We start from the raw sequence: 144,179 nt of genomic DNA, 5'->3' as shown, positions 1-144,179 counted from the left end.
CTGTTTTTGTTTATATTTTGAGACGAGCTCTTCTAAATCAAATTGAAACAAAATGTACTTTATTCCCAAAAAAGTACAGAGAAACAAAAATTTAAGTAAACTTTCAGCTAAACAAAACTCAACAGTTGTAATTTTACAAAATTAAAAGATACTTATAAATAAATTATGACAAAAGTATATACTTAGGTTTCACAGAAAGTATTGTTGGAGCTTTATTATGTTAATTAACCTAAATAAGCTGAAATCCTTTGTAGGCTCAATCTCTATCAGTGACTTACCTATTTCAGAGTGGCATTTATATATTATTTTCATAATTGTATTTTAATGATGTCTGAAATGTAAATGTATTGTGTAAAATTATGGCATTGTAAAAATTTTTAATTTTAGTCCTTTTTTGTTTTAGGTGCTCCCAAAAGGGTCATACCGAAAAGTGACTCAGGTAATTATATTAACTTTTACTTTGATACTACTGTCACTAAATTTTCTGTTTAGTTCAGGATATTTGTAAACTGAGGACACTCAACTCACCAACTGCATATGTACCAACCATTACCCATCACTAGTAAGCATAGCTTTGACGTGGCTGTAGTAACAGAGATAAAACCAGTGTTGTTGGTTCTATAGTACATTTATAGTAAAAGAACTAGGGATGGACGGGATTGAGTTTTTCGTTCGGGACGGGATTTTTATTTCCTTACCAATTTTCAGGACAGAACAGGATTTTTTCCAAAAAGTCTCGAGTATTGCAGTTACCAAACAAAACAAACAGAATCAATTTTTACCATTTGTGGCACTGATCTATAAAACAAAACAAAAATGGGTAAACATTTACAGGTATAGAAACTTGTGACTCATGGTCGAAATGACTCACGGTCACGGCGGGTTCGTTGGTATAACTCTGCAGTCACGGCGTGATCGTCAAAATGACTTTGCCTCCTGCGTTCGCAGAACTATCGTGAACATCTCTTGCGAAGGGGCAAAATCGCCGACGATCGGATCTAATCCCGTCCCGAAACATTTCCTAATTAAATGTAATCCCGTCCCGAAAATCAGATATATTTATCCCTGAAATTTCGGGACCCGCCCATCCCTAAAAAGAACTGTAGATATTACATGTATCATTATGTGCATTAACTTATGAATAACCTAACTAGTCCTCCATTTGAGACAATAATTCAATATGATTGTTTATAGTCAATGAATAGTAATTTATTCCATTTTTAAACAATACAATATTGTGATTGATTTCATCAAAAAATAACTACATTCTAGTTTTGGCTACATTGTAGTCGACAATAGACAACATGGCATGCTATAATATTCTAATTTATTTCTGAGGATCTAAATAAAATTTTCCAGACTTACAACTATTTTCATTTTTCTTTATATTAACAAGACAATAAAATATATAAACATTAATAAAAGGTTAGTTTTGTTTAAGGAAAGGCTCTAGGCCAGGATTTTAAATTTTAGAAAAAGGAGGATAGCAGCTAGCTTACCTTGAAAGTGTGGGTAGGCCATAGAACAAGTAGAAAACAATTTGCACACTTGTTTGTTGTTGTTGTTTGTTGGTGTGCAAATTGTTTTCTACTTGTTCTATATAGTCTACCCACACTTTCAAGGTAAGCTAGCTGCTATCCTCCTTTTTCTAAAATTTAAAAACATTAATAACAGTTAAAATACCTGTGCATGTAAATAGCGGTTTGCAATTAGCTAGCCTATCTGATTAGGGTAATAATCCTCACAGCCTTTTTTTGAATGAGTAAAATTTCATGTACATGACAACTTCCTTCCCACAGCATATTGCCATAGCTCAAGACTGAATGAAAAAATGCTAAATATGCATGACGCAAAAAACAAGAAGGTATATTGTTACTCAAACTCTTAAGTAGATACACAACTCTAGATAGTTTTGAACAAACAAATTCAATATGTGGTAACCATGTCAAATTACAATCTATGACAATCCCAAGAATTTTTAGATTACTAGTTTCATTATTAATGTCAGGTCTATTTTTTGTTCGACAGATTAAATGCTGTGTTTTATTTTCATTTATAACAAGACCGTTTGTACAAAACCATTGCTTAGCCTCAGTTAATGTTCTTTCAGAAATGATAGGAAGATCATTTGTATTCACACGTACGCTAAGAAAAGATGTATCATTAGCAAACATAGTTGTTGAGGAAAGTGATACATTAGCTGGTAAGTCGTTTATTGATAAAAGAACAATAATGGACCCAAAATCGAGCCCTGAGGCATACCTGTTTTCACTTCCACGCATGTTGATCGCTCACCCTCTGCATCAACAAACATACTTGGTACTTTGAGTACTGTCGTTTCTTAGAAGTTTATGTATTTGGTTTACATTCGACATAGACTATTTACATAACTTGAAGGTGATTGTTACTGTTAAGGTGTGACCAGTCCAGTGATCTCGTCTGTAACTTCGCTCGCTAACGGCCAACCAATATCAGCATCCTCTTCAGCGAAAGTAAGTGTTAACTATTTATTACTGTTTGATTGTAAATACATTGTAAAATATTTTTCTAAAATTTAATGAGAAATAACAACATCAAGTATAGGTACTAAATTAATTAGTCCAAAACGCCAACCAAACAAAATTTTAATTCACGGCTTGTAAAATTCTTTAAGAATTTACTCCCTCCCAATATTTTCTAAGACAGTAAAGCGACTGTATGTTACCAGGCTAGTGGTAAGCTGAACCTGGTGGCCAGACTATGTGAGCCACCCACGGTCCGTAACAAGTTCACACAGACACAACCCGTTGTCTGCACCAAGAGTGTCTCTTGTCGTCCACACGCTAACTCAGTCCACGTCCAGACTGACGGTAAGTAACAGATGACTGTCGATATTATTTCAGTAAAATTATTTAATTAATTTTTAATTTATATCATGCAAATACCTTAATTATTTTGGGTTTAAAAGAGATTGTCAGTATTGTACTTTTAGATTGGGGCGGGACAATATGGGATTTTCGTTTTCTTTCTGATTCCTATGAATATCCTAGTATTGAACTTTGAAACTAGATATGTTGAAAAACATAACTTGTTTGATTTTGAATTGAAAGTTGAATGCATTTTTTATGTTTTGTAGGCTATACCATACTGAGAACAAACATACCAAATTACTAATGCAAAATAATTGTCAGTGGTGTATTATTCTCTGATACCACGCTTTGGGTCTTTTCCATACTTAAAGTTGATTCAGTGGTGTTTGTTTCAGACTATATTGGTAAAGCAGTCATTCCAATTCCAGTTCCTATTTTTATTCCGTGCCCAATGGCCATGTACAGCATGCCTTTCCCAGTTCCAACACCCTTCCCCATACCAATCCCTGTTCCAGTGTTCCTTCCGACAACCAGGAACTCCATCAAAGGAATTATGAAGGAATTGAAGGTAAATAACTTCTTTACTGAAGCTGTCATAATGTTTTTTTATCTTGTTGGCTTTCATGACTTAATAATTTGTCTATGTTACATTATAATCACTTCTACAATTTTTATATGTGTTTGAAGTTGAAATATTTCTTTTTAAGTGGCTGTAAAAAATCTCTTTAATTCAACATCAGCTTTCATCAGTAAAAGAACTTTGTGTTTTAGTGTTAACCTGTGCTATGTTGTTCTTTTTGCAACTTGTAGGCTACTTCTTCAATCCCTAAGTGAGCATAATTTTTCACAATTTTGTCATATTTTGTGTGGATTGCAGCGGATACAAGAGAAAGTTCCTGACGATCCGTTTGAGGCGGAACTGCTGATGATGGCAGAGATGGTCGCGGAAGACAAGTCGCAGAAGGCCAGTTCGGACAGTGAGCCTGAGGCAGACAATGACGCTGATAATGACGCACCTCCTTCTCCGTCTCACAGTATGTTTCCCATCATGTCACTTATGGTAGCTTTAATAAACATAATTATAGCTGAAATGAGGGTTGTTTACAAATAATCCTAATCTGCACCAAGTCCAATTTGTGCAAATTGAGTATAGTCCTCACCACCCTAAGTTGAGGCAGCCAAAGGCCGCACTAGATATACCCGTGCAGCCTTGGGCTGCCTCAACTTAGGGTGGCGAGGACTATAGTTTAAATGTTTACCTTTTCTTCTCAATCCTTATAGTTTTCTGATGACTTGATGTATAGTTTCAAGCATTATGTGTCCTCATTGTCAAACCTTCGATCCCCTCTTTGTAACTTTTGTTATTGTCATAGATAAAATAACCACACACACATATACAGGGTGTCCCGTAACTCTCTGGACACATCCATACATAAATACAGACAGACGGTAAACCAGGCACCACAGACCCATGTTCCTATGGTGAAATGTGTTTGTCTTGACCTAAGGAATAACGCTATATACATATGTCCAGAGAGTTACGGGACACCCTGTATACAGTACCTACACAACATTTTAAAATGTTTGGCGAGTCAAATAACAAAGACGATGGATGGATAAAGATGCCACACGCAGACTGATACGACATTCATTTTGTGATCCAAATGTCCTAATTTTCACCACAGTGTCTTTAAAACTCGAAGAACTCTTTACCACTAAGACCTTATCCTTTTATCTTCAGGTATTTTACTCATGGTCGTGGCTTGCTCCTGAATTAGTTAGACACATAAACATATCAGTAGATTTGAATATGCCAACTTATTACATGTAAAAACTGTAACCAACCTCCTGCAGATTATTATAACTTGGATTCTAATTCCTTTCTCTGCTCCGTCAAGGTGATGCAGACGACGGTGCTGAAGCAGAGGTTGACGAGGAGAGTACGGGGAACACAGGAGTAGCGGAAGTAGAGGAGAAGGTGTTTACCCCTGAGCCAGAACCGGTGGAGAACAGTAACGCGTTTGGTGAAGACATTGTACAGTTGGCGCTGAAGATGGCGACAGAACTGACAACTCCGGCGAGTGGCGAAGACCTTGAGACACAGCTGCCTTCCAGCAACATTCAACAGGAGAGTGAGGGTGAGTACCTGCTTCTTTATTACATTTTTATGTCCTGCTTCTCATTTTATTACGCTAGGCTATAGCCTGGAACCGCTTTCACATTACTTCGGGCTAGACTTAAAGGGGCGCAGCATTGTAACTTGGATAAAATCCCTCAGTGATCGACAGGACTTGAACGTGTGACTTTGGAAACCAAAATCCTGTACTCTATCACAAGACATGCTTTTACAGAAAAAATCATGCCAATACAGTACATTAGGTTGAGATGCATGTGTATGACTTCCACCTTGCAGGTAATTCAAACCATCAAGGGACCAAAAATTCAAACCGTCCAAATATTTGAATTGAACTAGATATTATGTTTTGTAATAAAGAGCTTGAAAATGGAAAAGTTTAACTTGGTTTTGATTTTATAGCTGTACTAGAAAAACTTGTTATTCGATAAATTTAAAGGTTTTTACATCCCTAACGTCAAGCAAAAGTCAAAGGTTTGTGGGTCATTTTGGCTTTGATCATTTCAAGCCCAAAAACATTGCTTGAATATTACAAGTCTAGATCATGTCCAAACAAATCATTCAAGACTGAACAAAGGACCACAGTGTTCGAAGCGATTCAGCGACAGATAACAGCATAACAGCAGATAACAGCGAGGTGGACAGATAACAGCATTGTACAAATCAATGGTTGGCAAGTAGAGATGGGTTTGAAGGCAATGGTATAAAGGCGTCTACAATGTTAAGGGTGGTGAGTGAGTATGGGTGGAGAAGTCCTAACGGTGACTGGGTTATGTATAGGGATGGACGGATCTCAAAATTTCGGGAAATTTTAAATCTTGTTCTACGAGACAAGATTCTATTTTGGTCGAGATTTTTTCTTTCGAGACGAGGTAAAAAAGATTTTACGTAAAAACGCCTGCGTTAAGTAAAAATACTAAGCCAAAAGACATTTTTTGGCCTATGGAGTTCATTTTCACTCGTTAAAAATTTGATTCAGTTCAGAAGTGTGAACCGTTTTAAACTGCTTTACAGGTAACTCGAGTGATACGCCCAAGAGGGAGACCAGGAGTAGGAAAAGAGCAGCTCCTGCTACGAGGTCCAAGAGAAACGACAGTTCCGAGCCAAAGAGGAAGAAGTCTCAACACAACTCGGAGACTTCATCACAACCTTCTCCTACGGTCGGGGAAACTAAACCTGACGTCAACATGAAGCTGAAGGTAACTCGTAATTGTTAAATCCTAGTGTTATTTATAGTACTCCTGCTGTAGAAAACTTGCTGACTAACCTAATTTCAATTTCTCTGATTGGACTTTTACTAAAATTTACAACAAAATTCCCCATTATAAAAAACGCTAGATTTAACGAGCAATTACGTTTGCTGCTACAGGGAAGCTAAAAGATGTTTTTCTTAACCAAATCTATATAGTAATTACGTAAGGCGATTCTTTGTGTCAAAATTGCAAGTGACTGGGAAGTCGTAGAACGACGTAAGAGGGCTCAAATTAAAGGTTGATCCTGTGACGGTAGGAAAAATAGTGAAATTCCCAAAATCTTAAGAAAAAATTAGATGTAATGCAAAATGTACTTCAATGTGTTGTATCCGCTAGTGGGTGGAGCGTCCAGAATAAATACTCGGGTGTGAACTTAATAGGGTTCATTTATTTAGCGGATAAGCAATTACAATAATACATGTTACATGTTAATATCTTACTCTTTAACTTAAGTACTAATATCCCAGAGAAATCCCCATTACTGAAAGGTAAGAATTAAGAGGGCTACTAATGAACCAAGGGTCGGGCAATGTAAATCTCCTATTAGCTTATCACCACATACCTGCTAATAGCAACAGCGGGAGAGCCATGTCCAGCTAGTTGTGTCCTGGACGGTGACTTGGATGACTCTGAGTGTATGTTGGTGGTTCACAAGGACCTACCATATCTAACCTCAAGAGTGGTGGGTGGGGGCTTATGACGCAAATGCTGGTTTCCAGAATTATCTCGAGCCATATTGGGCACTGGATATAATGTTGCAAAATCTCAAAATTGAAAACTATTAACTGACTTTTTGGCTGAGCTCCCTGCTCCAGATATAAACGGAATCAAAATGTAAACTAATAAATTAACCCCTGTGAATACACAACAAATGCAGCTGATCGTGATTTATCACTAAGCTGGTATGCAATATTAACATTTGCATTACTTTTTTGCCAGTCAATTTTGCAATTACTGTAACCAATGATAACGTTACCTATTATTATCAATACTTTTTCTTTTTCGTTACGACTTAGAATGTTGAAATAAATTATTTTACTGTGAAACCTTTCCAATTTGTATATTTTTAAGCGTATGATAAGTAGTAGAATCATGGGTGCTGGCTCAAATTCACAATCCAAAGGCTGACTATCAGAAATCAATATGTGACATGTCAGTACAAATCATGCATGGCCTTTTATGTTGCTTAAAGATGTATTTGCTAGAAGGTAAATTTGCCCAGAACAACAAACTGTAAGACATAATTGATAAGAATTAACCATGGTATACTAACATCACTGTCTTGTCTTCACAAATTCTTCTAATAATTCGGAGATTGAATATAGCTTTATCTAGTTTGTCATATAAATGACACAGTGGTTATTCCATTTTAAATTATCTTGAACTGTTAGTCCCAGAAAATCTACTGATTTACAAACAGGAAGGTCAATGTTGGTGTTGGGAACTGAAAAAATTACTTCTTTGGACCTGTTTGACGAGGCGGAAAATTCTAATATTTTAGTCTTGGTATGATTTAAGCTAAGACCATTCTTGAAATTGATGTTTAGAACAGAGGAAGATATTTTAAGTGCCAATTCATTTTTGTCTTTACCTTTGACTCATGCTGTAGTATCATCTGCAAATAAAATTGAATCTGAATTTACATTTGAAAACAAATCGTTGATATAAATTAAGAACAAGAATGGTCCTACCTTTGAAACTTGAGGGACTCCCAAGTGTACTTTATTCCAATCAGAAAAAAACTTAGTTTCCCTTCAAGGTATTAATTTTTACATTTTGAAACCTATTTTGGAGATAGTCGCCAAACCACAGAAACACCTTCCTACTCTTACCTTAACATTCCAGCTTTTCCAACAAAATATTGTGTCTAACATTGTCAAAAGCCTTGGACAGGTCACTGAACACACCAGCAGTGTTCTGCTACCTATCCAAGGGGTCCAAAATCTTTGTTATTAATTTAAACATGGCTTGAGTTGTTGAACTATTTATTCTAAATCCAAACTCATTTGAATGTAAAACATGTTTCTCAAAAAATGGAACAACTTGTTTTAATACAACTTCCTCAAAAACTTTAAATAGCACAGGTAACAAGGCCACTGGTCTATAATTATCAATTGACTTTTTATCTCATTTTTTAAGAATAGGAATTACTGTAGAGTGTTTTAAGTTTTTACGGAAAGTCTCCTTTTGTTAGACTTATGATTATATCAGAAGTAAGCTGTGTAACAATAAAAGATGCAGCTGCTTCAATTACAGGTTGACGGTATTTCATCCCACCCCGCAGAATATTTACTTTTCAGAGACTTTATGGCATCTAGGACATCTTTTCCATTCACTAATTTAAATTTAAAACAATCAGAAGTTTTGCATCCAACTAAATTAATTGCTTCATCGGCTGGAGATTGTGTCATATTGTTACCAATTTTACAGAAAAAAATCATTGAAGTGTTAAGCAATTGCAGAAGAAGTTTTTACAATCGAAGACACACCCTCCAATTATTGTAGATTGTGGAAGGAGGAAGAAAATGTGCTGTCTAGTTTATGGTGGCTGATTAATAGGTAGTGTATGTAATTAAGAAGTAACTTAGGTTATTTGATTACTATTCATTTTATTTTAATTCTCTACTGGCTGGTTTCAGTACACGTTCGGTGTAAATGCATGGAAGACTTGGGTTACCCAGAAAAACGCTGAAATTGAGAGGCTGAACGAGACTGCAAGTAAGAAACTGAAACCCTTCAAAACAGACATGCTTCAGCTGACATTGGACGAGCTCAATTTTACTCTCTGTTTATTCGTCAAAGAGGTAAAAACTGGCTCTACTTGGATTAGGCTATTCGTTTTAAATGTACATATACTTCCATTTTAAGAAATACCGGTTGAACGTTTTACCTACAACTTTTTTTTCAATCGTGATTTCATGAAGGTGAAGAAAAGGATATGCCACAAACTCACCTGAGAAAAGAGATCCAGTCATTTTATTTTACCAAAAAATTATCTATATTCTTGATGTTTTGCTCTTTTAAGCCTTGTAAGGAACTAGATAAATGGCACTTCTACAAATTTATGAATTGTCTGTATTACCAATGCTCAGATTTTTAAATGGATAAATATTTAAACAAGTTTGTGGTTTTGTGATGTTCCCTCTAAAATTGGGTTTGGGGGGGGGGGGGTCAATGTGTGTGGGGGTGCAGTTCTTTATATGCTCTCAAAAGTCTGGATATTTTTCCATAGGTGAATTAGTTGTGCACCCAGTTCTTCTTCCTTGTTATGTATACCTGAGCTGAATGTTTTTCTTTAAAAACGACAAAGATCTCAAATTTCTATGGACTATTGGAGCTACATCTATTGATTCTCTTAGAGAACTGGTTTTGCAAAATGTGTCACTACTGATTGAATTTCAGGTGAAGAAACCCAACGGAACATCTTACGCCCCGGACACTATCTACTACCTGTGTCTAGGCATACAACAGTTTTTGTTTGAGAGCGGCCGCATCGACAATATCTTTACCGACCCGTACTTTGAAACTTTCACAGATGCTTTGGATGAGGTTGCCAAAAAGTTTTCTGAGCTGTTTAGTGATCACCGTAAGTATTTGTGTTTGTTGATTTTGATTATCTTTATTAAAAAATAATTTGTTAATTATAATTCATTTTCATATCCCCAGGATTGCGTTTTATGACTAATAATGATAAAAAACGTACCATGTCTGACAATCCTTAACACGTACTTTAGTGTCATATTTTAAAACTTGCTAAATATGTATTGGCAGTTCTTTAGCTCTGCTATTGTCAGGCTTACAAAAACATACACTTCTAGAGCGGTTGTCATTATGAGTCACAAACATTTACACAAAACACAAAACGATTATGTATAGGCACATCAACTACATTGTATAGTAGGACACAAAATTAAAGTCCCATGTCTGCAGGTAGAGTGGACCCGTCATAATCCTGCTTGTCAAAACAACACTATTGTTGGGAGCTCGGCGATGCTGGCGGGCCGGGAAAACCGCCCTCCCCTCGCTGTTCCTAGAAATTCTGCGTCCTACTACAATTTGCATAAATTGAACCATAAAACTTGGAGCATCATGCGAAGGATCATTTTGTCCGTCTGAGAAAGAGGAATAAAAACTATTTTGAGTGAACGCTCTACGATTTCCTGTTACCCGAGTTATCAGGTCAAGGAGTTAGTCTCGGTGTATGAACCTGCTCTGGCCGGACGGATTGGGAAAATCCAGAGCCAAAGCAGGTTTAATAGCCAAGCTCCCAACAATAGTGTTGTTTTGACAAGCAGGATTAGGACGGGTCCACTCTACCTGCAGACATGGGACTTTAATTTTGTGTCCTACTATACATTGTCGCAGACAGGACTGGAAGTAGACTGAACTAGGCTATGATGGACTGACGTGGACACTGGATTGTCCTCTGGAATATCAACAGCTGATATTGGACTATTGTAGTGAGGGACGAGAGTGTTGAAAATATATTTGATGATTCACAATTGAGTTTTTCTTTCAACATTTGTTTGCTGTCCCTAGTTTTTATGTCTTTGTATATTTCAAATTCTTCCAAAGTATTTAATAAATTTCCTTTCCCGCAGTAATGTAGAATGTTGAAACCATAATTTATATCCAGTAATCATGGTAATTGTCAATAATGTGTTGAGCGAATTTGGATTTCTGTATTTTTAGTGTAGGGGCTGGTCGGTGCACTTTGTGTCTGATTTTGTTAATAATTTGCTAGTTCGAACTTCGCTTAGTGAGTCACCTGGCCAAACTGTCAATCACCTTTCTTAGTTGAAAACTCTGTGAATGACAGTGAAATATTCTAATGTTTAGTGTTTCTTTTGCTAGTTTGGACTATACATGCCAGTTTGGAAAATATACATACCTTTATATACCTTTTCTTTGTTTGCAGACTACATCGTTACCAGTCTTGCCAGTTTGGAAAATATACATACCTTTATATACCTTTTTTTTGTTTGCAGACTACATCGTTACCAGTCTTTTGCCAGTTTGGACTATACATGCCAGTTTGGAAAATATACATACCTTTATATACCTTTTCTTTGTTTTCAGACTACATTGTTACCAGAGTAGAAGAGGAACATCTGTGGGAGAGCAAACAGTTAGGAGCTCACTCTCCACACGTACTGCTCAGTACACTCATGTTCTTCAACACCAAGCACTTCAACCTCACTGTGAGTAGAACACATCAGTGGAACACGTAGAAACTAAGGGTGGCAAGCAACAGCAGTGGCTAGTAGTTATGTACCTGACATTGTGCAGTAGCTGTTTAGACGCTCATCAGTGGTGTACATTTCATGTTGTTAAGTCTCTAGATCTGTATACAGTGTCGTTTGTAGCCTCCTAGTATATTTGATCGTTATAGTGTATATATGCATATCTCAATACATGTCATTGGTAGTTTATACTCCTATCACTATTGTTTGGCTATAGTAGGCCCCTCTTGACCGGACCTAAGTTCGATAGCTGAAAATGTCGGTTAAAACGGGTAATCCCTAAAAACATAACAAAATAAAGTAATATTCATTTGGAATCATACATATAATCATTATTTTATTTTTGTACTTGCATTATTTACAAAAAAAAACAAGCCTAAACTCTTCTCCTTTTTTCGTATTGATAGAAAAGTCATAAAAAACACAAAACACGGTTAAGTCAAATACTTTCTTGGAATAGATTATAGTTGTAGGCAAGAGTCAATAAAAATTCTTTGATAATGATTTGATTTCTCTTAATAACTTAGATACTGTCATTAATATTAATTGATGCTTTCCAAATCCATAGTAATACAGTACAGTTTTTTTTTCAAAACTTAAAATATATGCCACCATTTAGACAGTAGGCCTAGAAGCAAATTCCCTTTTGTGGAATTTAAATAACCGCCAAAACATATGTAGCACATTTGATACCTACTACATGTCAAGGATTGTCTGACGAGGTATGTTTAGCCATTATTTGAAATACCAGTGTTGTGTTTTGTATTATTGCGTATCTATTAGCTCCTGGACTCTTGTTTTCATCAAGAGAAATATAGCTACCTAAACTCTATTTCTGAAAAAAGTCCTTTGAAAAATGTAGACAAGTTGTGTTGTTTGTTCCAGAGCGTAGATGAGCACCTGCTGTTGTCGTTCTCCCACATCATGAAGCACTGGAAGAGGAACCAGAACCAGTCAGGAGCACCAGGTGGTAGACCGCCAGGCTCTCGCAATGTACTGCTCAGGTTCTACCCTCCCCAGGCACTCATTGGTAAACTCAACTACGTACAATTTTATTCAAAAACTGGCATCAATTTAGGGATTGAATTTCTTGTTGTAACAACACTCAAAGCATAAACTTAATATCTCAGATTTGAAACATAAGCTTTGAAAGTCGAGTAAAAAGTTGGTCAACACAGTTTTTTTACCATTAATTTTTATTACCTGGGTGCCATAAAGTATGGCAAATATTAGTGGTGATTGTAACAAATGCAGATTGTTATCCTGAATTTGAAGGTAAAATAACTTGGTGGTTAAGTTAAAATAGATAAATGTTTGGACTTTTTTATTATAGTCCCTTTTGTCAAATATTTATTGTTAATTTACCAAACTGCTGTTACATCTGATATGTTTTTCTTTGTATAATCCCTAATTGGTAATTATTCAGATGTCAGATATACATGTGACATTTTCTCTTCAGTCTAAATGATTTCATTCAAAAACTGTCTATAGACTTAATGAATATTATGGCTGATAATTTATAATTTGATTCAAAATAGACATTTTGTGGTATAGGAAAGTTAAACTTAACGGTTATCTTAACTAAAAGTGACAAAGCAAATTTTTTTTTCAGACGATCCAAAACTGAGAAAGAAGAAGGTTTATGAACAGCAAGAGGATGAAGAAAACCCTCTCAGATGTCCTGTAAAACTTTACGAGTTTTACTTGTCTAAATGGTAAATATATGTTTATTCATAATCAACAAGTTATAAGGTGAATGGTTTGAACGTTTGAACCAAGCTAAATGTAAAGTAGTATCCCCTGGGTAAATTCCATCTGTTGTTTAACTAAAATTAATTGAGTAATAAAGTATGAAATATGGTAGTATTTATTTTCCTCCTACTTTCTCTCCTTCTATGCTGCTTCTACTGCTTGCCTCTTTCAAAGAGTCTATCACCTTGAAAAATTACTCTTTTAAACTACAATTTTTTCAACATATGACGACTTAAAATTCATATCTTGTTTCAGTCCTGAAAGTGTGAAGAATCGTAACGATGTGTTCTACCTACAGCCCGAGCGTTCTTGTGTTCCGGACAGTCCAGTTTGGTACTCCACTATGGCTCTACAGCGAGAGCCGTTGGAGAAGATGCTCAACAGAGTCAAGATGGTCAAAGAAATCAACATCGCCCTATTAGTGCCGTGAACTCGTATAAGTCTCATAGACTAAGGTTTTATCTCAACTGTAAACATAGTTGCGGCATTCACGTACAGTATTTGGCAAAACTATGTGCGACAAACTAAAAACTATTAGCACATCACTGTGTATATAATTGTAAAGTTTGACCACACCTCCTTGAGCTACACAGTAATGTAGCAGTTACTTGTGATCGATTCATTGTATCTATAAAGTAATTGTATTTTTTGTAGTGTGATAGTTGCAGGAGGGTTGTCGTAATTCTGTAATGATTCCATTGTAAATTGAAGCATCTTTAAGTTCTTAATATTTTAAAATGTTATTATTTGTCATTAACACATTTTGTACGTATTGGAGTGTCTTTTTCACCTTATTACCATTGACGTAACCTTATTATTAACGTATTATTACCTTTACCGTTGTGATAATAAGAGGTAAATAATCCATTTGCGATTTTTCTCAATTAAAGTAGGGCGAGTAACAAAAACTTTAACAAAAAACATAAGGTTTTAAAATTTTTTCATTTTTAATAAATATACAGACAAACTTTGATATACTAAGTTATTTGTTTTTATGCCCTTTATAAACATAGAGATAAATTGGGAAATTTAATGTTGATGTTTTTGAGGGTCAACAATTGAGAAAAACTATTTTTTACCCCATAAAAACCCCTCCCATGGCTGACGCCCGATTGCGCAGATAATCGAAGAAGTGTACAAGGGTCCTAATCCATCGACCACCATTTACTACCCGACTCTGCCTCTCCCTGCGCTCCCCGCTTCAAAGATCATAAGACCCTTACCCACTTTCCATTCAGAGCCGTCTTTATAAAATGCGAGGCCTGGGGCAATACATAATTGCTAGGCCTTGTTTAACTAAGCTCACCGAGGGGTCTGGGGGGTACTCGGAAAATTTATGTAAAATTATACTTGTAAAGTCGTTATTTTAAGCACTTTGACGACAAAAAATGAATATTTTACACTCTGAAAATGGGCGTGAATATTATTGCTAATTCACATGTTATTGTTCCAATTCCAAAGTGGATGTCATAAATATTGCACACGAAATTCTTTACAATCATTAATAAAAAAAAAATTAACACTTCCTCCTTTACTGTGGATTGTGAATTGAATTACTTTGTAAATCAAACAAAGTGGCAAGACGACAATTAATAGTAAATGCTTAAAGGCTATCTTGTTTATTTAATTTTTGTCAAATTAGGTTTATTGTGTTTTCGGCAGTTGGTCTGTGAAGGGTGTTTTAAAGTTAAAAAATATTACATAAATAATTGTCAATGATATACTTGCAAATTCGTCATTTTAAGCATTTTGATGAACCAAATGAATCTTTTACACTCTGTAAATGGCCGTTAATATTATAGCTAATTGCACATATTATTGTTCCAATTCCAAAGTGGATATCATAAATATTGTCCACGAAGTCCTTTACAATAATTAATAAAAAAATGAACACTTCTCTTCACTGTGGATTGTCGTCCCGTCACTTTGTAAATAGTAAATGCTCATAGGCTAACTTGTTTATTTACTTTTTGTCAAGATAGGTTTATTGTGTTTTCGACAGTTGGTCTGTAATGGGGGTTTTAAAGGAAAAAAATATTACCTATAATTGTCAATGAGTTTTTAATAATAAATTAAAAGAGGTAGTATCATTACAGTGTAATTGATTCACAGTATTACTTTTTACTTTAATGACAAATATTGTCATAGGTTTATGTTTATTGCGAAATGCGAGTAGTTTACAAGCGTATGACTCACTCACATTCACCGGGGTGGCTCGGTGGCTGCCGCGAGGCTCGGGTTCCGTCATCACCGCCGAGCTGTCAAACGTTGTTTGATATGAATCGAATTAAAGGTTTTTAATCGATACAGCAATTGATATAGGCTAATTAATAATAAATAAGACATATTTTAGGCACATGTATCTGTCTGTCATTTATTTTTTTTATTTTCATTCCGAAACATTAACTTATTTCTAGCGATAGTAAGGCCTCGCCTCGCTCCACCCTAAGGACCGCGCTGTTTCCATTTGAGTTTACGTCCCAGTGTCACAAGTAGGTATGCTATTGGTGTTCAGCTATCTTGTTTACTACATGATTAATTTTAAAATATTGATCACAACAATACAGATTATTTTTAAGAAATAATGATCAAATGATCTATTCATATTTACAACGTAGTGTTATTGTGTTTGTTAGCCCATATCTTATTTTACCTCACAATTAACCAGTACTAAAGGCATTTGTTGTAAGTTGAACGCTTGAAATCCATACAAAGATAAAATATAAAAAAATGCAATAGGCTATTTTAGCCTGTGATAAAAGTACATCAATCTATTAAATTAACTAGCTTTTAGCGAATTTCCCTATAGGGAAGTAGCTATTACCGTAGGTCTCATGGTAAGACCTAAGCCCGGGACCGATTTACTTTTTCATTTTGATGTCCCTAGAGGCCAAAAACACCATTCGTTCAAATTTTTATATATCTATATATATATATATATGTGTCCATCCGATAACTTAAGTAATTTTTGTCCGATTCTGATAAAATTTGGTTTGAAGGTGTAAGGTGGGATAAACTTGAATGAGTTCGCGAACCAGCATGATCGGACTATGGGAACGGGGTTTATGGGGGGTTTTATGGGGCAAAAATAGGTTTTTCCCATTTTTGACCATAAAAACACGAAATTTCACAATTTATTTTGAAACCATTTTGTAGAGCTTAAAAAAACAAATAATTTAGTATATTGAAGCGTTATTATGCGCCTAATTGTTACGGAGAAAATTCAAAAAAATTGTTATTTTAAAATTCCCATGTTATTCTTATGGAGAATAAGTCAACTGTTGTAGTTTGCTTCTTTATGAACATATTTTGATCGATTTTGGAAAATACTTTTATTTCTTACTAAACTATTATCATTTTATAAAAAAAATCTTTTTTACCCTCCCTGTTGCAGCAAACCTTAGTACTCGTTAAACTAATTCTATATATAGGAAATAAATGTGCTATTTTTATGGAGGCATTTTAGTGTAAATCCAATCAGGTTAATGGAAATTCGCTTAGTCTGCAGGTTTGCTGCGGCGGGGGTATTAGTGTATGAGTTAATTATAACCAAAGATTAAACTAATCTAATAAATTAATACTTTACTTTGAAATGGCGACCATACCAATGTAGGTATTTTAAGCCAAGAATTAATGGAGATGAGTGTAGGATGAGTGGCCCAACCTTTTAGTTTTGAAAGGGACTAAGGCCGACTTATTCTTTAGTCTCAGCTGTTAGTTAATATAGCCAAAGACAACTAAGGGGCCTACAGTTTATAGGGGAATTCAAACCACATTTTTGTATTGTAATTAATGAATTAGTCTAATAATCAGGGTAATAATAATTTATTTTGTAAAAAAATACAACCGATTTCAAACGCTCTAAAAAGAATGAAATAATTTCAATAAAGTAAACTTTTGTATTAGGCAAGCTCACGTAGTTTAAGTCGGCGTGGCTCTATGATGATTTTTGATACAAAATTGAAAGAGGGTGTCCATATTGCAGGTGACTATCTATAACTAAAGGTGTTAATCTGCATGTCTTTTTCATAGTTATGCGTTAAGTTATTTTATTACCGTAATCAGAGATCGGCATTATAGTGGTATTAACGAGGATCTTTAAAAAGATTATAACGCATTTAAATGTTTCTAATTTGGAAAAGTAACGTTTTAATACTAAACTAGCTTCTTTTCCCTATCATAATATCAAACTAAATTATTTTCCTATTCCTATAGAACATTTGTGTGTGTTATTTTCATAATGCATTTATTCTGAAGTAAACATAAAATACAAGAAAATATTTCCTTTAATATATAAACAAAACAGTTCAGTATGTTTTTTTATATATATTTATGTTATCCAGCTACAATTTATTGATTTTCAAAATACACACACAATATTTAATTTCAATCATATTTGCGGTTTGAGCCGCGCCGACTTGAAATACGTTAGCTTGCCTAATACAAAAGTTTACTTTATTGAAATTATTTCATTCTTTTTAGAGCGTTTGAAGTCGGTTGTATTTTTTTACAAAATAAATTATTTAATGATTTTTAGTGACTGTATTATTTTTATATATTAATTACTTGAGGTTTTTTGATAAGCAAAACTGTTTGAAACAATCAAAAGTTCCACAGAACAATCATTATTTTAAAACTGCTTGAGTCACCTGTTCAGGTTACATAATCAATGGTTATGAAAATAAACATTTTTAGATATTCCTTAAGAAAGAAAGAGTTGTCCATTACATTAACTACTTAACAGTTTTTTTGCAGGTTTCTATGTGGAGTATTGATATGATATAGTAACTGGGTAGAGAATATCAATAAACATTCCACATCTGCAAATGCATGTTTAGTAATAAAAATATTTAACACTTTTAAAACAATTGACGATTATGCACTGTCACACTTCTTAGGTCGTGTAAGGAATAATTGCATTTAATTTATATTTAGACCTGTTTTACGAATGCTTTGGTTTTCACAATACACCTTTATTTGTCAATATCATACAGATATTCACTGAACCATATATGTTTTTGTAAGTCAGAATATTCAATACTAATAAAAACAGAATTACTGTATACACAAATCAGGTCAAACGTTAAAATAAATTTTTTATAGTAACCAAAACAAAATGCATTTTTCTCAATGTAATTCATTTAGGCTCCATGGCAAGAAATAGTTTATTGATCAATATAAAGCAACTGTTTCATGAAGAATTATTGTCTGTAGCTTCATTTAAATGGTTTCAACTAACAGCTGTAGGAATGTTATTATTATTTATTGCCTTCTCTGCACAAATGTAAACAAAATAAATGTTGAATTTAAGGTTTTCAGAATTTTTCACCGAAACAAATATTATACTTAAACATAATATATAAGGTACCAAATAGAAACTCTCCTGGTTATTTTGGTGGTGGAACCACACTGATCGGTAAAAGAATCACAGAGAAATTGGTGAACATACACAGAAAAAAAAAACATCGCCACAAACAAATTGAGAACCTCCTCCTTTTGTTGGTAGTGGGGAAGTCGGTTAAAAATAGATAACATGTGTTATCAAATAAATGTAAAACATCCTTGATATAAACATTCTGATACCTACAAATGGAAAATAAGCTTTTTTTTATTTCATTTCAAAACTATTTACAAACACTGATATTGATAGATATAATGATGTAACATTTTCATCAAACCACGACTGAAATACTTAACATCACACCTTTTTATGGAACATAACCCATAATTTATTTACCACTCTTTATGATTAATCTGTTCGTCATTGTATTGGTGGTCCAAAAATAACTCTGGAGGCGAGGGGGAGGGTGTTTGATTATGTTGTATCGGTGGTCTAAAAATAACTCATGAGAAGGGATGCCAAAAAAGTTTGCAGGTTGTAAAGATTTGATCAACTCCATTGTAAGAAAGCCAATGTTTAGAGAAACATAAAATGTTAATCTTAGAATTGATAAAAAAACTATCTCAAGTCATTTTTTTAAAATTCAAACCTTGTATATTAAGGAAAAATATCTAACCCATCTTGACAAATATGATGATTTTAAACAGTATTTCTGAGTTGTTTTTTGCACATCTCACAAATGACATCAACATCATTGTTACACTTTTCTACTACTAATGACTTCTACTAATAATTTCTACTACTAATGACTACTATGATACTACAAATGAATTAATGTATGAAATATCTTAATATTGCAGATATTTGTGATGGATCTTCCAGATGTGGTGCACTCATGAGGTCCCTCCAGTGTGAATTAATGTATGTCTCTTCACACTGCCTCTGAATCGTAAGGATTTTCCACAAATATTACACCTTAAAAGACTCCCTTTGGAGTGAACCAATGTATGTTGCTTAATGCTGCTGCTGGTTTGGACGCATTTTCCACATATAGTGCGATTATGAGGTCGCTCTCCTGTGTGAACCATTGTATGAACCTTCACTTCTTGCATGGTTTTAAAGGATTTTACACAAGTAATGCACTTATGAGGTCACTCTCTCTTGTGAACCAATGTATGTCTCTTCAAATGGCTACTGATTTTGTAGCATTTTCCACAAGTAATGCACTTATGAGGTCGCTCTCCCGTGTGAACCAATGTATGTCTCTTCATATCGTTGTTGATTTTGAAGCATTTTCCACATATAGTGCACTTATAAGGTCGCTCTCTCGTGTGAACCAATGTATGTCTCTTCACATCGCTGCTGGTTTTGAAGGATTTTCCACATGTAGGGCACTTATGAGGTCGCTCTCCCGTGTGATTCAATGTATGAACCTTCATTTCTTGCTTTGTTTTAAAGGATTTTCCACAAGTAATGCACTTATGAGGTCGCTCTCCCGTGTGGTCCAATGTATGAACCTTCATTTCATGCTTTGTTTTAAAGGATTTTCCACAAATAATGCACTTATAAGGGCGCTCTCCCGTGTGGACCAATGTATGAACCTTAATTTCATGCTTGGTTTTAAAGGATTTTCTACAAGTAATGCACTTATAAGGGCGCTCTCCCGTGTGGACCAATGTATGAACCTTAATTTCATGCTTGGTTTTAAAGGATTTTCTACATGTAGTACACTTATGAGGGCGCTCTCCCGTGTGAACCAATGTATGTCTCTTCATATTTCTGCTGGTTTTGAAGGATTTTCCACAAGTAGTGCACTTATAAGGTCGCTCTGTCGTGTGAACCAATGTATGAATCTTCATCTCGCTGCTAGTTTTGAAGGATTTTCCACAAGTAGTGTACTTATAAGGTCGCTCTCTCGTGTGAACCAATGTATGTCTCTTCAAATGGCTGTTGATTTTGAAGCATTTTCCACAAGTAATGCACTTATAAGGTTGCACTCCCATGTGAACCAATGTATGTCTCTTCATATTTCTGCTGGTTTGGAAGGATTTTCCACATGTAGTGCACTTATGAGGTCGCTCTCCCGTGTGAACCAATGTATGTCTCTTCATATTTCTGCTGGTTTTGAAGGATTTTCCACAAGTAGTGCACTTATAAGGTCGCTCTGTCGTGTGAACCAATGTATGAATCTTCATCTCGCTGCTAGTTTTGAAGGATTTTCCACAAGTAATGCACTTGTAAGGTCGCTCTCCTGTGTGAACCAATGTATGTTGCTTCATATTTTTCTTTCTTTTGAAGGATTTTCCACAAGTAGTGCACTTATAAGGTCGCTCTGTCGTGTGAACCAATGTATGAATCTTCATCTCGCTGCTAGTTTTGAAGGATTTTCCACAAGTAGTGCACTTGTAAGGATACTTCCCAGAATGTGTAAACAAATGATTTTTTACCTGAGATTTTCTAATAAATGTTTTCTCACATGTCAAACATCTAAAGGGACGTTCACCTGTGTGTAAATATATATGATACTTCATATTCCTTGGATTTGAAAACATTTTTCTACATATTGGACAGTTAAGGAGAGGCATTTTAGTGATATTAAACATTTTTTGTTTTATATTCTGATTTCTAGCATCAGGCGAGCTAGTAACTAATTGGAACTATTCAGTTGGCTTTGTATGCTATTTTCAATGTATTAAATATCACACCACATAGCTTACTCAAGGCATTTTGTTTTTTGTCTTGACTTTATGTTCCATCATGTTAAATAAGCCTCCTTAAGAAATCGTGGCTTATTTTCCATTTTGTTTCCAAACAATATTCAATCAGATATATCAATGTTAATTATAATTTAAATTCAAGTTTTACATAGTGAATTACTTACTTTAATTAGTACTTTTTGGGAGGTAAAAACTAAATATTTTAGCTGCTGTTTAAATTATTAAATCCGATTTTTAAATGATCTTTGTTGTGACATGAATTGAAGTTCCTTTTCTCTTCAAATCTTTTGCCTATCCTGAAAAAGACCATAATTTTATTAAATATATACAGTTGTTGTAAACATTTAAATTTTCTGTTCAAATTTAGAATCATAAAAGCAATTGAAATTTATGTAATCTAAATAAGTTTGATAAGGTGTCAGTAAAATATTAACCAGGAGTTTGTTCATATGTTAGATTTATTGCCAAATTTGTCCAGATAATGTAGGAAGTCAAGAATTTGAACAAAAATTTGGGTAAAAAAGATCACCTTTATTCCGTTCACAAAATTAAAATTTATACAGTTCAAGAGAAAGTCCTTCCACTACTTTTCTTAGCGAATTTCCCTATAGGGAAGTAGCTATTACCGTAGGTGGCACGGTAAGACCTAGACCCGGGACCGATTTACTTTTTCATTTTTATGTCCCCAGAGGGCAAACATTTATATATATATATATATACATATATATATGTCCGTGAACTAACTTGAGTATTTTAGATTGATTTTGATAAAATTTGGTTTTTAAGGTGTAAGGCGGAATAAACTTGAATGAGTTTGAGAACCAGCATGATAGGACCATGGGAACGGGGTTTTACGGAGTGTTTTATGGGGTAAAATATGTTTTTCTCATTTTTGACCCTCAAAACAAAAAATGTCCCAATTTCTCTCTAGACCTTTATAAAGAGCTTGAAAAACAAATAATTTAATATATAAATTTGTGTTTTTGTACGGTTATTGGTAACAGAGAACAATTTAAAAAAATGTAAATTTAAAATTTCCATGTTATTCTTATGGAGAATATTGCGAATTTTTTTAATTTGCTTGTTTATGGATATATTTTGATCAAACTTGGCAAATTTATTTATTTTATAATAAGCTAACAATATTTTACCAAAAAACACACTTCCTTGTAGCAGCAAACCTTGGTACTCATTAAACCTAATTTTATTTAAATATATTTAAAGTCGGAACCACGTAAGTTTGCAGTTGGTGGCAGCCAATCACAAGACAAGGCTAGTGCGACGTTGCCACATCGCCTGTAGACAACACTAATTAAAATATACTAAGCAATATTTTCAAATCAGCTGATATTATTAGATTTTGCAACACCGCACGGTTTTCATTGGTTCATTCAAAACCATATGGTAAATAGGCTCCTCCCTCAACTGCATACTTACGAGGTCCCGGCTGTAATTGAAAATCAATTCAGACAAATGGTAATTCGCTCAGTCGGCAGGTTTGCTGCGGTGGGGGTATTTCTTAATATATTTAGCACAGATGGTTTATGTTTTAGTAAACCTCAGCTGTTGAGCTTGTTATTTTATAGGAAGTTTTATGTGTTCACAAAATAGTAACGGTTATATCCCAGATTTCTTCTCCTATATCCGCCTAAACTTTCTGAACGCACTATAGTTATAGCTATAAACTAAGCTATATTTTACTAGCTAGTACTAACAATATTAAAGTTATGATAACTATTAGTCTGTGATATTCACAAGCATTTCAATCACACCAAGCTTACAAACCTTGGTTCTTTGAAGATTACGAGAAAAGTGGAAACTTCACTCATCATTCCTTTGCCATAAAAATTCCATGTCTGGCAATTATTTTCAATTGACTTATAAACTTTTGCAAACAAAAATCTACACGGAGCTCCACAAAAACTACGGGAAATTGCAATGAAATCAATCATTTTAACACTCCATTGCACACAAAGTACGAGAGATATTAGGGCCTATGTGCATGCTAGCGTAGCTGGATTCAAACGTTCTGATACTAAAATAGCGGTGTTAGCACCGTTCCAAGCAGCGCCAATGCTAAACGTCTGTTTCTTTCTGAACTGCCATCCCCCTCCCACATAATAATATAATTTGTCTTATTTATGTACAGAATATGATAAACAATAGCGTAATGCAATAAAACATTGCTCATGTATTAATTCCTGCCTTTGTTGAGCTAAGCGTACATTTTCTAAGGAATTAAAACTGGGTGAATGGTGTGTGGTTAAGAAGAGGGATTATCACTAGATAGGTAGATTACAGTTCAAGTAGAGTACTAAATGAAGTCAAACACTAAAGCAGTTAATACCTTTTTATTTTCACTTTTTGTATCAAGTTAACAAACATACAAAAATTAATATATCAGTTTGCTCATGTGAGACATCTAATTAATATTCTAAGTTTATTCTAATTCAGGATTTAATGTGAATTCAATACATTTATCAATCTCTAATTTTCATTAAAAATATAATACACTACAAATATTTGATATATCTACACTATGCTACATTTTTTAATAACCTGTACAGTTCTTGAGTTTTACTAAAATGCTGCAAAAGCCAGTCTAGGTACTAAAGATGTGGACAGTTCAACCCCCCCTCCTCCCAACAAAAAAGAACATTTATGATTATAAAAATGTACATAAAATTGAACAATTAACAAAAGCTCGAGTGGGTTTTCTAGATCAAGGCAATACACAATAATAAGATAATAGCTCTGGAAAGTACCTTGACAATTTATTAAAGTGTTCTGTTGTAAAACTCCATGTAAAAATATTTTTCAAACATTTTCTGTTTTAACATTTTATAATCACTATGTTTGAGAAATTTCAAATTGGGTTCAAGACAATCTGTCCTTATTCATAATAAATAAATAAATAATAAATAAAAAGGCCTTTATTTACAAGCGAGTTTCATATATTCATGACCCAACCCTTTCATTCCCATCACACTTGACTTAAGAGTTATATTAAGCCTGAAACCCATAGATTAAAGAAATTTAATTTATCTCCCCAATATATAGGCCCAAAAGTTTACAATAAGTTACCGCTCCACATAAAGAATATTGATAGTAGTACAGAGTTCAGATCCACCCTGAAGACCTGGTTACAAAAAAAATCTATAGAATGTTATTTAAATAGGGACGTTAAGTTATATCAATAAGTTAACAAGAAATTTTTGTTATTCTTAGTTTTAGTTATCCTGTATATGACACTATGTCCTGTCAAATGATGTAATGACATGAAATAAATAAATGAATAATATGTGGGCTACATAAAAAAGCCTAAAGAATATTTTATTAATAAATAAATGCCCTATAAACAACTAAGCGTTATACAGAATGACCAACGAATCGAACAATTATTAAGCTGATAGTATGTACACAATAGTTATTGCAGTTATTGTTGTGAGTAGGGAGGGGTGTCATTTAATGCTGTATATCATGCCGTTTTATTAGCCATGGAGCATCGGACAGTAAACACCATATTTTTGCCTACAACAAGTGTGTGCAATAGTCCAAATTACATGGCAATCAAAATTTTAAACAAGCTATCAAAAAGCATAATCTGAACTTAGTCTGTGTAACATATTCTGTCTTTTGTTTTCCTTGGTGGACACAAATTAATAACTACTCCACTATGATCAGAGTAGGGAAAACCAAAGCTACTGTTAAAACAAATTGTGACCCTTTTTTTTACAAAGAAAAACATCGTCAAGACATTTGTCCCCTCTTGTTGGTTTATCATTTATATGATAAAATTGTATTGCTTTCAGAGGTTAAGTAATTCTGTAACAGTTTTAGATTTATTTTGAATGTTGAATTTGTTATTGAAATTCCCACCCATCACTATATTATAGCTAGTCCAGTTAGATATGAAATGTAAAAGCTCTTCCATGACCATTAAAAACTCATTGGAATTTCCATTAGAAGAGTGGTACAAAGATAATATGATTAATTTTAATTCATCAATAAATGCAGAAAATCAATTCCTTGCAAAACCTACCAACATCAAAAGTTCTGGACTGACACTTGTTATGTACAAATATGGTACTTCTAATAATTTCTACTACTAATGACTACTATGCTACTACAAATGAATTAATGTATGAAATATCTTAATATTGCAGCTATTTGTGATGGATCTTCCAGATATGGTGCGCTCATGAGGTCCCCTCGGTGTGAATTAATGTATGTCTCTTCACACTGCCTCTGAATCGTAAGGAATTTTCACAAATATTACACTTATAAGGGCTCTCTTTGGTGTGAACCTATGTATGTTGCATTGCTGCTGGTTTGGACACATTTTCCATGTATAGTGCACTTATGAGGTCGCTCTCTTGTGTGAACCATTGTATAAACCTTCACTTATGCTTGGTTTTAGAGGATTTTCCACAAGTAATGCACTTATGAGGTCACTCTCTCGTGTGAACCAATGTATGTTTCTTCAAATGGCTACTGATTTTGAAGCATTTTCCACATATAGTGCACTTATGAGGTCGCTCTCCCATGTGAACCAATGTATGTCTCTTCATATCGCTGCTGGTTTTGAAGGATTTTCCACAAGTAATGCACTTATAAAGTCGCTCTCCCGTGTGGACCAATGTATGAATCTTCATACCGCTGCTGGTTTTGAGGGATTTTCCACAAGTAATGCACTTATAAGGTCGCTCTCTCGTGTGAACCAATGTATGTTTCTTCAAATGGCTACTGATTTTGAAGCATTTTCCACATATAGTGCACTTATGAGGTCGCTCTCCCATGTGAACCAAAGTATGTCTCTTCATATTTCTGCTGGTTTGGAAGGATTTTCCACATATATTGCACTTATGAGGTCCCTCTCCTGTGTGAACCAATGTATGAATCCTCATCTCTCTCCTGGTTTTGAAGGATTTTCCACATGTAATGCACTTATGAGGTTGCTCTCCTGTGTGAACCAATGTATGTCTCTTAATATTTCTGCTGGTTTGGAAGGATTTTCCACATATATTGCACTTATGAGGTCGCTCTCCTGTGTGAACCAATGTATGAATCTTCATCTCGTTCCTGGTTTTGTAGGATTTTCCACATGTAGTGCACTTATGAGGTCGCTCTCCTGTGTGAACCAATGTATGAATCTTAATATTTCTGCTGGTTTGGAAGGATTTTCCACATATATTGCACTTATGAGGTCGCTCTCCTGTGTGAACCAATGTATGAATCTTCATCTCGTTCCTGGTTTTGTAGGATTTTCCACATGTAGTGCACTTATGAGGTCGCTCTCCTGTGTGAACCAATGTATGAATCTTCATCTCGCTCCTGGTTTTGAAGGATTTTCCACAAGTAATGCACTTGTAAGGATACTTCCCAGAATGTATTAACATATGATTTTTTACCTGAGATTTTCTAATAAATGTTTTCTCACATGTCAAACATCTAAAGGGACGCTCACCTGTGTGTAAATATATATGATACTTCATAAACGAAAGAGTTGAAAACATTTTTCTGCATATTGGACAGTTAAGGAGAGGCTTTTTAGTGATATTAAACATTTTTTAAATATTTATATTTCTGATTTCTAACATTGGGCGAGCTAGTAACTAATTGAAATTATTCAGTTGACATTGTATGTATATTTTTGATGTTTTAAATATCATACCACATAGCTTACTCGAGGCATTTTGTTTTTTTGTCTTGACTTTATGTTCCATCATGTTAAATAAGCCTACTTAAGAAATTGTGGCTTATTTTCCATTTTGTTTTCAAACAATATCTAATTAGCTATATAAATTACAAATTAAATTCAAGTTTTACATAGTGAATTACCTACTTTAATTACAGTAGGCCTAGTACTTTTTGTGTGGTAAAAACTAAATATATGTAGCTGCTGTTTAAAGTATTACTCCTGATTCTGTAAATGATCTTTCTTGTGAAATGAATTGAAGTTCCTTTTTCTCTTTAACAACGTTTTTTTTCTCTTCATATTTTCTTATTTTTCTTCATATTTCTTCTTATTTTTTCTTTTTCTCTTCAATACGCAACACTTTGCGTATTCTGAAAATGACCATAATTTATTAAATATATACAATTGTTGTAAACATTTAGGTAATTTTTTTGTTCAAATTTTTATCATAATACCCCTCCACCGACTAAGCGAGTTTCCATTTGTCTGAATTGATTTTCAATTAAATCTATTTAAATAGCGTTAGGGTTAAGAAGTACCTAGGTTTGATGCTACAAGGAAACTAATAAAATGTGTTTTTAGTAAAATATCTATAGCTTAGTATAAAATAAATAAATTTGCAAATTTTGATCAAAATATAGGCCTAACAAGTAAACTACAGAATTTTACAATATTGTTCATAAGAATAACATGAGAATTTTACATTTAAATTTATTTGAATTTTCTCTGTTACCAATAACTGTACACACACACTTTGATATAGTAATCTATTTGTTTTTTTTTTACTTTTTAAAAAAGTCCTAGAGATAAATTGGAAAATAATTTTGTGTTTTGAGGGTCAAAAATGAGAGAAACCAATTTTTGCCCAATACAATAAAACCCCCATATAATCCCGTTCCCATGGTCCAAATCATGCTAGTTCCCGAACTCATTCAAGTTTATCACGCCTTACACCTTCAAACCAAATTTCATAAATTTTTCTCCGTTACTAACAACCGTACAAAAACATTTTGATACACTAAATTATTTGTTTTTTTAAGCTTTTTAAAGAGGTCTACTACTAATGTATGATGTACACAAGGTTATCAATCACACCAAGCTTACAAACCTCAATCTAGCCTCACTTCCTATGCAATACAACTAACCTAACCTGGATCTTGCAATACTACCACAAAAGTGGAAACCGGTGCCTTGACGCATTATGCCTTTAACCATAAAAATCCCAAATCTGCAATAACTTTCAATTGGCAAGAACAATTTTGCAAACAAAAATCTACACGGAGCTCCACAAAAACTATGGGAAATTGCAATGAAATCAATCATTTTAACACTCCATTGCACACAAAGTACGAGAGATATTAGGGCCTATGTGCATGCTAGCGTAGCTGGATTCAAACGTTCTGATACTAAAATAGCGGTGTTAGCACCGTTCCAAGCAGCGCCAATGCTAAACGTCTGTTTCTTTCTGAACTGCCCTCCCTCTCCAACATAATAATTTAATTTGTCTTATTTATGTACAGAATACAAGTGGTCTTGTCAAGTCTGCCAATGAACAATAGTGTAATGCAATAAAACGTAGCTCATGTATTAATTCCTGCCTTTGTTGAGCTAAGCGTACATTTTCTAAGGAATAAAAACTGGGTGAATGGTGTGTGATTAAGAAGAGGGATTATCACTAGGTAGGTAGATTACAGTTCAAGTAGAGTGCTTAATTAAGTCAAACACTGAAGCAGTCAATACCTTTTTATTTTCACTATTTGTATCAAGTCAACAAACATTCAAAAATTAAATATATCAGTTTGCTCATGTGAGACATCTATTCTAAGTTTATTCTAATTCAGGATTTAATGTGAATTCAATACATTTATCAATCTCTAATTTTCATTAAAAATATAATACACTACAAATATTTGATATATCTACACTATGCTACATTTTTTAATAACCTGTACAGTTCTTGAGTTTTACTAAAATGCTGCAAAAGCCAGTCTAGGTACTAAAGATGTGGACAGTTCAACCCCCCCCCCCTCCCAACAAAAAAGAACATTTATGATTATAAAAATGTACATAAAATTGAACAATTAACAAAAGCTCGAGTGGGTTTTCTAGATCAAGGCAATACACAATAATAAGATAATAGCTCTGGAAAGTACCTTGACAATTTATTAAAGTGTTCTGTTGTAAAACTCCATGTAAAAATATTTTTCAAACATTTTCTGTTTTAACATTTTATAATCACTATGTTTGAGAAATTTAAAATTGGGTTCAAGACAATCTGTCCTTATTCATGACCCAACCCTTTCATTCCCATCACACTTGACTTAAGAGTTATATTAAGCCTGAAACCCATAGATTAAAGAAATTTAATTTATCTCCCCAATATATAGGCCCAAAAGTTTACAATAAGTTACCGCTCCACATAAAGAATATTGATAGTAGTACAGAGTTCAGATCCACCCTGAAGACCTGGTTACAAAAAAAATCTATAGAATGTTATTTAAATAGGGACGTTAAGTTATATCAATAAGTTAACAAGAAATTTTTGTTATTCTTAGTTTTAGTTATCCTGTATATGACACTATGTCCTGTCAAATGATGTAATGACATGAAATAAATAAATGAATAATATGTGGGCTACATAAAAAAGCCTAAAGAATATTTTATTAATAAATAAATGCCCTATAAACAACTAAGCGTTATACAGAATGACCAACGAATCGAACAATTATTAAGCTGATAGTATGTACACAATAGTTATTGCAGTTATTGTTGTGAGTAGGGAGGGGTGTCATTTAATGCTGTATATCATGCCGTTTTATTAGCCATGGAGCATCGGACAGTAAACACCATATTTTTGCCTACAACAAGTGTGTGCAATAGTCCAAATTACATGGCAATCAAAATTTTAAACAAGCTATCAAAAAGCATAATCTGAACTTAGTCTGTGTAACATATTCTGTCTTTTGTTTTCCTTGGTGGACACAAATTAATAACTACTCCACTATGATCAGAGTAGGGAAAACCAAAGCTACTGTTAAAACAAATTGTGACCCTTTTTTTACAAAGAAAAACATCGTCAAGACATTTGTCCCCTCTTGTTGGTTTATCATTTATATGATAAAATTGTATTGCTTTCAGAGGTTAAGTAATTCTGTAACAGTTTTAGATTTATTTTGAATGTTGAATTTGTTATTGAAATTCCCACCCATCACTATATTATAGCTAGTCCAGTTAGATATGAAATGTAAAAGCTCTTCCATGACCATTAAAAACTCATTGGAATTTCCATTAGAAGAGTGGTACAAAGATAATATGATTAATTTTAATTCATCAATAAATGCAGAAAATCAATTCCATGCAAAACCTACCAACATCAAAAGTTCTGGACTGACACTTGTTATGTACAAATATGGTACTTCTAATAATTTCTACTACTAATGACTACTATGCTACTACAAATGAATTAATGTATGAAATATCTTAATATTGCAGCTATTTGTGATGGATCTTCCAGATATGGTGCGCTCATGAGGTCCCCTCGGTGTGAATTAATGTATGTCTCTTCACACTGCCTCTGAATCGTAAGGAATTTTCACAAATATTACACTTATAAGGGCTCTCTTTGGTGTGAACCTATGTATGTTGCATTGCTGCTGGTTTGGACACATTTTCCATGTATAGTGCACTTATGAGGTCGCTCTCCTGTGTGAACCATTGTATAAACCTTCACTTATGCTTGGTTTTAGAGGATTTTCCACAAGTAATGCACTTATGAGGTCACTCTCTCGTGTGAACCAATGTATGTTTCTTCAAATGGCTACTGATTTTGAAGCATTTTCCACATATAGTGCACTTATGAGGTCGCTCTCCCATGTGAACCAATGTATGTCTCTTCATATCGCTGCTGGTTTTGAAGGATTTTCCACAAGTAATGCACTTATAAGGTCGCTCTCCCGTGTGGACCAATGTATGAATCTTCATACCGCTGCTGGTTTTGAGGGATTTTCCACAAGTAATGCACTTATAAGGTCGCTCTCTCGTGTGAACCAATGTATGTTTCTTCAAATGGCTACTGATTTTGAAGCATTTTCCACATATAGTGCACTTATGAGGTCGCTCTCCCATGTGAACCAAAGTATGTCTCTTCATATTTCTGCTGGTTTGGAAGGATTTTCCACATATATTGCACTTATGAGGTCCCTCTCCTGTGTGAACCAATGTATGAATCCTCATCTCTCTCCTGGTTTTGAAGGATTTTCCACATGTAATGCACTTATGAGGTTGCTCTCCTGTGTGAACCAATGTATGTCTCTTAATATTTCTGCTGGTTTGGAAGGATTTTCCACATATATTGCACTTATGAGGTCGCTCTCCTGTGTGAACCAATGTATGAATCTTCATCTCGTTCCTGGTTTTGTAGGATTTTCCACATGTAGTGCACTTATGAGGTCGCTCTCCTGTGTGAACCAATGTATGAATCTTAATATTTCTGCTGGTTTGGAAGGATTTTCCACATATATTGCACTTATGAGGTCGCTCTCCTGTGTGAACCAATGTATGAATCTTCATCTCGTTCCTGGTTTTGTAGGATTTTCCACATGTAGTGCACTTATGAGGTCGCTCTCCTGTGTGAACCAATGTATGAATCTTCATCTCGCTCCTGGTTTTGAAGGATTTTCCACAAGTAATGCACTTGTAAGGATACTTCCCAGAATGTATTAACATATGATTTTTTACCTGAGATTTTCTAATAAATGTTTTCTCACATGTCAAACATCTAAAGGGACGCTCACCTGTGTGTAAATATATATGATACTTCATAAACGAAAGAGTTGAAAACATTTTTCTGCATATTGGACAGTTAAGGAGAGGCTTTTTAGTGATATTAAACATTTTTTAAATATTTATATTTCTGATTTCTAACATTGGGCGAGCTAGTAACTAATTGAAATTATTCAGTTGACATTGTATGTATATTTTTGATGTTTTAAATATCATACCACATAGCTTACTCGAGGCATTTTGTTTTTTTGTCTTGACTTTATGTTCCATCATGTTAAATAAGCCTACTTAAGAAATTGTGGCTTATTTTCCATTTTGTTTTCAAACAATATCTAATTAGCTATATAAATTACAAATTAAATTCAAGTTTTACATAGTGAATTACCTACTTTAATTACAGTAGGCCTAGTACTTTTTGTGTGGTAAAAACTAAATATATGTAGCTGCTGTTTAAAGTATTACTCCTGATTCTGTAAATGATCTTTCTTGTGAAATGAATTGAAGTTCCTTTTTCTCTTCAACAACGTTTTTTTTCTCTTCATATTTTCTTATTTTTCTTCATATTTCTTCTTATTTTTTCTTTTTCTCTTCAATACGCAACACTTTGCGTATTCTGAAAATGACCATAATTTATTAAATATATACAATTGTTGTAAACATTTAGGTAATTTTTTTGTTCAAATTTTTATCATAATACCCCTCCACCGACTAAGCGAGTTTCCATTTGTCTGAATTGATTTTCAATTAAATCTATTTAAATAGCGTTAGGGTTAAGAAGTACCTAGGTTTGATGCTACAAGGAAACTAATAAAATGTGTTTTTAGTAAAATATCTATAGCATAGTATAAAATAAATAAATTTGCAAATTTTGATCAAAATATAGGCCTAACAAGTAAACTACAGAATTTTACAATATTCTTCATAAGAATAACATGAGAATTTTACATTTAAATTTATTTGAATTTTCTCTGTTACCAATAACTGTACACACACACTTTGATATAGTAATCTATTTGTTTTTTTTTTTACTTTTTAAAAAAGTCCTAGAGATAAATTGGAAAATAATTTTGTGTTTTGAGGGTCAAAAATGAGAGAAACCAATTTTTGCCCAATACAATAAAACCCCTATATAATCCCGTTCCCATGGTCCAAATCATGCTAGTTCCCGAACTCATTCAAGTTTATCACGCCTTACACCTTCAAACCAAATTTCATAAATTTTTCTCCGTTACTAACAACCGTACAAAAACATTTTGATACACTAAATTATTTGTTTTTTTAAGCTTTTTAAAGAGGTCTACTACTAATGTATGATGTACACAAGGTTATCAATCACACCAAGCTTACAAACCTCAATCTAGCCTCACTTCCTATGCAATACAACTAACCTAACCTGGATCTTGCAATACTACCACAAAAGTGGAAACCGGTGCCTTGACGCATTATGCCTTTAACCATAAAAATCCCAAATCTGCAATAACTTTCAATTGGCAAGAACAATTTTGCAAACAAAAATCTACACTGAGCCCTCCACACAAACCACCAGACAGTGCAATGACTTCAATCATTTTAACACAACATTGCAGTCAAGTACAAGAGGTATTACAGTATGTGCATGCTCCCATAGCTGGAATCTAACGCTCTCATACTAAAATAGCAGTGTACGCACCGTTCCAAGCATCGCCAATGCCAAACGTCTTTTACCTTCTGGACTACCCTCCCCCTCCCAAACAATAATTTAATTTGTCTAATTTTTGTGGAGAATACTAGTGGTCTTGTCAAGTCTGCCATTAAACCATTGTGCAATACAATAAAACGTAACTAATGTATTATTTAGACTAGTTCCTGCATTGTTGAGCTAAGCATACATTTTCTATGGAATCCTTATATACAGGATGTCCAGAAATTATTGACGCAAACTTTAACAAGTTATTATTTGGATCAAAACAATCAAAATTTGTCCTCTAATGTTGATTGTTACAGGACAAATTTTATAAATGCTTATAAATGGAGATACATATATAAATATATACTTTTTTAATTAGATATTTCCTATTTCACTTAGTTTTCTGTTTATCTGTCTGTATGTGTTGTCTTGATTAGATTTGGGTGTCCGGAGACGTAAACGGGATCGTGTTAAATAATAAATACCCCTGCCATTGCAAACCTACAGACTAAGCTAATTTGCCTGATTGGATTTACACTAGAATATCTCCTTAAAATTATCAGATTTATTTCCTATTTAAATAGCATTATTTTAACAAGTACCAGTACTGTACTTAGGTTTGCTGCAACAGGAAGGGTAAGTTTTTTTTTAATGGTAATAGTTAAGTATAAAATAAACGCATTTTCCAAATTTGTTCAAAATATGTTTATAAACAAGCTAACTACATACAACAGTTTATTTTCTCCATAAGAATAACATGGTTATTTTAAATTTACAATTATTTGTAGTTTTCTCCGTAACTATTAGGCGCATAACAAAGCTTCGGTATACTAAATTATTTGTTTTTTTGAGCTCTATAAATTATTAAGTAATATGTTAGTTTCCGATTCCATATAATCAAATTTAAATAACAAGTCTTGCCAATTATATGAAGCTAAATTATTACATAAATTGGCTACTCTGAACTTGTCCTGTGGAAAATTTGTCTTCTAGGGACATCAAAATGAAAAAGTATATCGGTCCAAGCTCCAGGTCTTACCGTACCACCTATAGTTAAAGCTCCACATCCCTATAGGAAAATTCGCTAAAAGGGGTTCACTGTTATTTTAATGCAACAACACTTATTGCCCTACTTAGGACGAAACTGGGTGTACAAAAGTAAATACATATCCAATATGATGAGTTTCAAAAAGCATCACGAGCAAAGTATCACCGTATGGGGCAAATATGAGTTTTAGTAATTATGTAAAACCTATACTCCTTGGGTTTATTGGGTGTGTTCAAAAGAGCTTTAAAAACAAAGTAGTATATTACTGTGTCTTCCCCCGATGAAGGTTTATGGTGGTAGTATAGGTAAAAGTAATATCCCATGAAATGTATAGTGACTACTGTTGATAAAACCCCACTTTTGTCACGATTGTATGTAAGAGATTGGACACATAATTGGGTTACACAAAGCATCCTGGCTGGACCATGAGAACGTGCTTTCACAGGGGATTTAACCTCAAAATCCCGTGGGTTTAGTGGATGTGTTAAAAAAATTTTAAAAACAAACAACTTATTATATCATGTCTTTAATTCCTCTATGCTATAGGGAAAATTATCATCCCGGGATGAATTCAAAAGCGACTAAACTGTTCATGAAACTCCACTTTTGATATGACTGGATGTTAAGAGAGTGAAGACTTATCTAGCATGAAAAGTGAAAGCATCCTAGCCAGATGATGAGAACAGGCTTTCATAGAGGGTTATGGGGTAAATATGAGTTTTGTTGTATTTTTTTCTCTGAAAACTTCCAAATCCCACATACCAACTGAAGGTTTAAAAAAAAAAGTTAATAAACAAATACTATTTGTTAGAAATATTATTGTTGTGTTTATTTTTGATTTATCATACTCACTCTATATTATTGTTTGATAATGGGTTACCTTAGAAAAAATTTCCAATACAGATTCCGATGTAGTTCTAATTTTGCTAAGGATAAAGCTCCGTAATTGTACTTTGGTTGAATACAATAAACACTCCCTCATCAGGTTGAATTTTACTAACTGTCTTGATTAGATCATGTGAACTGGCTTTCATGTGATTTTATAGGGTGAATATGGATTTCTTTATAATTAAACTTGAAAACATCCAAAAAATGTCAGATGTTTTCTGATCCCAATAATATTTATTAATGACATAAAGAGTGTTATCAAAATCCTTTTTCTTTAGTTTGCTGATGATATAAAACTTGTGGGATTTTCATCCCTTCATGCAGTTGGTCGTTAATGAGTATCTCGTTAATGATGTTGTCTAAAGTCCAAAAATAATATGATGTCAATCCCACGAAGAAGAAGTTGATTAATTTTAGCATAAACAAATTTCTCTGGATATCGAATATTTCCTCGATGGCAGCCTGTTCTGGAAGTCTAACCAAAAGAGGGCCATGGTGTTTTGTTGACTTGTCATTTATTCACCACATCTGTACAAGGCCTCTTTGCTCGAAATGATCTCCTGCTCTGCAAGACAGTGTTTGAGCATCCATGCCTGCTCGATCCAGTGTAGGCTACGTCCTTTGTGTGCCTACCTGCCTTATTGACTACCGTTGTTTTGTCCACACAAAGGGAAGAATGAGCGTGCGTCTAGTAAAAATTGTATTGCTTTAAGAGGTTAAGTAATTATGTTACAATTTTAGATTTCTTTTGAATGTTAAATTGTTATTAAAATCCCCACCCATCACTATAGCTAGTCCAATTAGATATGAAATGTAAAGGCTCTTATGATCGTTAAAAACTCATTGGAATTTCCATTAGGGGAGTGGTACAAAGATATAATTAATTTTACCTAACCCGCCATATTAAACTTCCCTATCCCAAGCGTGATGTATACAACTTCTTTACTTCTCGAGTGATGTAAAGTTGAAAAAAACTCACTCGGTGAGGTAATGAAAACCATTTAAATAACATTGAGTGCTTAACTTAAAAATATACCTCTATGGAGCCAACTACGTTCAACGCTAGAAATCAGCTGTGCGCTTGAATTTTATTGTTATGTTTTGAAGGATTTTCCTAACCATAGCCTTTGTTTGTAAATGGACGCTACTGTTAGAAGATGAGTAAAATGGATAATGAAAAATATTGTTCGTAACTTCCTGTATATTGTTGGGTCAGGTAAAATCTTGTACGTTACACGTTACGCAAGAGCGTGTTTACATCACTTAGGTAAATTATGCAACTCGCTTTTGCTTAACATTCACCTGTGTGATGTAAAAACGCTCTTACTACACTTGTAAGGTAAGTAGCTATTAATCCATCGATCAAAACAGCTGATTGCTTCCAGGGGCGGATTCAGGAATTTAGTTTGGGGGGGGCACCACCTAGCCCATTCCCGTGAAACACCGGGGGGTCAGGGGGAATACCCCCCTGTGGAAAGGGGGGTCCGGGAGAAAATTTGACTTTCTGGTGTTCAAAAACGCAATTTTCAGCCATCTCAGACTGTCTGGTCTGAGTCAGACAAACACGAAGGCTACGCCACCCACACTCACTGACTGTGACTGGCTGACTGAAGAGGAGAAGGAGAAGAAGCTTAGCATAGCACTATAGCTTTAGGAGCGACGGCCGGCGAAAACTAACATAATTTTCACAATTACTATTTAATAGTTTACTCAATTTTGATTAGGCTACCAAGCATTTTGTGTACTTTTATTCAAAGTAAAGTTTAGTATTAAATGGGCAAATAAAATATAAGTTATACCGTAGTTAAACAAAACAACTGCATTATTTTGTTTGGTTTTCAACTAGTTTAAATTTTTTTATACACAGCTCTTGGGGGGGGGGGCACGTGCCCCCTGTGCCCCCCCCCTAAATCCGCCACTGGATGCTTCTAATGTCAATTCCTTCAAAAACCTAACAACATCCTAAATTCTGGACTGACACTTGTGTACAAATATGGTGGTCCCTCCTGTGATAAGTGCAGATCTGCAAAAGGCAATAGCACAGTAAAAAAATTCTGGAAAGCTTTGATCTTTTAAAATTTTTTATCATCAACCAAAAGACCAAAGCTACCTCGGTAAACCAATATTTATTCACAAACATATTGCCTCTTCATACTGAGTTAATTACAACAAGTTACACAAGTTAATTGATTGGTTGGGTTATATTTGCCACCTTTAGCAGAGTTAAACCTCTGGAGTCATTCAAATTATTAATTTAAAATAACATCTACAAAAACAAACAAAGACAAACAGCAAACTGTTTTTTACACAAAAGATATGTTGGACTGGGATATATCTATCCTGACACAGATAATTTGATTTAGAGTTTATTTAAATATTACAATAATTTGTTTTACATTTGAGCTTTTTTGGGACTTAAGTCTCTACAAGCCACTAGTTTAACAATTAAACTTAACTTAAAACTGAACACTTAAAATAAAAAAAATAAAAAAATTCTAAATTGAAGTTCAATAAAAACTTTCAATTGAGTAAAAAGCCTTGTCAATAAGTAAATTATCTATTGTCTCTTTAAATTTGGTTTTGTTTAATGACTTATAGCATGCAGGAAGCAAATTGTACAATCTCAGCCCAGCATACAATGGAGATTTTTAATATAGGTTCAAACGGTGTCTGGGGGGTAATGGAGAACTTCTGCTTTGTTTTTATTTCAAAACATCTGCTTTGTTTTTATTTCAAAACATCTGCTTTGTTTTTATTTCAAAACATCTGCTTTGTTTTTATTTCAAAACATCTGCTTTGTTTTTATTTCAAAACATATGTTATAGTAGTTTACGCAACGATTGCGCGCGACGAGTGTTAACGACACGAGTAGAAAATTTAAGGTATGAGCCTTGGCGAGTGTCTTAAAAACTTCTACGAGTGTCGTTAACACTATTTACACGAGTTGCGTACACTACTTTACCTACGACGGTGTTTTAATTACTAAAAATCACTACTCATAACTTCTAAGAGAGGTTATGTTTTTGTTTATAACCTCTCATTGCCACTGAGAGTGATGCAATGAAACATTGTATCAAACACTAATTGCACCAATCAACAATTAAATTGGCCTGAACAGCTGATTAGTTGAATTTCAATTCATTACAATTTTGCTTCTCCTCTCTCAATCCTTGAACCTCATTGGTCCGTTACCCGAGTTGTTATGAGTAAAACTATGCTGTTATGAAAGTAAACAATGCTGTTATGAGATACAATTCTAAGAACTGTACTGAAACGGCTACTTTAAAAAACGGTCGTAGGTAAAAGATTTATTCCACACTTTTTTGTAAATTTACTAACATTTATATTTGAGATTTATCATAGTGTTTATTCAGTATGAAGTGAAATAACCTCAACAGCCACTCTTAGAAAACAAGTTTCATTAAGTACAATGACAAGTTCCAATACAATGGGCAGAAAAACAAAATTGATTGGAGGAAATTTTTTTATCATCATCAACCAAAAGACCAAAGCCACCTCGGTAAACCAATATTTATTCACAAACATATTGCCTCTTTATACTGAGTTAATTACAACAAGTTACACAAGTTAACTGATTGGTTGGGTTATATTTGCCACCTTTAGCAGAGTTAAACCTCTGGAGTCATTCAAATTATTTATTAAAAATAACATCAACAAAAGCAAACAAAGACAATGTAGCTTTAAACAGCAAACTGGTTTTTACACAAAAGATATGTTGGACTGGGATATATCTATCCTGACACATAGATAATTTGATTTTGAGTTTATTTAAATATTACAATAATTTGTTTTACATTTGAGCTTTTTAGGGACTTAAGTCTCTACAAGCCACTAGTTTAACAATTAAACTTAACACTAAACACTTAAAATGAAAAAAAATTTCTAAATTAAAGTTCTGTAAAAATCTTCAGTTGAGTAAAAAGCCTTGTCAATAAGTAAATTATCTATTGTCTCTTTAAATTTGGTTTTGTTTAATGACTTATAGCATGCAGGAAGCAAATTGTACAATCTCAGCCCAGCATACAATGAAGATTTTTAATATAGGTTCAAACGGTGTCTGGGGGGTCTTAATATATTTTCATTTCGGGTTTAATACCTGTGGTTAAAATGTATTGTTTCTGGTAGCTCATTTTTAACTGAATGTATGTAATTTATTAATTCTAGAATATACAACCCCATTAATGTCTATATGTATATCGACCTAATTTTGGTATGTAAATAATTCAAATGTGAATCCCATTCAACTGTCATCTACATAAACCCCTAAGAATTTATGAGCTTCAAATAAATTAAAAGAATAGTTTTCCACATTTATTTATCTAGTAGTAGTAGTAGTATCTATTTTTGTCCTAAATGCAATCTGTGAAAGTATAAGTTTATGCCATGTAATGTTCCGTTTAATCATAAGATATAAGTGGATTACATGTTGACACATCCTTTTCTTGCTGTTCAATTATGTGTATGACGGCATGCTGACATTTTTATTCGTAATGAAAATGTCAACTGGTGTAGAAGGTCTCTAGAAAACTGTACGATAAGCTGCAGGGTGTCAGTAGAAACCAAAATCGATTCATACCATACCATGACCATCCCAGAAGTAGGCCTAATGTATGATTCATAAGCTTGAAATAGGGGCGCATTCCAAAAGTAGACCAAAAAAGCGGGCTGGGCAGGCTTTGCGTGGTGGAGAGAAGATACGTCAACTTAAAGTGTATTCCAAGGAGTACTACTAAGCAGACGACCACTTGGAAGACCAAGTAACGAAATACATCTTCAGACCGGTATCATCATTAGAAAAGGCAGGGGATAGAAGAGAACGGAAGACCAGGATCCTTTTAGAGGTTTCAGTGGCTACTGAGGTAAAATAAGGTACGGTAAGTGATAGTATGTATGGAAGTTAGTATGTAGCTGTACTCAAATTGTAAACTAGCTGTACTCATTCATATTCAGTTTTAATTGACTACTTGATTCCCGTACGTAGGACGGGCCAACAGCTCGTATAATGTTAATCTTAGAATTGATAAAAAACTATCTAAAGTCATTTTTTTTTAATTCAAACCTTGTATATTTAGGAAAAAAATATCTAACCTATCTTGACAAATATGATGATTTTAAACAGTATTTCTGAGTGGTTTTTTGCACATTTCTCAGAGGTGACATCAACATCATTGTTACACTTTTCTACTACTAATGACTTCTACTAATAATTTCTACTACTAATGACTACTATGATACTACAAATGAATTAATGTGTGAAATATCTTAATATTGCAGCTATTTGTGATGGATCTTCCAGATGTGGTGCACTCATGAGGTCCCTCCAGTGTGAATTAATGTATGTCTCTTCATAACACTGATGGTTTGGAAAGATTTTCCACATATAGCGCACTTATGAGGTCGCTCTCCTGTGTGAACCAATGTATGTTGTTTCATATGGCTGTTGATTTTGAAGCATTTTCCACAAACAGTGCACTTATGAGGTCGCTCTCCCGTGTGAACCAATGTATGTCTCTTCATATCGCTGCTGGTTTTGAAGGATTTTCCACAAGTAATGCACTTATAAGGTCCCTCTCTCGTGTGAACCAATGTATGTCTCTTCATATCGCTGCTAGTTTTGTAGGATTTTCCACATGTAGGGCACTTATGAGGTCGCTCTCCCGTGTGAATCAGTGTATGATCCTTCATTTCTTTCTTAGTTTTGAAGGATTTTCCACATGTAATGCACTTATGAGGTCGCTCTCCCGTGTGAACCAATGTATGTTGCTTCATAGTTCTTTTGCTTTTAAAGGATTTTCCACATGTAGGGCACTTATGAGGTCGCTCTACCGAGTGAACCAATGTATGCTCCTTCATACCTTTCTTGGATTTGAAGGATTTCCCACATGTAGTGCACATATGAGGTCGCTCTCTAGTGTGAAGCAATGTATGAACCTTCATTTCGTGCTTTTTTCTAAAGGATTTTCCACAAGTAATGCATTTATAAAGTCGCTCTTCCGTGTGGACCAATGTATGAACCTTCATTCTTTGCTTGGTTATAAAAGATTTCCCACATGTAATGCACTTATAAAGTCGCTCTCCTGTGTGAAGCAATGTATGTTGCTTCATAGTTATTTTGTTTTTAAAGGATTTTCCACATGTAGTGCAGTTATGAGGTCGCTCTCTCGTGTGAACCAATGTATGTTTCTTCATAGTTCTTTTGCTTTTAAAGGATTTTCCACATGTAGTACACTTATGAGGTCGCTCTACCGTGTGAACCAATGTATGTTGCTTCATAGTTATTTTGTTTTTAAAGGATTTTCCACATGTAGTGCAGTTATGAGGTCGCTCTGTCGTGTGAACCCATGTATGTTGCTTCATAGTTATTTTGTTTTTAAAGGATTTTCCACATGCAGAGCACTTATGAGGTCGCTCTACCGAGTGAACCAATAGATGTTTCTTCATCTCGCTCCTGGTTTTGAAGGATTTTCCACAAGTAATGCACTTGTAAGGACACATCCCAGAATGAATTAACATATGAGTCTTTACGTGAGATTTTTTAATAAATGTTTTCTCACATGTCAAACATCTAAAGGGACGCTCACCTGTGTGTAAATATATATGATACTTCATAGTCCATAGAGTTGAAAACATTTTTCTACATATTGGACAGTGAAGGAGAGGCTTTTTAGTGCTATTGAACATTTTTTGTTTTATATTTCTGATTTCTAACATCAGGCGAGCTAGTAACTAATTGAAATCATTCGGTTGGCTTTGCATGTATATTTTTGTTGTATTAAATACCATACCACATAGCTTGTTCAAGGCATTTTGTCTTTTTGTCTTGACTTTATGTTCCATCGTGTTAAATAAGCCTCCTTAAGAAATCTTGTTTTATTTTATATATGTTAATTATAATTTAAATTCAAGTTTTACATAGTTAATTACTTACTGCAATGAGTACTTTTTGTGTAGTAAAAGATTAATCTGTTTTGCTGCTGTTTAAAGTATTACAACTGATTTTGTAAATAATCTTTCTTGTGACATGAATTGAAGGTTCTTTTTCTCTTCAAATCTTTTTCCTATCCTGAAAAAGACCATTTAATTTATTATTCATTATTTATTTATAAATACAGTTGTTGTAAACATTTAAATTTTTTGTTCAAATTTAGAATCATAAAAGCAATTGACATTTATGTAATCTATTGAGTATGTAATAAAAATAATAACATTTGTCAATAAAATATTCACCAGGAATCAAGATTATTAATTGATAAAGAAACTTCTTTTAATGTTTGTTCATAATATGTTAGATTTTGTGCCAAATTTGACCAGATAATTTAGGAAGTCGAGGATTTCAACAAAGATTTGGGTAAAAATGGATTACCTATATTACGTTCACAAAATTTAAATTTATAAGGTTTATGAGTTCACAAAATAGAGGCGGTTATTTCCCAGATCTCTTCTACCCAGATTTCTTCTACAATAACCGCCTAAACTTTCTGAACGCAGTAAAGTTATAGCAGGTACTAAAAATATTAAATTAATGATAACTATTAGTGTGTGATATTCACAAGCTTATCAATCACACCAAGCACACCAAGCTTACAAACCTTGGAACTTTAAAGATTACGAGAAAAGTGGCAACTTCACTCATCATTCCTTTACCATAAAAATTCCAAGTCTGGCAATAATTTTCAATTGACTTATACATTTTTGCAAACAAAAATCTACACGGAGCTTCACAAAAACCACGGGACATTGCAATGACATGCATTATTTTAACACTCAATTCTAGACAAAGTATGAGAGATATTATGTGCATGCTAGCATAGCTGGATTCAAACGCTCTGATACTAAAATACAGAATATGAGTGGTCTTGTCAAGTCTGCCAATAAACAATAGTGCAATGCAATAAAACTTATCTCATGTATTAATTCCTGCCTTTGTTGAGCTAAGCGTACATTTTCTAAGGAATAGAAACTGGGTGAATGGTGTATGATTAAGAAGAGGGATTATCACTAGATAGGTGGATTACAGTTCAAGTATAGTACTAAATGAAGTCAAACAGTGAAGCAGTTAATACCTTTTTATTTTCAATATTCGTATAAAAATTAACAAACATACAAAACATTAATTTATCAGTTTTTTCATGTGAGAAATCTAATTAATATTGTAGGTTTATCCTAATTCAAGATTTAATATGAATTCAATGCATTAATCAATCTCTAATTTTCATTAAAAATATATAATACAGTATAAATATTTGATAAATCTACACTACATAATATGCTACATTTTTTTAAACCTGTACAGTTCTTGTGTTTTACTGAAATGCTGCAAAAGCCAGTATAGGTACTAAAAGTGTGAATAGTTCAACCCCCCAAAAAATAACATTTATTTTTATAAAATTGTACATAAAATTGAACGATTAACAAAAGCTTAACATTAGTGGGTGTTCTAAAACAAGGCAATACAAAATAATAAGATAATAGCTCTGGAAAGTACCTTGACATTTTATTAAATTGTTCTGTTGTAAAACTCCATGTAAAAATATTTTTCAAACACTTTCAGTTTTAACATTTTATAACCACTATGTTTAAGAAATTTCAAATTGGGTTAAAGAAAATCTGTCCTCATTCATGACCCAACCCTTTCATTCCCATCACCCTTGACTTAAGAGTTATATTAAGCCTGAAACCCATAGATTAAAGAAATTTTTATTTATCTCCCCAATATATAGGCCCAAATGTTTACAAAAAGTCACCGCTCCACATAAAGAATATTGATAGTAGTACAGAGTTCTAATCCACCCTGAATAATATGTAGGCTACATAAAAGAGCCTAAAGAATATTTTATTAATACATAAATGTCTTATAAGAAACTAAGCGTTATACAGAATGACCAACGAATCGAACAACTTTTAAGCTGATAGTATGTGCACGATGTTGTAGGTAGTTTTTATCACGAGTAGGGAGGGGTGTCATTCAATGCTGTATATTATGCCGTTTTATTAGCCATGGAGCATTGGACAGTAAACACCATATTTTTGCCTACTACAAATGTGTGCAAAAGGTCATGCCTATCCCGGCAGCCTTTTTTTTATATATGTTTGATTTTTTTTATATCTTTGAGGTCATGATATATTTTCCAGCCAAAATACAATTCTCAAGTAGAAAACAACAATTTAAGGAAAAGAGGATCCATTCGAAAAAGAAGCTGCTTGGCAAATAAATGACTGATACAATGTTGTAGGTTTTTAAACGGCTTGGTAAGCTTTAAATACCTAAGAGTTGATGTGCTTAAAAACTTTTAGGTCACAGGTGAGACATTTGATAAACAAAAGCTTAGTTTTTTACAATACCACCACACATACTACCATTGACAGTTGATACAACTCAGGATGAGGATTCAATGGATTTGTATTAGCTTCCTGGGAAGGATTATTTAGCAGCATATCAATAAAGTTCAATTTTGACAGCAACCTCATGGCACGATTTCACAAAACTACGTCAGAGGTTAATCAATTAGCAAATAAGTACATGATGATTAAATACATTGGTCGATGTGGCAAGAGAAGGAATCAAAATTGTTTAGACCCCCATTGAAGTAAGAATGTTACTGCTTTCTGGAGAATCAGATAATTTTATCAAATAAAAAAACAGATTTAATATGATAAGATAAGATCTTTATTTCCATTAGATATTCTTTTGAATACATTGGATATGTCAGGTTACAATATATAATCTATACAATAATGAATTGAACAAAGGGCTCACCCATCTAACATGAGTACCCCCTACATATGCCTCCCCCTAATAAAATTCTGTATTTTTATGACCAAAGATGGTGATTCACTTATACAACCCAAATATGATCTGAATGATTTTCCTAAAGCAGATGGAACCAGTTATTTTAGTAATATTGACTCTTTCCTTCAGATGACAGACCAGTTATATGAACTCCTTTCCCCATATAGTGAAAGAGGCTTTAATATGAACAAAAGTCATGAACAAGAAACAATTGTAAGACTCCTGAAAAGCCTTATGGGCAACCTAAAGCCGATGAAAGGACAGAAAAAATATTGAATTCAACGAATTCATTAACCACGTTTTTTAAGGTACACAATCGTCTTACTCATAATTATGTTTATCCTCCCTTCATTTAACTGAGATTGTAATAACTTCCCTCAATCCATCGCAGTTAGCTGAATTTACGTAAAACGTCATGAGTAATCATAAATTTCGACGGGACTCACCTAGTATTAATGTATGAAACATCTTATTGCAACTATTTCTGATGTATCTTCCAGATGAAGTGCGCTCATGAGGTTTTTTCAGTATGAAATAATGTATGGCTCTTCATATACCAGCTGGTTTTGAAGGATTTTCCACATGTAGAGCACTTATGAGGTCGCTCCCCTGTGTGAACCAATGTATGTCTCTTCATACGGCTGCTGGTTTGGAAGGATTTTTCACATATAGTGCACTTATGAGGTCGCTGCTCTCCTGTGTGAACCAATGTATGTTGCCTTATAGTTCTTTTGCTTTTAAAGGATTTTCCACATGTAGTACACTTATAAGGTCGCTCTACCGTGTGAACCAATGTATGAACCTTAACTTCTTGCTCGGTTTTGAAGGATTTTTCACATGTAATGCATTTATGAGGTCGCTCTCTTTTGTGAAAAAATGTATGTTGCTTCAACCCGCTGCTGGTTTTGAAGGATTTTCCACAAGTAATGCACTTGTAAGGTCGCTCTCCTGTGTGTACCAATGTATGTCTCTTCATCTCGCTGCTGGTTTTGAAGGATTTTCCACAAGTTATGCACTTGTAAGGTCGCTCTCCTGTGTGAACCAATGTATGTCTCTTCATATCGCTGCTGGTTTTGAAGGATTTTCCACAAGTAATGCACTTATGAAGTCGCTCTCCCGTGTGAACCAATGTATGAATCTTCATATCGCTGTTTGTTTTGAAGGATTTTCCACAAGTAATGCACTTGTAAGGTCGCTCTCCTGTGTGAGCCAATGTATGTCTTTTCATAAGCCTACTGGTTTTAAAGGATTTTCCACAAGTAATGCACTTGTAAGGTCGCTCTCCTGTGTGAACCAATGTATGTTGCTTCATATTTGTCTTTCTTTTGAAGGATTTTCCACAAGTAGTGCACTTGTAAGGATACTTCTCAGAATGTGTAAACAAATGATTTTTTACCTGAAATTGTATAGTAAATGTTTTCTCACATGTCAAACATCTAAAGGGACGCTCACCTGTGTGTAAATATATATGATACTTCATATTCCATAAATTTGAAAACATTTTTCTACATATTGGACAGTTAAGGAGAGGCTTTTTAGTGATATTAATCATTTTTTGTTTTATATTTCTGATTTCTAACACCAGGCGAGCTAGTAACTAATTGGAACTATTCAGTTGGCTTTGTATGCTATTTTCGATGTATTAAATATCACACCACATGCTTACTCAAGTCATTTCGTTTTTTGTCTTGACTTTATGTTCCATCATGTTAAATAAGCCTCCTTAAGAAATGGTGGCTTATTTTCCATTTTGTTTCCAAACAATATTGAATCAGCTATATCAATGTTAATTATAATTTAAATTCAAGTTTAACATAGTTAATTACTTACTGTAATTAGTACTTTTTGCGTGGTAAAAAAATTATCTGTTTAGCTGCTGTTATATCTAAATTTGTAAATTATTTTTCTTGTGACATGAATTAATTGAAGATCCTTTTTCTCTTCAAATATTTTGCCTAACCTGAAAAAGACCATAATTTATTATTCATTATTTATCTATCCATACAGTTGTTGTAAACATTTAAATTTTCTGTTCAAATTTAGAATCATAAAAGCAATTGAAATTTATGTAATCTTATAAATATGATAACGGGTGTCAATAAAATATTCACCAGGAATCAAGATTATTAATTGATCAAGAAACCCATTTTAATGTTTGTTCATAATATGTTAGATTTTGTGCCAAATTTGACCAGATAATTTAGGAAGTCGAGGATTTCAACAAAGATTTGGGTAAAAAAGATTACCTATATTACGTTCACAAAATTTAAATTTATAAGGTTTATGAGTTCACAAAATAGAGGCGGTTATATCCCAGATCTCTTCTACCCAGATTTCTTCTACAATAACCGCCTAAACTTTCTGAACGCAGTATAGTTATAGCAGGTACTAAAAATATTAAATTAATGATAACTATTAATGTGTGATATTCACAAGCATATCAATCACACCAAGCTTACAAACCTTGGTTCTTTGAAGATTGCGAGAAAAGTGGAAACTTCATTCATCATTCTTTGCCATAAAAATTCCATGTCTAGCAATTATTTTCAATTGACATATACATTTTTGCAAACAAAAATTTTCACGGAGCTCCACAAAAACCACGGGAAATTGCAATGACATCAATCATTTTAACACTCCATTGCACACAAAGTACGAGAGATATTAGGGCCTATGTGCATGCTAGCGTAGCTGGATTCAAACGCTCTGATACTAAAATAGCGGTGTTAGCACCGTTCCAAGCAGCGCCAATGCTAAACGTCTGTTTCCAGGGTGGCTAGTGACCTGGAAAACCTGGAAATGTCAGGGAATATTAAATATCTGGAAAAGTCATGAAAAAGTCAGGGAATTTTGTCATAAGTCAGGGAATATTGTAAAATATTTAAAATAATTTTATTGTTTTTTCATAATATTGCCAAACGGCTAAATCATTTTCCAAAATAAACTCATCACACACTTTTTTTTGAAAAAAGAGTGTGATGAGTTTATTTTTAAAATAATTTTAATTATTATTGTTAGGAAAGGTCGTTCTGGTGGGAGTATGTATGCCGTGTGGGTGAAAACTAAGAAATATGTCTGTAAAAATAAATTTTGTACAAACAAATATTTGTCTGTACAAATAAAGTTTCATAAGATGATTCTTATGAAACTCAGTTTATTTTTATTAAGGCAAGTTGCAAAGTTTGAATATAAGCTAGCCTGTATCTATAGATTTTATGTATTTTTTTGAAACATAAGATATTCTTCAGATAAAGATTAGTCCTTTTGAAGAATTGGTTGGAATTAAAATTGTAATTTTGAATTTGTCGATCAGGGAAAGTTAAAAAAATCATGGATTTGTCAGGGAAAAGTCAGGGAATTTTTCAGTGTGATTTCACTAGCCACCCTGGTTTCTTTCTGAACTAACACAATTAAACATGATAAGATGGGAAAGACGGATTTTCATTTCATTTTTTATTATTAGGAGGCTGCACTTCACTGTTTACTTCAACAAGATTCGGGTAAAAAATGTTACTTACCTATGGGCCTTGGGACAAATCAGACAGGTTTAAAATCAGTTTGCCTTGGAAACTGTTGTTTTTATGTAGGCCTAATGTCGATTTTCAAGTCGAGCAGAGCTTAGCCTACTAGCTTGAGAGATCAAGCACAAAATCAGAAAATCAAGCTCAAGCCAATTTTCTCAGTACCTAATCAATACAATTTCGCCCAATTAAAAGTAGAAGCTTTTATGTCTGTCCGCGAGAGTCACGCTCACAAAACTGAAAGATTAGGCTTTTGCCATCGCCATGATCACGGATATCGACAAAAACATTTCCCGACAAGAAGATGATGTCATAGGTTTGGTTGCAATCACGGTAAACTATGATAATGTTTCTTCCATGACTAGGCCTACGGGAAGTATTCACGATTTTGCCGCGATCATGGAAGATGATGATGACGCCTCGGGAGATTTTGTGCCAAGCTAAAGTGCAAGTTTAGGCGGTAATACATGTGATAATGTTTGTTTTTAAAGATTATTGGGAGAGGGGGGCCCGGCGAACAAGCTTGCGGGGGGGCCAACGGGCTCTTATCGCCACCACTGAGCGTAACAACTAAGTTTAGTTTGTGGATGATTTTTGACAGTTCCATTTAAATAAGTAGTAGGTAATAATAAAGCATTTACTTTCAGGGACAGAAAACATACTACTAAGCCAGAATGCCAACCGCATGGTAAAAAGCATTAAGTGTTTTGAGAGAGCTTTGCCTGTCAATCGTAGGCAGCGCCACCAGCGTTGCCATGCACTCAGCATAGCAACGCTGGTGGCGCTGCCTACGATTGACAGGCTAAGCTCTCTCAAAACACTTAATGCTTTTTATCATGCGGTTGGCCTTCTGGGTTATAGTAATATGTTTTCTGTGTTTCAGGCCAGAAACATAATTTTATTTATGTTCAATTTAATTAGGCTATGTATAAGTTTATGACCCATACAGTTTCTGTTACCCTTTCCATTTTTGGTATGTACAATAAGTAACTTAGGGAATACAATTTTGCTAGTCCTTTAATTTTTACTTACTATTATAGTGGGGGCCAGAGGGTCGTAAGCTAAAATCTCCTCTTTTTTACACATTACCATATGGCAACCCTACACAAGTGTTGCAAAAAATACAGTATTAGCTGACAGCCATGGAAGAAAATACAAGCTGTCTGCTAGTTGCAGTGACTTGCCTATTTTGAAATGAAATATTTATTTACACGGGCAAAGTTAGGGCATTTCTTTATTTTATTTTATGCCATGCCCATATTGTAACAATATTGTTTTGATTTAAAATGGCTGACATCTAAGACAAAGGAAATTCGACAAAGGTGACCAACAGAACCATAGAAATTTATCATTAAAACTAGTTTTACCTGAAAACAATGGTGCGAAAATTTCTCTGCTGTTACAACAACAAAAACTGAATAAACTATGATCGTTTGAATTGTATTACTGCAATTCTTCTTGTCAACTTTTTTCTGTTGCAATTAAACCATTGACTATTAATAGTCAAAGAATTAAACCTACTCACTGTGTAAAAGAAAAGGGAATTGACTTGACTTGTTTACTAACATAACAAAACACAACACAAGCGAAACGAACAAAACATGAACGGTAACGATTGATTGAAGGACAAGGGCTGAGTGCGGCCAGTGCGGGGAGTGAGTGCGGCCTTGGCCTTGACATTGACAAGGGTCGTCTGTCGTCTCGTCGTCGTCTCGTCCTCGTCTTCGTCTTAAGGAGGGAGAAGAAGTAAGTTTGTACAAAGAGGACAAAGAGGTCGAGGCATTTATAAATTCAACTGAGCGTTGATTACGAACTACCTAATCAGTTTTTGTACTTATCCGAAAAGGCACGCATTCCCTATATTATCTATATCAACTCTGACGATCTTGGTTTGGACTATATTTTAACCTCAGACTTACAACACTAGATAAATTTTCCAGTTCAATTGAAGATAGCTCAACTTGTGGTAATTCCAAAACCAGGCAAACCACCATTCTAGTCTCGTCCTACAGACCCATAAGTTTGCTTTCTGTTGTATCCAAATTATTTGAAAAACGAATCCTAAGAAGATTGAACCAAATTATAGAAGACTTAAATTTGATTCCTGAGCATCAGTTTGGCTTCCGGAAATGACACTCTACAGTTGAACAAACCCACAGACTAGTAGACATCATTAAAAATTCATTCGAAACAAAAAAGTACTGTTCTGCTGCATTTCTGGATGTACAACTTATACTTTATTGAGCGGAGCGAGCGAAGCGAGCGAAGCTCTTATACGTCGACTCTTATGTATTTCGTAATACGCAAACTCCTCCTAGACGGCTGAATCAATCGTTTTCAAATTTTGCATGGTGATAAAGACCATATCGGTGAGTGCCAACATCTATATGGAGTTAAAAAAGTCTCTCAGGAATCCGCCCCACTGGGTCTCAAAGTTTCAATGTAATCCTTATGGAAGCAGTATTTGACACATAAACAAAAACATATGATCAGCTGTTTTTGAATGCAGTAAATAAAGAGAAATGAAATGAATGAAATGAAATATTATTTATTTATACAGGCAAAAGTTAGGGCCACATGGCCCTTTCTTACACTTAACCTGTCATAAATATAACACATATATTTTAACAATTACATTAATATACAACAAAGACAAAATCTAAATCATGGATACAGAAACATTAACAAAAGAAAATAACTTACATTTTAAACTGTACAAAAATAATCTTCCTGTCTCCCTCTCTCTCTCTCTCTCTCTCACACACACACACACACACACACCAAGCACATCTGTCAGTGACCAACCAGCGTACAAGCCCCTAGGACAAACCAACCATGGCCATACGTTCAAAATACATATTTTTTAGCGCTGCCACAAACCGGGAACGGTTATCAAGGGATTTGATGGCTAAGGGGAGGTCATTCCAAAGTCGGCAAGCGGTCACAACAAACGCCCCGTCGTAAACTGCAGTCCTATGATGAGGCATACGCAAAGTCAATGAAGCATAGCGTGAATATCTAACACTTTCTTCAGCTACAAACCTAAAATCATCTACAAAATATTTTGGAAAATTTGTTTTTATTATTGAATAGGTTAGCAAAAGAATTTTAATTGATCTAAGGTCACATAGCTTTAATAGTTTAGAATTAATGTAGTAAGGCGTGATACGCTCACTGCGTCTCAGATCATAAATGAATCTCAAGCAGTAGTTCTGAGCGCGTTGGAGAGCATCAGCAAGGTTTACAGTCATGTCATTGATCACAGTGTTGCAGTAAGTGAAGTGGGGGAAGACAAGTGATTTGACAAGATGTATTTTTATGTGCATTGGCAAGAAGTTTTGTAATTTTTTAAGTGCGTGGATTGATGCAAACACCTTTTTACGGATGTCTACGACTGCATCGCCCCAAGTAAGTGTCGAGTTCATAGTAAGTCCTAGGTTTTTGACTTTGTCACAGTAAAGCAGAGCTGTTCCATTTATATTTATTGGATTTGTCGTGAGAAAGTCAATTGAGTTTCGTAACCGTGGATGACAAATTATGATAGGTTTAGTTTTTTCGTGATTAAGTCTGAGTCCGTGTTTATCAGTCCAAGTAATGATTTTCTCAATATCTTCATTCACTCTCAGAACACTTTCGTTGATCTGTTTGGGTGAAAAATGTGTATAAATCTGTAAGTCATCAGCATACATGTGGTATTTACAGTGTGTGAGGACTGAGCTCAAGTCGTTTATGTATAGTACGAACAACAGAGGACCAAGGATGGACCCCTGAGGTACACCACTAGTAACTGTCTCCCAGTCAGATCGTAAGTCATCAACCTCAACACACTGCCGCCTGTCTGACAGATATGATCCCAGCCAGTCCAATACACCATTTGAAAACCCTATGGCCCTTAGCTTCTCTAAGAGGAGCTTGTGATTTACACAGTCAAAGGCTTTAGAGAAATCAAATAAGGTAAGAATCGTTCCCTGCCGATGTTCCATTGCTAGTCTAATGTCGTCCGTCACACGTAAAAGTGCTGTTTCTGTACTATGAGCTGCTCGAAAGCCAGACTGTGAGTTGCATAAGATATTGTTTTCAGTCAGAAAATCAGTTATTTGGCAGTGAACGATTCTTTCAAGGCCTTTAGATAATGCGGGCAATATACTGATCGGCCTGAAATCCTGGCAAGAAGCCGGGGCTGGGATCTTATTCAAGGGTCGAATTAGGGCAGACTTCCAAGAAATAGGGAATGTGCTTTGCCTTAAGGATGTGTTGAAAATATATGTGATAGTTGGGAGAATAGCAAAGAGAATGTCTTTAATAAAGCGGATTGGAATGCCGTCTGATCCGACAGCATTACTCCGGATACGTCGAATAGATTTCAGAACATCAGACTGCAGTACAGGTCTGAACGTAAACTTAGGATAACCCAATTCTTGAGCAGGGGAGTTTCTTAACTCAGTTAGGTGACTTTCAACTTGTTGTTGATTAATGCTTTGGCCAAAGGAAGAGAAGAATGCATTTAATTCATTGAGAGGAATATTGACTCTCTGTGCGTCAGGTTGTTTCCCAAGCCCAAGACTTTTTACGTTACGCCATAACACTCTAGATGGTTGGTTCTTATTTTCAAAAAGCATACGAATGTGTCTTAATTTTGAATTTCGCAAAAGTTGTTTGACTCTGTTACGTAAATACCGATACTCTTCCATTTCTACTTGATTCTGGGAACGCCTTGCTCTCCTGAAAAGACAGTCACGTCTTGCCATCAAGCTACGTATTTCAGGGGTTATCCATGGCACTGGTCGTTTTTTAGTCAAACGTTTTGAAACAATTGGAGCATGTTTATCAAATAAATTTAAAATTGTATTGTTCAGTTCATTTACCATTTCATCAAGACATGGTGAATTTTCAATTAGATGCCATGGTGTGTTCTGGATATCTGACATGAACTCAACTTCATTCATATTCTTAAAATCCCTATATTTAATAAATTTAGTCTTGGGTTTGGGTGCCTTAACTGAACACACACAAAATATGAGGTCATGCTTGGATACTGCTGGAACTGGAAGCTGCCCATGATGTACAATGTCTTCAGCATCTGATACTACTATTAAGTCTAAGAGAGTGTCAGACTCGGCAGTATGATGTGTAGGGTCCAGTGGGAGTATGTTTAAGTTACATGAGTCGAACAATGTAGTCAGTTGTCTGTATTCATAGTTTTGATTGGTTGAAAGTAGGTCAGTGTTGAAGTCACCCATGATCAAGACATGACTAAATCTAAATAATAAATTTAAAAGAGCATTTTCAAATTCCAGTAGATTGCCTACTCTAGGTGGGCGATAACACACACTTAACAAAAGGTCATCAACACCAGATAGGCTAATTTCTATCATTAAAAATTCAGGTTTTGCAGAGTACTCAGAATTTGAACAGTTGACCACTTTAAAATTGATTCCCTCCCTGATATAAACTGCAACACCTCCACCCTGCTTGCCGGTTCTATCATTGCGCTGCAGAATATAGCCAGGGAGGTTTACTTCATGTGATGGAATACTTGGCTTCAACCACGACTCTGAAACTGCAATTACATCGAAATCCCTGTATTTGAACATTTCTCTTACCTCATCAATATGCGCACGCAACGACTGAGCGTTGATGTGCGCCGCCTTTAGTTTCTTGGGGTAAGGAGAAAGGGAGCGAGAGAGAAGGTCAGCGGTTGATAATGGGTGCTGAGGGAGGGGATAGCATTATTCCACAGATATTAGAACAGAATCGGTATGGATCATAAATATAATCAAATGACGACACTAGCTTGAGGTCCGTGACGTAGGAAGTGGTGAAGGAAGTAGTAAAGGCGAGCAGTCCGGAGTGTGGGAACGGTTTATGACGATAAGATTGAGGCATCTGCAATCCTAAAATGCTATTGGAAGGGAAGGAGACAGTTCCGCGACGTAGGGAGTGGTGACGGAAGTAGTAAAGGAGAGCTGTTCGGGGCGTGGGATCTGTATATAACCATTAGATTAAGGTATCTGCAATTCTATGATGCTATGGGAAGGGGGGGAAACAGGGAAGGGGGGGTAACTGTAGGAAGTGGTGAAGGAAGTAGTAAAGGCAAGCAGTTCGGACTGGACTGTGGAAACTGTTTGTGACGACTAGATTAAGGTATCTGCAATCCTAAAATGCTCTGGGAAGGGAGGGAAACAGGTCCGCGATGTAGGAAGTGGTGAAGGAAGTAGTCAAGGCGAGCTTTCCGGAGTGTGGAAACTGTTTATGACGATTAGATTAAGGCATCTGCAATCCTGAAATGCTATGGGAAGGGATGAAAACAGGTCCCGTGACGTAGGGAGTGGTGAAGAAAGTAGTAAAGGCGAGCTGTCCGGAGTATGGGAACTGTTTATGACGACTAGATTAAGGTATTTGCAATCCTATGATGCTATGGAAAGGGAGGGAAACCGGTCCGTGACGTATGAAGTGGTGAATGAAGTATTCAAGGCGAGCTGTTCGTGGCGTGGGATCTGTTTTTGACCATTAGATTAAGGTATTTACAATCCTATGATGCTATGGGAAGGGAGGGAAACACGTCCGTGACGTAGGAAGTGGTGAAGAGTGTAGTAAAGGCGTGCTGTCCGGAGTGTAGGGACTGTTTATGACGATTAGATTAAGGTATATGCATTCCTAAAATGCTATGGAAAGGGAGGAAAACAGGTCCACGATGTAGGAAGTCGTAAAGGAATTAGTCAAGGCGAGCTGTCCGGAGTGTGGGAACTGTTTATGACGAATAGATCAAGGCATCTGCAATCCTAAAATGCTATGGAAAGGGAGGGAAACAGGTCCGTGACGTAGGAGGTAATGAAGGAAGTAGTAAAGGCGCGCAGTCCGGAGTGTGCAAACTGTTTATGACGATTAGATTAAGGTATCTACAATCCTAAAATGCTATGGAAAGGGAGGAAAACAGGTCCGCGATGTAGGAAGTCGTAAAGGAATTAGTCAAGGCGAGCTGTCCGGAGTGTGGGAACTGTTTATGACGATTAGATCAAGGCATCTGCAATCCTAAAATGCTATGGAAAGGGATGGAAACAGGTCCGTGACGTAGGAGGTAGTGAAGGAAGTAGTAAAGGCGAGCAGTCCGGAGTATGGGAACTTTTTATGACGATTAGATTAAGGTATCTGCAATCCTAAAATTCTATGGGAAGGGAGGAAAACAGGTCCGCGACATAGGAAGAGGTGAAGGAAGTAGTAAGGTGAGCAGTGTGGAGACGGGGAACTGGAAACCGTTTGTAGCATTTAGATTAATGTATCTGCAAAGCTAAAATGCCATGAGAAGGGATGGAAGCATGCCCACGACATAGGAAATGGTGAAAGAAGTAGTAAAGGCTAGCAGTGCAGAGTGTGGGGAATGTTTGTGGCAATTAGATTAACGTATCTAAAATACTAAAATGATATGGAAAGTGATGAAAACAGGTCCACGACGTAGGAAGTGGCTTAGGAAATAGTAAAGTATGAGCATAGTGTGAGAATCGTCTGTGGCAGTTAGATTACTGTATCTTCAATCCTAAAATGCTATGAGAAGACATGGAAATAGGCCCCACGACGGAGGACGTGGTGAAGGAAGTATTAAAGGCTGGCAGTGCAGAGTGGGGGAACCGTGTGGGCAGTTAGGTAAATGTATCCGTATTCTTAATGTTATGAGAAGGGAAGGAAACAGGTCTATGACATAGGAAATGGTGAAGCAATTAGTAAGGCTAGCAGTGCAGAGTGTGGGAACTGTCTTTGGCAAATACATTGATGTATCTGCAATCCTAAAATGCAATGGGAAGAGAGGGAACAGGTCCACGACGTAGGGGGTGGTGAAGGAAGTAGTAAAGGTGAGCAATGTTTAGTGTGGGAACTTATTAATGTACGGTATCTGCAATACAAAATGCTATGGGAAGAGACTGTATACTGTAGGTTAAAATGATTACGAAGCTCGAATCGATACATATTTTAGATACATGCAATCGTTTACAATCGAAATTTACAACTGAGTTGACAACAACTGATTTTTACTCCATAGAGGCTAAAAACGATTTTTACTCCCTAGAGAATAAAAATGCTACTTTAGACCCGCAACGCATGCATTAAAAACTACTGTTTTTACTGCAGTATGACAAAAACAATATAATATGAACCCTTGATGACTCCGCTCAATTTTGTGGATGCCTCTGCGAACGCCACCTAGTACTTTATACTTTCTTATGAAATGGCAACCATACAATGTAGGTATTTTAAGCCAAGTATGAATGGAGATGAGTGTAAGATGAGTGGCGCGATCTTGTAGTCTTGTTAGTGACTAAGGCCGACATTCCTTAGACACAGCTGTTAATTAATAGCCCAAACAGCTAATGGCAATTATTAACTTATTAAATTAATGTAACTTATTAAAAACAACAGGCATTCGATAAAGTGTGGCACACTGGACTTCTGTATAAACTTAAATCCTTGCTCCCCCATTCTTTTTACAGTTTGTTAAAAATCTTACTTAAATGAACGATTCTTCCAGATTAAATTTCAAGAAATTTTAACCGACTTGAAGCCTATTCAATCTGGAGTTCCCCAAGGCAGTGTTCTTGGACCTGTTTTATATCTACTATATACCTCCGACATCCCCGTGGGCCAAAATATTACGGTTGCTACGTTTGCGGATGATACTGTCATAAAGTCATAAACCAAACACGTTGATATGAACTGATACTATACGAAAACGAAACAAAGTAAAATATTAAAATATATGCTGAGACTTAACTATCGAATCGATTGGAATACTGTTGTAGCGATATTGCGTGTGTCGCGATACAAACATTATACAACTATCGATAAAACGATGAACCGAATGACAGCCAACTTTCTCACTGTCACACTGTGTAGTCGAATAGTCAGTCAATACTCTTCAAACTCAATACAAAAGGCAGTTGTTTGGTGGATTTGGAAATTGGAACTTAGTTCGTGTTGTGGTTGTGCGGAGCGGACTGCGGAGTGGGCTAAGTAAGTGCGCAAACAGCTGACGGTCATTTGACGTTTGTGTCATGAGGATGATTCATTGAGTGTTATTAGTTTAGTGTTTACTGTTAATTAAATTTCAGATTTTCATTATGTTTTCGGGGTTATCAAATCAAGTGAGTAGTTGGATGGGCAGTGGGGGGAAAAAACCAGATGAAGAAATTCCAAACCCAAATCCAGAAGAACAGCAACCAGTATCTTCTTCCCCTGTTGTTGACAAATCTCTTGGTGGCTTAGAATCAGATCAGAAAGATTCAAGGTATTGCACTTTAAAGATTTATATGCTTACCCTTCCTTACTCTCACACAACCTAGGCCTAGACCCTCATCATGAAAGTCCATCATAGTTAGGCTAGGTGTAGGTCTAGTACCCAAGTTAAACCATTTAAGGTTTCAATTGATTGAATTACCTAACCACTCATAATTAATTGACATAACCTAGTTAGTGGCTGCACTTTACGTTAGGCCCTACACTCATTCGATTGAAAATATTGATCGATATATTGATTAATCGATTGTTTCATTCGATATATCGTTTGGTTAGTTAGGTAAGGTTAATCTAACCTAACTAACCAACTGATATACTTACCAAATGAAACAATTGAATAATCGATACTTTCCTTCGAATGAGTGTAGGAAAGTAAAGTGCAGCCTAGTTAGCCCCTCATTAATCAGGAACGTTAGTTTGCAGTTTGTTGAACAAAATTCAGTATTGTCCATTTCCATATACCCTTGCAGCTAAGTAGTTCATCAGCTGCTGTTAAACACTGCTTAACTTAGTAGGGCAGTCGTGCAACCAATGTCAAAGTCACAGCTTGATTAAGTAATGGTATTACAGTAGAACCTCTTTGTAATCCGAACCCCCGTAATCCGAACGCCTCATTAATGTACTCTAGGCCTATACACGGTACAGTAGTTCTCTATTGTAAGCCTATAGGCCTACTGTATTTAAAGTAAACAGTTTACTTAACAATAGCTAAAATGTCCGGCTAAAATGGATTTTAATTGTTACGGGAAAAGTGAAAAATGCTTTATAAAGTAAAATACAGTGTTTATTTGTTAGGCCTACAGTAGTAAACATAGTGAATAAACAGTTACCCGTAACTGTTTATTCACTTATTTATTAAGTGAAAAATGCTTTATAAAGTAAAATACAGTGTTTATTTGTTAGGCCTACAGTAGTAAACATAGTGAATAAACAGTTACCCGTAACTGTTTATTCACTATGTTTACTACTGTAGGCCTAACAAATAAACACTGTATTTTACTTTATAAAGCATTTTTCACTTTTCCCGTAACAATTAAAATCCATTTTAGCCGGACATTTTAGCTATTGTTATGTAAAAACAACAATATGATCTGTTATCTGAACTATTCAATAGTACGAACTACCCCCGGTCCCAAATAGTTCGGATTAAAGAGGTTCTACTGTATTCAGTTATGTCTTGGTTCCTATTGATTTAGGTATAACTCTAATAACTGCCCAACCAAGAATAAACCTTTTCACCAACCTACCTCCTCTGATTCCGAAGTTTTTGCGTTATGGAGTTTTACAGCAATATTTAGGTGCGGCACTGCCTGCATTTCCTAAGTGATTTTCAACTGTTTGCATTCTAAGCCTAATTTTTTAAACTGGCTGAATGGATGTGTTAAGCTACTGATGCTGCTCACCTAACAATTAAAAAGTCCACATGTGTCTTTCATAGGAGAAGACACAGCTTCTTTATGGTTTGAAACTAGACCCAGTTGTCCTTTATCATTGGTCTTTAAATGGTCCTGTCCAAAGAAACAGCTGAGTAACAAATCCACACAGATTATCTCATCCCATTCTACATTCAACTTGAGTTCATTTAGCTTAAAAGACCTACCAAGGCGTGCGTTGTTGTCGATTAGTCCGCTTTATCATTATACTAGTACCAATTGTATGCTTATTGGTGATTGTATGCTTATTTTACCAGGTTATTGTTAGATTTTTAGGACCTACTACTCTTGCTTCTTTTAGTAGTTGGGCGATCTCTTACCTGTAGGCTCTTGTGTAACTCGTGGTTACCTGTCGTACTACGACAGCGGCTGGTTATTGAAATGGATGATTTAGAGAAAAGAATTTATTTATAAAAATAAATACATCTCTGCCTTAAAAATAAGGTTGCCAATGACACAGAAAAAATTGTACACATAAAACATTGAAGGATTTTACAGCTATAAGACTGATTAATTTTGATGTTTGCCATATAGATGATTTCTTATTGTGGTCAATGAACCTCTTAATGTTTCATGAATAATAATTTTCAAAAATTTTATTCATGACAACACGTCTCTGGTGTTTGAAAAGACGTTCATGTGGGGTCTCATTCGTAGCTGTTAGTAACGAGCGTATACAATGCAAAGCTTCTGGCAAAACATACTCCCACTGTTCTGTCTTCAATCCCTTGTTTCTCAGAACAAGAGATACAGTCTTCCAGATCGTTCCAGTATATCGCTCAGCTTGAGAATTACCTCGAGGGTTCTAAGGTGAAGATCGGCTAGTGGCAATTCCTTTAGAGTGTAAGAAATCACTCAGTTCTTTTGACATGAAAGCAGAACCTTGGTCGGAGTGGACAAAACCAGGCATACCAAAGATACCAAAGAAGAATACCAAAGATGGTGAAGATTGATGTAAGTGATTTGATGACTGAAGATGCTGCTGTGCCCGAGCAAGGAATAGCAAAAAATATCTTGAAAACTCATAAACAACCGTCAGTATATATTTATTCCTTGTCACAGATGGTATTGGCCCCTTAAAATCAATGTTAAGTCTCTCAAAAGGAGCCATTGCATGGATGAGTGTTGATGGGGTTTTTGGTAGAACTGAGGTTTCACTTCCGCACAAACAGAGCATGAAGCGGTCATTCGCCTGACATCTTTAATAGAGTAAGGGAGATTTTTACTTTTTAAGAAATGAACCATCCATACTATTCCAGGATGTCCAACGTCACAATGAATTCTACGGAGTTTTTCGAAATCTCTACAAGAGAAACTCGTGAAAATGCGTAAGAGAAAGGTGCTAGTTTCAATCGCCACTTTAAAATCTTGTTGTTCTTAACCTTTCCCGAGTGTTTCTGATTGAGCATATGGGACACAGATTTCTGGTATGTAATTAATTTAAACCGTCTTCCAATCAGGAAATGCCTTCATTTCTGTATTGAATCGAATATTGCGAGGGCCTCTTTTTCCACAGCAGGTAGATGTTGTTCACTCTTAGTTAGGGTTCTTGAAAAGAAACATATTGGCCTTCCAGCTTGTGAAAGGGTAGCCGCTATAGCTGATTCAGATGCATCTGTTTCTACAGTAAATGGAATATTCTTTTCAACTGCAGACATACTGGAGTTCGCTATTTCTTCTTTTAATGTCTTAAAAGCCAATATTTCTTTACTGCCTACTGGGAATGATTTGACTGTAGTAAGGCAATGAAACTTCTCAGAGAATTTAGGAATCCACTTTGCGTAATAGGAAAACATGCCAAGAGCTCTTTTAAGGCTTGCATTATCAGTTGGAAAGGGGAAATTCAAGAGTAATTGCAAGCGGTCAGGATCAGGACGCATGGACATGCTTTCTACAATATACCCCAGAACTGGAATGCTGGTCAACGAAAACTTAGATTTTTCTTTCTTCAGGGTAAGATTATCCTTTTTAGTTGCTTCCATGGTTTCTGTAGGTTTTGATCGTGTTCTGCTTGGCTACGACCACAAATAGATACATCGTCCAGATAAGCAAACGTGTCCAGTAGATTTTCAGTTTTTTATAATCTGGTCAATAGTTCTTTGAAAACACGCCACACCATTTGTTACGCCGAAAGAAATTCGAGTGTATTGTTAAAGTCTCCCATTAGCTTCAAATGCAGTGAATGGTTTATCTTCATTCCGAATAGGTATTTGGTGATATGCCTCCTTCATATTGATTGTACTGAACACTTCATAGTGAGCAAGCTTAGAGACAAATGATTCAATGTGAGGTAGAGGGTAGGCATCAAGCTGTGTGAATTTGTTGATGGTTTGAGAGTAATCAATACACAGACGTCTCTTGTGCCCATTGTTGACCACAATCACTTGGGCTCTCCAAGGTGATTTACTCGGTTCAATTATTCCTTCTGATATAAGCCTACTTACTTCACTTTTTATGAACTTACTATCATCTTCAGAGTAGCGGCGGGACTTGATGGCTACAGGCTTGACGTCATTAGTTAGATTATCAAACAGTGGTGGGGGTGATACTTTAGCCCTAAGTAGATTGCAAATGTTGAAGAGTGGGCGTTTACCACCGAAATCCAGCTCCACAGCAGAATGTTGCCGAAGGATGTCATGTCCAATTACAACATCGGCACATAAATCAGTTAAGACGAGCAGCTTTGTCTGTGGGTATTCGTGGCCATCGCACTCCATGTCAACAATACAGTGGCCAAGAGTTGATGAAACATGGCTTGTTGATGCCATCGATATTTCATGCTTTGTTGGGTATTTAGAAATATTGAATCTTTTCACAGTAGCTTCGGATATAAAACTGTCGGAACTCCCAGTATCAATGAGTGCATCTACTGGTTTGCCATTTAACATCAGTGACACTGTAGCTTGTGAAAGACATTTTTGTGAGGCAGCAACAAGAGAGGAAGACATTGAGTTTATTTCTATCTTTTAACTTTGAGTTGTTTTACCCTTAAATGTCCTACTTTGGTTGCAAGAATTGCAAACTGTTGCCCAATGGCCTTTCATGTCACAAATATTACAAACTGAGTCTTTGGCAGGACAGTTGGCTCGAGAGTGTCGTGACCGTCCACAAAAGAAACATTTTTCTCTTCTTAACGAGGATAATTGGTGTGAAGACGAATCAGAAGCTGCCTGAGAAACATTAGTACCAGTAACATCAACATTTTTTGGAGTTGACTGAGATATAGAGTTACAAGGGCTTGAAATATATGAAATCGCCTGATTTTCAGCTGATTCCAAGGTAATGGCTTGATTATATGCTTCTTCAAGAGTCAAGAAGTTAGATTGTCAAGAAGTCTTTGTCAAATGGACTGTGATATTAATCCTCGAATGAAAACGTCTCTTATGTACTCGTTACGATTTTTGTTAGCAGTGACAGATTTAAAGTTGCATGCTTTACTAAGTTCTTTGAGTTTTCGAAGATACTGATCAATATTTTCTCCAGATTCCTGTCTTCTAGTGGCCAGTTGATGACGTGAATATACCTCATTTTTCTCTCATGGGGCTGGGGTATTATTAACCCTTGCTACCTCGACCTACAAGATCTTTTGTAGCACCCTTTTTGTTTAGTCACCCAACCGAAGTTTTCTTGCGAAGCCAATCAGTTGGTGCACACCCATTTCTCGTATTTCAGTAGGCATCGGGAATGCCTTTCCTATTGTCGGGACCACGTAAGTTTGCAGTTGGTGGCAGCCAATCACAAGACAAGGCTAGTGCGACGTTGCCACATCGCCCGTTGACAACACTAATTAAAATATACTAAGCAATATATTAAAATCAGCTGGTATTAACAGATTTGGCAACACCGCACGGTTCTCATTGGTTCATTCAAAACCATATGGTAAATAGGCTCCTCCCTCAACTGCAAACTTACGTGGTCCCGACAATAGGTGTTTCAACCTTTTCTGGGCTATCGCCGGACATTCCAGCCGTATGTGCTCAGCTGATTCTGTTTCGTAGAGGCAGAATCTGCACTGGTCTGTCTGTCTAAGCCCTATTGTCTTGAGGTACTTCCTTACATAGCCATGCCCTGTAAGTAGACCTATCAAGAGGCTTATTTCTCCTTTTTGGAGGTCGAAGATGTTTCTACATTCCTTACTAAGAGGATTGATGAGCATCTTTGATTGTCTCAGGCCTGGGGTATTTTCGGCAAACCTTTTCTTGTTGTCCCTTTGCCCAGGCTAAGATTTTTGATTGGCCCTTGCTCACTGGGACTCTGCAGCATGGTTTAATAATATACCTAATATACCTCATTAGTAGGCTTTATAAAAAGTTTGTCAAGAATAGATATAGCTTCAGTATAAGAATCAGCCTTTGAGATTATTTCATATGTTGTAGTCCACAAAATTAGGTAGAAGTTTTAGTAGATCATCTTCTGCAGCACATATTTCTTCCATGAAATTCTTGAAAGTGGTTTTCCAATGTTTCCACTGACTATCAAAATTGGGGTCATTAGGGTCCAAAGATAGGCTTGAAGAATTTATCCATTTATATTTCTTGGAATAAACTTGAATAGAAAAGATAGAATACAACTTGTATAGAAGAACTTGTAATAATATAGTTAAAAGATTAAGTTGAATAAATTGTTATGAAAAGAAATGTTTAAAAACCAGATTTATATGGTTTTATTCAACTTAATAATCAGCTACATTTTACATGAGACCATTGCACAACACTGTAAACATTAAATACATAAACAAAACCGTCTTAAGTAAAACAGCTGAAGAAATATTTGACAGTACAATAGAAATCATATTACATAACAGTATATTTATATATATTTTCTGATTGAGTGAAAAATTGTTCACTGTAAAAGCTGGCCTTATTTAAATGTTTTATCCATCTTGGCATGGTACTACCAAAATAATGTAGTACAAATGTAAATTTACAATAGTTTTTTTCAAGCTAATTTTTTTTTTATATCTGTTTCAGCCCGTCGAAAGAAGGCAGCCGACTGAACATGCTGGGCAATCTGGGCAGCGTAAAGAACCAGATGTCCAGTTGGCTGGGCAGTGCCAGCATCCCAAGCATGCCCAGTATGCCCAGCATGCCCGCCATGCCTGCCATGCCAACTATGCCCTTCCGCAAGAGTGACGGAACGACGGAAGGTTCTGAGGGGTTGGACAACCCCGGAGCGAGTGTTGAGTCACCTGCCTCGGAGAAGTCAGTGAAAGGCTCGCCCACTGAGAAGGAAGAAGACGACAACTCAAGGTAGATTGAAATTTGTTTTAAATGTTGTTGTTTTGATGTGGTGTTTTGTAATTCGGTATTTGCGCAAATTGACTTGAATGTTTTAAGTTTGTTATTCTATAGTTTGTTTTTGAATATATGGGTAACATTGTTGAGTGGTTGTAATGTATACGGTACTGTGAACTATTTGAGTAGGATCTTGACTAAGTATAATTTGTTTAAGATTTGAGACTGGATACAGCTGTTAGTAATGGGGACTTCAACTGTCATCCTAAATAGTCAGGCAGTGTTGGTAATTTTCTGTAGGGCCTATTACGTTCGATCAGCTCTAAAAGGTGATTCATTGATTCACTGTAGCATTGGCACACTACGATCTGTAGTTTAATAATATGTCTCAAATGAATGTAATGATTTATTTTTTGCTGACGAAGATCAGCTGTTTTTCAACCCATGATAATCAGGATTATGTAAAACCTAATATTTAATAACAGCTGGGTCCAGTTTTAAGCAATCAAAGAGAACTCTAAACTTTTCTAAAGATCAACATACCTTATAAATACTTTAAGAATCCTTTAACCACTCGGCAGCCCTACTAATCATAAATAAATACACTCTCATCTAAAAAAAACAAAAAACAGACCTATGGGATTTCATTTTATAGAAGATAGCAAATGTGTTTTGAGCTGAATATATCAAGCAAAACGTAACATATAAATATGCAACAATAGATCAGCTGATGTAACATGGAAAAATCGTGCTAAAATGAGATCTTTAATGTAAAATAATATACCATAAGTTAAAAAATCAATTATTTATACTTTTGCAAGAATTTCACTTTCAAAACATTTTTAAGGCCCATATTTTTTAGCTTAGAATTTAGTTTTGTATATTTTAAATTTTTGTCTCTTTTTATAGGCCTTGCAAATTTTAATTCTTGCAACCCAAAATTTAGAATATGAATAGGAATTGTCTCCTTTTTTCCTTCAGAGAAAAGTCTTTATTGTGAGTAATTTTAATTATAATGACTGTTTACTGTTAAAATCTGCATAATAATAAACACAATTCTAGTGTATAATTTATCACTCTCTAACTCACCCTAATATAATATAAAAATCTTAAAGTTTTTATTCTGCTCTTCCTGTAGGCTATGTAAAATATGTCATTTCAAAATAATACGTTGGACTTATTTTAAAATTTAGATGAACTTTTTTGGCTGATGGAAAAAGGGGTACAAAAAGGATGGTAATGTTTCTTGCTGAGGCAAGGTATCGTAAATATTCTGTTTTATGGTTTGCTTATACCTTCACTCTAATACAAGCCCTCAAAGAAGACAGACATAGTACCTGTAATTTTTGATCAGAAAGAAGATGTTACTCAAAATACCACTAAGTCTTGCGTACTTATTTAATTTAATGTTGTGGACAGTTTTGAGTGCCTAGGATTTAAAAAATGTTGCTATGGTGAAATATTAGCTTTACTTTTTGCATGCAAATAAACTGTAAGTAATCGGAAGTGAACCAACCCTTTTAAAATTCTATAATCTAGTTATACTGTAGAATAAGCTAAATCTGTTTAACAAGTCTAAGTTTTGTCGATTTCACACTTAACTATCACTATGTCTAAATGGGTAGTTGTAACATAAAACAATTAAAAACAAGTAAAAAGGTAAAATCTCAAAATGTTAAATAAGAATAACAATAAAGGCATGAATGAATGTGAGGTTCAATCAATCAATAAATAAATTTCTTTATTCAGAACGTACAGATACATTGTACATGAACACGTCATTATGTTTTTCTTTTTTTTTATAAAATAAACATGTTTTTTTAAGTAAAAAAAAAACTCATATAACAGCAGTTTAGTTTTAGATAAAACTAGCTGTGTACCCGTTCTACGCACGGGAATCTTTATAGGTATAGTAGTCGGTTGAAACCTTCTTATATAAAGAACAGCAGTTGGTTTGCATATTTTCAGATATGCTGGCAAAACTATTATACATAAACAAATACAGTATCTGACAGTTTTAAGTATAAAAAATGCTTAGTAAACATTAGGAGGAAATGTGAAAAAATCACACAGTGTTGGGTTTTTGAACGTTTTGAATTTATTTCCCAAGTAGGTAGGCCATGTATTCTAGGTAAAAGTACTGGTATCAAGGATCGTCGTCGAAATTTGGTTATGAATAATTGTTTAGTCTTACGAAACCAAGAGATGGGCTATTGGTCTATTGGCTGTATGGTCCAGCGATTGCAGCACATTGCGGTGAAAAGACACATTGGAAAAGCGAGTTGAGCATAATCCGTAAACCTCTGTTACAATAATCCACTGTAGTTGTCACTTTACACTTACACTTTACACAGCTGCCATTGCAGTGCCATCAATGAATGGAAACCTTTTTGTAAGCTCCTATTGGTAACGCTTATTTAAAAAAAAATGTAAGTTTCCCAGCCATATACAACACTGATTCAAGGTCTTTTTGCCGGTTATCAAAACTCAAGAATAATTTTATACACAAAGAATCTCTATTTTCATTTACGTTACCCTACAAATTATTGCACTCGCGATTAATTAAATTTGTTATGTAAGGAAAAACCTTTTTAATCTCACTTGGTTTGGATTTGCTTTCAAAACGTGATCGGAAATGGTTGCATTATTTGTAAACAACATTTGTAAACATATCAGTGACAGCTAGAAAAAATAATCTTGATCCGAACAGCTGTTCGTTATTTCATAGATGATTATGTGATAAACATTTGACGAAAACTGGACAAAAATCGCACAGAACTGCATTTTTGAACATCAGTAATTTTATTTACAAAGTAGTGAGGCCGTATTTTAATGGCTAAATACACTCTCCCCAATCCAGTTAATACATTAAAATGATTCGGATCTTGATAGGTACTCTAGTTTTTCAAGAGAAGGCTGCATAAAATGGCTCCTTGGCGGTAACAGACGGACAGAAATTGAGATGAGACTTGTTTCGGCTGCTTTAATGTATAAAACGTAAAAATAACGTAAAAATGTATGATTCTGAGCAATGTACAGACAAAACTAAAATTTTATTTATATAGATAAATACATTACTTAAAGTTAAAAAATCATCCAGACTGTCAACAAATTTCAATTAAGAATTTTTTCAGTTTATTTTAAATTAATTTGTGCTCTGCTCCTTCCTTATGCCATCTGGGGGTTGATGGATAAATTTAATGGCAATGTACTGAGGACTTTGCTTCTATTTATCTTTTTTATGATTTTTAATTGTGAAATTTTGTTTATATCTAGTATTGTAATTGTGGATATCCTGTTGTCGCTCTAATTTTGATTCATTATTTTTTACATAAAGAGTTATACATAAATGTATAAATATGGAAATGTCAAATTACCAAATCTTTGATAAATTGTTTTAAAGAATTTTTGCTAGAGGTTCTTTATAAATTTAGGATGTGTCTTATAGCTTCCATCTGTAATAATAAAATTCTTTTTAAATTTTGTTTACTCGTACCCCCATAAACATTAATGCCTTAATATATGGGCATAGTAAACTTTTTTAAGAGTTTGTTCATTGCAAAAAGGTAAAAGTCCTTTAATTATAAAAGTTCTAGAGCTTATTGTCTTACAAACATGATCAACACAAAACACTTGGTGTTATTCTCAAAATTATTAAAAATGTCACAAAAAATTTTAATCTAAGTAGTTTGGTTCTTTTATAGTAAAAGATTTCTATCATTGAGAAAAGTGTTAACAATTGAAATGGCATCTTCTATTTTGGATTCTTTACTATTTGTATTTTCGTCATGAATTGACATACTGATGTCATCTGCATATAAACATAGTTTGATATTTTGAATTTAATTAGTTATATCTTCATGCATACCTCCCAGATAACATAAGAATAGGAACGGTCCAAGAACCGATCCTTGAGGAACCCAATATTGTACTCTGCCTCAACTTAGATTTTATATTATAGACATTTTGCTTCTCAATAAATCTTACACTGACATACTGGCCTTTCTTCCAAATAAGACCTTATCCAATTCAATTCTTTACGATAAATACCATAATTCTTTATCTTAATTATTAAAGTAGGATGGTGAACACTGTCAAAGGCTTTAGACATGTCTAAAAAAATAACCAATAATACAGTTGCTTTCATCCAAATTCTCTAAAATATCTTCAATAAAAGATATCATTAAGTTAACTCATTCAAACCAATATTTATAATGTTAGAATATTTACTTATAAACTTTAAAAGATTAACTTGCAAATAATAAGAACCAGCAGACTTCTTGAAAAAGAAAGAAAAAAAAAACTACTTTGCTACGGTTAACTTCTGGTTTAGTTTTTTTTAGTATCTCGTTTAACTACTGCTTAAACTACTTAAACTACTTTCCCCATATAATTGTGGACAATTTTTCTATTTGCTAGAGATGATTTAAAGGTACTGAAAAGTGTAATGTAACCTCATGTTGTTTTGGTATTGAATTAAATAGTTTTGTAAAAAATGTAGATTGGACTATTGGTAGGGGTTTAAAAACAGTTGGATCGATCAGTGCCTGATTAGCTTTATTTAGACTATCAAAAATTGGCTTAGACAAAGATGTTTTTCAATCTGAAAGTCATCATTCTTAGGAGTTTTTAATTTATGTCAGGTTTTCAAATATTATCCTACCCTACAATTAATTGGCTCCTTTGCTTTAGTTAAAATTTTAGTATACATTGTTTGTTCATTAATGGGAAATATTAATCAAACAAAATAGTTTATTCATATAAACTAGAGGTCGTCCAGTGGTCGAAAACTCAACCAAAAATATGTAATGTACAGTCTTCTCTATTTTCATCATACACTATAAATAAAAGATGTGATTAGAATTTCTTTCATTTATATTGATTTTCTGTTTATAAAGCTTTGATATTTTTTTGTGTTTATTTTTTAGCCAGTTTTAAATCATCATGGGATCCTGCAGTCTGCACGTCTACAGGATAATATCTTTCCAATAGTATGCGTAGATTTTTTCTGTGATGCTCACGTGCTAAGAAAACAGGTTTTAAAGAAACATGCTTGCCTATCGATAGATAACATGTTTTTCTATAACTTGAGTCCAACCTAATGGGAAAACCTTGACTATAAATATCTGGCATTAGGGAAAACTAACTAGTCTTAATTTTACTTTTATTCTACTAGATTACAGATTTAAAAATGTGTAGGGCCTAACAATAATATATCACAATTGTGGTCTGACTGAATTTTATAACGAGCTATTTGTTTAGTTTTTGTCTTCACCTTCACATCTAATTTCGAGTCAGAGCCCACTTTTAGTACATTTTTGGCAATTTGAAAATAACAATCATTGTAATTAAATTAAATTAACACAAACATTTCATATTCAACCAATTTTACATTTGATTTTTAAGGGAATTACATTAAAATTCTTCATTAACAACCACAATTTCATTAGTGACCTGCCTTTGTAATTTTCAGTGCTGAAAAGTAAGGTAATGGACTCAAAGGTCAAAGTGGGTTTAATAATTAGAGTCATGTTTTACCTTAGAATTACAAACAGCATACAAAGGATCCAATTTTCTTTATAGCAAATATCTTTCATGTTTTGTCATCTAGTAATCAAAACTTTTAAGTAATCTCTGAAATGCATCAAATTCTTTTATTAAATAATCTAATATAAAAATGTAATCAAATAAACTGCCTTTTAGGGAATGTCCTATATAATAAGCTATTTACCGTAGGACCCGGGATGGATTTACTTTTTCATTTTGATGTAACTCAGACACTATCCGTTCAAATTCATATAGGCCTATATACATAATACATTTAAGTATAAATAAATAGGGCCAATAACATTTTTATAAAGTTACTAGCAGAGTACCCGACCTTCGTACGGGGTTGGCAAATAAGTATAAATGGAATTAAAATTGATCTTTGCGTTTGCAATGTGAGAAGACGCGGTTTGAGCAAATTTGCTTCCTCAAATTTACGGTATGCTATAGTATTACACATCTACCATATCCATAATCTTTTACCACTTCAACTACACGATAGAGAAAGATAGATTAGAAAAATTAGCAAAATATCACAAATTATTCATGAAATTAAAAACATAAACATAACTGTAAACCATCCTATTTGACAGTTCTGACTGCGTACAGTTTTTTGTTACTGAAAAAAATAATAGAGCTGCACCATGTTGGTAAATCTTCTATTTTTTTATGGTTTTTCATATCATAGAACCAACTCTTTTAGTTGAAACAGCTGGCTTAATTATTTAATTCCATTTAAATATAATACTCTTAAGGTTAACATGGGGAACTGCAGAGCCACTGGGGCAGAGCCCGAAAAGATTTTTGAGATAAGAATATGCCTATATGTTAATCGGGAATGTGAGCTATCATCATGCCAAATTTCAGCCCAATCCGACCAGTATTTTTCGCGTTTACTTGTCACATACATACATACATACATCCAAACTTTCTCATTTATAATATTAGTAGGATATTTATATTCTTTACTGTTTAGGGATACTATATAGTTTTAATACATTATTTTGAAAATAAAACATTTAGTTGTTATTTTATTAAAGTAAGCCAACATATCTTTATATTTATGTCCGTTGGTACGATAGCTCGAGAAAAAATCAGAGCTTGATAACATTTTGTACAAAAATGTAAATCCCTGTGTTCTAATGGGTTTGTTAAACTGCATGATCAGACTGTGAAACAATGTTTTATTGAAGGTTTTTGGGGGGAAATACGGGTTTCCATTGGAGTACATGGGGATGGCACCCCCAGCAACTCCTGAGAAACTTTTTAGAAATTGTAATTTGTATCCCATTTTACAAGGTTTATGCACATTTGTAAAGCCCTTAAAAACAAGCCTATGGGGCGTAGCCCAGAGGAAATACAAAAATTAAATGATATAATATTGCATCGTCATCCATTTGTGAGCTATGTTTCAAGTTTCAAGTCTCCAGCTTATCAGGAAGTTAGTTTGAATTTGATTGCAAAATTTGTACCGTACAAGAAAGCGAGTTAATAAAAACGTTTTAAAATAGGGTTAATTATTTATTCAATTGAGTTCCTTATGGATATTGTTGTCGGTCAAATTACTAAAGTGGCAAAAAATGAAAGATTATGGTGGACTGTTATTAGCATAGACTTTAAATTGTTCTGGCTCAACCAAATTTCAAACAAATGATCAACTAATTAAGGGGTGAGACAGCTGTATATGTGAAAGATCACTAGGGTTAAGCCGTTTTGTCACCTCCAACCGTCTGTCTCTCTTACCCTAGTAATTTAACATTTCCATTGTGATGAATATGGTACATCTTTACACATAATGCCCTAAAATACTCAAAACCTCACATGACATTAAAAACTTTCATCTTTTTACAGAAGTGAGTACCTATATAAATTAGACTCTTCACTTTAGTTGCTATTTTTAGGTATAAATGCAATTAAAGTCCACAATAACAATGCTATGAAGAATTTTGTTTATGAAGTTTACAGTGGAATTAATGGTAAAGGAGTTAGTTCAATACCAAACGAATAATATAAATTCTGTACAGAATCAGTTTTATCGCTGCATCTCGTCTAAAATCACCTGAATATAAAATTGTGTTTTCAGCTCAATCTGCTTCAGACATTTCGGTTATGTTCACATTGTAAGTTTTTTTTTTAATACATGAGAAGAGCTTGTTACAAATGCAAATCAGTTGCTATACTTTGGCCCTTTGGTTTGAATTAAAAGTTGGCGTGTGGTAAAGAAAATAGTACATTATAAGGACATGTAACGTCAGCATAACAATTGAGCAAAGCTGTTAATTGTAAATTCTGGTGACGGCTTTTTAACCTGAGAATGGAATGTCTGGGTAATAATAGCCAAAGATATAACAACACGGCACACTAATTGTTCATTCATGCACCTGAGTTACCGGTATCTTAAATCTTGACCTTAACTTTTAAGTGAAAAAATAACTTTTTACTAGACATTCTTTAATGTCAGTGAAGACAAGAACTGCTTATCAACCAAATAAGACAATATTGAAGAAATGATTTTCACTTGTATTTAAATTTACATTGACGGGTTCGTCAAGACAATATTGAAGAAATGATTTTCACTTGTATTTAAATTTACATTGACGGGTTCGTCTTGATACCACATGGGTGGTAACTAGTCCTTATGTTTGACCTTTTGTTTGGCAATAGAGCTTTGGAGTTGTATGTGGAAAATTGTACCTATTTTTCTGGAATTGAACGGATTGTATAGTAAATTCTGATAAAACAATTATCTAATACACTAGAATGTCAGTTGAGCCAGTGAAAGCTTGACTGTCATTATAATCAGATTTCGAGGAAGTGTAAAATATAATTACATCAGCTGATCTTTTGCATGCACTTATTTCACTGCACCTTTTAGATAGCGATCCACCCCAAACTTCCGGTATTGAAAACATGAAATTAAAAAAGTACACATTTTTCCTTTCACTGACTCAGTTACTAACGTACAAACAAAGTAGACTTTAAATTGAAATTTGTGAAACCTATTTGCTACTTTAAAGTGTACCAGTACCTATATAAATTTAAAAAAATAATAGACACAAAAACTTGCATGGGTTAGCCATAATTGTTTCAATTCCTCTTGATTTAAAAACCAAACAGTTAAATATTTAACTGTTTTAAATTTTATTCTATTATATTTTTTACAAAAGATATATTTTTCTTCTTAACCCTCTGGATTGTTACCACTCCTGTTGTAAAGTGTTTGACAGTTTCTCTGATTCAGAGTGATCTAGTTCTCTTGTATAGTAGAACCTTGATAGCAAGACTCGGTGGGATGGTGAAATACCTGCTTACAAGGCTGTTTTGTTAACACTTGGGTATTTAAGAATAAGAATACGTTACAGTTTACAATATAGGGTTAACAAAGTGCTCTTGATACCAATGTATTATTATCATGGGGTGGTCATCAAACAAGTTTACCAAGGGGTCAGTGGTGGTTCCAATGGACTCTGGAAAAATTAATTCTAACATACATGTCTTCCTAAAATGTAACATAGGTGACACCGTTATATACGTTGAAAATAGCCTTAGAAAGTCACTAAAGGCTTTAAAAATCCCAATTAGACCACAAGACCACCCCTCCTTCCTTAGATGAGCCCCCGGTAGCCCTTCCCCATTCATGACAAGTTGTTCCTGGAAGCGCCACTGGGAGGGCTTGGTTAACAAGAGCTGTGTTACCCATGGCGTTGATGCCAAGGATATTTTACAAGGTCTTTTTATCATAAGTTATTTTCACACTGAGGGTTTGGTCAGCAAGTTTTATATTATTCATGGCATTGTTACCAAGGATGTTGTTACATAAGGTGGTTGTTATCAATGGGGTTGTTATTAAAGGTATTGTTAGCAAGAGCGTCATTACCAGGTTTTTTATCAAGCTCTTGCTATCGAGGTTCTACTGTATATGTTCTGTTTGTAACGCTGTGGTGTGGTGTGCAGGATGGCTAGGAGTGGAGTGTTCAGGTGAGTTTTTGTTCTCTCATCACATTTTGTAAGCTCCACCTACAGTCCGCACACACCACAGTCTAAAACATATCCATTCCGTTGCATGTCTACGTTAGCTTCCTACATCACATTTTCCATTGAATTTCGCTTTTGTCCGCTGACAAGTTTCGATACATTTGCTAACGTTTGTCAGTATGTTTTGAGCTTTGCTGTAACCGTTTAGCTTGACGATCGTACATGGTTTTAGTTTGACAGTGTTGAATTTGAAATCTGTAATGGTTTTTAGATGCAAGTTTCTAATGTTAAATATTTTATTATTATTTTTGCCCTGAAACTGCATTGGTTAGGATCGCACGTTACAATACCTAGCTGGAGTACGTACTTAAAATATTTGTTTGTATTTTTTGAAACTGCTTACTGAAAAGTCAACCGAACATTTTAAATTGTTACTTAACTTTTACTAGGGCCTTGGCCTATCTTATAAAATATATTTTTGAAATACTCTTTCCCAAAAAGGGAAAAAAACTTAAAAATAAAAAAAAATAAAAAAACTTTAGTATACTTCTAGAAAAAAACCGAACTAGCAAATTTGAAATAGTAAAAATTCGCACACAGTATATGAAAAATATGGGTATTATAAGTATAACTACCGTCTGTCATATACCAAGTGACTTCACTAACTTCAAGATGGAAAAAATCTTTAAATGACCATTTTCACATTTTTTCAACTTTCCTTCTTCTTTGTTCTTTCAAACTTTGCACTTAAGAGCCAATCGCTTCCCTTCAAGTTCAAATAGCAATATAACATTGTGTGAGATGCTTCATATAACCTACTCAGATTAGATGTTGTGTTAAACTTTTAATAAAATCTCGGATTATTTAAAAAATTTTATCCTATATATATGTATATATATATATATCTGTAGAATTCAAACACTTTTTTGTTAGGGAATAATCTAAAAAATCGTATTGCTGCATATAACCTCAAATCTCCTGCTTCCTAAAGCTTCTCCCAGCTCAAGGTGGGAACATTTTACCTCTCCTGGCTCCTTTTTAAAAGCCATACCCTCTTTAAGCTTATCCCCTTTTCTGCGTAATAAATTCCCTCGTACCTCTTTTCATCCAAAGTCCATAATACAGCTGTATATACCATTGGAATAAAATGTTTAAATTTTCACCATCTGCAGATACAAATTTAATTTTCTTCTAAATAGTTTTCATCAAATCAATTTAACTATGTTTTAAATTTTAATATTATCTTTATAGATAAATTTTTGAGCAAGAATACCAGTTTGCCACACCAATGAAGCTATGTGACTGACATTTACATTTTCGATTTGCCTTTTGAAACACCTTTAAAAAAATTAAATTTAAAAAAGTAAAAGCTTTCTAAACTGAATAGTAGTGTATCAAAATTAACACTTACCCACAAATCTACTTGATAGATGTATCAAGTACAAGATCTTGTACTACACAACCGATTTTTCTTCCCAAATTATTGTACATTTTTGTGTACCGGTATGTGTGGAAATTGGCAAAAACGGTAACAACTGGAACAAAACACGTATGGAATCATAGAGTTTTCACTTTAGTTTTGGTATCTAATAGGATAAAGGTTTGTGAAAGTAAACGATTTGGAAACACTCTCGGTACACTTTGCTATATTATTAAAAATTTCATTTGAAGGATTTAGCTAGAGTTGTCAAATACCATATTTATTTATGAGAAGACAAGAAAATAATAACCTGGACTTTAATAATAGTCAGGCAACCATCTCGTTAATTTCACTAATGGTTTGCAAAATCAGTCAGGAGGAATCGGGATAAATCTGATGCACATTTACTTTCATTTCAATACCTGGAACATCTAATTTTGGCTGTGCACAATAGAATATGTGGCAAAGTAAATAAATGTAGAGATATTTCACTTTAAACTCAACACTCACACTTATTTCACAATAAACTCAACACTCACATTTATTTCACTATAAACTCAACACTCACACTTATTTCACTATAAACTCAACACTCACATTTATTTCACTATAAACTCAACACTCACACTTATTTCACTATAAACTCAACACACACACTTATTTCATCAACCTATGCTCGCAGCGCAGGGACCATCTAAACATAGTTTTTTTTAGATTTCCAATTTTTGTTATTGACTGTTTGGTAATCAATATCAGTTAATCATACAGAAAATTATGATTGCGTTACAGTACTTAGTAAATATTTTGTAGCATTTATAAAAAGAAACTCAAATTTTAGTTGTAAAAATGTTGTAATATTCGGAACCCTTGTCAATCTGTGTAATCCTTGAAGCGGAGAGGTCAGTTTGAGCGAATCAATATCAATCCCGTCTTTTGATGTGTCTGTGAAAGGGCCGAGCGAAATTGGAAGCTTTGAATATGTTATTGGATATCAGATTATTTGAAAGTCAAATCAGTAAAAAGAACAATCTTTTTTTATCTATGTTTATTTACCCCTATATTTGGATATTATCATAACGGTTCTTTCTATATATTTTTTTCGTTATCAATCAATCAAAATGAGTAAAAATGGAAAAAAATAGTTTTAATTGTTTTAAATTTTTTAATAAATTTGTGAAATTTGACTATAGAAGAATATGAAATATTTAGCTTAGTATTTTATATATTAAATTCCATTGGGCTAACTTATACAGAATTAAATATTAAACATTTTATTGTAGAAATGGTTACTAGAGTATTTATTTTTATTTTTAAACTAATATGTAGACACTGCCAACAACAGAATATGAGCTCATTAGTCATTATTTTTTATAGATTAACAGTTTTCTTTACAAATTCTCAGGTGCAATTAAGACTAATTGGATAGAGTTGTACATGTTGGCCACTAATGCATGCCTGTTCTCTTTCCTTTTACATTTAGGCACATTAAATACATCAAAGGCTTCTCTACCCAGTCCGCGGGAAACAGACTTTTTTGAAGCGTAACTTTTCAACGTTGTCAGTGAAGTTAAACATTTTTTTTTAATATTCCACTCATGAGCTAGAACTAGAATTTTCCAATTATTTTAATAGGATGGAAAATCAATCAGAGTTAATTAATAGGTACGGTTTAACGCCAGCTGTTAAAAGATCTGATTGGCTTTAAAACTGAACGTTTGTGCTGGTGATTGCTGTTTTGTAATAAAATAACGGTGAACTAGTCCCGTAAATGGGGTAGTAGAGTTTTTAGTTCTGCACATAAGCCTAGAGGAGATTGAAATATCAAAATAAACCATTATGTTTGTTTTCTAGAAAATTAAATTAGTACCTAAAGAGACTACGGAGATCAGAATCGGTATCAGAAAATATCACCATCAATAACGATATTGTCAATGGTCAAATTTGAGTTAGATTGTTTTGGTAGTATTCCTTAACGGTCAAGATAATTTTGGCAATTTCGTACTGTAATATCTTTATTTTATAGAAGTAGACATTTCATTGAGATATTAAAGCTGTACCTCGATCACTCTACACAGTCTGGACAATCATTCAGGTAGAGCGTTGATTGATTTGATGTTTCAGAATATTTGTTGGTTTAACATAACTTATCTTAAACATGATATAGGATATTTTTAGTCTTCCACTTAGAAAATTTCAGCATAGACAAATAAAATTAAGTATAGACCGACAGCAGTGCTGCGGTTAGCATAAGCTCTGGCCTCCACCACTAGGAGTACTGTGTAGTTATGTAGCGTATGCGTTTTAACTACACGGCGCTCCTAGTGGTGAACGCCAGAACTTATGCTAACCACAGCACTGCTGTCGGTCTAAATTTAATTCCATTTGTCTATGATTTCAGAGTTGTCTTGAAAAAAATAGTCAATTAACTTAATAACTGATATAGTGATCACCTGAGTTGAGTTAATCCTATTTTCCTATACTCTATAACAAGCGGATGAACGGATAAACTTTTTTTCATCTGGCTATTACAATTTTTGTTGTTTATTTTCGGGTTTTTGGCAACGAGAAATCAATTGGAGTTGGTCACAAGGCTGGGTAAATTCCAGTTTCCGCCCTACAGCCCTTGAAAGCGTCCATGTTAAGCTACGCGCGCACTTCGGCGGCACGGCACGGACGGGCGGTACGGCACGGACAGCATTTTTAAGAGGGGGTGCGCGCACTAGGGCGGCACGGCACGGACGGACGGACGGGACATCCGCACATCCGCAATTTAGGACAGATGACAGTCTGCGAGCTAAAAATTGTGAGTAAAGATGGATGTAGATAAAGTGGTGATAGTAGGTTTAATTTTAACAAAGGAAGAGGAGACAAGAAGGTGCAAGCAAAGATTTTAGATACACCACATAAACAGGAAAAGACTAAGTTTTGGAGAGTACCACACCTTGTTTCCTGATCTTGTAGAAGGATTATGTGTACAACTTACCTGATTGTTTCATAATAGATCATATTCCTGCCCATATATTGTCACGCCGGACGTTATTAAAATATTCCGGATGTCGCATGTTGTACAGTTTCGGGTATTTCTCAACGAGAAAAATCTACATCTATCTCTACATCTACATCTATGTTTACAACACACGAAAACACTGCTACTTTGACAGAGATCAGTTGAGAATGGCGGATGTCCCGTGCCGCCCGCCCGGTCGGTGTGCAGTGCTCCCGGTCGGTACGGGCGTCACGGCAGCTCGGAAATGTCCTGGAGTTCTGTCTCCCGGACATTTTAACAAACGGCGGAAGCTGCCGAACGTCCGTTGCCGGCCGTACCGCCGTAGTGGGCGCGCTCATATGACATTCAATGTTATTAACTTTTAAAAATTGCCGTGCCGCCCGCCCGTCCGTGCCGTGCCGCCGTAGTGCGCGCGCAGCTTTATAGTCAATACCTTTTTTTAGATGCAGTCAATAAACACAGCTGATACAGGTTATTTTGATTGCAATCTATGTATTTAAAAAGGTGTATTAAATGTTTTCTTTGTACAGTATCACCCAAAATAAATGTTTTCACATTGATTACCGTACATAATAAATATCTTTAACTTGTCTAATAAATTTAATGTTTATTTTAATTCGAGCAAAGCTCGGTCTCCTGGTACTTTAAACTAAATAAAAACAAATAAGTAGCTGTTTAATAGAAAATGTATGTGATTTATCAATTTATGCCGTGAACACTTTTTAATCCTGGCTAATTGGGTTTTAAAGCTGTCTAGCTTAGTGAAAGCTAAGAAAAGAAACAATCTTATAAAGAAACACTCTCAAAAGAATCAAGAAAAATGGTATATCTAATTTTAACTCTAGTATATAATTTTAGATATAGTTTTTTATAGCTATAGCATTAAAAGCTAGTCTGCCTGGCATGTTTTTTTTTTATCATACAGCATTGTTAACTTTAATTGTAAACAGTCATGCATAGTTGAGTGCTATTTATTTTTAATTAATATTAGGGACTGGTAGAAGTATGTGTAAAAATAGAGAGAAGTTTGTTTGATTTTCATTTTTCTGAATTAAAGACATCTGTGTCCATTTACTGAGATATTTTTAGTTTTAGGTTATAGTAGGGAGTGATTAAATTTAAACTGTCAGATATATGAGGGTGGTAAAAAAAAGTCCTGGGTCAGTTAAATATTTCAAAAAATAAGGAAGAAAGCTACTGGGCATAAAACCCATTTAAAAACATTATTTAGTTATACACTACCTCCGTAGGGAATGGTTTGCTGCGAGTGAGAAATAAATCTTAGCTGTTGCAAAAGTTGATATGCACATCAAGGTAATGATCTTTTTTAGTAAAATACAAAGGTGCAAACCCAAACTCAAACTGGACAATCAAAAATGGCAGCCCAGTAACATTGTACCAGGGTTTGTAGCTATGTCTGCTTTTTTAAAAAAAATCTAGTAGTCCCAGGACTTTTTCCCGCTCAGTATACAATGTGCACTGTGAATATCTTCACTATCAAAACTTAAATTAGTTAGTTGATACAGTTATGCTGTATGGACAGATCTTACACCTTAATTTACATTTCATAGGCACTTTGCAAGCACAAAATACTATTAAGTTCACAACCCTACATCAAAAAAATTACCGAGCAAACTTTACCTACTATTCCTATTTCTGTATCAGAGAACAGAATAAAAATACATAAATCAATATATTATCCTCTTAAAAATGAAGCACTGATATTCAAGTATACCCTTAGCTGCCACCACAATGTCATATACCGAGGGTTTTCAGGCCAGTAGTTTGTTATATTGGGATATGTCGACGGAACAGAGTTACCGATCAATGATGCCAAGTCTACTTTACGTTTAGTGCCTCAAACACCGACCTTGTGGTGTTATTTGATTTACTATGAACTTGAAACCAAGTTAATAACTGACTTTTCAGCACTAGCAAAATTTTAACTAAAAAAAAAAACAGAAGCTAAAAGTAAAAACAAAGCTAAAAACGATCCACGCACGGGCGCTTAGTCTATGTGGACGGGCAAATGCAAGGTTAAAAGAGGCCGCCAACCTCTTTAAAAAAAAAAAGAAAAAAAAAGTAGTATAACTGGTTATTAAAAATGCACAATTGCAAAAATAGCTCTCAAAAGTTGGTATCTTAAAAGGTTTTACACCACTTGAGATGAATTTAAGACATAATTTTACATTTGAAGGTCTCAAACATTTTATTAACGAGTGCAATTTCTTTAAAATTTCTTTAAAATGCTTACTAGAAACAATGATAATATCAAACAAAAGTTTTAAAAACTGTTCTAGATATGTAAAAGGTGTTTTCCTGTTTCGTGACATGTTTGGTAATATGCGACATGTTGTGTAACGAGTTATAACGTCTCATGACTTGTGTTGGTGTGTCATGACATGTTGTGACGAGTTATGACATGTTCTGACGAGTTTACCATGCTGAGGTGTGTTGAGGCGTGTTATGACAATGCTAGTTTTGTTTCAGTGCCACTGGTGGAGCTGACAGCGACGCTGGAGATCTGGGCGAAGAGGAGAACCTAGACGATAAGGATGCTGCCATCGGAGGAGGTCAGTTACTTTGAAAAATCTACAAATAAGTCTACATTTTATTCCTGTAAGCTGACACATCACCATTTATTGGTCCTACTTATAATGTGAAGATCGCTAAAGCTTCCTTGACTAACATCAGAATCTTAATATTGCTTATGAATTGCCATTATTACATCTCACCAGTGGCCAAATTGGGTATCAACCTCACACACAAGATTTTTTGGATATCTAAAAATATTTTTTCCGGCACAATTAACAAATATTAAAACTGACTCTATATTATTGTTATCTAAAAAAACTGTAATCCATAATCATCAGCTTTTAAGTCAAATCACCTTTGGGAACGACAAATAACTATTGTCAGATAAATTTCACCACCTTTGTAGACTATTCGTGGAAATGTTCACAAACCACTCGTAAACGATGTTGGTTGGCGTTAAAATAGGTAAACATTGTGTGAAAGCGTTCACACGTTATCAAGTACCAACATACACTACGCTATCGACCCAACGCTACTTCCCATCTTCCATTTCAAATCAAAACATCTTTATTTTTCTTATTGATCAGTGTAAATAGTGGCATTACAAAATGTTTCTTTTTTAAACTAAGTAAACCAAATGCTTCTATACATCATGGATTTTTAGTCACTTTAAGTCTTTTAAGGTAATCAGTAATCTTCATATTACCTGTCTCATTCCTCATTCTATTCAATTTAAAAAGGTTACCTCTGTTTACGATGTTTTTACTTGATTTGTGTCTATTTCAACATTTTTCACATTTGTTTCTTGAATGAACTTTCTTTGAAAACTTTTTAATTAAATTGATCAGTTCTTACTGACATATACCATAGACTAAGCAACACAATTAGACTCCTCATCCCATTGTAAATTTTGAAGCTTGTTTTTCGTGTCTAGTTCATGTATGTCCACACTGATTGCTGGGAGTATGTTTTATCTATGCATACACCTATCAGAATACCTAATTGTTTATCCAGTTTTTTCCTGTATATTTATCACCTACATTTTAAATGCTTGGGGCATCTTTCTGTAAAACAGAAAGTTTCTTAAGGTTTATGTATGATGTCTCTCCTATATACACACAGTCTATATAGGATTGTACATGGATGTAGTTAATTGATTTTAAAACTACTGTATTAGGTTACCCAGAACCAATTATATTTTAAAGGTGGCATGAATTAGTGAATAAATTTTACTAAACAATATGTCCTCAAAATGACTTTCATGTCTCACCGATTTTAAGGTGGTGATTTAACAAAAATATTTTCTTTTTCAGTTTCTACAAAAGCCCTGCAAGGAGCCAAGTCTATAGGGAGTTTTCTGTTTTCTGCTGTCAACACTGCTGGTAAAAAAGTTACTGAGACCACTGCGAAAATCAAGAAAACCGTCGAAGAGAATGTAAGTGGTCTCTTTTTGTTTACGGTGCACGAGTTTCTAGTGGTTTTAGAGAATTGTTTATTTTCTTTCTTGAGAAAATATTCGTACTGCGGGGGAAATATTAGTTTCCACATTTGGTGGTGGACTAGTTTTGAATTAAACGTAGAACTCATATATCGCAAGTGTGTCTATGTAATATTTTGTCAAGCAAAACTTCTAATGTATAAATTTGGAATATTTTTGGTTCAAATACTTCGATTACAGTACTCATAACAAAAATATGTTGTAAATTTTTAGAAATCCATCTTAAATTATATTATTTTCTCTAAAAAAAAAAAAAAAAAAAGGAGGGAACATATATGTTTGGCACTACCTCAGTAATCGGTTAGTTGGTGAATAAAGTAATGATTAACCTACTAAATTGTTTGTATTTTCAGTTGTATTTGGTAGCTGAAAATTATGGGCAGTAATTATGTAGTAAAAAAGTTGGGTGAAACAATGCAAAACAACAACAAAATGAGATAAAACAGACTTTTGGGTACAAAACTTTCCAGCAGTTGGATTAGGCTCATTAACGAACTCACTTATTCGTATTTACAAGAGATCTAATTCTCAAAAAGTATCAGATCTATGTCTTACAGTGAGAACTACAGTAATAGATACTTCCCTGTATGAAACTTTTCTTTAGTTGAAATAATTTGTGTTCTCACATTTTTATATTTTTATTTATGTTCAATATATTTTCTATTTAAATAGAGTAGGTCTATAGTGTTAGCATCATGAGCCGGCAAAGCAAAACCATTAATACAAAGCATTAATAAATTTATTATTAATTTAGTTATTTTCTTCAAGAGTAACAAATTTTGTATATTTGTATGTAAATATCTCAATTGTTGTTAATTTAATTAGATACCTTGTTGTTGCTTTCAATGTTTGATATAAAGTGATATTAGCAAGTCCGGTAGTGAGAGATGTCTCTGAAAGAACCTCAACGATGGAACAAACACTTCATTATCTTTGACCTGATTGGGTGTATTCTCTCTGTGAAGCTCTGAATAGTCAGCTAAATCGCTGTTTTTTTAATGACTTAAACTCAGCTTCTTTTTATTTTTGTTAAATTTTGCAAGAAATTGTAAACACTAAGGGGAAAGAAGTAATCAGATATAATGGGGTTTTCTAGTTTAATTAAATTAACCAGACCAGATGTAGCAGGTCAATTTTTTAGATAAATTATTTAACACTAATAACAGGGAAAAAATTGTTTAGGAGAACTTTGTTTATATATCAAAGAACTCCCTTTACTCAAAGCCACATTGACCACTCAAGAATCAAGAGAACCAAGAATTTATTACAACAAATTACAAAATATACATTCTGTATAGTTGACTTCAATACATGAATAACTTTTGAAAACAACTATGTGAAATAATTAGACACTAATTTTTCTGTATTTAAAACTCCATTAAATGGTAAAAAGTAATTTCAAACATTTTTAAAATTATTGCAAAACAGGATTTAGTGTAAAACCTCACCCCTACTGTGTTTGAATAAGGCTGGTTTTGCTGTAAGCATATTATAATGAATTTTTTTATTCAATAAAAATCAGAGAATTTTTACAAAATTTACCCTTTTTACTGACACAAATAATTTGTATTCTCACTTCATATTCAAAGAATAAAAATACTGCTGAGTCGAGAAAAACTTCTAAATTCCAGAAGAGTTCCTTCGCAAAACATTTCAGGCATTAGTGTTTACAAAATAAAAATTTGCTCGTTTCTTAAGATCAAAAATACTTTTACCTTTAAAATTTTAAAAATAACATGGATCGTATTTTTACGAAATATTGTATTTGATGTTGCAATGAAATAAGCAAGTTTTATTCACTAAAGCCTATATGATAGTTTATTGCATGGGTTTGCGTTGATAAATATTAAACCAGTCAAAGGAGCCATTACTCCGTGTTGCCATTGCTTTGTTTGCCACAGCATGTAGGAGTTGTGGAGCCAGGCTCTTTTGTAACCAGCTTCACCCACCCACTCCTCTTAAATGGGTTTCCATTAATTATTTCTACTCAATATCTATCTTACGTTATTTTGTCAGCAACAAAAACAACTGATTAATAGTTGCTTTGAAAGAATCGACATTTAGGTTTTTGATTGTTCCTAATTGATTGTTACTAATGGTTCTAACAATGAATGTTTTACACTTTTCCATTATCTTTGACAGTTAGTTTAAGCGCAGTAAACAGCAATTGTTTTTTCCTTTTTATTTTCACATCACAATTCTTAGTAATAAATAATGTAATTATTTTCAATTTCCTTGAACATTTCATTTAGGTTCTACGATTTACTTTTGTTGAATTGACATACTGAAATAGACGATATTTTTATTCTTTTTTTGTATCTTGGTTTTTACTCTGACTTTGGATTCTGAAGATATTTCAATCGTAGGCACCAGCGATATAAAAAGTTTTTACGCAAACAGAAAATAGTTAAATCTTCCTCTTATAGTGTAAAGTTTTATTCTCTTAGAGTTTTTCATCCTATGACAGTTAATGGGGACACAGAAAATGCTATTCACAAGAAGATTCCCTTTCAGTGTGTCAGTGTAAAACACTAGAGACACTGTTGATCTTACTCACCTGCAAAACTACACGCTCATTCCATTCTACATTCATATTTAGTTTAAAATATGCATATAAGGTGTGTGACCTGTCCTGTTAAAAGTACTGAATTTTAAATAATTGAGACATGTTAAAATGTTAACACTAACCACTTGCAATTGACACAACATGTTATGTCAATAAATTATTATATTTAAGGTCTATAGTATTTGAGCCTATTAGGTAGTACTGTAGAGGGGTGGCTCGGTCACAGTGTAACGTAGAGGTAGGCCGTAGCCGTAGCGTGGAGGTCCAGAGTATTGATTGTAACACTTGCGGCTGTCTGCTCGTTCATTGATCTCCTAAACATCTGTCTTGGCCGTGTGCCATATTTTGCGGTTTAGCGACCTATAATGTGGTTAGTTGCATTTAGTCCACCAATTTCACATTATTAGTAACATTAGCAAATTTGGAGTCTCTATCTGTTTTGTAGAAAAAACAACTTATAAATATGTTTATAAAAAAAATTTAGTAAACAAATTTTTTTAAGGCATAGAAGGTGATACTTACTGTATCTGTATACAATTTGCGTTTATATTCTATTTGCATCAAAGTTACTTTATTTAAAAAATTTCACGCTTACTAATTAATTAATAATATTATGGTGAAGTGACTAAACCAATATTTTTTCTAAACAATCCACCACACCTATCATAGTACTATTATTTGTAATTCAACTATATAATATCTTAAATGTATCTGTGGTAAAATCTTTTAAAAACGAAAATAATCCCAAGGGGTTGAATCTCAACCAGGAGCATACCTTCAGAGCATACGTCCGATTTCAAAAGAATTTAGTGACTAAGGGAAATCAGTGAATTATTGTCAGGACCATTCATTATTGATAGCAAAATCGATCAAGGAAACCATCAAAAAGCAGCTGACTTCTCTTTCCGGAAACAGGCAACTTTCAGATTGACAGGAAAGGAGTTAAACCATTCAGCTAACCAGCTGTTGCTCATAAAATAAGTACTCTTTTATTGGATCACCACACATACCGTAGTTAGTTTATAATGATATCGTAACCGTCCTTCTCTATACTTAGATCACTGTGACATGTTGGTTTTTGGCATTGGGCAGTTGAATAAGTAAAAGACTATGACGCCCTTGTTATCGAGGTTTATGTGTATTATCCAATTCAAAGGGTACTAAGGCCCGTTGATCTATGATGAAAGACAGTTTTGGGTTAAAAAGATAAAAGTAAAAAAGTTATCAGGTTTTTTCTCTGTCAGTTAACTTACTTTGCAGTTGTATTTATCTATCTCTAGATCACTGTGACCAATGTTTTCGTAACAGACAATTGAAATAAACAATTTAAAAATTGAAGGAATAGGTTCTTGTTATCGAGGTTTCTGCGTATTTTCCAACCCGTTCATTAAACAGGTCTCTCTTAAGCAACAAGTGTATAACCTCGGACTAACCATATTGATCCTCTGCTTTGCCTCCCCCACCCACACATTTCTTCCCCCCCCCCCCCTTTCTCCCTCGGTCTCCTGCGATTGTTGTTTGTTCCCAAACTTTTTAACCCAACAAATTAAACATTTATCCCTCCATCTTCGTACAAGTTTGAGCGCCTCTACTCGGGTACCAGATGTTTTGCAAACAATTCATTTAACATGAAAGTTATATTGGAAGCCGTAATGGATTATCGACAGTTAAGAGATTTAGGTGGGGTTTGTAAAGGCGGTGATGCAATGTGGGATATTGTGTCGTTTATGTGTTACAGTTAAACAACTTGATTTAAACATAACGAATGCTATATCAAAATCTTTTTAAACTCAATTATATCTTTATAAGTATATAATGTAAATAGATTGGAATGTTACATGTTGGATATCACAAAATAAAAATTGTAAGAACACATACATTTTGTTAGAAAATTATCAAACTATAAACAGCCTTTTTTAAGTAATTTCCAGAATGTATATTTTAGAAATTAATAAGTTAATAACTGAAATACCCCTCAAAGATATGACTAGCTTTATTAAGACTGTCATGTTTGGAAAAATCAAATAGTGTGTACAATTTAATTTCTCTCAGGTGAAATGTAAAGTTATTTTTGTGATTTTATTAAACCATTTTTTATCTTAATTCAAGTTTTAAATTATTATTGTTTTGATTTTCAACTTTATTCACAATTTAGGATTTTTTTTCTAAACCTCCTTGGCTATATACAAGTCTCAATATAGGTCTTAATCTAATTTACCACATGTATCATCTCCTTGCTTTAATGTAATTAATAGACCTATTTAATTGATTTTACTCAAAATCTAGGTCACCACCATCCCCTCGGCTGGTTCATGTTCCCATTAACGTTGTGTTGACATTTTCCCCGTGTCAATTAGCCGTGATCTATCGGACTATCCAATTTGCTGATTACTGCTCTCGCTCCCGGCATAAACCAATCACGGAGATCAAGCTGTATTGCCCCTCGCTTGTTTCTCCACACAGTGTTTTCTGTACAGCGTTACGAGGCGTTTTATAAAAATGTATCCAACATAAAAAGAGTTCAGTTGATTTCATTGTTTGGTTTTCTGTTTCTAAACTGTGTACTGTTATGGTTTAATTTGGTAGCGTTAGGTAATTTAATTGATATCCTAGTTTACTTTTAATAGTCTAAAATCCACATTGAAATATAAGATTTATATTTAGCAGGAATTTGAACTGTAATACAAGAAACGAAATAGTTTTTAATAATTGAAACCTTTATATGAATATGTATAATTTTATATTCACGTGACTAAACAACAAACAATAAAAAACTTAACTGAAAACATTGGCTAAAAAAGTACTAGACATAAATGTGGTTTATGATGATATTAAAATGATAAATTTTAATCTGTCTAAATATATTTTAAACCTGGTAAGATATTTCAATTTGTGTGTATATTAAATACGCCAGTCAATATTAATAGTGTCTCGGTCGTAGAACCACTTAATGTGTCTGGTGTTAGGGAGTTGAGCAGCCAATCAATGATGAGGACGAGGGGTCTTCATATAGTCAAGCATATGGCTGATACTGATATCTTGTTGTCACTAAGGCCACAGTCACACTTTCAGTGACACCAAATCAATGACAAGGGTTCTTCATATAGTCAAGGATATTGCTGATATTGATATCTGGTTGTCACTAAAGTCACAGTCACACCTTCAGTGACACCCAGTCAATCACAAGGGTTCTTCATATAGTCAAGGATATTGCTGATATTCATATATTGATGTCACTAATGCCACAGTCACACCTTCAGTGACACCCAGTCAATCACGAGGGCTCTTCATATTGTCAAGGATATTACTGATATTCATATATTGATGTCACTAATGCCACAGTCACACCTTCAGTGACACCTAGTCAAAGACGAGGGTTCTTCATATTGTCAAGGATATTGCTGTCATTGATATCAGGTTGTGTCTAATGTCACAGTCACACCTTCAGTGACACCCAGTCAATGACGAGGGTTCTTCATATTGTCAAGGATATTGCTGTCATTGATATCAGGTTGTCTCTAATGTCACAGTCACACCTTCAGTGACACCTAGTCAATGACGAGGGTTCTTCATATTGTCAAGGATATTGCTGATATTGATATCAGGTTGTCTCTAAAGTCACAGTCACACCTTCAGTGACACCCAGTCAATCACGAGGGCTCTTCATATAGTCAAGGATATTGCTGATATTGATATCAGGTTGTCTCTAAAGCCACAGTCACACCTTCAGTGACACCTAGTCAATGACGAGGGTTCTTCATATAGTGAAGGATATTGCTGATATTTATTGTTGTCACTAAAGCCACAGTCCAAGTCAATTATGAAGGTTCCTAAAATTTGTTCAAGTTTTGAATTGAATCCAAATTGTGTTTAAAATGTCCGTATTTGAAAATGAACCCCTTTTACAAATGACACATCAAATCATTTTCACACTATTCAGTCATCACCCTAACAGATTGTGCAGTAAATTTAATTTGTTACTATAGTTATTTGTGCAACTAGTGAGAAAAGTGAGCAATTGACTCACTCGAGAGAAATCCTTACTCACGAGCCGTAGGCGAGTGAGGAATGGTTTCTCGAGTGAGGCAATTGTACTTTGAATTTGAGTTGCACATTATACTTTTCCTACAGTTACCATAAAACAAATAAATTGGTGAAGAAACATAACCTATTTTTACACAGAAGTGAGCTTTTAATATAACATTTAACGTGAAGTGACAAATACAACATTACAACAGCTGACCAGCTGATTTACAGCCAGTGCTGCCAACGTATTTCGCGCGCATACGACGTTGCCTGCATGTTACTCGCTCACTATTTCGTGCCTTCATGTTGCAAATCTGGAGTGAGACAAAGTAATTAGAGTGAGACAATGTTAACATTGTCTCACTGATGAGCGAATTGGCCACTTTGCTTTCTCAAAACAGTGAGAGAACATGTACATTGTTAGGTAACTGTAGGAAAAGTTAATTTTTTTAAAGTTTTTGAAAGAAATTAAGATTTTAAACTCGGCAACAATATAAAATCCAATGTCTATGGGATGAATGTGAAACAACAAGTAGGCTAAAACATGTGACAGTTTAATTAATCATGAGATAAATAATAAGAGAAGTTAGAAATGTAATTCCATAATAAATGGAGACTGCTTTGTTGAATAATATCAGTATTCAAACAAACCTGGCAGTTGGAGTTTCTTTTATCAATTTATGGGCTGTCGTGATAAGTTTTAATTACAGAGAACCAGTGCCTCTTTGGGTAAATCAGTAGCAATAAAGATACAATTTGTTCTTATTCGTTCAGGATTCAAGTCTATTTGCCATCGTTTCAATTCATCTTTTTTCTTGATTTAGCAACTTTATTTAAAAGGATAGAATAATGATCATAACTGTTTATGCTTAAGAGAAAATTATTTCTTACAGGGGTGTAATTTGGGGGGAAGGGGGGGGGGGGCATTTGCCCCCTCTGATTCCTGGGCAAGAGAAAAAAATATGATGTGCTAGCTAATATACAATTATTTTCTCCTGTCAAATCCTAAAAAACACGGCTGACAAAAATCTGCCTATTCTTCTACAGTAATTTGAAACAAAAATATTATTTTTGAGTGTCTCAGTAGCACATTCAAATTAATTGTATCAAATTATTTTATTGATAATAAAATTTGATTTGCTTTTAAGTACTTACAGTATATACTTGTGTTTTATTTAAAACCCAAATCAAACTGTTATAAACTATAGGCTATGAATACAACTGTATTCATTGCCATAGATCTAAATGTTGTACAAGAGAATTTGGTCATAAATCTAATAGCAAAAATAATATGCAAAATGGAACTATTGATCACGTTTCTTGGATGACTAACTTACCAACATATTATTATGTTTCTGTCTGTTGTCAGTAATTAGTTTCATAAATTTTCTGCCTAAAAAGTAAATTTTATTCATAATTTTGTTTTTATTCGAAGTGCTTTTGACAATTAAAATAAGCTTATAGCCCTCTTTTTTTGTTGCAAAACTGCAAAATTTTCCGGGGGAGAACCCCCGGACTCTTCCCCCCATTTGCTAGGGGGTGTTCCATACCCCCCAGTGTTTCCCCCCCCCCCCAAAGATTTTGTGAAATGACGCCACTGATTTCTTAATTTTTGTGACTGATTGGGTTAGAGTGTTAGTCTGTTCAAAAAAGGTTGCCAGATCAAAAACAAGAATCAATTCTTGACTTAGCCGCCATTATATTTCTTTATGCTGTCGGTTAAAATATAGGGTGTTTTTTTATCGCAACCCAAATTAGAAGTACATTACTATGAGGCACTGTTTAAAGACAAAACAAGCTCACATGTCGGTATCCCTGTTTTCTTTACTTCATTGTGGATATGCACTGTTGCATAGCTATCTAAGGTTTAGTGCTATTGGGAATTTATTGTAAATAAAAAGAGTCAACATGGAGCTCTTTGCAAACTCTATAGAGTATGTATGTTATGTGTATGTGGTTGGGTATGTATGTTTATGGTATGAGGGGGAAAAAGTAAAAATGTATTGCAAACATGTGTGGAAAACAAATAATTTGTGAATGATAAAAATTTATATTTTATGAGTATTTATTTACACACAGCATTAGACGAATAAGAGTGAATGATCAGGAATGCTTTGAGTTATAAAATTACTGTAGCTTTAGGGCTAAGTACAGGAGGTAACCAGTGTCAGTCATGAATTAAAATTAGAATAATCACACACTAAGTTTTGTTATACATAAATCTTTCAGCCTTTTCAAGGATTGAGTAACATTTGGATTAGTAGGCTCAATTGCCATTCTACCTTCTACCCAGCCAGTTAATGTACAACCCCCCACCCCCCCCCCCCCCACCACTACCCCCTGACGTCACGCAATCCTCCCTCATGCACCAACGAGCACAAGCCTTGTCAACGTTGCTAGTCTTCTACTTACATATCTGTTAATTACGTCATAGGTACCAACCCTTCATCACACCGGTTTCTTAAGATTTTGTTTAAAAATATCATTTCCTATATTTTTTCCCAATCAAATCTTCTGTATCCAATTGTCAATGCCACTATTCACCACAATAATAATGAACACTGATAGTCAACACAACTACAACTTTAAGGTTATGTGAAGAAATAATTTGAGGAATCAGCAAAAATAATAATAAATAGTTGCTAGGCAGCGGACACAATAAAACAATTCTATTGCAATGCTATGGATACTTATTGTGTATTTAATATGCATTTATGTTCTAAGAAAGTAAGTGGGCAGCTGATTTTTCGGCCCTAGGGATGTAAAATCCTGCTTGGTCTCCAAATGACAATGACAGCTGGCATGGCCATGGCCAGCAAAACTTAACTTTCAGCCACCAATTTAACGTATGTAAAACAGCTGAAAACTGTGGTGAAAAAATATTTTGGCACACCAAACCTGTATCATCCTGTATGTTTTTAAACGTGTTCACATGATACTGTAGTTGGCAATTTTATTATAAAAATAACACAATTAACAATCATTATCAGTGCTTATGTGCTTTACAATAACAGACATTATTATTAATCAATGATTGGAAGAGGGAAACAATAATGGACAGACATGGTTCAACAACGTGATTCTATGCTATAAAATCCAATGTTGATTTTCCCAATTTTTCCAGATCGAAAAACAAATTAATTGAAATCCACAAGTCAATATCACGTTTGACTAAGCTTTAATTAAACAATCAACAGAGGAATTCCCTGTTTCTCAAATATCCCGTCCAATGGTGTAATACAGGAAAATGTATGTTTGACTGTTTTTTAATGAAGTGTTTATCTTTTGAAATGTTTACATTAGGCTACTTAGTGTTTTATTAGTTATTACTATTATTACTTATTATTATTACTTAGAGTTTTCTTATAAATATTTTCTTACACCACGTCTTAACTGAAATGTATTACGATGATGAAGCTGTTGTAGACGTAAAAGGACTTTAATCATTTTACTTCCATTGGATATTTATTTAGAAAACTTTCATCATCTTATACGGATTTTACCTTATGACAAAACCAGTCTTGGCTTATCTGGATTCAGGACAAGTCCTGAGCCGCCCATCATTTCAAGTTTCTTCATCCCTAATGTTCTTTTCAGTGCAGTAACAACCCGCCTACTCTCTCGTTTTCTTTGAGGTTAATTTAGGAGACTACACATCTCAACAAACTTTTTTCAGTAGTCTGTGAATTTTATTTGCAAAAAACACAGTGTAGATGGCAAAGATGTAGAAATTGGACAACCCATATAAATAGAAATCTGTTTTTGATGTTAATACAAAAACATTACGAGGAATACTAGTTTTAATAAATTAATATATCCTTTTTATACACAATTAAAATTGTGTAAATGTTGTATGTAATGGAATGAATATCAATTATTCCAAGATGGTAAAATCGGGTGGATTTTAGATTCTTCATTTCAGATCGTTAAGAGAAGTTAACAATACTTCCTCAACTTCTTATCAGTATCATTATCATTACTTTAGAGGCAGAAACTTCACCTAAGGGGTTATTTTGAACTCAATATTAATGCAAGATGTAGAATCTGTGTTGATACTGACTAAGATCAGCCGTTTCATTAGCCATAATATTTTATCTAAAGCCCAATGATCAAGTATAGTCGGCAAGACAACTACTAACTACTATAGGTCGGCCGCTTAGAAAACGACCTCCTCCAGCATTGGTTTAGCATTAGCGCGCAGGTCGTTTTCTAAGAGGCCGAACTATAACATACTTTTTCATGTTTATTTCTGGTATTGTGTACTAATCCGGAAGAATAAAGAGTTCTTAAAATCCATTTGCAAGGTCTAGGATTCAAACACGTTTATGACCAGAATCGAAACGAAGTATACTTTAATATTGGTTGATTATATCAATTATAACTTGAATAAAACTATATTATAAAAAACAATACTTTCTCCATATACTATGGTATAGGGGGAGAAAGTAAAAAGCACCCACAAATTTTGCAATCTCCAAGGTATTTCGGGTTCAAACCCAACGATATATGAAAGAGACCACAAACAATACGTTAATCTAATCATACAGTAAGCGTTGATTATGAATATCAAATTATGCTCAACGATCGTTTAAACGGTCGCTTTCCCCTTGTACTATCCCTAATCGGTATTGCACGTAGTGGTGCCGTAAGTGGCAGAGCGGGCGGTGGTCGATCTGGCAACGTCGCATCTCCGGATCGCCCCGCGCAAGCGCCCCGGTATCGAGCGGCGAGTATTGCCGCCTCAGCGCCTTGGCGTTCCTGTTTGCGCGCACACAATTACTTCAACGAGATTCCCTACGGTAGGGAAACCACGTCTAACCTAACATTCACCGATGTAGACCTGGCTGCGAACCCTTCGGCGTTTTACTTGTTGCATCCGCGTGATTCGACCTTGAAAATGGGCAGCAGACGGGAGAAATGTTGAATATTTGACAGCAGCCAGTAGCTTTAGGTTCGAAACTGGAATCCGCCCTTGATCATTGGTGATTAAAGATTATGACTAGATGAACAATTAATTAGTCTTGGCCAGGACCAAAGCTATAAAGTCAAATCACGCCATCCTACACTAACCGTTCACTCGTATTCGTGTGTAAATACGCAGAATTGTGTTCATGATACAATGCAATTGTGATGCAAATTATGCAAACATTCAACTACATTTGCGCTGATACTAAAGTCTATCTGTTCTTCTATAGAGCTCTGGGTGAATTTTGTCTAGTTGGTTTAGACATAATGGGAGCGTTGATCACAGCACTCTTTGGAAAAATCAGAAAAATTGGTCATAAGGTCGACTCTCACTGCACCCTAAAGTACTAGAAGACTTTAAGCTTCTACTGCGAATCTTATTCATCTTGTGACTCATCAAAATTGTAAACATTGCATGAAAATGGGAAATGCAAAATTGTGAAGGGGCAAAACGTCAAATACAGCGGTCCTGGACCTAGTTTGGGGGATATTGGCTAATTCTTCCCTGTAGGGAAATTTGCTGAAAGATTTTTAGCACGTAGGTAGTTAATTAAGGACATTCTACGTTGAGTGTAGGGCTGAGTGGTGGTATAGGAATGGGGACATGAATTTATGCAAGAATTCCCCTCCCCTCAGCAAAGCATCCCCCACAAATTGTTCATGGCAACTTTCTTTAACACATCTTCCACCTACTAATGTAGAAGTAACGTGTAAGTAAGTAAAAGTAACGTGACCAGTGGTCCTAAACCATACCAGATTGATATGGATTCTCTTTTTTTACTGACTATCTTGCGTCACGAAGGGGAGATATTTCTTATCATCACTGTCCTGAGAGTGATTGATTGACAAGGCCTTCGTCTTTTTGCCAGTTTGACAAACGTCACTCTGAATTCAATCTGTTACATCAAAATGATTCATCTACTCCTTCACTATTCGAGCACTCAGGGTTTCTAAAACAGTTGAACCCATTATTCTGTGACGAGTGCGGCAGGAAATGGACTACCAATTCGATGCTGAGCACGCTGGGCACATTTTAAAATGCAATCCCCAGTCAAACAACCCTAGAACTTTATTCTGTTTAGTTTTTACGACTGATAAATGTTTTTTTCAATTTTCTTTAACACCCTGCATTTTGAAGTTAACGTCTTTTTGCTAAATCGTGTGTTGATTATAATACTACATAGCTTTTTAGGACTTTGGAGGTGAACAAATGCATTGAAAACATACATCCATTCTTGGCTATTATAGTTTTTCGGGCCACATTCAATTCCTGGAATTCTTCCTAGGAAAAGTAAAAAATAAAAATGAAAACCAATACTTTTTAAATGGGTCTCTGTTCTTACAGATATTGCAATTTGTATTTAATCATACTGTTTATGAAGGTTAGTCTAAAACCTTACTACCACAGTTTACGCCGTACCAATTCATGATTCGGGAACAAACTTTGAGGTTATTGCCAATCCCTGTTTATGCTCGACGAAACATACCACACGACACGGTTTCAAAGCACACTCTATTAGGCACAAAGAGGGAAATATACTCTATAGAATTGCATGGTTTTACGGGCAAAAAACTTGGTACAAAAGAGTCAATTATTCTGAAATAACAATATATGATCTACCAAATCGTAAACGTCAGACCCCCTAGTTACGCCTATGGTTATAGAACTGTTTGTATTTGGGTCATGCAACCCTTGGCCAAAAGTTTCCCACTGAAGTCAGTTTGGAGTTCATAGTAGCTACTACAGCGAGCTGAGCAGGCTGATTACAATCCCAAGCTCATTTGCAGACCTGGCACGTCTTTGTGAAGCATTGTCGGAGACATTCGTTTGAAGCTCTTCATTTGTGATTGCGCCCCGTGGAAATAACCCCTTTATTATACACAGTCTTGCAACAACTCAAGAGATGACTTTCTGATCTGCTTTGTGTGTAAATTGACGCAACTGCGTTATATTGCGTTGCCATCAATATAGTGACTTGATTCAATAGCCTGGGGAGGTTTTCGAAACAGAGTTAGGCATACTGTGTTAATTGTGTGTTGTAATTATTCTCGTTTGACAAGGTAGATTGTAATCGGCTTTATCATGGGGTCGAGTCGATAGGATTCAACGAATCAGGAAGGGAATTTGTTTCCCAATTAGGGTTCAATGATTTGCATTCGGTCAATTAATTGCAGCACTCAACGTAGTTGTATAGATTCTATACGATGTTGTATGATTGCTAGTGTATTGTGAGCCATTTCAAATTACAGGTACATATTTAAGAGTCTGTGTATCTTCGTTAGACGACAGCAGCACGCTCTAGTACTACCGCACATCAAACCCTTAAAAATCAGCTTCGGATTATTGAATGACGTCGGGAAGTGAAGTTTCAATGCCTATTGTCAATGTAGGGCCTATGATGTAGACACCTTAGCCTTAGCCTGTTGTACTGCCTCGACGAACGCTGTGCAGTTTCTTAATACCTTACAACGTAACATTATCCCTTCATTTAAGACATGGATAAAACATATTCTTGTATGTTTGCCTTTTTTATTAAATAAAGGTGATGTAAAAAAAAAGAATCTTCGTGCGTAGGCTTCATGGCTTTCGCGGCCCGTGACAGAATTAATTAATTGTTGTTCGGTGCTAACCACGTCGCTAGATGAAATGCACTGTCTGCCTTTTTTACTTCCCCTTTACTTGCCTTTTTTACCTTTTTGCCTTTTTTACTTTTTTTCTTGCTTTGCATTTAGATTATCCCGTGAGGATATGACACTACGGTACTTCACACAATGAAAATTTAAAAAAAATCGATGAACTTTATATCCGGAACGTTTGAGTGCACTGCTAACTCACATTTCTCAACTTGTAGGTTATGTTACCTACTAAACCGACATATTACGACCGAATAGTTTAAATATACGACGTTATATAATTTGAAACTAATACTTGTCTTTTTGTACTTTAGTGTATATTGTAAAGTTTTTATAAAAAGAGGGGGGAAATTTAGTAGACATAACGCTCTCGAGCGTCGTTGGACATGAATCACACGCCAAAACAGATTGTATTTGTATATTTTACAATGGAGTGAGAAGTCTAGTCTAGTTGCAGTATCCAAAGTCAATTTCAGAGACAACTAACGCCATTTTGAGCCACCACATAGCAGTCTCTGAGGAATTTATAAGACATGTTGACATGGAGGAAACTTGGTAGAAGTCAGCCGAGTGACTGGGGCGTTTCTTTGGAAGTTGTAGTCAAAGTTTGGATCTTTACTTCTTGGTGCGCGCGTCAAAGGACTTTTTTCATCGTTGACATTTTACCAGAAAGCAGACTAAAAGGCGTAGGTGTTGTTTAAGTTCAGAAATTTCTTGCTTGTTCGTCTTTAAAAGGGTTTGATTTTATCTGAGTTGGTGCCTTTACATGAATGTAGGTTCACGTAGTGTTTGCGGTTAAAAAGATGTGTTCCAAGACATATATTTTAATGACTCGTTTCATCTCCAAAGACCATATTTGTTGCTTCCTGCTTCAACTTTAATGTCTCATGTTAAAATCTAAATATTATTTGTTAACACAAAAGAATTAGCCGATTTTTTAGTACGCTTTTGGACCGTGAAAACAACTGTATAGTGGTTTAGTGAACCCTCTTCCAATTAAATATGTTTTTACTTTGTTTGTATCTTCCTAACATCTCTTGTAGGCCTAAATACTAACCATAAAACATACTATATCAAATGGGTCTTATTCTTCCCTTGACGAAAACATGTTATTGACTCCGTTGACTGAAAAATGTTGCATATTTTTGGGAATATGGTACCAAACTTTACTTTCCGACCTAACCTAACAGGAGTAAACTAGTCCATAGTTGTAGATGGTGGGATTTCGACCCCCGAGGTCCCAGGTTCAAATCCCACCAATAACCAATAGATCTTAATCTAAGTAAATGATGTGGCCATCTAGATATAGTTTGTAATAATGAGTAAAAAGGATCAAGACTATAACCTTTACTATTTTTTTTACATATAGAAACTAAATGTCCCCTGAATCATCCTCTCTTAGTTACGGATCTTTCGTGTTTGAAAGGGTTCGAAGATTTGTAAACTTTTTCAATAAAAATATGTTGAAATGAGTGTTGAAAAAATATTATTGTCTGTTCTAGAAATTTCGGAATAAACAATATTGGCAATAATTAAAATAAAAGGTATTTATAATTACTTGTATTCAGTCAGGGGCATGGGCGTCTATCCATATATTGGTCAACCAGGGGGGGAGCCCCCCTAATTAGGCCCTATGTTAGCCAATTATCACAAATAAAAAAAAAGAATTAAAACTAATAATTTACAATACATAAAACTAAATTTTAGAAACTAAAATGTGCTAAATAAACTATTTTCTACATAAAATATTAACATTTTCCATGCTAGGGCCCCTGAAGCACCCTTTTTACTGGGGGTTATGCCGTACCCTTAAGTTCCCAGCCCTTATCCCTCCATTCAATATTTAAATTCAGGAACATTCAATGGTTTAAGGCCCAACTAACAGCTAACTTATATGATGTTGATTTAAGTTACAAATTGATAATCTATACTAATAAATACAAGATGGTTGTATAAATGCGGTTTTTGTGAATGTTCTTCAACTCTTGAGGGTTCATGACACCAACTTGTGCTGCCACTGAACCTTAAAATATTTTATACATTTTTTTAACAAAATGCATATTGAATAGTGATAAACTGAGTGTGAAAAGTGGCTGTGTGTTACGTCAATAGCCTACTAAGAAAACAGTATACACTCAGCCATACACCCGAGGGTGGATTGATGGTTGGGGGTAAACAACGTTATATCGGTTCCCCCCTCCACTCCCCCTCCCCTCTCAGCCAATCGTCCTGAGATGGATCCCGGTTGTTTTACAAGATGCAATCTCCTACAATCTGCGTCTCTAATAAGCTGGGACTCTGTAACTGTCCTTTATTGGTGCTGATGTAATTTTAGAAATTGAGCGCCTTTATTCCTCCGCTCAACTGTTATTGAAATTTAGTTATTACTTCGAGTTTTCATAAATTTCTTATTTCAGTTAGTACTATAATTTTTTTTCTTAGCACCCTAAAAGATCAGTTTGCGTTTTTGATAAAGAACCAAGCATAAATCACTTTGTTGCCGTAAAATTTATAATTTTATTTGGTTTATTCAGCTATACTAATGAAAGATGCCTTGTACAGGAGAGCATGAAGTTAACGCAGGCGAAATTGTTTTGTTAAAATGAAGCGTTTATCAGGTTTGTAGCTCTTTTAAAGGAGTTTGTTGGTTGAGTTAACAACTTTATCTTACAGTCTCGCGATTTTTTGTTCAACTTCTAATAGAGGGAACTCTTCAATACCAAGAGAGTTCTTTTAACCTGTGGCTCATATATTTTTTTGATTTTAAGAAGATTACATTTATTTAGTGTTTAGCTTGGTACCTTAAGCTCCAAACTACTAAGTCTTGGTATTTACACGTTGCTTAAAGCCATTTGTAATTTGGGGTTGTACTTTTATGGTTCGGTTCAACTACAATAGCAAATTTGGATAACATACTTAACCTTAAAAATAGCAATCAGAATAAATTTGAAATTAGAACACAATGACCAAAATTCAAAGAACTGAACACAGTCATTTAACATTTAACACGGTCATATGAAAAAAAAATTTACGACACAATTATTTTAACGAAAAATCGCTTGAATACCTCAAAGACAAATTGTCACCCATACAACACTCGGCATAAAAAATTCCTTGTTTCAAATAATAATAGATTAAAATTCTATGATATAAACTATCCTATATAGGATTAACATTTTTAATATCTTCATAGTAAAATTAGAAATGAACAAGCAGTAAGAATTTCATGAGAAAGCTAAAACTTTATTTGTTGGAGAAAGCTTTTTATTCCTTGGAAGAGTACTTTTCCACCTCACCTCTTAGCGTTGGTCATAATTGATTTAGTTTTTATTATTTTCATTTACTTTACTGGTTCTAAAGGCTAGTACTCACTAGGACACCCGGTCTCTTATCAACCGGCGATCTGCTTGACGAGCGACCAAATTGCACAAATATCGCCGTGTGTGTACGTGTCTGTCAATTTGGTTGACGGCGATTTGTAGGTTGCCAGGCAACTTTTTGGTTTTCGGACATGTATCGAAAACCTGGGGGTTTCCGATCAACCTTTTTATCGCCGGGCAATCAGATTTCTCAAAAAACTAGAGTGTGTACGCTTCAGTGACCAAGTTGATCAACTAAAGACGGCTAGCGCATGCGCAGTACACTGTTTGTGTCAACTGTCAAAGCTAAACAGTGCTAGTGCTAAACGTAGTCTCTTTCAAGCTAGAGGGGTTTTTCGATTGTTTGAGCTTATTGTAGACTGCTCCAGTCGCTAGATATCGAAGTGTTGCTACGAGTCTTTCTTCGGCGGGGATTGCCTGTCTCAATCGGGTGTCCTTTTTTCCAATATGAGGCGTCACCAATTGCAAAATGTGACGGAAATTGTCGTCTGACATCCTCAAATAATTCTTGTAATCCTGAGGATTATCATCTCGCAAAGTTCGTAGAAGTGCCATGTGGCTGTAACTGTGTCTGCGTCGAAGCCACCCTTTAGCCCAAAATCTTTTAAACAAAGTCTTCCTTCTTCTATGATTACTGCAATTAATTAAAACTATAACTGTGGCAGCAATCTCTTCTTCGTAGGTGGGCATGTTGTCACAACACACAGGTCAGTGCAACTAGAGCTCGAACCAGATTCCAGAACCAAACACAGTCCAACCCATGGTTCAACTTCACCAAATTTTGATTTCCTGCTCGGTTGAAAGTGCTAGGTATCCTAGTGTGTACCCCCCGGCAATAAAACGTTCAATCATCAACTTAGTCGCTCGTCAACCAGGTCGCCGGTTGATAAGCAACCGGGTGTCCTAGTGAGTACTAGCCTTTAGATTTTAATGTTAATAAAGTTCTAAGATGCACATAGTAATTTAAGATAGATTATTTGACACCATTCACTGTACAAAACTATACTTTATTAAGGTTAGTTATCCAAGTATATTCCAAACTTAACTAAAAATATGTACTCCAATTAGTACTGTACTGATTACGTGCTGACTAAATCTGCAAAATATTGAATGAAAGTGCAAATAAAGTCAACTCTAAAATTGAGGGTTTTCACCCCATGCTATTTAGTTACAGCACTGTAAACACAGTTTTTTTACCAACTTTGAACAATAATTTATAAAAATTAAATACAAAACATATTTAAAAACTTCAATTTCTAAATCTAAGAATATAGGCTTTAAACATTGAATCGGTCTAGCCTATCAGCATTGTTACATTGTTTAATAACATAATGTAAAATGTAAAATTGTAACAATTTGTTACATTTAAATTGTTTTGAGAATATGCATTTCATGTATGATCCACCCTCAGATGTATATTTGAGTCTAGGTTGGTCGCCGGGTGTGGGTGTGGGTGGGGGTGGCCTCACATTGATCCTTCCATGAATGACGCTCTTCAGTACAATGCACTTCTCACTACTTTATAATGGACGTGACAGTCCCAAGTTTACCTTACAATCCACCACGGACCACCAATATTGCCATCGGCAACATTTTCCACAAAATATATGATTTCTTTAGATAGGTGAAGGAAAATTAAAATGTTTTGATTAAATCGGTGGGGTTAATGTTAAGTATGATACGTTATTTGGAAGAATTTGGAGAAGGCTTAAGAAAAGTACTTTCCATTCTGCACCCACTTGTTTAAATTAAGCTTAATATACCTATGCCTGTAAAATGTCCTTACTCCTTAGGCTTGTAAACTCCCAGACTCCCTTAATTATTTCCAATTCCTCTGACTTGGAAAGCGAGCTGGTCTAGTGGTAGTGTGTAGGACTTCGGTCTCTGAGGTCCCAATATCAAATCCTGCCAATTCCCAATTGATTTTATCTAAGTGATGCCACAACATCTAGGCCTAGCCTGAAGTAATGTATAAAATGGTTACGGGGAAAATCCTTGTGACTTAAGTCAGTCCCTCCCCTGCCTCTTGAGCTACTTCTCCTCTGAAAATTATTACTGAATCTGCATTCCTCGTATGGAAGTAATTGAAATTTTTAATTTTCATTGGATTCACAATCATATTTGTTTCCAGAGCCTGCTTGGAGAGTTTAACAAAGAACAAGAGGCCTTCATCAAAGAAAAGCAGGGCAAGGGAGGAGAGACGGCTGTTCCACCATGGGTCGGCTACCCCAACCAGGAGTCTCTTAAAGAGGAGTGTCTCGCACTGTCACAGGTACGGCAGAGAGTACCTCACACTCACACTCACACTCACTTATTACTGTCATTAGTTTTAAATACTGAAGTTGAAATGACAAGCTGTAAAAAAAAGGAAAAATAATAGTTGAATCAGCAAATTGCAGAGTCTGTTTCAGTCTACAATTCTATTATTCTCAGTTTGTGTTCCGATGATAGTTGATGAGATAGATTCTATACAGAAATTGGTAATTTTCATCAGCACTCTGTCGGCGGCTCAATACAACTACGTTCATTCTCTTCCTAAAGCTGGCTACTGCTTTACCATGAGAATGGAATGTTAAGTTCTATTCAAAATCAAAGCTATTATTTATGCTAGCACAAGCTGACGAAATTGACAAGTCAGTTGAAGACTTTGTATGACCTGTGCTCAAGTCTGGGATCAAGCTTAGAACTACTCATCAGGTCAATTTACCAGTATTGTGAATGCGGTATACCTTTTATCTTTTTAATTTGAATCAACACCAAATTCATTTCTCGTCCACGCTTGAGGACTTCAATTGCAATCACAATTGCATTACAGATAGCAGATTTTATACCACAGAACATATTGTTAACTGAAGAGCAATGGTAACACTGTTATGTAACATCGAAAATTAAAGTGTTTTCAGAAATATTTGTACTCAGTAACCTCCTAATTAAAGTAGTCAGTGTTACAAACCTGTCTTAGATTCTTCGTGGGCCTAAACTCATTTTCACCTCTAACACAAATTTCTACCATTTTTGGATCCTATTAATACAATTAATTGTCCCTATAGCTAAAATTTTTGGCTTTTTTGTTTGTGATTTCTCGTCTAGGGATTGAATCTTTTCTATCCGTTTTGAAATTTTTAACAAAACAATTTTTGTTTAGGACAAGAGGAATTTCATAAGAAGCCCGCCGGCCGGTGTGGACTTCCCATTTGACTATGAGACATCGTACCCGGTCGCCATGGCAACCATGGCTGAGGACCCCAACTTGGAGACGATGCGATACGAACTAGTCCCTAAAGTGTAAGTAACCTATGTACACTAGATCACCTCTCTTCTTAACACCTAGTCATGGAAATCCATCAACTACATACAGAAACACACATCAAACTCAAAAGATTCAAAACATTATACATAAACAGAATTTCTATGTCAAGGGAAAGATGAAACATTTCAAGCAATCTTTTCTTTGTTTTACGATAATGCAAGTATAGTGAGAGGTTATGTTCAACTTTGCTTGTTTGCTTCTGCATCCTATTTCTGCCTTCTTCTATTGTTTTTCTTTTCAGTTGACACTGCAATTGCAACACTAATTCCTGATACACAAACTAAGACAATCCAAAGACAACAAAACAAAACGCACACAGCAATCCCTACGTATAATGTAGTTTTTACATTTTATGTAGAACATATTTTACATTACACCCCTTTGAAGAATAAATCAAATAAAAATATCACTTCAAAAACAGATTGGACAAAATAATAAATGAACCAAGATACAATTGAATTTAAAACCGTTCACTTTACTTTCAAGTTATTCTCGTGTCATTTTGTGACGGCTTTCAAGAGTTTTAATCAATTAAAAACGTGTCAGTGTGGAATAGATTCATTCAGTCAAAAACAAATCTTTGCACTATGAATAAATTAGTTTTGTTTCACACTTTTGATTGATTTTCAGAGTGGGTTTTTATTTAGTTTGTTTTATATCAGATGTCTAAAACACAACAAGAGATGTTCTTATTAAAATAATCATATTTGGCTGTTGAATTAACCTTATTTTATTTGTGTGTTATAGGTCACAGTGTTAGTTATATTATTGAAGAAAATGCTTTGTATAAAATGTAGATATTAAGAGGCATTTTTTCACCAGTAAACTTGAAACCTGCTTTATCTTACTTCAACTGTCTGTCCGTTCGTTCTACAACTCTGCTCACGTTTTATGACTCATTGTTGACAATATTTAAAAACCTATTTAATCATATTTTACTCTTTTTTACACTGATTTTCACTACTAAACAGCAATTTGTTTTAGATTTTAGAAATTAATCAACATTCACAAATCTATTTTGGTACTTATACTCTTTTTGTGACAGTGCAGCCCCTAACTTTTTTAATCGTGCATTAAAAAAAAGTATTCATTTCAACAAAAGGTTTTTCTTCATAAGATTTATATTTAAAAAATATTCTTACAAATGACTAATTATTCCCTCTGCTGAATTTTCTATGATCATTTATATAGTTTTGTTGGTGTTATTGAATTTATTCGAATCAAATCTTTTTAGACTTGTTGATACTACACATCCAAAATTACATTGCCATTCACAATAAAGGTAGAGTAGTGATTGTTCAATTCCGACCTAAAGATCTATCTAAAAATAGTTCCTATAAACTGTTCCTATAAACTGTTGAAAAAAGATGAAAATGAAAACAAAACCTTCCTAAACTGTGTGGCCAGTTTTAGTTGAAAAATGAAGTAAATTTTACACTGTTTAGGGTTATGTTGTATTGTATAAGCTCATAGGGGATAAACAGGAGCGTAGAATGGTGGCCGTGGTAAGCCTGGCCATTATTTATTTAAGGGAAGCCCAAACCCCACCCTTCATCCGATGTGTAACGAGAAATACTTGGTCGATCCAAACTCTCAATAGAGGAAGTTAAATTGTGTTGCACCGCCATTGCTCAATATTTAGGCGTAACACTTACATTCACTCATCATGAATCCCTAAAGAAAATCTATGTTCGTCTAGATATTTACTAAGCATTATAATAAATCTGTTTTCTGCTCAAAATTATTTTTCAACTTTGTAACAAACTGTAACAAATTTGCTACAGCTTATACATATGGATAGGATTTTTTCAGCTTAAATAAAATGAAAAATATACCTGTGGGAACAGGAAACGGAAAAAAAGAAATCTTCCTATTGAAATTACTTAAGTAGTCCAATGTTCGCCATAGAAGGAAAAATGTTAATAACTTACACTAGATTTAAAACTTTACTGAAGCTGTAAATAATAATAGTGATGATACAGAATTTAGGCCATCTAAATAATTCCTAAACTGATTTTTTTGAAGACTCAATAGTCAAGAAATACATAATAAGGTCTGTAAATATTGACGTTAAGCGCAATAGCTATGATAGAGTATTATTTTTGACAATATGACAATTTAAGTAATCACACCCAGTTTTAAAGTTTTTCTTAGCTTGGATCTAGACAAAAATTTTACAAAAATAATTTGCAGAATATCTGAAGAGAACTTCTGGAGGAACTACTTCTACCGTGTGAGTCTCATCTGTCAGGCGAGTGAACTCAACTCCATGGCGCAAGAGGGCAACACGCTGGATAACCAGAACCGCACATCAGAGCCTGCAGGTAACATGAGCTCTGTAACAGGTACTGACAACAACTAGGTACAAGAGCAACAGTGACTAGAGGGCAACACGCTGGATAACCAGAACCACACATCAGAGCCTGCAGGTAACATGAGCTCTGTAACAGGTACTGACAATAACTAGGTACAAGAGTAACAGTGACTAGAGGGCAACACGCTGGATAACCAGAACCGCACATCAGAGCCTGCAGGTAACATGAGCTCTGTAACAGGTACTGACAACAACTAGGTACAAGAGCAACAGTGACTAGAGGGCAACACGCTGGATAACCAGAACCACACATCAGAGCCTGCAGGTAACATGAGCTCTGTAACAGGTACTGACAACAACTAGGTACAAGAGTAACAGTGACTAGAGGGCAACATGCTGGATAACCAGAACCGCACATCAGAGCCTGCAGGTAACGTGAACTCTGTAACAGGTACTGACAACAACTAGGTACAAGAGTAACAGTGACTAGAGGGCAACACGCTGGATAACCAGAACCGCACATCAGAGCCTGCAGGTAACATGAGCTCTGTAACAGGTACTGACAACAACTAGGTACAAGAGTAACAGTGACTAGAGGGCAACACGCTGGATAACCAGAACCGCACATCAGAGCCTGCAGGTAACATGAGCTCTGTAACAGGTACTGACAACAACTAGGTACAAGAGTAACAGTGACTTGAGGGCAACACGCTGTATAACCAGAACCGCACATCAGAGCCTGCAGGTAACATGAGCTCTGTAACAGGTACTGACAACAACTAGGTACAAGAGTAACAGTGACTAGAGGGCAACACACTGGATAACCAGAACCGCACATCAGAGCCTGCAGGTAACATGAGCTCTGTAACAGGTACTGACAACAACTAGGTACAAGAGTAACAGTGACTAGAGGGCAACACACTGGATAACCAGAACCGCACATCAGAGCCTGCAGGTAACATGAGCTCTGTAACAGGTACTGGCAACAACTAGGTACAAGAGTAACAGTGACTAGAGGGCAACACGCTGGATAACCAGAACCGCACATCAGAGCCTGCAGGTAACATGAGCTCTGTAACAGGTACTGACAACAACTAGGTACAAGAGCAACAGTGACTAGAGGGCAACACGCTGGATAACCAGAACCGCACATCAGAGCCTGCAGGTAACATGAGCTCTGTAACAGGTACTGACAACAACTAGGTACAAGAGTAACAGTGACTAGAGGGCAACACGCTGGATAACCAGAACCGCACATCAGAGCCTGCAGGTAACATGAGCTCTGTAACAGGTACTGGCAACAACTAGGTACAAGAGTAACAGTGACTAGAGGGCAAAACGCTGGTTAACCAGAACCGCACATCAGAGCCTGCAGGTACCATGACCTCTGTAACAGTTACTGACAACAACTAGGTACAAGAGTAACAGTGACTAGAGGGCAAAATGATAGATAACAAGAAAAGGTGTTGATAATAACTGCAGTAGATATAAGAGTAATCTACTAGTTACTAGACATTTCACAACTAGCCACATTTCCTCAAGGTCCAAACTTACGTGTATGGAAGTAAGAGGCTTTGTTTAACAATTAACAGAATTGAAAACTTGTTAATAGAAAACTTAGTAAAAATATCAGAACAATAGCTGTTACTAACTAAACAAACGTTGTCACTTAGACTGTTTTAACGGGTCTGACTTAGGGGAGGTACAAATGAGGCATTTAGTTCAAAATTTCTCCGTGAACAGCGCTGTAGTAGAGAGCACTTTGGCAATGAAGGTTTACTAATCGCAAAAATAGTTCTGTTCATAAAATAAAATTATAAATGCCTCAAATTCAATTTTACTATTTTTTTATTATAAAATTAAACTATCATAACCTAACCGAACTAACCAAACTTGCTGATAAAGAAATAATATAACAAAAGTTTAGTATCGGAAAAATAATTCTGTTTGTTAAATAAAACTAGAAATTGCTCAATTAAAATTTTATAATGACTTAATAATAAAATTAAACTAATAACCAAACCAAACCAACCAAACTTGCTGATAATAAAAAAATCTTGGACAAAAAGTTAATGCTACCAGCGGGATTCGAACACGGGACCTACAGTATATCAGCCCGGCACGCTAACCAATAGACCACCGAGGCCGATGGCTGTTGAACGTTTTGTTACGGTAATGGCGTTCCCTCAGCTAATAAGAAGATCTCAGCTGTCATCGTAGCCTCTTCTATACCTCCCCTGAGTAAATACCCTGTTTTAACTTTCCCGCATACTCTTTTTTTAACTGAATTAAGCCAAGAGGCCTTTCCGAATCATCACATTTATGTTATTTAAAGAAGATATTGTAACATTAAACCTTTTTTGTAAACTAACTTAGAGAATTGTTGGACTGTTGGTTGCAGTGCCCTTTATTCCGATTAGAAGGCTTGAATATTTATTGCATTACAGCTTCTCTGCTTTTACAGTGAGCTCTTCTAAAAGCACTTTGCGACAAAATTGTTCTCTAATTCGAGCCAAATAACTTTCAAACCTTTATCAGGCCATCTTAGTATTTTTTTTTTTCCTATAGGAGATAACTATATTTTGTCTCTTATGAATTGACAAAATTCTCTATTACTCTATGTTATTGATATTGTCATATTTGAAAAATAATCACAATATTAAACTAAGTTTTAAGGATGGACATCTTGGACATGTTACACCTGATATCAGAGTAGGAGAATTACAATTTAGTTAAGGCAAATTTTGCTAGTAGCACTTAACATTTAACTTAAGGGTATTTGACAATAGGAAGATGTCCTATGCTTGCAGACATCAAATGTTAGGATCCAATCTAACATTTATGAAGCTATTAGATATTTGGTTATCCTACACTAGTGAGCTATCCAATTTCAGACCATATGATTACATTAGCAAGATATCCAACATCAATGAGTCATTGAATGCTAGGAAAATATATGATAAATATGTCCGATATCGTAAAGTAATTCATTACAATGAATGTTTACGATGTTCTACGGTTTACCAGGCACATTGTTGCAAATTTCATATTAGGAGGAAGCCATTTATATTTACATTCCTGATATAAGCTTATATTTAATTCAAAAATATAATTACAAAGACGTATAAACCGTCTGTCAACACAGCCAGGGTAGGGGTATTGTCTTTGCGTTGGTCTTTGAGACCCGCGACTAAGCGAAGGTTGCTTTTGTTCTCTCCCCCCTCCCCCCTCCCCCCCACGACTGGTATAGGTAAGTGTGCCCCACAATCACTCTTTTGTTGCTCGTAGAATGGCTGGTTTCTTTGTTTTTTTTTCATGCATTTTATAATACTTTAGTTAGTTAAAAACTTGTTTTTGTAATTTTAATTAAGTTGGTTCCAAACTTATTTTTAGTTTGGTTTATGATTTAAGCTAATGTTTTTCATCAGCTCAATTTTACAAATATTTTAAATTTGATATAAATTTGTATCCAAATAGTAAAGAGACTACACTTAAATTAATCTCTATCTAACTGTACGTTAACAATTAAAACCAGATTTAAAATTAAGTAGAAGTCCTTATGGCCAAAGATAAATGTAATAGAATTTATAAATTTAAACAGAAGCTCCTACCTAAGCATTTTGTTTAACACATAATTAAGTAAACTGGTGGCTTGTAGGGACATATGTCCCTAATAAGCTCAAATGTAAAACAAATTATTGTAATATTTAAACAAACTCAGAATCAAATGATCTATTGTATCAGGATAGATATCCCAGTACAACATATATTTTGTGTAAAAAAATGTTTGTTGTCTTTTTTTGCTTTTGTTTAAATGTTATTTTCAATAAATCATTTGAATGACTCGTAATTACGATTTAAAGTCCTTCTTTTGTTGTTATAAGAACTTAAATTATTAACTTAGACAAATATTTAACTGTTTCTACTTTAACCAATTACATAAAAAAAATGTTTACTACAAAAATGAAGTACAAAATTGTTCTATAGAGCATTTTAACAGGTTTAAAAATTATAGCCCAGTTCATAGTGCATAGATTTTTCAAACCTTAACCACTATTGAGTTATTTGATTACATATTTTTCAAATTCATGATTATTCCTTGTAAAATTAATTAAACTAAAATTTTGATAAAAATATTTTTTTTTAATATACTTTATTTAGTAAGCTTGGTTGTCTATTATTATTTTTTTGTGTTGTTATTTTCCGTTATCACATTAGAGAGGTTGTTGTTGTAGCACCAGCCCCCACCACCGCTCCTGCACCCCCCAGTGAAGCTAAGGCATCGTACAGTCCGGGTCAAGACACCGAGGCGGACAGTCCCAACCAAGAGTTTGTGTCTGATAATTTCCGACCAAGCTCACAAGATCTAGAGGAAGTTAGAGAGGGTATGAAAAAGCTTGGCTTAGACCCGGCTCCAGTCAAAGGTATGGTGTCTTGTTTGTAGCTACTTTACTTCAACAGTGTGTTTTTAAGGTACAAAGTGAGGGTTTTAAATTTAAAAAGGGTAAATCAAAACAAATATTCAAGACGCCAAGCTGGTGGTTGACCATAAATCAATTGTTTACATTTTAAATGTGATTTGTTTAGGTTTGTTTAAGGAATAGTTTATCTGAGAAAATTATAGGCTAATAGATATACTATAAAAAGGTCACAAAAAAAGCTGATATTTTGAGTGGATTGATGAGAAATGTAATGTAATTTATACATTTTTTAAATTGGAGTTATGAGGGCTGTCCAGAAATTATCATACAGTTTGCATCTATACCGCTAGAAATGGAGTTTTTCACAGATTTCATCATTGACTTTCCCTACCGTTTCAACAGCGACTAGACGAGCCTAACACTGTGGTCCTGATCGTCAACATTTGTTCCAATATTTTTCAAGTCAATGCTACATTGTATTACACAGCCCTTCACTCATATAACTTTGCTGTAAACATGACAAATCTTTACTTTTAATTGTTTGTAAAAAAAGTTATCTCAGAGCTCAATTCACAATTGGCGGGATTTGCAATGACAGTGCTAGATTTAATACTCCACCTTAGACAAAGTACAAGAGATTTTTATTATGCACATGATCCCATGCCTGGATGCGTACTGAGTGTATGAATGCTCAGATACTGGGGCGGCGATAGCACCACCCCTAGTGGCGCCAATGGACGTCTGTTACTTTCTGGACGGCCCTTGTACGTTATAGATACAAATTTATTGTGTTCATTGTTGCTATCAAGACCTCAGTTCTTAAACTCTATCCAAGCAAGATAAATGTTTCAATATTCAATATTGTTTTCTCTGTAGTTTGTTTTTTTATTTCTGAAAAGTACAACTTAAGTGAACTGAAACTATCATCAATGACAGCTTCACTTTACAAACTCTGTCTGATTTACAATTTTTAGTGTCAACAAGTCAATTTCTGTGTGAACGTATGTAATCTTGTTGATTCCTGTTCTGTTCCCAGCCTAAGACGTCGGCTCCAGCAGCCTGCCCGCCCTCGTCTCGCAATATAGTTATTCCTTACTACATTCCCTATTCGTTCACCATAATCGATTAGCAGCTACATACATTAGGTTAGAACGGATTGTCTAAAGCTATTCCGCTAGTAGTTTGCTTCCTCTATACCACACTTTTGTTTGCCTCCGATAATTTTGTGCTCGGCACGATTTCGGTTTTAGTTTGTCCCATGACAAACTTAGTGAGAGTACATAAGTCGTGTAAGATAATGTTAAACGATCGGTCGCCCCGATCCTCGCCCCACGCCCTTCCGCACGTTTTGCATGCGTTTTGTTTTGTTTTTCCCCACCCTCTCATTCCTGCGCTTGTCCCCAGAAGAGGAGTGGGAGAAGGAACTGGAAGCGGAACTGCAAGATTTTGAGGTCGTAGCCAACGGAGACAAGCGGGACGCCCAGTGGGAGAGTCAAATCGAAGAGATGCTCGATGCTGAAGATCTCAAGTAATGAGCAACATATCTAGCGTTGGTTAGGTTCATGAGTAAGCTTATATGCAGTAGTTAAAAATAAATAGTGATCTATTTTGTTTTATTACGAGTTGTATTGTTCATTGATAAGCAAAGATTGAGGTCAGTTCTCTGATAGTGTATAAAGGAGTACTCCTTCTGGTCTAGTTTACTTTGTTTGTACTATACCTTGTAAATCTACCGTCAGTTGCAAATGTCTTAGTTTATTTCAAAGTTAGTTGTTAGGTGGAATGCAAGTCATTACGATATATTAACGGCTTAATTGGTATCGTTAGCTGTGTCGCAACTCGGGCTGTGAGATTGTTAGTGCGGAATGTCGGGTGGTGAGAACAAAACTCTGGTTAAGCAATAAACGGTTTTGTATGTTTACATTGATTGATATTCAGAGCTGTTTTGTCGACATTTCTCAACTCGATTAAAACGACGACACGTCAAAACCGATTCTAATTTTTGTACTGTATTTGTTGAATCGCATGTATACAAATGAAAAAATTAAGTATTTTTTACGAATAAATGAGTATTTATGAGTAATTTTGATCGAAAATGAGTAGTGCCCTTCAACTCATATTCGAGAAAAATATATTGAAAATTTTACTGTTGTTATTTGGTGTATTTGTGAGGGACGGTTGTTGTAAGGCCTACTTGTAGGATCGTAGCTGTACATAAGCGATGTGTGAGCGTCGCGTCATATCATATACCATACTAAGATGTTGTACCATAAGCATTTCCGTTCACCAGTCCGTTGCCACTCGGTAGCCTAACAGCCATATAATTCCATAAGAATAACAGAATACACAAAAGAGAGCATAGTCTCCATTTATTTCCATGGAGGATTTTCGTCCTCCTTGTTGATTCTGTTTTCCTTGTAATATTTTTCAATCACTCCAAATTCTCAAATCCTAAACACCCCCCGTTCTAATTTGTTTAACACCTAGTTCACCAATCATATGGTAAGTTACATATTCGTCGGCACTGAGTGGCCCTGCGCTTGAGTGTGTAAATAGTCTGTGGTGTTCTCTAAGCCATCTGTGTCTATTTCCCCGATCGCCGGGTGTTTGCGGACGTAGCATAGACTGTCTAAACTCTCTCTGTGTCGTTTACGCCTTTATCAGTAACCGTAACGTTTTGAATATCCTTACTGTAAAATATTTCTTCTGGTTATGCACCAGTCTTTCATTTTTCAATGTACACTGGCTGTTGAAAAAGTAACCATTTTGTTTTTGGTGGTCTATAGTTTTTTCCTGTTTTGTTAGACCTTGACTAAAGCTACATAACCGTTATTATTGGAGAAAAAATGCATTTTGTTTTATTACAAACATTGTTGTTAACCTCGATTGTACATAAGTGACTGCTTTGCCGAGGCCTGAAGACAATACAGATTTGACTGATTGTTTCTGTGGATGTTTAATCTATTGACAATTGAACGTTTTATTACTTAACTCGTTCTTCACATTCCATTTTTTTGTTATAATTTTGCAATTTTACTTTTATTCGTTTTTGTTTATGTTTTTTTATATTCCTAACCCCTTTTTATGTTTTGTTTCAGATCCACTAAATGAACAATTATAAGTGTTTGTTGGCTTCTTTGTGTACATTCCCAGTTATCAAGCTCTTGGTTTGATGAAAAGATTTTTAAATTATTTGTTTTACCTTGTTATTAGACTGAAAGTATCCTTTAAAAACAAATTTCAAGCAATCTAGACTTACTACAGCTTTATAAAGTTTACCTTTTAAGTTGCATTTTTAATTTTTTTACCATATCAGGAAATATTTACATTTTTTATTTATTTTTTGTAAAAGAGTCTTTTGATCATAAGTGTTATGGACTTTGACTTGTTAAATGTTGTGGTTTAGAATCCCAGTGTCATTAATAATTCGTTTTATTCATGCCTTTACTATTCTGGCTCTCTTTTCTTTGCTTGGTACTTTCCACGCACAGATTATAATTACGCAAGTGCAATAATAAATTAGGCTGCCAGTCTCTCCCTAAATGTTTTTGGTATGACTAAAATGTTCAATCTTTGCTCTAGGAACAATAGTTAATACTTTTTATTTATCATCATTTCCTTGTATTTAGTTTAAAATTTGTAAATAATTACAAAAATTACAAAATTTAATAATGAAGGAACATTTATTTTGCAGTTTTTCAAAATTAATTGTTATAATACCCCCAAAAATTATTATATTGAATTGAATATAAGACTTATTTCATTGATAATTGAAGAGAGTTAGAAATCATTAACATTTACCGACTTTTGTGGAAGGTCAGTGTGGTTTGTGCAGCGTAAATTCTTACGAGTTGTGAATATTAAATTGTGAATATTGGTCTTGTATATAACTTGAGTAGACTTATGTAGCCGTTATTCTTCCAATTGCTTCTAGTTTGTTGTTTTCAGTCTAGAAACTTGTTAGCACTGTGTAAATATATAATTTTACCGACGTTTATTCTGTTTTTATTGAAGTTTAAGTTATCGAACATACTGTGATTTATTTTTTAATCCCCTTTCAAAAATGTTACACCACAGTAATGTTTCAAGATATTTCCTATAAGTATGTTTGTGTCAATTGTTAATGTAAATATTATTGATTAATTTTAAATGAAATATTATTGTTACGGAATTAGAGATGAGTGTTTCAGTAGACAGAAGCCTCATACGGTTCTTCTTTAATACCAAATATTTAGCAATGTATAACAATAACACAGTTATAACGAGTGAAATGATCAGAAGGTATAATTGACTTCAATATAGTTATGTTGTTACTATATGTATGTAATAGAAAATAATAAAATATATTACATGTAACAAGTTCTTCATTCTATTTTTTTTATACTCCTTTTCACTGTAGAGTTTTTATTTATTGACAAATACAGTATCAACTTTTATTCAGCCATTCAGAATTTTGCCAAATACAAGGATATCAAGTTCATTGTTTAGCGTGTAGTTTATGTTAGTTTGTCTACATCAGAGACAAAGTTTAAAAATAGACAAATGAAAACACAAAAAAGATAGATGAATCTGAAAGGAAAAATACAATCTTAAAATGCAAGAAGCAAGACTATTTGATGTGACATATCAAAAAGAGAATTACAGTTTTCAAACATATATTTTTAAAAGTGTGAACCAGAGTGTTCATTTGCCAACTGAAGGTTATGTCCAATGCAATGTCAAATACTATAAATACTCCCAGATTGTGGGATAGGCAGTTTTCATACTCCATCATCCTAAGTGAGCTGAAGACTTGTAAGGTATGTTTTGCCATAAAGTAGAAGAGTAGATAAAACATTTTCACTCTGGTTTGTGTAGAGGGTGTTTTCTTGTGTACTATTTTTGTTTGTTTGTTACCAAACACAAATCTTCTCCAAAATAAGAGAGAAACATTAGTTGGCATGAGCACACTCAAGCATTCCAACATGAAACACACATGCGATTGCTTCATATCATTTTATGTATGAAAAAAACATAAATTAATTCTTTTGATTTAACATTTTTATGTTTTTTCTCCATTGAATATGTGTGTTTAATTTTGTTGGAATAAAGATATAAGTCATCATTCATTCATTTACTCAGATAACAAAAAATGTTGGCAGCAAATTTTTATTTTTAATTTATGAAGTTTACAGAAAATTTGCTTTTGCAGACAAACTAATTTCCTAAAAACCATTTCAAATATTACAGAGTGGAGTAAGGTGTTAAGTTTGAATAATTTTTGATAACTGACCATGAATGCTCTGGCAAATTTGGCTCCTTCCAAAACTGTCTTTTAGTTCTTCTTTGAATCCTTTTTCCCAGTTGTTTAGCAGCCTTTGCATTGGGGTCTTGGGGCTTGTTCCTCCAATCCTAACCATGACTTTCATCTGGAACAGATAAGACCAATATCAATGGATCTAAATAGCAGAAAGAATCAAACAAGTACAGTACAGACACAGAACAAATCAATTAACTAACAACTAAAAATACCCCCACCGGCAGTACACCTGCAGACTAGGCAATTTTCAACTTGACTGATTACATTTTTACTAAAATATTCCCACAAATAACACATATTCCCAATTTAAATAACATTAGATTTAACTAGTGCTTAGGTTTGCTGCTACGGGGAAGTGCTGACCATACTTCAATAGATGAAATAATTTTGACCAATAACATAACATATATCCATAAACAAGTAAACTACAACAGTTTTTATTTTCTTCATAAAAATAACATTGGAATGATTACACTCTTTTTTTCTCCGTAACTGTTAGGCATACAACAGCACTTCAATATACTAAATTACTTCTTTTTTAAGCTATACAAAATAGTTTAGAAAGAAATTGCAAAATTCTTTGTTTTTAGGGTCAAAAATGGGGAAACCCCATTTTTAGCCCATAAAACCCACAAAAAACCTAGTTTCCATGGTCCGATCATGCTGGTTCGCGTTTTTCTTCATTAAATAAGTGTGTACAATTTTGTAAATACTTTGTTAAAAAAAGATATAATTAATTAATTCATTCATATATATTAAATGTCTGCTGCACCAAAACAGGCCGTAGATTTTACAAAAGGATGAAGGTATATGTTTTATGTATGCTTGCAGTCAATAATGATTATGTTGCCTGTAGAATGATGTTCTTGAGCCACCTATTAAATCTGATATAATTGATAATGTTGATTTTATTGAGATCCATGATTAACGAAAGAAGAGATCCAGGACTCTATCGTATTTTTTTTATTGATAAGACACACAATCAGCCTTTAAATTCATTCAGTTCGGCACAAGTAAAGACAAATATTCCCCTACAAACAAGGAATGGGAAGGTGAGTTCGAATATTTTCAGGCCCATACTTAATTTTGCTTTTCATGACAGAATGGACTATGGACTTGCATCGGGTTTTCAGAAAAGTGTAAAATCTCAAGAGTTTAGTAAATAATTTGGTCAGTCGCGTTACGCTAGGGGTAGACTTTCATATCGGTTGTCAATGAATAACATCGGAATGACAATATCGAGTGATAGATCGATTATTTGGTACATCGATTAGTTCATTCGATATATCGTCTGAATAGGTTAACCTAATCATCCAAACGATATATCGAATGAAATAACGGAATATAAAATATAGATTTGATATTTTCATTCGGTTAAAACGATGAACGATAAAACAATATTTTATCGTTTGATTAGTTTATTCACGGCATAAAACTATTTACAGGCTGACTTCATTATTACAACTTACAAACCCATTGAAAACGATTCAACACAATTTGGATATTTAATTTATTGGTTTTATGCACTTGGTTGTTTGAAACACACAAGATTCGTCCTAACTAAACCATATGCCAGAGGCAGCTCAATGATTATTACAACAGTTATTTATCCACAGTGGTGGATTCAGAGCATACATGATATATTTTTTTACTGCATGTAATACAGTAGTACATACACATTGCGTAAAATAATTTGTCACACTAACTTTACAAAAAGAAATGGTATAAAACTGCCATTTTGGAGACGTTTTTGATAGAATTAGAATTTTGATAGCGTTGGTAGATTGGATTAGTTGAGATTGAGAAAAAACTAGATGTTTAAAACCAAAGATTAGTTAAAACTAAACTTAAGACAAAAAGGCCCACGGAACACTGGGGCCTCATGACATTTAAACAATGCCACCATAATTGTGGCATTTTGAAGAAAAAAAGAAAAACAATACTACTAACTAACCTCAAAGTCAAAATAAAAATAAACCAAAAACCAATCCTTACTTAATACTAACTAACTAGTCCGAGTCCAGTTCGACTTCGATTAGATAGTAAAGCTTCTTATACTGACTTCTTTGACCAAAAACGTTTAACTAAGAAGACGACTTGTTAAATTAAACAAAATGGTATGCTAAAAAAGCTATAAATTGTTTACAAAATCGAGTAACATCAATAACAAACAAATATGTTACCTGTGCGAGTGTCGACTTTTAGTGATGCCGGTTTGGGAGAACCAGAACAAGATGCAAATTCAGCCTTAACAGAATTAGATAAAGGTAGATTTTAGAATATGTTGACAAATTATTTATGTATCGAATCATTAACCTCCATTTAAGAATAAGTTCGTAAACACTTTTCTAATTTGTAAAACTACCAAGTAAACCTAACCTAGAATAGGCTATCATGAAAGACTTAACAATTTTAATCAGTTTAACTTACAAAAGATATCTGATGTTCACAACTATTGTACTAGATCTAAAGACAATCTGTCTACACTAAGGCATAAGTATACAGCCACTCAAAATAGTTTTGAGTACCAAGGTGTTAAAATGTACAATTTTTTGCCTGCATCCATCAAAAACCTGTGTGTTTTAAAATTCAAACATGTTTTAAAAACTACTCTAACCCAGGCTTGCCTGTATAAACATGAAGAGTATTTTGGTTTACAGTTTTAGATATTTTAGTTGCCAGAGCCATCTTGATTGTTTTGTTTTTCTTTTGACGATTGTCATAAACTTTGTACATAGTTTTAACGACAATAAATCATTTCATTTCATTTCATACACCCACAAGATTTTCTTTAACCCTCCGAGTGTCCATAGTTTAGGCCTTAATGTCCGCCTATTTTTGGCGCATTTGCAAGGTTTTATTAAAACGGATCTGAGAAGCTTAAAACAATGTTAATTCTACTGTTCTATATACCATTTTGTTTGGAAAATCATGGGCTTCAATATTATACATAAAACATAAGGAACATTTGTTTCAAAAAATTTTTTTAGGTAAAAAAATATTTTGGAAAATTTTCCAAAAAAAAAATAAGTTCGCGCTCAATGAAATTGTATAAATTATAGGCCTATAAATATTTGAAAATAGCCACTTTGTTCTAAATTTTATGAGGATTACAAATATATAATAATATAAGGAAGTAGATTTGCAAATAAATAAGTTATGGACAAAAAACAGATTTCAGTACATAGCGTTTAGCTAAGAATGCATAGCCTAACCATAGCTAGGAATCTGGCTGATAATTTACATCAATATCACTACCTACTTCTTCAGGATCATCAACCAGCCCTTCAAAATCACTTAAATCTTCTTATAATGCACCACGTATATCACTACTTTTGATTTTTAACACTAAAACAATGATAAACATAATAAAACACATCAGTCATCGGTCCGAGGGTAACCTAGCTGTTTACAAATACGCACGTCAGCTGTCTGCTACAATTACGATCGGCTCGGAGAACATAAAGCGCTTAGAGACAGACCTCTGGAGAAAGCTTAGAATCTAACGAAAAGAACAATACCTAACTCGATCCAGTTCAATCCAATTCAGTCAGTCATAGAGCCTTCGCCGTAAACGATGTTCGTGCGTCGAAAAATCGACGCGTGACACTACACAAAGTGTGTCGTGTGTCGATTTTTCGACGAGTGACGCTCGGAGGGTTAACTTATAGTGTTGTGTTGCTAGCTAAGTAAGTTAGTTAGCTTCTCGAATTTCAGTGCAAGGTGGATGGGGTCGATTTCCGGGGATGTTCCCAAAAGTGTTTGTGTAGTCCTACCTTCCAATTCTGCCTTATTTAACAGTGCCACATGTGTAATATGACAGTAAAAAACCTGGGCCTTTAATATGTTTCTAAGTCTATCTACTGTAATACTTTTTCATTGGCATTTTAATGTATTAGAGTATTAAGTAATGATGATTACATTGGAAATACCCTAAACCTTGTCAGCCTAGGCTACAGTACCTTAAACTAATGCCATTCAACCTGCTATTAGAGGTGAGTAACTTCGGAACGAACTACTCCAAAAGAACTACTCCGACTCCGGAACGACAAGTCCAACTTCGGCTCTTGGATCGGAGTTAGGTCCTCACGGAACTAAAGATAGTCAAGAGACCGTCATTGGTTAAGATACCGGTACATTATGTAATAAAATAGAGGTTGTTGTAGTAAATAAATATTTAAAATTTTAGAAAATCTGTGTAAAATGAATGTAGGCTATTATGAATAGTAATCGACTAATGAGAGGTGAGAGGGGGGCAGCAGAACACCTAACATCACAAGAATAGGACTGCAACGACTCACTCACTGCCCTACTGTTTCGTCATTCCTCACTCCACTAACTGTGGTCCTCCTAGCCTAGCTTAATCATTATTCATTCCGCTTGTTCAATAACGATTAGGCCTACTGGAAAGGAACCAGGAACTATCATCCAGAGGTGATGCGAAGAGGAACGACGGACTGGAACTATGAGCTCTGAACCAAAATGGTTGGTGAGTGATTCTGAGTGGAAGCGCTCCACTCCGAAAGTCCAGTGTTCAGCGCTCTTCTAAACGGAGTTGGAACTACTCAATAACTCCGGAGTGAACGACTCCACCAAGTGAACGATAATTCCCATCTCTACCTGCTATTAATTAGACAGTTTTCTTATCAATAAGCTCAATGGAAATTTAATAGATCCACGACTGTAAGGTTTGTACTTATTTATGGTTGGAGCTTTGTTGAATACAAACTTTTGGGCTAAATATAATTAATATGTACTGAAGTCTATTTGAATCTTAAGCTGACTATACACTAAGTAATTTACCGTACTTTAATAGCAATTTTATTTTCCAGGTTTGAGATCAGGTCGAGTTGGAGAACAATGTGAAGCGATTGTTAGATTTCCAAGATTATTCGAGAAATACCCATTTCCAATCCTTATTAATTCTTCTTTTCTGAAACTTGCCGATGTTTTCAGAGTGGGGTAAGTCAAGCTTAACATTTTACTCTAAGCTTAGTGTAGGCCCAGAACTACTGATTGAATTATACTCCATTAACTGTGTTAGGCTCCTTTTATACTCTGCGGCGCCGCACAACGGCCACGGCCATGGCATCGGTGGGTTCATCAGGGCTACCAACTTAAGAAATTTATTCACCAAACCACTAGTGTTGATGAGCCCTTTGACATCCCTGAGCTTGTAGTCCTCTGATGAACGATCCCACAAACTTGGTCTGGATTTTATTTTGTCGATGAACTGTTCAATGTTGACTTCAGTCGTAGTAGGTTGACCATCGTTCATCTATCCAGCCGCAGAGTATAAAAGCTCCCATATAAGGCAGTGCACCTAGAGGCCGCACGTTTACTGCGGCTCCTAGATGTTCCATCGTGCATCTAGCCAGCCGCAGATTATAAAAGCTCCCATATAACGCAGTGCACCTAGAGGCCGCACGTTTACTGCGGCTCCTAGATGTTCCATCGTGCATCTAGCCAGCCGCAGATTATAAAAGCTCCCATATAACGCAGTGCACCTAGAGGCCGCACGTTTACTGCGGCTCCTAGATGCGCCATCGTGCATCTAGCCAGCCGCAGAGTATAAAAGCTCCCATATAACGCAATGCACTTAGAGAGTATAAAAGGAGCCTTAAGTAGTGGTATTACTGTCTTGATTATTACTAGAACTTAAAGAATATTCACTATCATCTTGTACCGGTAACTTACATTTATGTAGCCTAGCCTAAAAGTTTTGAACCTGCTGGGTATAAAATATATGTGGGTGTTAAACATATTTATGTAGACTGTGGCACTGATTCCGGCCAGACACTCTCTCTACTATACTGAGTTTGTGTAAGTTTTAAATATAGATCCTGCACAGGTTTATAACTTTAGGGCTTTATTGCTCTGTTTCATTATGCTATTTTCATGTTTCGCAAACAGTTTAAAGTTTAAAAAAATTGCGTTTAAGTATATAGGCATAATTGTAGAAATAGGTACTATATTCAGAATTGTGTTTCAACTATTATTGTGATTTTTATTATTACAACAACTATAACTATGTAGGCCTATATTGAGCAATAAAGATTTTTTCAATTCAATTCAATAAAAAAATTGCAAATCTTATGATGTTCAGAAAATTCTTGTGATTAAGTTCATCCAGATTAATTATACAGTATCTTGAAATGAAATGAAAATCCTTCTTTATTAAGGAGAACTTCGCCTCATGGTCCTTTCTTAAAATTAACATCTGTAACATAAGTTATTTCAGTTTAAAAATCATATCACAAATTTGTCTCACTTTCAGGAACAATTTCCTCAGACTTTGGGTGCTTCGAGTTTGCCAGCAGAGTGAGAAACATTTGGATAAAATCCTCAATATCGACGAGTTCGTGAGGAGAGTGTTCAGTGTCATCCACTCCAATGATCCTGTGAGTAGCTGATACCTAATACTGTAGAACGCTGGAATAGCAAATCTTTTAAGAGGTTGGCGACCTCTTTTTACTTAGCTTTTCCTGTCCACATTGGTCTCAAGCCAGTGAGAGTAATGTTTTAGCAAAGCAAGGTATGAGCCGGTAGAGTACAAGAGGTAACTATAGCCTACTGATAAAATTCAGTGGCGTGTACCAAGATTTCCATCTGAACCCACAACGTCACTTTAATGGATTTATTGTCAGTCAGGCAATTGACAATTGATTGTCTGGAGTTTTCCAAAGTACCATATAGTCAGCTGACAACTGACTTGTGGGTTGGCAAGTATATTTCTATACCAGCAAAAAAAAATGTAAATCAAAGACTTTGTATAAAAACGCCTGTTTTTGCAATGAAAAGCTATATTTCCATACATTCAACACTCTTCCTCCAGTCAAAGCAATTTGCATTAAAATACGCACCTTGATGTGTCAGGGTTCAAATTAACCTGATCCTGCAATTTGATTCCAATGCAGCTAGCTCATGTTGTTGTACATGCCGGCAGGTTGCCCGAGCTCTCACTCTTCGCACACTAGGCAGTGTTGCCAACATCATCCCTGAGAGACAACAGGTCCATCACAGCATCCGACGCAGTCTAGACTCTCACGATGCTGTCGAGGTGGAGGCTGCCATTTACGCTGCCATGCAGTTCGCAGCTCAGTCCAAGTTAGTCCAGTCTATTTTCTAAGCTAATGTGTAGTTAGAGACAAGTAACGTAATAGGTAGTCAGACTAACCAAAACAAGTAGACTTCTCACCCTGTAATAAAATCTGAAGCTTGTTGTGTTGCGTAAGGATAAAGGATAAGGATAATGTGTAATAATTTATCCTTATTTATCTAGAAAACGTTATACCCACAGTTCCGTGAGGCAACTGGACTCACTGCCGAGCGTGCTACCCAGGGAACTACCCTGCCAACTTTGATTGCTCAGTGTATAGTTAGTTCATGTTTTATGTTGTTTTCTGAATCACTGATGATATATTCTATATAACCTTATATAGAATACGTTAACCCTTTGCGGTCGATTGGCAAGTATAGGTTGCCTACACTAAAAAAATAAAAAAATCTATAATCCAAAATAAAAGTGTAATTTTGCAGTCGAATGGCAAATATAGGTCGCCAGGCGCCATTTTCCCGACTGCTCTAATGGCAAACTATACTCGGCTAAAAAATGGGAAAAAAATTCAACCTCAAAGGGTTAAGCTTTTGTACAGAAAGGTCATTGTACTTTAAGCTCCCTGTATCACTACTAACCATAATGTGAAGTTTGTAAAATTGTTGTACCAATTATGGTAAGCATATCCAACCCTTTTGTCCCAGATTGTTACCTAAATTTGGTAGTCCTGACTTTTTGGTGAATGTACAGTGCTGCTACCTTTTCAGCTCTTTGAAGAACTACATAAATAAACAAATTTAGCCCATTTGAAACTCTGCTATTGGTTAGAGCAGGATTTTAACATTTTCCTGCACTTATCCGTGCTCAACTCATTGGTTCCCCATCTTAGCCACCTCTCGACATCACGTAACCACAGTGAAGTGTTAAGCGTATTATTTACAGTGTATTGTAATATTTCAGATCGTTTGCTGTCAGTATGTGTAACAAGATCTCTCACATGATCCAAGGTCTGGCCACGCCTGCTCATATGAAGCTTCAGCTCATCCCTATATTACAACATATGCATCACGACACGTCTACGGCTGCCATGGTAATGTCAATACTACCTGAGATGTATAATTACTATTTATATTTCCATTAGTTATACAATGTGCTTTACAACAGGGAAGTGAACACAGAAGAGATTGATGTGGTTCTTTGAACCTGCTTCATGAAAGAATATGCTACCTAGTACGGTGCATTAGTAGCACTAGTGCTTGTGTAGAAATAAACGTGAGTTGAGTAGGTTAGGTTGTTGTAACTCTTGTAGGTTAATCAGTGCCTGATTTGTCTGACAGGTACGACAGCTGTGCACGGACTTGCTGCCCAAGTATCCTGCGCAAGACTTTGTGGTCGTCACTCTGGGTACACTCACCAAGCTGGCCTCCGCTACCCTGGTGGAGATTCCCAATCAGGTAGATACCAGCGTGATTATGTAGCTTAGTTCACTGCTGTTAGCTGGAAATTCGAGAATTATTATATACCGAAGGAGGATTTTTTTTTAAAGGGATAGAGGTCAGCTGCTTTCCTTAGAATTCCAGATTCCAGAGCCTTTTAGATTCATAAAAAAGGCCACACAAGATAAGAATGATATTTTTTCAAACTTTGTTTAATTGTTTATAAAATTTGTCTGATACTGGATTCGTAAATTTGAAATCATGTAACTGTCTGATCAAGTGTGGCTAGTCTGGTCAATGTCACCAACCTGATTATTTCAACATGGCTATTGTAGGTGGAGCTGTTGCTGGATTACCTGGTGAACGACCCTCGTCGTGAGGTGCAGCTGTGTGTGTTGCAATGTCTACACCAAGTAGCTCAGCAAGGAGCTCACCTGTGGCCTGACACTAGTGTGGCCAGTCTGGTCAATGTCACATACCTGATTATTTCAACATGGCTATTGTAGGTGGAGCTGTTGCTGGATTACCTGGTGAACGACCCTCGCCGTGAGGTGCAGCTGTGTGTGTTGCAATGTCTACACCAAGTAGCTCAGCAAGGAGCTCACCTGTGGCCTGACACTAGTGTGGCCAGTCTGGTCAATGTCACATACCTGATTATTTCAACATGGCTATTGTAGGTGGAGCTGTTGCTGGATTACCTGGTGAACGACCCTCGTCGTGAGGTGCAGCTGTGTGTGTTGCAATGTCTACACCAAGTAGCTCAGCAAGGAGCTCATCTGTGGTCTGACACTAGTGTGGCCAGTCTGGCCAATGTCACCAATCTGATTATTTCAACATGGCTATTGTAGGTGGAGCTGTTGCTGGATTACCTGGTGAACGACCCTCGTCGTGAGGTGCAGCTGTGTGTGTTGCAATGTCTACACCAAGTAGCTCAGCAAGGAGCTCATCTGTGGCCTGACACTAGTGTGGCTAGTCTGGTCAATGTCACATACCTGATTATTTCAACATGGCTATTGTAGGTGGAGCTGTTGCTGGATTACCTGGTGAACGACCCTCGTCGTGAGGTGCAGCTGTGTGTGTTGCAATGTCTACACCAAGTAGCTCAGCAAGGAGCTCATCTGTGGCCTGACACTAGTGTGGCTAGTCTGGTCAATGTCACATACCTGATTATTTCAACATGGCTATTGTAGGTGGAGCTGTTGCTGGATTACCTGGTGAACGACCCTCGTCGTGAGGTGCAGCTGTGTGTGTTGCAATGTCTACACCAAGTAGCTCAGCAAGGAGCTCATCTGTGGCCTGACACTAGTGTGGCTAGTCTGGTCAATGTCACATACCTGATTATTTCAACATGGCTATTGTAGGTGGAGCTGTTGCTGGATTACCTGGTGAACGACCCTCGTCGTGAGGTGCAGCTGTGTGTGTTGCAATGTCTACACCAAGTAGCTCAGCAAGGAGCTCACCTGTGGCCTGACACTAGTGTGGCTAGTCTGGTCAATGTCACATACCTGATTATTTCAACATGGCTATTGTAGGTGGAGCTGTTGCTGGATTACCTGGTGAACGACCCTCGTCGTGAGGTGCAGCTGTGTGTGTTGCAATGTCTACACCAAGTAGCTCAGCAAGGAGCTCATCTGTGGCCTGACACTAGTGTGGCTAGTCTGGTCAATGTCACATACCTGATTATTTCAACATGGCTATTGTAGGTGGAGCTGTTGCTGGATTACCTGGTGAACGACCCTCGTCGTGAGGTGCAGCTGTGTGTGTTGCAATGTCTACACCAAGTAGCTCAGCAAGGAGCTCACCTGTGGCCTGACACTAGTGTGGCTAGTCTGGTCAATGTCACCAACCTGATTATTTCAACATGGCTATTGTAGGTGGAGCTGTTGCTGGATTACCTGGTGAACGACCCTCGTCGTGAGGTGCAGCTGTGTGTGTTGCAATGTCTACACCAAGTAGCTCAGCAAGGAGCTCATCTGTGGCCTGACACTAGTGTGGCTAGTCTGGTCAATGTCACATACCTGATTATTTCAACATGGCTATTGTAGGTGGAGCTGTTGCTGGATTACCTGGTGAACGACCCTCGTCGTGAGGTGCAGCTGTGTGTGTTGCAATGTCTACACCAAGTAGCTCAGCAAGGAGCTCACCTGTGGCCTGACACTAGTGTGGCCAGTCTGGTCAATGTCACATACCTGATTATTTCAACATGGCTATTGTAGGTGGAGCTGTTGCTGGATTACCTGGTGAACGACCCTCGTCGTGAGGTGCAGCTGTGTGTGTTGCAATGTCTACACCAAGTAGCTCAGCAAGGAGCTCATCTGTGGCCTGACACTAGTGTGGCTAGTCTGGTCAATGTCACATACCTGATTATTTCAACATGGCTATTGTAGGTGGAGCTGTTGCTGGATTACCTGGTGAACGACCCTCGTCGTGAGGTGCAGCTGTGTGTGTTGCAATGTCTACACCAAGTAGCTCAGCAAGGAGCTCACCTGTGGCCTGGCACTAGTGTGGCCAGTCTGGTCAATGTCACATACCTGATTATTTCAACATGGCTATTGTAGGTGGAGCTGTTGCTGGATTACCTGGTGAACGACCCTCGTCGTGAGGTGCAGCTGTGTGTGTTGCAATGTCTACACCAAGTAGCTCAGCAAGGAGCTCACCTGTGGCCTGACACTAGTGTGGCCAGTCTGGTCAATGTCACATACCTGATTATTTCAACATGGCTATTGTAGGTGGAGCTGTTGCTGGATTACCTGGTGAACGACCCTCGTCGTGAGGTGCAGCTGTGTGTGTTGCAATGTCTACACCAAGTAGCTCAGCAAGGAGCTCACCTGTGGCCTGACACTAGTGTGGCCAGTCTGGTCAATGTCACATACCTGATTATTTCAACATGGCTATTGTAGGTGGAGCTGTTGCTGGATTACCTGGTGAACGACCCTCGTCGTGAGGTGCAGCTGTGTGTGTTGCAATGTCTACACCAAGTAGCTCAGCAAGGAGCTCACCTGTGGCCTGACACTAGTGTGGCCAGTCTGGTCAATGTCACATACCTGATTATTTCAACATGGCTATTGTAGGTGGAGCTGTTGCTGGATTACCTGGTGAACGACCCTCGTCGTGAGGTGCAGCTGTGTGTGTTGCAATGTCTACACCAAGTAGCTCAGCAAGGAGCTCACCTGTGGCCTGACACTAGTGTGGCCAGTCTGGTCAATGTCGCTCGAGGACCACACCCTGCACTCGTCAGTTGTGCGCTCGATGTCCTCATAGTGCTCACTCGCTCGGCTGCAGTGTGCAATGCACACGCTAGGTCTGGTAAGTTCTTATCTGAATAGGATTTTAGTTGTACAATTACTTAATTACCTTGCGCCCAAAAAACTCAGGTGATATTTAGAATTGTCTAAAACTTGCCTTTCTGTTATTTTCCAGCTCCAGATTTGCCACTAATTTCTTTAGATAGGGTACTCAACTGAGAAAGCCTTAACATCGTGAAAAAGCCATGAATTTTTCAACCATAGTAAAACCAGTATTTGCAATTTCTAAAAATGTTCAATACCAGTGGTAAATGAGGAGTTTGGTTGATTCTTGATACTTGCCGATCGTGGATTCAATGAGGATTCCAGAATCCCCAGCCATTACATGAAAATTGTGATCATCCACCAAATTAGCGGTACCTGTAACATTGTGAATTTCCAATAGTAATGACAACTTCTGTCACCTCTGATCACAGAAAACCTCTGTTATCCCAAGATTCCTGTCCAAAAAATATCTAGCCAAAAACAGAAATATTTCCTGAATTTGTAATTTAGCCTACTTGTAATCTTAAGATGTCAATTTATTCATTTTCCAGATTCAGAACTAATGGAGCTTTGTCAAGATACAAGTTACTCCAGCAATGTTGTCATCGCCACCAAGTCTATAAAAATCCTGACACAAGTGCTTTGTTATTGGTAAGTCTTTAGGAAAATAACATTTGTTAATAACTCAATTGTTTCAACTAGACAACTTTGATAAATTATTCGAATTATTTCTTGTACACTTACAAATGGTTATACCTGGTACTGGTATTATAAAAATGTATATCCTTGGTAAAGGGAGGGGGTAGACTCTGGGTTTAGGCATGTAAATAACAGCTTATTATACATTATGCTTATTGTGCATGACCTTACCTATAAACGGAGCCCTGTGCTTGTCAAGTTTATCGGTGGACCATTTCGGAAGTCATTATTGATCGATCTCTGTCAAAAAAACAAATAAAAGACAAAAAATTGGCAAAAATGAGTGTGTAATCATAAAAAGGGATTTTAAGAACCACATTTTTCTCTTGAAGGTTTCTTGTCTTATGACCGGATTCTTATACACCATTCATAAACATTCTATACACATTTTACACAAATGATGCTTTGCTTAGCTTCACGGAGGAGTTGGCCAGTGCTGGGCTGGATGAGAGGCTGGACGCAGTAGAGTCGCTGTTCCTGCTGCTGGCGTGTACAGGCACTGAGGCGGCGGCCATGAGGTCCGTGCTGCGCTGCATCGTCAACCTGTGCAACGTACAGAAGAACCTGTGTCCTCGCTTCGTACAGCTGATAGCGACGTGTCTAGTGGAGGACACTGCTGGTGAGGATGGAACTATTTGGTGTTTGTGACTGAGTTGTGCTTTTCTTTGTGATATTTGCTTCTTGATTTGTTTTAGGAATTGTTAGGAATTACACAGGTGATAAACCAAAGTATTATGCAAGACATTTGTACTTTTTTGAGTGCTGATTTTGGGAAAGAATTTAAAATGTAAACAAGCAAACAAAGTGTATGGTGGCAAGCACAATATGGTGGCTCAGTTTCGTTTGAGTACTAAATATGGTTTTCCTTCAAGATTTTTAGTTTTTTTTTCTACAATAAATTTCTCTGAGTGGTTTTGCTTATGTGATTTTCCAGCTTTTGCTGCGTTTGTATACTTATCTTGTTAAGTGATAAATAGGTTTAGCAGCAGACTTAATTACTGACAAAAATTGATAAAAATTTACTAATATCACGTAAACTCTGAATTTCCATTGAACTACAAGAACAAAGACTCTCTTACTGAAGAAGGAGCTAGTAGCTCCACAACTTTTGCTTTCTACATTTTATTTGTAAATTTCTATCTATTTTAATCAGTAAGGTAAGCCTGCTGTTAAACCCGTCCATTACAAAATACTTGAAAAAAAACCCTCGCCTAAAGCCATTTTTGCCAAAAACATCATAATCTTGTTTAGTTTGTGCCTCTTTATCATCTGAGATTTCAGGTCACAAAATGTTTTTCTTTAGTATTTGTTTGCTATAACACCTCAATCCACCGCAATGAAGTATTGTTTAAATGTTTCAGATTGGTGTTCTGCTTTGCTGTGTGAAGCTTTGGGAGCGATCGGAGGAATGCAGCAACACTCGACCGAGGCTTTCCTCAAGTATTTCCTCAAGAAACTAAACCAGCTAAGTAGTAACGATAACTCAGCTCAAGACAATACTCATACCAAGGTAAGTAAAGTAGTGCAGATTAAACATCCTCCTCAGTAGCATTATAATCCTTACGGATCATCTAAGGATAACTTTCATGATTGTTTATGTTAAACCAAAAAAAAAAAAAAAAAACAGGTGTAATATATTCCTCATAGTTAAGTTTAGAATGAATTACTACAGTTGGGTTTTTGGCTTTTGGTCGTCCGGTTGATAATATGATAGACAATTAAATCTGATCAATGGGGGCTCTCGATTAGATTTGGTGTTCAAGTAAAATTCCTCAGAAGATTTTGAGTTGTCTGCTGTAAAATCAACAGTAGACATCTGAAATCAGTGGATGTTGAAATAAGTGGAAATTGACAAAATTGTAAGATTTATAGCAGGGTTTTCTTAGACAGGAATAGCAAGAGTGGAGTGCTAGAGTAGCGATTTTTCCCACTCTGCTACTAGGAAAACATTACCTGCCATTAAATTACTTAAGACGAAGAGAGCTTTGTTCTTCGCTTTTGCACCTAGGAAATCCAGGCTAAGATTTGCAACTCAGATCAGGAATTTTGCTCCTTTTTGCTTGTCCTTATTGTGAGTATCGACCGAAAACTTGTTTTCCATTCAGACTTAAGTGTCTGTATTATGAGGAGGAAAAAAATGTATAAACAGTCATAATTGAAATACTGAAATATCAATGGAGTTAAGTTAAATGTAAGGCCTCAATGTTCAGAATCAGCTAAGAAATTAATTATTGATAAAAGCTAAAAATATTGTTTGTAATTTTTCAGAATATTCAACACATCTACTGATCCACAACAGTGTTCCTCATAGTGTGCTTGTTGTAGGTGATGCTGTGTACTCTAGTGTTCCAATGTGTCTCAGCTGACCGGTGGCTTACACTAGGTGACCAGTCCACCATAGACTCTGTCGTACAGAGTACCAACCTCTGGGCCAATTATAGGATAGCTCGTTCAGCAGCCAGGTAATAACTAACTTATTGTTGGTCAAATAAAATTAACCTAACCTCCTACATTTACCTAGTGGTCACTCGTCGGTATTTGGCCTAATCAACACCAGTTTTGGCAGTAGTTTAAGTCTATTATGTGTTTTACTATTGAGATTCCTTCAACCAGAGATTTCTTAAAACCACATGTGCAGGTATGGCCACTTCAGTGTGTGTGCTCGTATCGTGAGCCAGCTTCACGAGCACGTATCCTCAGAGAACTTTCACTTCTGGTTGTTGACCCTGGAGGAGGTGAGCGCTGGCGAGGCCAGTCTACGAGGAGCGTCTGCGGTGTTGGACCGCCTCGGAGCTGCTACCACTCACTACTACAAGGCTCTGGCTGCCATCAAGGTGATACCATAGATAAATCATACTCCCTTAGTAGATTTGTCATCCTTATGGAACAGCTGAAGCCAATTTTATTGTTAGTTCTGTACGTCCATCTGTAGAGGTTATGTTTTGTTTACAATTTGTTTCTTGTTATTTAAGCCATTTAAAACCTCATTTAACCAAATAAAACGATTTAATCATAAACAATAACTGATCTCTCCTAGTTATATAACCAAATAGTAAAGCACAAATCATGAAAATAACCCTACAATAATAGAAACAAAATGTTGTCTACCCCAGCGATCAGTGTGGACGTACATGAACTAGACAGGTAAAACAAGCTTCAAAATTTACAATGGGATGAGGAGTCTACTTGTGTTGCTTAGTCTATGGTGATACTCAGCTGAAATAGTGTTTTTTTACTGGAAAAGTGTGATTTTGTTTTGTTGTTGTGTCAACTTCCAATTCCAAGTTTCAGATAGTCAATTGTGCTAATCTTTATCACATAGATTTATAACGTATAGTTATGAATTCACCATTAAGGAAAAATACTGGGAATTTTACATTCTGAACTGTTTATCCTATCAGTAATCACATAACATTTTTGAAAATTTAATAAAATGTAAGATTTATAAGGATCCCAACTCAATAGTATTTGAGAGGCTTTGAGGGACAACCTTGATAAAGCTTGTTGAAGTTGATTTCTTGAATTCCCTCAAAACGTCATCAAACCCAGCCAAAACTAAAAAAATCACAAAATAAATCAGAGAGCTGTAATAGTAGTCTAAAGCAGAAAGAAATACTGGGATAAAACAATAGTAGGTTCAAATTTAGATGCCAGACGAACACAACAGACCGATCTGCACAAGCAACCATCTGGTGGTTCAAGCAAGACCCTGGCTCAGTGGTAGTAGTCTCAAGTAAAGTTCTCTGTGTGAGTTTTCTTTTGTTATTTTATTTTTCATCTTTGGCTGAGTTTGTGTTCTAATTGTTTTGTTTTAAATACTTTCTAGCCTAGGACAGTATTGGATTCACAATCTTGAGATTCAATATTGACAATCGTGATGGTAAATGTCCAGTAATCCCCAAAATAACCTGGTATTACATGTGCAGGCGGCCAGTACGCCGGGACAGTCCCTGGTGTTCCAGACAGAGTACCTGCGCCTGCGTTGTGAGATGCTGCAGTGTTTGTCTCAGCTGGTGGCCACCTGCAAGAGCTTCTGCACGGCTCCTCCACCTGCCATCTCCGCCACTATAGTGCAGACCACACGAGACGATCTGCAGCGCTTCGGCAACATCACCAACCGAGTATGTTTGATTTTTAATGTACAAAGCTTTAAATGAAATATTTATAGGACCAAACTTAGCGAGAGGTTGTAGACTTTTGGATACATTAGTAGACGTATAGACTCTCTCTGTAGTCATTTTTATTCAAAAGGAACATTCATGAATGAGCTAACATTTATGTTTTATTTTATTTATTGTTTTTCATTGCTTGCAGTTACGGAAGTGTATCAAGGAATTTCAGACTTGTGGGGAACTTTATTGGAAACTTTACCAATCAGCGTTTGACGCCGACATCAGCTCACTGAACAATATTCAAATGTATCCTTTTCATAATCTCTACAATGTTTTTAGAGAAAATTTAAGGAACGGTCTTCATATTTGTCGCATCCGAACCTGGATGCGAGCGAAGGAGGATCAGGTACTCGAAATAATTAACACATTTTACGTTAAGAAAACCGCATTGGTGTGCGGGAGCCGGTAAGGTAGGAAGATGACTGTTGTACAGAGAGTGTCGGGTGATCGAGGTAGCAGTGGGAACGGAAGGTGGTGTGATGGAAACAACCAATGGGGTTAGTTTATTCGATCAGGCCATATGACGTCACATCGTACGATATCTAACGGTACATGGATCGAGCTAGCAAATTTAATACTTGTAATATTTGAATCTGAATTAGAAATATATAATTCATTTTATAATTAAATTAATACACCACATTTCCTCCGCCCTTACTTTTGAACATAGCTTGTATAAAATTTTTATGGAAAAATGTATACACACAAATTGAAAACATCAGTAATGAAAATAAAAACACAATTTGAAAACATCAGAGTTAAAAACAACATTAAAGATTGTAAACATCGGTGCTGAAAATAAACACAAAAATATTGAAACATAAGTGCTGAAAATAAACACAATAGAATTGCAAACAAGCGTAAATATAAAACCATAACAAACAATTACAAATCCATTTTCTTTGGAGGATTCCTATCCCGTTGTGGATATCGCCTAGTATTAGTTGTAACAGGTGACGTAGCAGTCAGCTGATCGGGTTGTAAAGAATGGCGTTTCGCAACAATAGGACTATGCCGCTCGGACTGGCTTGTACAGTAGTTGGTGAGTGACGCGTAGTAGTGGGAGAACTCAGCTGTTGAGGCTGGGTGTGCTGGTGGGGCGGCCTGGCTGGTGACGACACCGGTGCTGACGATACACAGGAAGCAGTAACAGCTGATGTTGACGTCACGGGATCGTAGTATCTGCTATGTTCCGTGTTAATGTTACTGCCTGATTGCAAGCCTACCAGCTGATCTATGTGTCGCTTCCAAGTTGAGCCTGTCTCTAGTTGTACAATGTATGTTACTGGCCCTAGTCGTCTAACAACCGTACATTCAACCCACTTATCCTTCCCTCTATAGTCTCTTGCTAGTACACATTGTCCTATAGCTAATTGTCTAGTATGAGTACCCCTTGCATTTGTGATCTGTTTCTCTTGTTTTTGAGCAACAGTTGACTGAATGTTTGGTCTGATTAAATCTAACCTAGTTCTTAATGGTCGATTAAACATAAGTTTGGCGGGAGATTCACAAGTGGTACTATGGACTGTGTTACGATAAGAGATAAGAAATCTACTTAAAGCTATATTTACATCCTCATTTTCAAAGATTGCACATTTTAATCTTTTCTTTACGGATTTTACCGCGTTCTCAGCTTGGCCATTAGAAGCTGGATGGTAAGGTGGAGTCAAGATTTGTCTTATTCCATTCTGTTTCAAAAATTTAGAAAATTCCTCAGAACAAAAAGGTGGACCATCATCACTAACTATTATTTCTGGTAAGCCAAATCTACAAAACATAGGCCTGAGTTTGTCAATGGTCTGTTTGGCTGAAGTGGAACTAACAAGTTCTATCTCAATCCATTTACTATGGGCGTCTAGTACAATTAAATATATTTGTACTTTTAATGGTCCGAGGAAATCTACATGAATTCTTTGCCAAACATTGGGAGGAAATTCCCATACATGAAGTTTACTTTTAACAGGAGATTCCCGCTGTGCAAGACACGCTGAGCAACTGTTAGTCACGGCCTCAATATCCTTATCAATAGAAGGCCACCATAAATACGACCTGGCTAACGACTTCATTTTAACAACTCCTAGATGTCCATTATGTAATTCTTTTAATAAAGCCCCTCTTAATGATTTTGGAATGACTACTCTATAGCCCCACATTAGTATTCCGTGTTCAACTGTTAGCTCAGCTTGCCTTTTGACATAGTCACTTAGATTAACGTCCGAATTGATTGGCCAGCCGTACAAAACAAATCCAAGGATTCTGTTTAACTCACTGTCTTTTTGAGTTTCCTTACGCACATCATTAAAATCTATTGGTACATCGCACTCTGATATACATTGGAGATATGTTCCTAAATAATCAATATTTACATTACTTTCTTTCGTGACATTACAATTTAGCGGAAGTCTAGACAATCCGTCCGCGTTACCATGATTTTGTGACTTAACATAATTAATGTCGTAATCGTAACCTGACAAAAATAACGCGTAGCGTTGTAGTCTGCCAGCTGCAAATGCTGGTAACCCTTTTTTCGAACCAAATATAGCTAATAGTGGTTTATGGTCTGTACAAAGAGTGAACTTCCTGCCCCATAAATACTGATTGAATTTATTTACACAGAAAACAATGCTTAGTGCCTCTTTGTCTATTTGAGAATAGTTCCTTTCTGCTGAGTTTAGTACTCTACTTGTGAATGAAATTGGTCTCTCTATTCCATTTTTGTCAACAATGCTTAACACTCCTGCGATGCCGTAGGGTGACGCATCACATGACAATTTAATTGGCAAGTCTGGGTTGTAGTGCGCTAGCACATTAGCTGAAACTAATCTTTCTTTTATAGCTTCAAACGCCTTTTGACATGACAAAGACCATTTAAAAACTACGTCTTTCCTTAATAATTGATACAAGGGTGTTAGAATGGTAGCAACATTTGGTACAAACTTTGCATAGTAATTAACTAGACCTAGAAAACCCTTGAGCTGTGTAACATCTTTTGGAACTGGTGCCTCTACAATGGCTTTGACTTTATCTTTGGATGTGGCAAGACCCTCTTGGCTAATTACGTACCCTAAGTACTCTAAGCTATCACTGAAAAATTGACATTTATCTTTACTAACAGTTAACCCTGTTGTCTTTAGCCTACTACACACTTCTCTTAGTCTCGACAGGTGTTCAGCTGTGTCAGCTCCGGTAACAATAATATCATCAAGAAATGAAGCTACACCCGGGATACCTTGTAGTGTTTGCTCAATTACCCGTTGAAAAATACCTGGGGCAGAAGATATTCCGTAACAAAGTCGGTTATATGCAAATAACCCCTTGTGTGTACTTATGGTACAAAGTTTCTTACTTTCATCGTCTAACCTAAGTTGCATATAGGCTGATGATAAATCTATTTTAGAAAATTGTTTTCCTTTCTGTAAGATTGCAAAAAGATCTTCAATGCGAGGTATAGGATGTCTATCTACTTCTAGATATGGATTTAAGGTAACTTTGAAGTCACCGCAAATGCGTATTTTGCCATTACGTTTTAGTACGGGAACAATAGGTGTACCCCAATCACTAGTTGAAACAGTGGAAATGATACCATCGTCAACTAAACATTGTAATTCCTGTTCTACTTTGTCTTTTAAAGAATAAGGTATGGGTCTTGGTTTGTAATACTTAGGTACTACATTTGATTTGAGCTTTAACTTAACAGGATCTCCATTGTAACAGCCTAGCTTAGTGGTAAATACCTCTGGAAATTCGTTTAATAAATCTCGCACAACTTTAGACTCATTGCCGGATTCTACTTTTACTTCATCTGAAGTCGACATTACACTATTTACATTGTTGGGGATACTAACAACAATTTGGAGATCTTTAATCCAATCCCGACCAATTAGAGGATTAGCACCATTGCTTATTACATACAATGATAGACATTTTTCTACTGATTTGTACTTAACATTAACATTGATTTTACCTACAGGTTTGATTTTTTCATGAGTGTAGGAGCTCAGAACTAGATCTGTGGGGTTTAGTTTTACATCACTTAAGTGCTTATTGTAAAATTGTTCCGAAACAACAGAAACAGAAGCACCTGAATCTACTTCAAATCTCATTTGTTTACCTTGTACTTGCAAATCTATTTTAATAGGTTCAATTTTGTTGACCATACCCTGATTTACATTAACAATTAGTTCACTGTCAGTATAAAAAATATTAGAAATGTCATATACCTCATCATTTACAACTTTATCGTTATTTTTAGATTCATCTACTTCCACATAATATTGTTTATGTTGGTATCTGTTGCCCTGAGTATTTTTGGAGTAATTAACCTTGGCATTTGAACTATTTTTAGAGGAAGAATGATAGGACTTACCCCTCTTTTTTGATTTACATGCCTTCTCCAAATGACCCTTTTTTCTACAAAAATTGCACACGTATTCGCGAAAATAGCACTGGTGCGTTAAATGACCCTTTTTTCCACAACAATAGCACTCTGTAGATTGCACAACACTTGGAACGGTACTTGATGCACTTGATTGTTTGCTGCGTTGAGGTCGTTGCGCTGAGGAGAATCTCTGAAGCCTCATAGCTGTCCCCGTGCTGCCGCTGCCGCCGTGGTACGTCAGGGATGCTGCGTCCTTCTCTGCTGTCTCTAGCGATGTCGCCAGCTGCTCCGCCTTGGTAAACGTCAGGTTGTCCTCCGCCAGTAGTCTCTTCTTAATCGAATTATTCCGAATACCGCTCACTAATCGGTCCCTGAGATAGTCCGGTAACTTGTCCTCGAACTGGCAATGCTTTGATAATTGCTTTAAATGAACGATGTATTCTGAAATAGTCTCGTGTTCGAGTTGGTCGCGCTTGCTGAATTTATACCTCTCCGTGATAAACGAGGGTTTAGGATGAAGATGATCCTGTAGCACTTTCACAATGTCCTTAAACGACTTCTCCGATGGTTTTTCAGGCGTAATTAAGTCTTTCAGCAGATTGTACGATTTAACTCCGATTACTGTTAGAAACGCACTTACTTTCTTGTCGTCCGAAATTCCATTACACTTTATGTAAAGTTCAAAACGTTCCACGTATGTAGACCACGTCTCCTCCGAACTGTCGAACGGCCCGAAATTTCCGATGACACTCATTGTAGTAACTTCTTCTTCTGTCAACGTTAATTTACCGAACGCGGTGTAAAAATTGCCGTCTAGTGGCATGTAACGTACCGAAACAATGGCACTGCACTGTAAAACGCGCTTCCTTTATCCACGCAGTAGGTTGTCGCACTCGTCGCCATTGTCGCATCCGAACCTGGATGCGAGCGAAGGAGGATCAGGTACTCGAAATAATTAACACATTTTACGTTAAGAAAACCGCATTGGTGTGCGGGAGCCGGTAAGGTAGGAAGATGACTGTTGTACAGAGAGTGTCGGGTGATCGAGGTAGCAGTGGGAACGGAAGGTGGTGTGATGGAAACAACCAATGGGGTTAGTTTATTCGATCAGGCCATATGACGTCACATCGTACGATATCTAACGGTACATGGATCGAGCTAGCAAATTTAATACTTGTAATATTTGAATCTGAATTAGAAATATATAATTCATTTTATAATTAAATTAATACACCACAATATTGTTTGTTCATCAGGTGTAAAACATGTAAGGATGGATGGGAGTAATGGGTTTAAACATAAATGGGAGAGCACACAATTTCCTCCAAAATAAAAAAAAATCTAAATAAAAATTAAAATATGATCTTAAAGAAAGACTCATTAGGATTTTTTCTTTCAGTTGAAGCAATATTGTAAACTATCTCCTTTGATGACAATATGTGACCACCACCACTGATTATGGTGACACTGTAGAGCTTTGACCCAATGCCATAGACTATGATTACCTAAGATCACGTTGATATTGAAAACCATAATAACTGCAATCGTAAAAATATACTTTTTAATGAAGTATATTTAAAGTATATTTTATTTAATAATAAATACAATTTTTTTATTTATTATTAAAGATTGAGCTTTGGGCCCAAGGCAGCGATGTCGTGGGTTCGGATCCTGGTCACTGCCACTAAAATTTATCAGTACAGTTCACCTTTGTACTGTACCGGCTCACTCCTTGCTTTGCTGTAAACGTTTCACGCACGGGTGGTTAGTCTATGTGGACGGGCAAATGCAAAGTTAAAAGAGGCCGCCAACCTCTTAAAAAAAAGTGGTGCGATCTTGTAGTCTTGTTAGTGACTAAGGCCGACATATTCCTTAGAAACAGCTGTTAATTAATAGCCCATACAGCTAATGTCAACTAAGGGACCTACAGTTTATAGTGGAATCCGAACCACATTTTTGCCTTGGTATATACGATTTGGTCTAATTATCAGGATAGTACTGCGGATAGTCGTAGTACTCACTTGTGCGGTCGTTAATCCACACCAGAGAGTATCGCATCCACAGTGCATGCCTATAAATATCCACAATTTGCATATATAAAAATATAGACCAATTGATCATCCTTGATATGATCAACATTCTCCTGCAATCATGACCAGTAGACACCTTATTATGTGGTACATATCTCAATATTTTGCCCACAGAATGACTTGTGACACATAAAAGTTGCAATCATAAACAGTCGCTGATAATATAAGCTGCAATCAGGTAATTAGCAACAAAACTGTCACCGTGTAATGTGTATGTTTGACTCCTTGACTGTGTACGACAGACTGCAGCACATGTGTGCTCTGATGGCACACAATATAGAGTGTGTCGCAGTGACCAACCACCAGGGCGACGAACCCGCTCTTGATGCCAGGTTAGTAACATCTATCATACATTGTAAATATTTTGATGTTTTATTGGAAAGAGCTTATTGCCTGAGAGTTATGAGTCAAAGGACGTGATAAGCAGGCTTATCTAGCTAAAAATCTTAGACAACCCACTTCACTGAAGTAATAAAAAAGTAACACTGAATGTTTTGTGTCGCCACTGGCCTCTTTTTCAACATTGAGAGGCTTTGTGTGAATGTATGTGGATGATTGTAGTTCTACTGCCTCTGGGTTAAAATACACAGTTGTGTCCCATCGTCCCTCCCATAAATAATTCCTCTAGATAGTAGCAATTAAACCTAGGCTTACTTGCCCTTACATGCCATTGTTGTGTGAGAATTGCTTGTATAGAATGGTTTTTATAAAGCAACTGATGTCAGTGTTTTTTGCATGCAGTCTGCAGAAGAGCTGCCTGGAGACACAGCTGATGGTTCAGTGTTGCCAACGAGCTGCTCTCACAGCACGGTCAATAGACAAGTCCATCAAGCCTATCACACATTTGGTAAGTATACTGGTAAAATAATGGTTCATTATTTAGTTTGCATCCGGGCCACAAAAGGGGTTTTGAAAGCTCAAATCAAGTGAGAAATCAAGTCAAGAGCGAGTAGTTTTCCCTGGTTATAGGTGCTTTTTCACCATCAAAAGTATTGATGCCCTATTTGTGGCATCAATAAACATTTTATACCTATACGCCAACCCCGTACGAAGGACGGTTACTCTGCTAGTTTGTTCATATATGTAATTTTAGTTAAATGGGATGATCCTATCGGAGTGGCGGTTTGAGGTGGTGTCAAGTTGTCGGTTGCATCGGCGTTAAACCGCCACCTCTCACGCTCGCGTCTAGGTGTCACCAGACAAGGTGTCACCTCCTCTCTTTGGAGGTGACGACCAGACGCCTTCGTACACGACAACCTGTCACCTCACACGCTCGCGTCTAGGGGTCACTCCGACTACCTGTCACCTCATTCAAACGGTGACGGGTAGTCGGGAACGATGTGCGACAACGTGTCACCTCAAAACCTGTTTTAAAAGGTGACGGTTGGTCGGGGTGACTGGTTGTCGAGGTGACACGTAGTCGCTGTCCCGTTTTCATGATGGTCGCAAGCTTAGTTTTGTTATTACTGATTATATATGGACCTTTTGTAAGACAACATTACTGATTGAAAAAAATAGCAACACAGATCATAATAAATCTGACTCAAAATTGATCCAAAAACCTTTAACTAATAAAGGAAAAAAATATAACCTCTTTGCTGTCCAGTCCAGACATTGGTTGAAACTTCCTATAGTGTGTATGATGGAACCTGTCTCCTGGCCCTTCGTCTGCCTTTGCATGTCCCGCGCCTTAGAGTATTGGCCAGCCAAGTAGACGGAGGGAGGTTCAGGACACAGGTTCCATCATATGGACTCTAGTGTGGTGAAAAAGATATGCTTAATCATTTAAAGTAACTCCTCTTTTGTCCCCGGTTCTCATGCATCATTTGTTGTGGTTAATCATGTTCTTGCATTGAGAGTTGTAAAATTCTTAACTCTGGTTTATTTCTGCCGCAGCACTTGGAATGTCTCATGAAGCAGGTGGAGGTCATCTTGGAAGGATCTTTGTGTCTTCCTCGCTTCTTCTTCCAAGTTCTGCAGTCTACAAGTGTTAAGGTATCAACTTATTCTAATAAATAGTCAATTATGTGTAGAAAGTTTAGTCTGTTGCTTACAGCTGGCCAAAAATATGAATTATTACTTAGATTATTAATTATGTATTCTCAGTGAGTAATTTATATACAGTAGACTCCCTCTTATCCGAACTCCTCGGGACCGAGGCCAGTCCGATTAACGGGTTTTCCGGTTAAACCGATGTCCCCAAAAACTCGTTAAAACGGGCTGTTTACTGTGATATTCGACTTAAATTTAGGAGAGCATTGTATTTAGACACGTGATCACTGGTCTCAAATCTTTCCCACGAGAACAGTCGTTCCAGGCTAGTCCGGTTAAACCAATGTGCTGATAACAATTGTCCGGTTAAAGAGATGTCATTTCCGCCGAGTGTAGTCCGGTTAAACCGGATTAGAGGGAGTCTACTGTAGAACAAGAATTTTAATCCTTTTAAGATTATTGTACTGAAAAACTCTGTTCACAATATTTAGGCTGTTAAAGGGGTAGTTCCCCCACCACTTTTTTGTATTTAATATATGTTGCTTAATCACCTGTTGAGCATTATTATTTTAATGCTGGGTCAAGTGGAAGGGATAGATTTCTTCCCCTAAAACCGCCTAAATATTGTGAACCGAGTGTAGGGTTAGGTTATTAATAGTATTCTTGGTGAGTAATTTATGCAAAACAAGAACATAAAACTTTTTTAAGATTTTTGTACTAAAAAACTATACTATACTCTTTGCACAATATTTAGGCAGTTTGAGGGAAGTTTCCCACTAGTTTTTGGTGCTTAATCAATATGAGTCAGTATGTAGTGTATGTCTGTATGTTGCTTAATCAGCTGTTAAGCTATTATTTTAAAGGGAAGGGTCAAGTTGAGGGGGTAGATTTCTTTCCTCAAAACCGTCTACATTTTGTGAGCCGAGTATAGCCCTCCAGTCTCCTCTAGCTCTAGCCTGTATGTATATATATATATATATATACATAGCCTGCCATATATATATATATATATATGGCATGCTATTTTATGTGTAATCTGCTCTAAGTTCACAGGCAGGTTACACGTATAAGATTAACTATGGCAGGCTATATATATACAGGATAGAGCTAGAGAAGACTGGAGCACTATACTCGGTTCACAAAATTTATGCGGTTATATATATAGTCTACAACAGTTCTATATCTAGCTAGCCCTGTAGCCTTCTCTAGCTCTATATCCAGCCTATGTATGTCTACACTCTACCATGACACCTGTTACAGCTGGCAGTCACTCCGCAGCCCAGAGTGAACGGAGAGTATCTGAGCGTAGCCGCAGGGTCCCAGCTGGCTGTCAAGGTGGAAGGAGTGATACAACATGGCTCCAGACCTGGGCATTTCCGCTCCGTCAAAGGTGTTCTATTGACGCTCAGTTCACAGCTTACCTCTCGCCCACAAGCCACGTCTACTGACACTAAGGTGAGAAAACATTTGTTGCTGTTTATAGTGTTAATAATTGTGATGGGCTTGAAAAACTTCAACGGTGTTTATTTTTAGCTTACAGGGTAAAAATGATACGCTTTAGTGACTTAAATGTGTTCGGAAGATTCAATTGTTACTCTGTAAGTGATTTATATTCAATACAAAGGAACAGAATATACACATCAATGTTGGTTAGTGGTTGCCTCATAGAGAAACGCTGAGTTGAAGGCCATGAGTAACAGGCGGGGCAAAAATCAATATGTGGTTAATTGCGTCTTAAGATGAATGATTCTTAACCCTTGGTACTAACTCTATGTATTTACTAATTACTATTACTGGTAGTTTTGCCATACTGACTTTGAGAGCGAGTCATTCAAGTAAAAATGTTCAAATTATTTATTCCAAAACAAATTTTTTTTTTAATGACCATCTTTACCAAGGACACATAAATAATTTCAAAAAATGATTTCATTGAAGGAATACTGCAGCTTTCTAACATATTCGGATACCGGTATTTAAGTTCATTGTGGTTTCGAGGTCTATTTTTTTGTCAGTGGCTGCTGCCAGATGTTTTGCCCTCAGTGCTAGACTAAGACTGGGTCTAACCTCAGAAAATGCACTGAAATTGAGTGGTGAAACGTCTAGCAGCAATCTACAACTTACAATTTTCGTGTTCGTGTCTTGTGTGTTATAACGACTCTCCACAGTTATGAAGAGGATTATGTGTTTTTAACTCTGGTACCTGCTTGAAAATGAACCTTTAGGTTCGAAACCTGGGTCGCTGACCTAAATTCCAGGATCACAGACAGTACTACAGGTATTTAACCTTTTTATTAGTAAATTACGTGATCCAGAGGCTAAACATGTTCACAATGACATGGTTTACGCCAAAAAAAAAAACACTATGGATTTTAATGACACCTGGTTGCAAAAGTCTACAAATAAAGATAAAAATGCAACATTTTTACTCCCACGAAGTATTGAAGAATATTAACAATTTTGTATTACAGTCAGGAGATGGTGGTGTGGTGTTGTGGCAGAGCGTGACGCCACACAGAGATTTCTTTACAGCTCAGTTCCTACTGGCGCTGGGGGCCGGGGGTCAGCACACAGTTACTGTGGAGGCAGCGGTGCAAGACGACGGGGGCAACGTGTGGACCACCGGCCCCCGCCAGACTCTCAATGTCAAGAGTACAGACGACGCATCCACCTCCCGTACACCCCGCACATCCTTCTAGCCAGTGTATGTGTAATAACTTGTACATAGAATAGAATTTTTACTACTTTGGACTTCTCAGTTGTAAGTAGTGTTTAGATTAATTTACAGATTTGGCTGAAATGTAAAAAAATATTTTGATAGTTCATTTTACCTAAATGTGGTTAATATTTTTCTTTTAGCAACAATTTTTTAACACCATTTATTTAGCCTGATTTACAAAAAGGACTATCGAGACCAAGTCAATCTTTAAACTATGTAATAGTATTGATAAGACAATACTTTGGCTGCAAGTGATGGCAATTGATTAGATCTCAAGTATTTCCAAGTTTTTTAATATCATGTTAACTGTCACGTCCTTTTCAAAAAGGTGGGTAACACAATAATTGTAATTTTTATAACAAAAATATATTTATTCTCTTTAAAACCATTACAAAAATCCACAACCATATTTTTACACAAAAAATATTTTGGACCTTTTTGTGAACTCACTACCACTATATTTTTCAGGTAGAAACTTTATAATTAGGGGTCAGCCAGACCTTTTGGCAAATAAATAAAAGGTTAAAATACCTGATTGTCGCCTTGTGGTCCAAAGTATTGTCCTAGTGGATTATGTACATTTTGGCGCGAGCGCCATCGTCGGACTAAGAACTATTAACTAAACTTCCCTGAAGAGGTGCGTAAAAAGTTCACAACACAAAACACAGATAAAAACCGGTCGACCGTTAATTAACATAGTTTTTAACTTTTGCTACGCGTGCACGGGCCGGATATGGAGGCGCGCCAGACGTGTGTCGAGACTCGACTGAAGACGGGAGTTGGTCGTGATCTGACCT

The 144,179-nt window shown here is 35.5% G+C and overlaps 5 protein-coding genes across 20 annotated transcripts in view; 3 read left to right on the top strand and 2 right to left on the bottom strand.

The window, feature by feature from the left end:
- The window catches only part of LOC128991991 (zinc finger MYM-type protein 4-like), a 32,091-nt gene extending 18,088 nt beyond the window's left edge, over positions 1 to 14,003 (top strand). Inside the window, exons 10-22 of the mRNA XM_054415317.1 lie at positions 404 to 439; positions 2,416 to 2,492; positions 2,708 to 2,849; positions 3,245 to 3,417; positions 3,727 to 3,883; positions 4,748 to 4,987; positions 5,998 to 6,182; positions 8,876 to 9,040; positions 9,639 to 9,822; positions 11,316 to 11,437; positions 12,365 to 12,509; positions 13,092 to 13,194; positions 13,487 to 14,003. Coding sequence (XP_054271292.1) covers positions 404 to 439; positions 2,416 to 2,492; positions 2,708 to 2,849; positions 3,245 to 3,417; positions 3,727 to 3,883; positions 4,748 to 4,987; positions 5,998 to 6,182; positions 8,876 to 9,040; positions 9,639 to 9,822; positions 11,316 to 11,437; positions 12,365 to 12,509; positions 13,092 to 13,194; positions 13,487 to 13,661 — 1,904 coding nt within the window. The 3' untranslated portion in view covers positions 13,662 to 14,003. The remainder of the gene's footprint in view (positions 1 to 403; positions 440 to 2,415; positions 2,493 to 2,707; positions 2,850 to 3,244; positions 3,418 to 3,726; positions 3,884 to 4,747; positions 4,988 to 5,997; positions 6,183 to 8,875; positions 9,041 to 9,638; positions 9,823 to 11,315; positions 11,438 to 12,364; positions 12,510 to 13,091; positions 13,195 to 13,486) is intronic.
- A 373-nt stretch (positions 14,004 to 14,376) lies between these two features.
- On the bottom strand, positions 14,377 to 21,264 carry LOC128993144 (zinc finger protein 708-like). Its single transcript, XM_054416902.1, has 3 exons — positions 20,052 to 21,264; positions 15,432 to 15,489; positions 14,377 to 14,430 (listed from the first exon to the last, which is right to left on the bottom strand). The coding sequence occupies exons 1-3, from the start codon at positions 21,173 to 21,175 to the stop codon at positions 14,377 to 14,379; spliced, it is 1,236 nt and encodes a 411-aa protein (XP_054272877.1). The 5' UTR covers positions 21,176 to 21,264.
- LOC128993652 (zinc finger protein 708-like) lies at positions 15,445 to 50,341 on the bottom strand. Of its 9 annotated transcripts, none has more exons than XM_054417707.1 (5): positions 50,071 to 50,341; positions 47,013 to 47,142; positions 42,321 to 42,455; positions 32,159 to 32,382; positions 25,681 to 27,358 (listed from the first exon to the last, which is right to left on the bottom strand). In XM_054417707.1, exon 5 carries the CDS (start codon positions 26,854 to 26,856, stop codon positions 25,741 to 25,743), a length of 1,116 nt encoding a protein of 371 aa, XP_054273682.1. In that variant the 5' UTR covers positions 26,857 to 27,358; positions 32,159 to 32,382; positions 42,321 to 42,455; positions 47,013 to 47,142; positions 50,071 to 50,341; the 3' UTR covers positions 25,681 to 25,740. The 9 variants fall into 9 exon arrangements, 7 of the variants coding, with proteins under 7 accessions (XP_054273682.1, XP_054273683.1, XP_054273684.1 ...); XM_054417708.1 differs by lacking the exon at positions 25,681 to 27,358 and adding an exon at positions 47,646 to 47,975 and having other exon boundaries at positions 29,023 to 32,382; XR_008490790.1 differs by lacking the exons at positions 25,681 to 27,358; positions 32,159 to 32,382 and adding an exon at positions 15,445 to 15,489 and having other exon boundaries at positions 45,629 to 47,142.
- Positions 50,342 to 57,605: 7,264 nt separating this feature from the next.
- On the top strand, positions 57,606 to 114,612 carry LOC128991765 (synapse-associated protein of 47 kDa-like). Of its 8 annotated transcripts, none has more exons than XM_054414943.1 (12): positions 57,606 to 57,980; positions 64,392 to 64,670; positions 74,157 to 74,180; positions 81,095 to 81,177; positions 82,453 to 82,574; positions 102,340 to 102,480; positions 103,354 to 103,493; positions 105,712 to 105,818; positions 107,190 to 107,207; positions 110,068 to 110,256; positions 111,658 to 111,781; positions 113,352 to 114,612. In XM_054414943.1, the coding sequence occupies exons 1-12, from the start codon at positions 57,814 to 57,816 to the stop codon at positions 113,362 to 113,364; spliced, it is 1,407 nt and encodes a 468-aa protein (XP_054270918.1). In that variant the 5' UTR covers positions 57,606 to 57,813; the 3' UTR covers positions 113,365 to 114,612. The 8 variants fall into 8 exon arrangements, 7 of the variants coding, with proteins under 7 accessions (XP_054270918.1, XP_054270919.1, XP_054270917.1 ...); XM_054414944.1 differs by lacking the exon at positions 107,190 to 107,207 and adding an exon at positions 106,035 to 106,052; XR_008490680.1 differs by lacking the exons at positions 107,190 to 107,207; positions 113,352 to 114,612 and adding an exon at positions 111,290 to 111,398 and having other exon boundaries at positions 105,712 to 105,842; positions 111,658 to 111,763.
- Positions 114,613 to 117,642: 3,030 nt separating this feature from the next.
- LOC128993143 (integrator complex subunit 7-like) lies at positions 117,643 to 143,466 on the top strand. Its single transcript, XM_054416901.1, has 19 exons — positions 117,643 to 117,819; positions 120,385 to 120,514; positions 121,830 to 121,953; positions 122,499 to 122,659; positions 123,570 to 123,699; positions 123,947 to 124,063; positions 127,117 to 127,351; positions 127,887 to 127,986; positions 128,448 to 128,653; positions 129,396 to 129,544; positions 130,360 to 130,496; positions 130,673 to 130,868; positions 131,961 to 132,155; positions 132,349 to 132,452; positions 138,917 to 139,006; positions 139,416 to 139,521; positions 140,571 to 140,669; positions 141,927 to 142,121; positions 143,135 to 143,466. The coding sequence occupies exons 1-19, from the start codon at positions 117,729 to 117,731 to the stop codon at positions 143,360 to 143,362; spliced, it is 2,793 nt and encodes a 930-aa protein (XP_054272876.1). The 5' UTR covers positions 117,643 to 117,728; the 3' UTR covers positions 143,363 to 143,466.
- Positions 143,467 to 144,179: the final 713 nt, after the last annotated feature.

The sequence above is a fragment of the Macrosteles quadrilineatus genome, unplaced genomic scaffold, assembly GCF_028750875.1.
Source record: "Macrosteles quadrilineatus isolate MER2022 unplaced genomic scaffold, UCM_ALF_1.0 Scaffold_4__1_contigs__length_99947679, whole genome shotgun sequence".
NCBI lineage: Eukaryota > Metazoa > Arthropoda > Insecta > Hemiptera > Cicadellidae > Macrosteles > Macrosteles quadrilineatus.
The sequence above is the reverse complement of the archived record's forward strand: the minus strand, read 5'-3'. Positions and strand labels throughout refer to the sequence as shown.

What these genes read in the sequence shown, in the direction of transcription:
- LOC128993144 (XM_054416902.1), bottom strand. Translation starts at nt 21,175, where the DNA reads ATGTTTAATATCACTAAAATGCCTCTCCTTAACTGTCCAATATGTAGA. An exon ending in ACGGGAGAGCGACCTCATAA is followed by an intron (nt 15,490 to 20,051) that starts GTGCATTACTTG and finishes AACGTTTGACAG; the next exon opens with CTCGGCGGTGATGACGGAAC. An exon ending in ACCGAGCCACCCCGGTGAAT is followed by an intron (nt 14,431 to 15,431) that starts GTGAGTGAGTCA and finishes TGATCTTTGAAG; the next exon opens with CGGGGAGCGCAGGGAGAGGC.
- LOC128993652 (XM_054417707.1), bottom strand. Translation starts at nt 26,856, where the DNA reads ATGTTTAATATCACTAAAAAGCCTCTCCTTAACTGTCCAATATGCAGA.
- LOC128991765 (XM_054414941.1), top strand. Translation starts at nt 57,814, where the DNA reads ATGTTTTCGGGGTTATCAAATCAAGTGAGTAGTTGGATGGGCAGTGGG. An exon ending in TCAGATCAGAAAGATTCAAG is followed by an intron (nt 57,981 to 64,391) that starts GTATTGCACTTT and finishes TATCTGTTTCAG; the next exon opens with CCCGTCGAAAGAAGGCAGCC. An exon ending in TACGAACTAGTCCCTAAAGT is followed by an intron (nt 103,494 to 105,711) that starts GTAAGTAACCTA and finishes AATAATTTGCAG; the next exon opens with AATATCTGAAGAGAACTTCT.
- LOC128993143 (XM_054416901.1), top strand. Translation starts at nt 117,729, where the DNA reads ATGTTACCTGTGCGAGTGTCGACTTTTAGTGATGCCGGTTTGGGAGAA. An exon ending in GCCGATGTTTTCAGAGTGGG is followed by an intron (nt 120,515 to 121,829) that starts GTAAGTCAAGCT and finishes TCTCACTTTCAG; the next exon opens with GAACAATTTCCTCAGACTTT. An exon ending in TCATCCACTCCAATGATCCT is followed by an intron (nt 121,954 to 122,498) that starts GTGAGTAGCTGA and finishes ACATGCCGGCAG; the next exon opens with GTTGCCCGAGCTCTCACTCT.